Source organism: Rattus norvegicus, chromosome 2 (assembly GCF_021556685.1).
Source record: "Rattus norvegicus strain SHRSP/BbbUtx chromosome 2, alternate assembly SHRSP_T2T, whole genome shotgun sequence".
In the NCBI taxonomy this organism is placed as follows: Eukaryota; Metazoa; Chordata; class Mammalia; order Rodentia; family Muridae; genus Rattus; species Rattus norvegicus.
The window spans coordinates 203,262,600-203,406,778 of NC_141535.1; the positions used below are offsets into that span (position 1 = coordinate 203,262,600).

The 144,179-nt window shown below is 37.7% G+C and overlaps 2 protein-coding genes and 1 pseudogene across 6 annotated transcripts; 1 reads left to right on the forward strand and 2 right to left on the reverse strand.

Annotated features, from left to right (window-relative positions):
* Positions 1-19,785: 19,785 nt before the first annotated feature.
* On the reverse strand, positions 19,786-103,048 carry Amy2-ps2 (amylase 2, pancreatic, pseudogene 2). Of its 5 annotated transcripts, none has more exons than XM_087637779.1 (7): positions 102,976-103,048; positions 26,556-26,743; positions 25,468-25,698; positions 23,397-23,524; positions 23,214-23,296; positions 21,612-21,735; positions 19,786-19,998 (listed from the first exon to the last, which is right to left on the reverse strand). In XM_087637779.1, exons 2-5 carry the CDS (start codon positions 26,670-26,672, stop codon positions 23,293-23,295), a joined length of 480 nt encoding a protein of 159 aa, XP_087493905.1. In that variant the 5' UTR covers positions 26,673-26,743; positions 102,976-103,048; the 3' UTR covers positions 19,786-19,998; positions 21,612-21,735; positions 23,214-23,292. The 5 variants fall into 5 exon arrangements, with proteins under 5 accessions (XP_087493905.1, XP_087493900.1, XP_087493896.1 ...); XM_087637774.1 differs by lacking the exon at positions 102,976-103,048 and adding an exon at positions 28,087-28,253 and having other exon boundaries at positions 21,612-21,962; XM_087637770.1 differs by lacking the exon at positions 102,976-103,048 and adding an exon at positions 28,087-28,253 and having other exon boundaries at positions 21,612-23,296.
* Tcerg1-ps1 (transcription elongation regulator 1, pseudogene 1) lies at positions 101,141-104,290 on the forward strand (annotated as a pseudogene).
* Positions 104,291-127,451: 23,161 nt separating this feature from the next.
* LOC120100609 (pancreatic alpha-amylase-like) lies at positions 127,452-136,063 on the reverse strand. The gene is made up of 10 exons (XM_087637765.1): positions 135,838-136,063; positions 135,359-135,505; positions 134,416-134,604; positions 133,492-133,722; positions 131,725-131,858; positions 130,966-131,088; positions 130,774-130,873; positions 129,514-129,632; positions 129,281-129,406; positions 127,452-127,675 (listed from the first exon to the last, which is right to left on the reverse strand). The coding sequence occupies exons 1-10, from the start codon at positions 136,003-136,005 to the stop codon at positions 127,486-127,488; spliced, it is 1,527 nt and encodes a 508-aa protein (XP_087493891.1). The 5' UTR covers positions 136,006-136,063; the 3' UTR covers positions 127,452-127,485.
* Positions 136,064-144,179: the final 8,116 nt, after the last annotated feature.

Consider the following 144,179-nt stretch of genomic DNA (forward strand, 5'->3'; position numbering starts at 1 on the left):
CTAGAATGATTTAAAGAATGATTAGAATCCAAATATAAATTAAATAAGTAAGAACAATTTTCTCTTTAACATGAAAAATACTATCATTTTTCTCATTTCTTCTCATGATCATCCCATATAAGCATTCTGAGAAATTGTAAACAACATATATAAATCTTTTAAAGAACCAAATAGCTTCCTTCCTGAGGATAATGAATAAGGAACTTTTTGACTTCTTTAACATGTGGAATGAATTTTGTAATCTCTAATTACAAACAGGCTTCTAAGATCTGACATAAAAATAAAACAAAATAAAATACATTAGCTAATTAAAATTATATATTTTTCTTCATCAAATAGTAAATGGAATTGTATATGAATGATTAATACTATCCCCGAAGTGAATAATTTTTAATTAATTTTAATCTTACCTTCACAATCTTGTCCCCCTCCCATTTTGTCCCCAGACTTCCTTTTTTGAAGAGAATGTCCACCACCCACACAGATCCCAACAATTTGAAGGACCCCAATACTTGGGGCCTCAAGTCTCTCATGAGTTAGGTGTATCATTTCTCAACGAAGCAAGCCCAGGCCTCAGAGCAGGTAGTGTATGCAGGCTTGTTGGTAAATAAGTGTTTGAGAGACCTGTGAGGACCACGTTTGTTGAGACTGCTGGTCTTCCTATGGCATTGTCTTCCTCATCAACTTCTTCTAGTCCTTCCCTAAGTCACCCATAGAAGTCTACAATTTCAGATATTGGTTACCGGTAAGTATCTTCTTCTGTCTCAGCCAGTTGTTTGTGGGGCATCGTGGAGGGCAGCCATGCTAGCCTCCTGTCTGTAAGTATATCACTTCAATAATAATGCCAGGCTTTGGAGACTCCCCTTGAGATTGGTCCCAATTAGAACATGTCATGGACTTCTTTCCATGGATCTTTTCCATTTTTAGTTCTGCAGTTTCAGTAGACAAGAACAATTCTAAGACAGAGTTTTTGACTATGAGATGACAACCCCATCCCTCCACCTAATGCCTATCTTTCTACTGAAGGTGGATTCTACAAGTACCCTTGTCCCACTGTTGGGCATTTCATCTAAGGTCCCTCCCTTTGAGTCGTGAGATTCTCTCACTAACGAGATCTCTGATCAAAACTAGATGGTCCCCCTCCTAGTTCCCATCTCCCACCTCCTACCTCCCAAGTTTTACCTTTTCATTCATTCTGCTGGCCATTGGAGATTAATTCCTGTCCCTCTCCCCAATAGCTGATCATATTTCCTTTTTCCCCTGCCCCTTCCTGTTTGCTTTTAAATCCAGATTCCTACCACCCTCTGCTCTCTGCTTTCTTCTCCCTCCGAGTAGGGATTCAAGCACATTCACATGGGCCTTTTGACATGTTAACCTTCTTGAGTTCTATAGATTGTATCCTGAGTATTCTCTGCACTTTTTGACTAATATCTATATATTAGTAATTACATACCATGCATGTCTTTTGGGTCTGAGATACTTCACTCAGGATGATAATCCCTAGTTCCATCCATTTGCCTGGAAAACACGTGATGTACTTGTTTTTAATAGCTGGTTAGTATTTCATTGTATAAATGAACCACATTTTCTCTAGTCATTATTCAGTTGTGGGACATGTAGAAGGTGTCTAGCTTCTGGCTATCACTGGTAAGACCTCTAGGAGCATAGTGGACCACAAGAAATTGAGCACAAGAGTGGTTTGCCTGCTTTATTTCCAATTTTCTGAGGCACCTCAAGATTATTTTCAAGAATGATTGTCCCAGCTAACTATCCCACCAGCAATAGAGAAATGTTCCATTTTTTTACACATTCTCTCCAACATGTGATGTCAGCTGAGTTTTTTCCTCCATCTTTATTAACATGGGTATTTATTTTTTACATTTGAATTGCTATTCCCTTTCCCAGTTTCCAGACAACATCTCCCTAACTCCTCCCCCTTCCCTTCTACATGGGTGTTCACCTCACCATCCTACCCCCATTACCGCCCTCCCCCTATTAATCATGATCATTCACCGGAGATTCAGTTTTAGCAGGACCAAGAGCTTCCCATTCCACTGGTGCACTTACTAGGCTATTCATTGTTACCTCTGCAGTTGGAGCCCAGGGTCAGTCCAAATATAGTCTTTGGGTAGTGGCTTAGTCCTTGGAAACTGTGGTTGGTTGGCATTGTTGTTCATATGGGGTCTCAATCGCCTTCAAGCTCTTTCACTCCTTTCTCTGATTCCTTCAATGAAGGTTCCGTTCTCAGTTAAGTGGTTTGCTGCTGGCATTCATTCGCCTTTGTATTTGCCATATTCTGGCTGTGTCTCTCAGGAGAGATCTACATCAGATTCCTGTCTGCCTACACTTCGCTGCTTTATCCATCTTATCTAGTTTGGTGGCTGAATATATGTGGGTCACACGTGAGGCAGGCTCTGGACGGGTGTTCTTTCAGTCTCTGTTCTAAACTTTGCCTCCCTATTGCCCCCCAAGAGTATTCTTGTTCCCCTACTAAAGAAGAAGTGAAGAATGTGCATTTTGGTCATTCTTTGTGAGTTTCATGTGTTCTGTGCATCTAGGGTAATTTGAGCATTTGGGCTAATGTCTACTCAACAATGAGTACATACTACATGTGTGTTTCTGTGTTGGGTTACCTCACTCAGGATGATATTTCCCAGTTCCATCCATTCGCCTATGAATTTCATGAAGACTTCATACCAATACTATCCAAACTAATCCATGAATTTGAAACAGATGGAGCACTACCAAATGCCTTGTATGAAGCCAAATTACTCTTATACCTAAACCACACTAAGAACCAACAAAGAAAGAGAACATCAGACCAATTTTCCTTATGAATATCGATGCAAAAATACTCAATAAAATTCTTGCAAACCGAATCCACATCAAAACAGTCATCCATCGCGATCAAGTAGGCTTCATCCCAGGCATGCAGGAATGGTTTAATATACAGAAAACGATCAACAAAATCCACTATATAGACAAACTGAAAGATAAAAACCAAATGATCATTTCATTATATGCTGAGAAAGCATTTGACAAAATTCAACACCCCTTCATGATAAAAGTCCTGGAAAGAATAGGAATTCAAGGCCCATACCTAACCATAGTAAAAACCATATACAGCAAACCAGTAGCTAATATTAAACTAAATGGAGAGAAACATGAAGCAATCTCACTAAAATCCGGGACTAGAATAGGCTGCCCACTCTCTCCCTTCTTATTCAATATAGTTCTTGAAGTCCTAGCCAGAGCATTCAGACAACAAAAGGAGATCAAAGGGATACAGATGGGAAAGGAAGAAGTCAAAATATCACTATTTGCCGATAATATGATTGTATACTTAAGTGATCCCAAATGTTCCACCAGAGAACTACTAAACCTGATAAACACCTTCAAAAAGTAGCTGGGTATAAAATTAACTCAAATAAATCAGTAGCCTTCATCTACACAAAAGAGAGACAAGCCGAGAAAGAAATTAGGGAAATGACACCATTCATAATAGTCCCAAATAATATAAAATACCTTGGTGTGACTTTAACCAAGCAAGTGAAAGATCTGTATGATAAGAACTTCAAGCCTCTGAAGAAAGACATTGAAGAAGATATCAGAAGATGTAAAGATCTCCTATGCTCATGGAATGGCAGGATTAATATAGTAAAAATGGCCATTTTACCAAAAGCGATCTACAGATACAAAGCAATACCCATTAAAATACTAATCCAATTCTTCATAGAGTTATTCAAAACAATTTCAAAATTCACCTAAAGAAACAATAACCCATGATAGCTAAAACTGTCCTCAACAATAAAAAGACTTCCAGGGGAATCACTATCCCTGAACTCAAGCAGAATTATAGAGCAATAATGATTAAAAATTGTATGATATTGATACAGAGAAAGATGGATAGACCAGTGAAATAGAATTGAAGACCCAGAAATGAACCCACACACCTATGGTCACTTGATTTTTGACAAAGGAGCCAAAATCATCCAATGGAAAAAGGATAGCATTTTCAGCAGATGTTGCTGGTTCAACTGGAGGCCAGCATGTAGAAGAATGCAGGTCGACCCATTTGTATCACTCTCTACAAACCTTAAATCCAAGTGGATCAAGGACCTCCACATCAAACCAGATACACTCAAACTAATAGAAGAAAAAGTGGGGAATAATCTCAAACACATGGTCACTGGAGAAAATTTCCTGAACAAAACACCAATGGCTAATACTCTAAGACCAAGAATTGACAAATGGGATCTCATAAAACTACAAAGCTTCTGTAAGGCAAAGGACACTGTTGTTAGGACAAAACAGCAAGCAACAGATTGGGTAAAGATCTTTACCAATCCTACAACTGGTAGAGGGCTTACATCCAAAAGATACAAAGAAATCACGAAGTTAGACTGGAGGGAGACAAGTAACACAATTAAAAATGGGTTTCAGAACTAAGCAAACAATTCATAGTTGAGGAATGCCGAACGGCTGAGAAACACCTAAAGAAATGTTCAACATCTTTAGTCATAAGGGAAATACAAATCAAAACAACCCTGAGATTTCACCTCACACAAGTGAGAATGGCTAAGACCACAAACTCAGGAGACAGCAGATGCTGGTGAAGATGTGGAGAAAAAGGAACACACTCCTCCATTGTTGGTGGAATTTCAGACTGGTACAACCATTCTGGAAATCAGTCTGGAGGTTCCTCAGAAAATTGGACATTGCACTACCTGAGGACCCAGCTATACCACTCCTGGGCAAAACCCAAAAGATGCCCCAACATATAACAAAGACACATGCGCCACTATGTTCATTGCAGCCTTATTTGTAATAGCCAGAAGCTGGAAAGAACACAGATGTCCTTCAACAGAGGAATGGATACAGAAAATGTGGTATATCTACCAAATGGAATACTACTCAGCTATCAAAAACAATGACTTCATGAAATTCATTGTCACCTGAGTTTTTTATCTTAGGTATTCTGATTGGTGTAAGGCAGAATCTTGGGGTTATTTTGATTTGCATTTCACTGACCACGAAGGAGTTGCTCATTTCTTTAAATGCTTCTCAACCATTTGAGATTTCTCTGCTGTGAATTCTCTGTTTAGTTCTATACCCCATATTTTGATTGGGTTGCTTGTTTTTGTGGAGGTTAGCTTCTTGAGTTCTTTATATACTTGGATATTAGCTGTCTATCAGATATAGGGTTCGTGAAGTTTTTTTCCCAATGTGTAGGTTGATGAATTATTCCCTAGACACTGTTCCTTGCTTACAGAAGCTTTCCAGTTTCATAATGTCTCATTTATCAATTCTTGATCTTAGAGAATGAAGCATTTGAATACTGTCTAGTAAAATTCCACCTGTGTCCATGAGTATGGGTCTCTTCCCACTTTCTCTTTTATTAGATTCATTGTATCTCATTTTGTGATGAGGTCTTTTTTCCACTTCAAATTGAGCTTTTTGCAAGGTGACAAATATGAGTCTATTTTCATTTTTCTACTAGAGACTGCCAGTTTGAATAACACCATTCATTGAAGATGCTTTCTTTTTTCCATTTTATATTCTTTGCTATTCTGTCAAAGATTAAGTATTAATAAGTATGTGGCTTTATTTCTGGTTCTTCAGTTCTATTCCATTTATCAATCTGTTTGTCTCTGTAACAATACCATACTGTTTTTATGTTATTGCTCTTTAGTATAGCTTGAGGTCAGGGATGGTGATTCCTCAGAAGTTCTTTTATTGTGAAGAACAGTTTTAGTTATTCTGGATGGTGTTTGTTCCAGGTGAATTTGAGAATTATCTCTTTCTATATCTTTGAAAAATTGTTTTGGGATTTGGATAGAAACACTTTTGAATATATAGACTGCTTTTGGTAGTATGGCCAGTATTACTACATTAATCCTACCAATCCATGAGCATAGGAGAGCTCTCTACTTTCTGAGGTCTTCTCTGATTTCTTTTTTAAAAGACTTGAAGTTCTCATCATGCAAATATATCATTTGTTTTGGTTATAGTTACCCAAACATATTTTATATAATTTGTAACTATTGTGAAGGGAGTTTTTTCCCTAATTTCTTTCTCAGGCTGCTTCTCATTAGTATAGAGAAAGGCTACTGATTGTGTGAGTTAATTTAATATCCAATTACTTTGTGGAAGTTGTTTATCAGATGTTGAAGTTCCCTAGTAGAATTTTTGAGTTTATGTATACTATCATATTATCTGCAAATAGTTACACCTTGACTTCTTCTTTGGAAGTTTGTATTCAGTTCATAGTCTATTTGCTCTGGCTAGAACTTTAATTTCTATAATGAATATATATGGAGGGAGTGGAAATTATTGTCTTCTGATTTTAATGGGATTGCTTCAAGTATCTCCTTATTTAATTTAATATTTTTAGTTGTTTGTTTTATTTTGATTTTATTATGTTTAGATATGGGCCTTGAATTCCTGATCTGTCCAATACTTTTGACAGGACAGAGTGTTGTGTTTTTTCAAATGGTTTTCAAATGAATTCGTAGTGTCTAACGAAATAATCTTGTGGTTTTTTTCTTTGAGTTTGTTTATATATTGTATTACTTTAATGGATTTTTATTTATGGATCCAACCTTGCAACCCTTGAATGAGGCCTACTTGATCACAGGGAATGATCATTTAGCTATGTTCTTGGGTTTGTTCTCTTTCTATTTCTTTGTTCATTTCCTGTGTGGTTTAGATATCAGAGTTATTGTTTACCTTAAAATAAATTAGGTAGTGTTCTCTCTATTTCTCCCTTTATAAAATAGTTTGAGGAGTGTTGGTATTAACTGTTCTTTGAAGTTCTGGTAGAATTTGGCACTAAAGTCATCTGGCCCAGGGCTTTCTTTTCTTTGGAGTTCTTCAATGACTTTTTTGTATTTCTTTTATGGGATATGGGCCTGTTTAGATAATTTCTGCTCTTGATTTAACTTTGGTACTTATCATCTGTCTATAAAATCATCCATTTCATATAGAATTTCCACTTTTGTTGAGTATAGGCTTTTGTAGTAGGACCTCATGATTTTTAGTATTTCCTTGTTTTTTTGTTGTTATATCTTCCTTTTCATTTCTGATTTTGTTAATATGAATATGGTCTTTGGAACTTTAATTAGTTTGGTTAGGGGTTTATCAATCTTGCTGTTTTCCTCAAAGTACCAGCTATTGGTTTTGTTAATTCTCTGTATTGTTCTCTGATTCTGTTTGCTTAATTTAAGTCCTGAGTTTGACTGTTTCCTTGGTTGTGTTTGATTCTTTTTTTTAGGGCGTTCGGGTGTGTTGTAAATTTCTAGTATAGGATCTCTCCAATTTCCTTATGAGGGCACTTCGTACTATGAATTTTCCTCTTAGCACTGCTTTCATTGTGTTCCATCTGTGGGAAAGAATCTCAATGTCATTGGAACAGTTTGAAATTTCCTAAACTGTGCTACAATGGCTCAGGCTTTAAGATAATGAATTGATGAATGGGACTTGTGAAACAGGAAAGCTTCTGTAACCCAAAGGACATAGTCACTAAGACAAATCAACAACCCAAAGATGGGGAAACAAATCATCACTAAGTCTACAACTGATAGAGGGCTAGTATCCAATATATATTAAGAACTCAGGGAGCAGACTTCCACAAAACCAAACAACCCAATCTAAATGTAGGGTATAAAATTAAACAGAATTCACAACAGAGAAATCCTAAATGGATGAGAAGCACAGGAAGAAATGTTCAAAGTCCTGAGTGATCAGGGAATTCCAAATCAAAACAAACCTGAGATTTCCCCCTATACCAATCAGAATGGCTAAGATCAAAAACTCAGGTAACAGCACCTACTGGGAAGAATGTGGAGAAAGAGGAACAGGCCTCCATTGCTTGTTTGATTGCAAACTCGTACAACCACTCTGGTAATCAATCTTGAGGTTCCTCTGAATATTGGAATTATATCTACCTGAACACCAGGTATATCACTCTTCAACACATAATAAAATATGACCACCACAGGGGCAAGTGTTCCACTATGTTCATAGAGGCCGTATTTATGACATACAGAAGCTGTTAGCAACACAGATGATCCACAACTGAAAAATATATACAGAAAATGTGGTTCATTTAAACAATGGAATATTACTCACACATTATAAAAGAGAATACCACGAGTTTGCAGGCAAATGGGTGGTACTAAAAAGTATCATACTAAGTATGGTAACTTAGATCTAAAAGTACATGTGTGGTTTATACGTATAAATGAGCAGATATTATCCAAAAAACAACATAATAACCAGGACACAACCCACAAGACTCAAGAACATTAACAAGCCAAAGGCCCCAAGTGAGGATGCCTCAATCCCACTTGGTAGGGTGATAAAAGCAGTCACAGGGGGCAGATAACGGGAGTACCATGAATGAGAGAGGGGCTAAGGAGTATGGGAAGTGGGAAACATGATAGGTACTGGATGTATTGAACTAAAGCCCAGAGGGTCAGTAAAAAGAATTGAAATAGGCAACCTCAGGAAGTAGGAGGCAGGGGTGCATTGTGAGGGAACCTTCTACAATTTAATGGAGACCAGGAAGGTGAGAGAACTTTATAGTCCACATCCAGTGGAGGGACAGGACTTCAAGAGCCGGAATGGCTTTCCAATCCCACAGTCAAAGGTTCTGAGAGAGAATTGTTCCTGTCTGAAGGAACTGCAAGAACAAAAATGGAGAAGAGCCTGAGAGACAGGAGATACATTGACAGGTCCAAATTGGAATCCAGCTCAAAGGGGAGACCCGTGGCTCTGCCACTGTTACTTATGCTACCATGAGTTTGTGTACAGGATTCTGGCTCAGCTGCCCAAAGAGAAGCTGAACAAGCAGTTGAAAGAGTTACATGCAGATACTAGGATCCAACCAATAGACAGAATCTTAGGACACCTGTGGTTGAATTGGGGAAAAGTTGGAAGAAGCTGAGGAGGATGGTGCTCCATGGGAAGAAAAGCATCTCAACTGACCTGGACCCTTGAGATGTCTCAGACCCTGAGCCACCAACCAGACAGCATATACCAGCTGATAGGAAGCTCCCCTTCCCCCTGATACATATACAACAGAAGAATCTCTGGACCGGCCTCAGTGAGAGAAGTTGTGTATAATCTTCTAGAGACTTCAGACTCCAGGGAATGAGGAAGCCTTTTAGGATGGGCTTAAGGGGCCGTGGGCATCCTCTTGGAGATGGGAGTTGAAGTATATGAAGGGGAGCAGTTATGGGGCAGACTACGAGGAAGAAATCTGGAATACTAAAATAGATAAAAGAATATATATGAAAATTTAAAATGCAACTCTATAATTGGATTTAATCAGTACTCAAAGGAGGGAAATCAAACCCTGTATAACAATCCACTCTCAGAATGTGTCATGGGGTCATATACGTTAGAGAAGAATATACTTCCATAAGTTAATTAAACCAACAAAATGTGTTCTAAATATTTACGCCTATTCCCCAAGATAAAAAAAAAACATTTTCTTTCATCAAATAAATTTCCCTTTGTGAATAAAAAAGAGAATTCCAGAAATCTGTACTTGTCAAATGACATGGAATATGTGCTTCTGTGGTGCCCATGTACAATTGATATATCTGCAACACAATGCTATCATTTCCTGCAGAGGACATTATTGAAGAGGGAGAGGAACGCTGGTTAGACAGTGATGTAGAAAGTCTGCTGTGAGGTTTTACCTAGAAGGGAAAAGAAAGTTGAAACAATGATATTTCAACAAAGTACCTGCCTAAACAGTACACAAAATATAAAATACTGAAAGACATGTCAACATGGATAGAAATGGTACTCATCTTGTAAAAAAATCAGGGGAAAATGAAATATTATGAGAGCCTGTGAAAAAACCTTGCACATGTTCCAGCACTGACTGCAATTGGTGAATTAAAAAAAAACAAATGGTTATTGATAAAATCATACATGTATAAGTAGCCTTATATAAACAGACTGTTTTACTCATAAATTAATAAACACACACACACACACACTCGAAGGTGGAGGATTTAGAGTGTTATTTAATTGTACGAATATATGTGTATTTGTGTCATTGTTCCTGTTTGATTATATATATATATATATATATATATATATATATATATATATATATGTATGTATGTATGAAAAAGAGTTAAGAAAGATATTGCAAACTGGTGAATCCACTATGGAAGAAAGCATGGCAAATATCGTAAGGTAAAAATATGAGCACTATATATATACTACTGTATGCCCAGGCATACACATTTTGTGCTTTATTTCTATTGAAGATTAATAAAGTCAGCCATGTGCATGACTTCATTGTAGGAAAAATATTCTGTAAATCAAGGAGAACAAAAATGAGTGAGGAGGCTATAGGAAAAATATGAGAAACCTTCACCTTCTATATATATAAGACAGGAGATTTAAATCCAATGTATTAATGATATATTTCAAAATAACTTTATTTATTTATTTACTGCACTTTATTTTACTTTATTTCATTGAGGCAAGGTCTTCTGTGTATCCATAGATGGTTGTACACTCACAGAGATATATCTGCCTCCCAAATGAAGAAATTTGGCTTGTATGTGTATGATTTCTGGTCTGACCACTTGGTATTAAATGAGGAAAAAGTGATCAATCTATGGAAAATTTTAACTCCCCTATCTGAGCAGCCATTAGTTTCCTCTTGTACTTAAAATAAGTATGGGATTATATAATATTTCTCCTCCCACCTTAGTACATCTATTCATGACATACCTGTTTACATCTTAATTATGCAATAACAATTTTGAGGTATCAAATTTGAACTTCCATGCAATTTCTAGACACAATAATCTTGTACAAGACATTCTAGTACTCTGTCTCTTAAAAAACTTTCTGCTTCTTATTGTGTGATCTTCCTTGAATCTAAGGTGCAGGCAGAGTGTTGTAGAAGTATGAATTGTAGTTGAACACAGAATGTTAGTTTTTCTATGTTCTTTGACCAGTTGAGATTTTTTTCTATATATATTTCTATTTATTTTCTATATAACAGCATCTTTTTGCTAAAATGAAATCTGCTTTGGGGGAAAAAAAGCTTCTTTAATGGGAAGCGAGATTTGGACATATTCGTGTATAAGAAAAACTAGTTATAATTAATTTTGAAAAAAAATGGTTCTCTATAGTATGTTCTCTATGAATCATAGCCTCAATGATCCTCTATGCTTGACTAATATTCAAGAAGAAAATGTCATTATTATCTTTGATTGAAAGTCTTCAATCAGTTAAATAGTGGTAAGCATAAACAACACCCCACGAGCAAACTTGAGTCTCTGGACCACAGGAAAGACCAACTTTTCTGCTCCAAGCGACCTGCCTGGTGAAATCAGGACACAGGCCCACAGGAACAGCTGAAGACCAGTAGACAGGAAAGACTATACACCCAAAAGCAGAACACTCTGTTCCCATAACTGGCTGAAAGAAAAAAAGGAAAACAAGTCTACAGAACTCCTGACACATAGGCCTATAGGATGGTCTAGCCACTGTCAGAAATAGCAGAACAAAGTAACACCAGAGACAATCTGATGGCGAGAGGCAAGCACAGGAACCCAAGCAACAGAAACCAAGACTACATGGCATCATCGGAGCCCAATTCTCCCACCAAAGCAAAAATTGAATATCTAAACACACCAGAAAAGCAAGATCTAGATTTAAAATTGTATTTGATCATGATGCTGAAGGACTTCAGGAAAGACATGAAGAAATCCCTTAGAGAAACACAGGAAAACATAAATAAACAAGTAGAAGCCTATAGAGAGGAATCACAAAAATCCCTGAAAGAATTCCAGGAAAACACAATCAACAGTTGAAGGAATTAAACATGGAAATAGAAGCAATCAAGAAAGAACACGGGGAAACAACCCTGGACATAGAAAACCAAAGGAAGAGAGAAGGAGCCGTAGATGCAAGCATCGCCGACACAATACAAGAGATAGAAGAGAGAATATCAGGAGCAGAAGATTCCATAGAAATCATTGACACAACTGTCAAAGATAATGTAAAGCGGAAAAAGCTACTGGTCCAAAACATACAGGAAATCCAGGACTCAATGAGAAGATCAAACCTAAGGATAATAGGTATAGAAGAGAGTGAAGACTCCCAGCTCAAAGGACCAGTAAATATCTTCAACAAAATCATAGAAGAAAACTTCCCTAATCTAAAAAAAGAGATACCCATAGACATACAAGAAGCCTACAGAACTCCAAATAGATTGGACCAGAAAAGAAACACCTCCCGTCACATAATAGTCAAAACACCAAACGCACAAAATAAAGAAAGAATATTAAAAGCAGTAAGGGAAAAAGGTCAAGTAACATATAAAGGCGGACCTATCAGAATCACACCGGACTTTTCGCCAGAAACTATGAAGGCCAGAAGATCTTGGACAGATGTCATACAGACCCTAAGAGAACACAAATGCCAGCCCAGGTTACTGTACCCTGCAAAACTCTCAATTAACATAGATGGAGAAACCAAGATATTCCATGACAAAACCAAATTTACACAATATCTTTCTACAAATCCAGCACTACAAAGGATAATAAATGGTAAAGCCCAACATAAGGAGGCAAGCTATACCCTAGAAAAAGCAAGAAACTAATCGTCTTGGCAACAAAACAAAGAGAAGAAAAGCACACAAACATAACCTCACCTCCAAATACAAATAGAACAGGAAGCAACAATCACTATTCCTTCATATCTCTCAACATCAATGGACTGAACTCCCCAATAAAAAGACATAGATTAACATTCTGGATTAGAAATAAGGACCCTGCATTCTGCTGCCTATAGGAAACACACTTCAGAGGCAAAGACAGACACTACCTCAGAGTGAAAGGCTGGAAAACAACTTTCCAAGAAAATGGTCTGAAGAAGCAACTTGGAGTAGCCATTCTAATATCGAATAAAATCGATTTTCAATGAAAAGTCATCAAAAAAGATGAGGAAGGTCACTTCTTTTCATCAAAGGAAAAATCCACCAAGATCAACTCTCAATCCTAAATATCTATGCTACAAATACAGGGTCACCTACATACATAAAAGAAACCTTATTAAAGCTCAAAGCACACATTGCACCTCACACAATAATGGTAGGAGATTTCAACACCCCACTCTCATCAATGGACAGATCATGGAAACAGAAATTAAACAGAGACATAAACAGACTAAGAGAAGTAATGAAACACATGGACTTAACAGATATTTATAGAACATTCTATCCTAAAACAAAAGGATATACATTCTTTTCACCACCTCATGGTACTTTCTCCAAAACTGACCACATAATTCGTCATAAAACGCGCCTCAATAGATAAAGAAATATAGAAATAATCCCATGCGTCCTTTCAAACCACCTTAGGTTAAGCTTGCCTGTGGAAAGCCGCAATAACATTCACTACCACAAGATGGCGCTGGCTTCCACTGCGCCCCATGTGGAAAGCCGGGATAGCATTCACCATTACAAGATGGCGCTGGCTTCCACTGCACCAGCCCGACTTCCTTTCAGGAAGCTAGCTGTGTGCGCATGTGCAAGAGTGTGTTCATGCCAGGTCTTTGCCCACTCCGGGGCGTGCCTATGAGATCATGGGTAAGTGACCAATCAGGTGTGGATGTGCCGCTCTAGATTGTATATAAGCCGCGCCATGCTGGGGCCTGGGTTCTCCTCTTCAAGATGTAATAAACGCTTTGCTACAGAAGGATCCTGGTGTCTGCGCGTGCGTTCCTGCTGGCGAGATGTTAGTGCGCGATACTTGCCTTCAATAACAATAAGGGAAGAACGCCCAGATAGACATGGTAGTTGAACAATGCTCTACTCAATGACAACCTGGTCAAGAAAGAAATAAAGAAAGAAATTAAAGACGTTTTAGAATTTAATGAAAATGAAGGTACAACATACCAAACTTATGGGACACAATGAAAGTTGTGCTAAGATGAAAACTCATAGCGCTGAGTGCCTGCAGAAAGAAACAGGAAAGAGCATATGTCAGCAGCTTGACAGCACACCTAAAAGCTCTAGAGCAAAAAGAAGCAAATACACCCAGGAGGAAAAGAAGACAGGAAATAATCAAACTCAGAGCTGCAATCAACCAAGTAGAAACAAAAAGGACTATACAAAGGATCAACAGAACCAAAAGCTGGTTCTTTGAGAAAATCAACAAGATAGATAAACCCTTAGCCAGACTAACGAGAGGACACAGAGAGTATGTCCAAATTAACAAAATCAGAAGTGAAAAGGAAGACATAACTACAGATTCAAAAAAAATTCAAAAAATCATCAGATCCTACTAGGAAAGCCTATATTCAACAAAACTTGAAAATCTGTAGGAAATGGACAATTTCCTAGATAGATACCAAAGTTATATCAGGAACAGATAAATCATTTAAACAACCCCATAACTCCTAAAGAAATAGAAGTCACTAAAGGCCTTTCAACCAGAAAGATCCCAGTTCCAGACAGGTTCAGTGCGGAATTCTATCAGAACTTCATAGAAGACCTCATACCAATAGTATCCAAACTATTCCACAAAATTGAAACAGATGGAGCACTACTGAATTCCTTCTATATTGCTACAATTACTCTTAAAACTAAACCACACAAAGACCCAACATAGAAAGAGAACTTCAGACCAATTTCCTTTATGAGTATTGATGCAAAAATACTCAATAATTTCTTGCAAACAGAATCCAAGAGCATGTCAAAACAATCATCCATCATGATCAAGTAGGCTTCATACCAGGCATGCAGGAATGGTGTAATATATGGAAAACCATCATCGTAATACTCTATATAAACAAACTAAAAGATAAAAACCACATGATGATTTCATTAGATGATCAGAAATAATTTGGCAAAATTTAACAACCCTTCCTTATAAAAGTCCTGGAAAGTATAGGAATTCGAGGCACAAAACTAAACATAGTAAAATCATATATAGTAAACCAGTAGCTAATATTAAATTAAATGGAGAGAAACTTGAAGTAATCCCTCTAAAAGCCAGGAAAAGACTAGGCTGCCCCCTCTCTCCCTACTTATTCAATATAGTTCTTGAAGTTCTAACCAGAGCAATCAGACAACAAAAGGAGATGAAAGAGATACAGATTGGAAAGAAAGAAGTCCAAATATCACTATTTGCAGAAGATATGATAGTATATTTAAGTGATCCCAAAAGTTCCACCAGAGAACTACTAAACCTGATAAACCTTCAGCAAACTGGCTGGGTATAAAATTAACTCAAATAAAGCAGAAGCCTTCCTCTACACAAAAGAGAAACTAGCCGAGAAAAAAATTAGGGAAATGACACCCTTCATAATAGACCCAAATAATATAATATACCTCAGTGTGACTTTAACTAAGCAAGTGAAAGATCCATATGATAAGAACTTCAAGCCTCTGAAGAAAGAAATTGAAGATCTTAGAAGATGGAAAGATCTCCCATGCTCATGGATTGGCAGAATTAATATAGTAAAAGTGGCTATTTTACAAAAATCAATCTACAGATTCAAAGCAATCCCCATCAAAATACCATTTCAATTCATCAGAGAGATAGACAGAACAATTTACAAATTCATCTGGAATAGCAAAAAACCCAGGATAGCTAAAACTATCATAAACAATAAAAGGACTCCTGGAGGAATCACTATTCCTGAACTCAAGCACTATGATGGTGCAATAGTGATAAAAACTGCATGGTATTGGTACAGAGACAGACAGATAGACCAGTGGAATAGAATTGAAGATCCAGAAATGAACCCACACATGTATGGTCACTTGATTTTTGACGAAGGAACCAAAACAATCCAATGGAAAAAAAAAAGATAGCATTTTCAGCAAATGGTACTGATTCAACTGGAGGTCAGCATATAGAAGAATGCAGATCGATCCATTCTTATCACACTGTTCACAGATTAAGTCCAAGTGGATCAAGGACCTCCACATCAAACCAGGTACATTCAAACTAATAGAAGAAAAAGTGGGGAAGGATCTCAATCACATGGGTACTGGAGAAAATTTCCTGAACAAGACACCAATGGCTTATGCTCTAAGATCAAGAATCGGCAAATGGAATCTCATAAAACTGCAAGGCTTATGTAAGGCAAAGGATACAGTTGTTAGGACAAAACAACAACCAACAGATTGGGAAAAGATCTTTACCAATCCTACAACAAATAGAGAACTTATATCCAAAATATGCAAATAACTCCAGAAGTTAGACCACAGGGAGACAAATAACCCTATTAAAAATGGGGTTCAGAGCTAAACAAAGAATTCACAACTGAGGAATGCCAAATGGCTTAGAAACGCCTAAAGAAATGTTCAACATCTTTAGTCATAAAGGAAATGCAAATCAAAACAACCCTGAGATTTCACCTCACAACACTGAGAATGGCTAAGATCAAAAACTCAGGTGACAAAAATTGCTGGTGAGGATGTGGAGAAAGAGGAACACTCCTCCATTGTTGGTTGGATTGCAGAGTGGTACAACCATTCTGGAAATTAGTCTGGAGGTTCCTCAGAAAATTGGACATTGAACTGCCTGAGGACCCAGCTATACCTCTTGTGGGCATATACCCGAAAGATGCACCAACATATAACAAAGACACATGCTCCACTATGTTCATAGCAGCCTTATTTATAATAGCCAGAAGCTGGAAAGAACCCAGATGCCCTTCAACAGAGGAATGGATACAGAAAATGTGGTACATCTACACAATGGAGTACTACTCAGCTATCAAAAACAATGACTTTATGAAATTCCTAGTCAAATGGATGGAACTGGAAAATATCATCCTGAGTGAGGTAAACCAATCACAGAAAAACAGACATGGTATGCACTCATTGATAAGTGGCTATTAACCCAAATGCTTGAATTACCATAGATGCACAGAACACATGAAAGTCAAGAAGGATGACCAAAATGTGAATGCTTCACTCCTTCTTTAAAAGGGGAACAAGAATACCCTTGGCAGGGAATAGGGAGGCAAAGTTTAAAACAGACACAGAAGGAACACCCATTCAGAGCCTGCCCCACATGTGGCCCATAAATATACAGTCACCAAACTAGATAAGATGGATGAAGCAAAGAAGTGCAGGCCGACAAGAATCAGATAGAAATCTCTCTTGAGAGACACACCCAGAATACAGCAAATACAAAGGTGAATGCCAGCAGCAAACCACTGAACTGAGGACGGGACCCCTGTTGAAGGAATCAGAGAAAGGACTGGAAGAGCTTGAAGGGGCTTGAGACCCCGTATGAACAACAATGCCACCCAACCAGAGCTTCCAGGGACTAAGCCACTACTTAAAGTCTATACATGGACTGACCCTGGGCTCCAAACTTCAAAGGCAGCAATGAATAGCCTAGTAAGAGCAGCAGCAGAAGGGGAAGCCCTTGGTCCTGCCAAGAGTGAACACCTAGTGAACGTGATTGTTGGGGGGGAGGGTGGTAATGGGAGGAGGATGGGAAGGGAAAGCCCACATAGAAGGGGAGGGGCAGGAGTGAGGGGGATGTTGGCTGGGAACCGGGAAGGGGAATAACAATCGAAATGTAAATAAGAAATACTCAAGTTAATAAAGGTTAAAAAGCAACCACAACAACAACAACAACAACAACAACCCTGAGATTTCACCTCACACCAGTGAGAATGGCTTAGAGCAAAAACGCAGGTGACAGCAGATGCTGGCAAGGATGTGGAGAAAGAGGAACACTCCTCCATTGTTGGTGGGATTGCAGACTGGTACAACCATTCTGGAAATCAGTCTGGAGGTTCTTCAGAAAATTGGATATTGAAATATCTGAGGACCAGCTATACCTCTCCTGGGTGTATACCCAAAAGATGCTCCAATATATAACAAATACACGTGCTCCATTATGTTCATGGCAGCCTTATTTATAATAGCCAGAAGCTGGAAAGAACTCAGATGCCCTTCAACAGAGGAATGGATACAGAAAATGTTTTACATCTACACAATGGAATATTACTCAGCTATCAAAAACAATGCCTTTATAAAATTCCTAGTCAAATGGATGGAACTGGAAAATATCCTGAGTGAGGTATCCCAATCACAGAAAAACACACATGGCATGCAATCATTGATAGATGGCTATTACAGCAAATGCTCGAATTACCCTAGGTGAACGGAACGCATGAACCTCAAGACAGATGACCAAAATGTGAATGCTTCACTCCGTCTTTAAAAGGGTCACAACAATACCTTTGGGAGGAAATAGGGAAGCAAAGTTTAGAAAAGAGGCAGAAGGAACACCCATTCAGAGCCTGCCCCACATATGCCCCATACATATACAACCACCAAACTAGAAAAAATGGATGAAGTAAAGAAGTGCAGACTGACAGGAACCTGATGTTGATCTCTCCTGAGAGACACAGCCAGAGTACAGCAAATACATAGGCAAATGCCATCATTAAACCACTGAACTGAGAACGGGACCCCCGTTGAAGGAATCAGAGAAAGGACTGAAAGAGCTTGAAGGGGCTTGAGACCCCATATGAACAACAATGACAACCAACCAGAGCTTCCAGGGACTAAGCCATTACCCAACACTATACAGGTATTGACCCTGAGCTCTAACCTCATAGGTAGCAGGAATAGCCTAGTAAGAGCACCAGTGGAAGGGGAAGCCCTTGATCCTACCAAGACTGAACCCCCAGTGAACTTGATTGTTGGGGGGAGGGTGGTAATGGGTGGAGGATGGGGAGGGTACACCCTTAGCGAAGAGGAGCAGGAAGGGTTAGGGGGAAGGAAACCGGGGAAAGCAATAACAATGGAAATGTAAATAAGAAAGACCCAAGCTAATAAAGATAAAAAAAAACATAAATTCAAACAGCCCATTATAAATTAATTAAATGCCTTGAGAGCTTTACATATACCATGTTGTTCATCTTCTAACATGATATGTTGAAAATTAAATACGCAATAAATTTATATACTATTTATATGAAAAAAAGAAAGAAAAATACTCATGTATTTAGGCATTTATTTATGGATATACATTAATATTATCATTTAAGAGAAAGAAACTATGAGTCCAAAAGGAAGCAAGGGGAGAGACGAAGAAGGCCAAAGAAGAATGAGGAAAATTTATGATTTAATTAATAAAGTATGTATTTGCATCCTCCAGTAATGGCTTATTAGCTACATGGGTAGCTAATAACTTTGTGAATTGAATTTTAACAAAATTCATAAAAGACTTTTAGTTGTGTTCATGAGTTTGTGGTATTTATAATTATAATATCTGGAACACAACATACTCTTGTAATGTCAAAAGCACACAGTGTCCGCTAAGTGTTTCTGAATTAGAAATGGAGGTGAAAAGATCTGACACCAGCACTCCAAAATTATGTGGGAAGCATAAAAAGGACTGGATCCGTAGTAACTATAAGGTCTACTTGATATATTTTACTAGACATCGGTCAGTAAAGGTTGTATTTGCAGTAGGAAACAGTGCAAAAATTGTGTATTTTGCTTTGTTTAACTTTCAGATATCTGAGAACATCTAGAAAAACATTTAGACATTCTTTACTCTTACACGGAGTTATGTGATGATTCTGTGAGAGTTTTATGAGTTCAGAGTAATCAATTTATTGATTATTGTTTTTACCCCAAGGAAATAAAATCTAGGGAAAATATGAGCTTGTAATATATGACCCTAAACATATTAATAAAGAAATAAAATAGAAATAAAATATAATATGGATCTCATGAAAAGACACAGACTCAGTAGATGTGCTTTTTCATGTCTTTAATTTGACTCTTACAACTTTGAGTCAGCATGGATTGCAATGAAAGGGTCTTCAGCAGAGTTACAGAAGTGGGCTTTGCCATCACTGCCAACATTTACTTTAAGTCCAGTGCAATTGCCATTGACTTTATCTCCTGAAATGACATCACAGTATGTGCCAGCAGGAAGACCAGTCTGTAGAGTGGTTGACAAAGCCCTAGGGTAAAACAATTAGTATTTAATTGGAATGCAACCAAGAAACATGCAGGACGATCCATTATGTATTATCCACAGAACGATAAGTGCCCCAACCGTGTGCTATACAACACTAGAACCCAGAGATCAGTAAGAGAATCCCAATACCAAGACAGTGTCAGCTGGAGCAAGCAAGTTCTCTATACCAAAGTCATCATTTTAAATGTCTATTTGTTTCATTGCCTGGAGTGACACACACAGAGAAACACAGAGAATGCAGAGAAGCTTAGCAATAAAGTCCTTCTGTGAGGAATCTCATTGTTTCCAGACAGTCCTCTGCCAGTTTAAATTCTGATTAATTTTTTAAAAATTTTTATTATATATTTCTTTACTTACATTTCAAATGTTGTTCCCCTTCCTGGTTTCCTGTTCATAAGCCCCCACCCCCTCACCCACTCCCCTATACCGGTATTCCCCCTATATATTTCCCTTATGACCCTCCCCCATATTCTCCTGAAGTGCTTCCAACCTTGTCATGACCAAGGACTTTTCCTTCCACTGGTGCACCAACAAGTCTATTCTCTCCTACATATGCAGTTGGAGCCTTGGGGAGCATTCATTCTTCAAAGATCCTTAAATTACATAATGCTACCTGGGAATTTTTCTAGAATTAAATATAGCTATGTTTAATTAATCTAGCATTTTTAAGGATACATCCAAGTTTGTTTTAGAAAAGAGTTTGTATGAAATAATTCTAGTTCTAAATAGTTCTTCTGAGTGTATTTAGTGAAAAAAATATGCACTTCAATTATTTTTTTATCAATAAACATGATTTACAAAAAAAATTTTTGATGAAATAGAAAGCTGACTATGGATACTGATCACTGACTCCCAAAGAGATTAGCAGAGCTTGAAAGCTTTTTTACGTTTGTTTGTGAGACAGGGTCTCTCTATATATCCAGCCTTGACTGTAATGAAATCACTATGCAGATCAAGATGGCTTCACAGCAATATGGTGCTTCTCCCTTCACAGTAACAAGCACCACTCCTGGTATCTGACTGAAGAGTACTACAGGTGAGGGAGTCATGAAAGAAAGATCAAATAGAAGTACCCCAGGTGAAAGAAAAAGGAGAAAGATTTTAATGCCACAGTAAGCAACTGCTTTAGCAAATTCATACACCAAATGCAAGTACTCAAGTGCTTTTAAAATATATAGAACATGCAGCTAGATAATGGAAGTCTCTGTATGAGTATAATGGATTAATGTCTGAGTTATAATCATAGGTAAAGGGAAAAGAACTCTAGTACTTATATCGCACATTTTAATGATGATAAGATATATATTTACTATCTATATGCTTTGAAATATTTTAGATTAGCTTGTATATATGAATACATGTTACTGTCAGTGTACACTGTGGATAAAGATAACAAAAATCAAAATTGTATTAATAGATGAAAACTATAGGAAAGCAAATGCCATTTTTCTTTTGTATAATGAATATGAATTTTTACTTGTATCTTAAATTTATTGTCAAAAATTATTGCATATGAAATTAAAAAGAACAGGAAAAGAAAAGAATTATCTTGGAGTCTAATATTATACAACCCTTTACTAATCCATATCCACTTACCAGTCATCATTGTTAATGATAATGAATCCTCTGTTTCCTCTGCCAAAAGCCACTTGGTTGCTGCCATTATCCCCGGTTTGAAAAAGGCTGACCATTGACTACATTCCTGAAAGCTACCATGTTCCTAAAAGCACAGAATCAGGTGAAATGCTAGTACCCTTTAATTCAACAGTTTAAAATAAAAGATTAAACAACTTCCTTATTAGATAAGAACTGAAGGGGACATTCCCCCCTTATTTGATGCCATCTATGTTCACAGACCCAGCCATTGCCACAAGTGGTGTCTGGATTAATGGTCACTTCCTTTGTTGCTCCATTGTTATTAGGTGGTCCAATCCAGTCATTCACATCCTTTATTATAGGAAAAATCAGATCATTAAATGCTTGTAGCTGCCTGACTCGTGACACTACAGAAAACCAAATCACTACACTGTGTCTGCAGTGTGTACGTTTTTTTAAGTTCTTCAATCTTTGTAACAGGCCTTCAGTGAAGTCTTACCTTCTGTTCAAACTCAGGTTTTTCAAAAACATATTAGCAATATCAAAAACAATTTGTAAACATCCTATGTTCTGCTTAATATCACTATAAGCTCTTCAATGCGACGAAAGCAGGAAAGCTAAAGATTCATGAAAACTAGGTTTAAAGAACAGACATCAGTTACTACCTGAGGGGGGGCGGAAAAAATATATATATGCCTCAGTTTATTTGGAGATGATATATGTAGTTCAATTCTAAGTAAAGAACATATATCAAAATGCTTTTTGGTAAAATACTTTCTAAGTTAATAATATTTGATTAATTACATCTCTGCTTTACAATGTGCTAAAACATATTCTGGCCTTTTTAAGTTAGCCAAGGGTAAATAAGAATCTTATGATGACAAAATATTTATATATGTTACTAGGAAAGTATCTCATTCTACTCATGAAACCTATTAAAAATAAACTTAAAAACAGAACAACGGGACTCTTATGTTCAAAGGAAATGAAAAATAATATATAGAGAAATGATGTTTGTATTTTATATTGGATATGTGCTATAACACTAGACTGTCCCACTATAAAAGAAAACTTCACGTAGCCATTTGGATACCTGATTGTCTAATTGTTTAGTTCAATTTTAGAATTATTTAAGCTTACACATATAACAAACAAGCACATATAGCAAATAAAGTCATGCATGGATTCATTCAGCAAAATCACTACTGAGATTCTCATAAGATCATATCTATTATAATTTCCTAGATTACCATTAAAAAGGTGCCTTCTTATTCCACTAGGGAAAAAAATCTACTTTCATATGACAACATTGATCATACCAAGGGTAGAGAAAATTTGAATTTCCCTTTAGTATCTGTAGCCATAATTCCATGTCAACTCTATGAGTCATGACTTAAACAGGCATAACTGTTTCTCTCTGTATTTTGTAACACTTCAAATAATGTTTTTCACTACCAGGTACTTTTTCAATTTCCTCACATTAGAAAAGTGTAGTGAACAAATACTTAATAATAAGCACCATGTACCATAACATCACATGAAGTTGAACCAGAATCACTTTTTTCTAGATTAAAATATGCTTCAGACAATTCCAAGACTTACTTTTCCATTCTGGAAATTTCTTGACCAATGATAACTTGACATTACTCTTGTGAATCCATAAGGATGAGCCAACAAAAATTCAACTGCCATTTTAAAAGTTGAAAAAGAGTATTACAGCCTAAGTATATAATACTTTACTCTCATTAAATGCAACCCCCACAGCAGCAATGAACGTAGTCCTACCTAGCATCCCAGAAAGTCAGGATGGATGCCCCTCCAGCACCATGTCCTCGCTGATTGTCATGGTTGTCCACAAACACAAGGGCTCTGTTAGAAGGCACAAAACCCCAACCTTCTCCCCAGTTCCTGCACTTTAAAAAAAGGATATTTTTCTTTCACAATGATTACCATAACATTACATATGGCAGCCTACTTATATTAATAAACGACTATTTCATAAGAAGTCTTTCACATATAGATAGATGTGTGCACATATATAATTTTTCATGATAAAATACATGGGAATTTTAACCACTTTTAGGTCTTAGTATATAAACTTCAGTTTTTAATTTTTTTAGAATTTTTGATTTTATTATAATATTATGGACTTGAGAATTAAGACATCCATATTATATAACAAAGAATGGAAATGAATTTATAACTGTTTGTAAATTACAAACTTTGAAATTTTCAATTAATTCTCTAGTGTAGTATAAAGAAATTCCATAATGTGGTCACATTATCAATATCACTTTTAAATATAATTATTCTTGGGATACTAACATTTTTAGTAGGCCATGATCAATAATTCATATAATCTGATGGACTTACTGCATCCAGGCAAATACACTAAGTACTACTTCGGAGTTCCCCTGCTATCAGATGATTGATATACCCAATGAAAAACATGATACATTAAGATTTAGAGAACAAGAAGACTAACAGATAATCAACAACTTAAAATAGAATATTTGAAAGAATATCTTATTGATGCCAAATGACAACAGATATATGATAGAACTGATGATGCAATGGCAAATATTTACTTTAAATAAGACATCTTCTGTCCTTCCCACTTGCAGATAACTTTGCCAAGTTTTTCACCAAACTTGAATTCTGTCACTCGACCATTTCTAAAGTACTCACTACCTTTTATTGCCTCACCACCAAGATCAATGACCTACAAGAGATATTGGGGCAAGTGTCATTTTAATTATATCTTTAAATCATATTACTGAAAGATAATATTATTTAGAACTATTGAAAATAATTCTTTATTTAAATTTACTAATGACTTTTAGTATACAGAAATATTCTGATTTTATTCATAAACTATATGTCACAATATTGCAAGAAACCAAATTATGAACCAAATTACAATAGAGTAATTTTTATTCTCTAGGCTGACTGCCAGAAGTTCACTAGTTCACAATAAGTTAACTCTTGCTTTCTTGTTAACATTAGAAGTGCTCATTAACTTTCTAAGAATCTTAGAAATAAAATGGTGTCATCCTCAGTTCACTTCAAGTGAAAAGGTGCCTTACAAAAGGCTTCATCTGTTTGCCTTGAACAGCTACATCTCTGAGAGTATGAGACAAAACTTAAATTAGAAGTTTGGCTTTGGTAATTAAACATTATGACTTCTGTGTCTTCTCAAATGATAACTTTGAATATAAGAGATGAATTAATGAAGTTAGCACTGCCTTGATACATGATGTGACAAATAATTAAATGTGCTCTTTCTGATTAACAAGACTCGTTTTTTTTTAATGGCAGAATCATAAGTCTACATGTGACTAAACTATTAAACTGCATTGTTAATTACATTCGCAGAGAAATCTGGTTTACAAAATGGAGATATTTAAAGAAAATCCAATGGAACTTTTAACCCTATGGAAAAAAAAACTATAGGAAACTAAGAAGTCTAAGAACTGGAGTCTTCCCATGGGAAAAACACAATCGGTTGTCCAGAACCAAGTCAACCCTGAAAACATGTGCATATAGGAACAATAATTAAACTGAATCACTTACATATGAAGCACTAAGAACTACATCAGTTATATTTAGGAAATATGTATGTGTTTGTGTTATGTGTTTAAGTACATAGGCAAATATATATATATATATATGCACATATATATGTACATGCATGTACACAAGAACGTATAATAAGAGTAAATAAAAACAGGACAGGAATGTGACAGATAATATGGAATGATACATGGAAGAATTTGGAGGTAAAAGGACAAAAAAGGAATCATTGAAATTAAAGTATAATATCAAAAAATATTTTAAAACCTATATAGGGTTTTACCTCTTGATAAATGAAAGGTTTGCTTCCTTGGGAGAACCATTTTGTATTGAGATTATGTAGTTTGTCCAAAACTGCCTTTATGTCTCCAGGCCACATGTGCTTAGAAGCATCAAGTCTGAACCCTGCTACACCAATGTCAATGTGACGGTTCATATACTCGGCCACCTTGGTACGAACATAATCTTTTGCCAGTGCAAGATCCAGAAGGCCACACAGACGACAGTTTCTGACCTGTTGGGGCAAAGCGTGATTCATTTATAAAAATCCATTTCTGCCTTAAAATACATTTCCCCGTTCAGTCAATCACATATTAACCAATAGCAAATTTTATATGGATTTTGATGAAGATCTGGAATGTATTGATATTCTATTGTGGACACAGACTCAAAAATTACCTGTCACTATAAAGAATATCAGAGATTAAAATATTTATAAATTTTGTCAGTTCATTCTAATTCCTGATCCTCCTTCCTCTTCTCTCTGTCTCTGTCTCTGTCTCTCCTCTGTCTTCATTTCTGTCTCAAGCTTCCATTCCCATTCCCCCTACTCTTTCCCCCACACACTCTCTCACTCTCTCATTCTCATTCTCTCTCTTTCTCTTTCTCTCTCTCTCTCTTTCTCTCTCTCTTTCCCCCTCTCTTTCTTTTCACATCTTTCTCACCATTTCTTTTATTCTTCCCACCTTTTTCTTTGTTTTACTTTGTCAAAAAATATCAAAGCCAATAACATCCTTATATTAAGTCCACTACAACAAAATTGAGACTGTAACAGTGTTTGAAGACTGTTTCTTTGTATCATTTGTATTTCTAATATTTTCCATTTTGTCATATTTATATTATTGATGAAATCAAGGTTTTAAATTTTACAGACAAATTTCAAGATGGCATTCCTGAGTTTATCATGGACTTTAGTGTATATTTAAAATAATGAAACAAAACTGCAGGACATTTTGCCTTTATGTGTTTTCAGCATTCTCTCTTAGTAAAGGTTTTTCCTATGGAATCTAAATGAAAAGTTCAATGGTATTCATAAATTTCTGTCTATTCAAGCATCAACAGTTATTATTCCCACACCATTTCCTTCATTACCTGATAGGCATCATTGTAGTTTTTAATATCTGCATTACATTTATTATCGTTAAAGTCCCAAGCAGAGTAGGGAACTGATGGGAATTCCCTGTTATTAGCTTGTAGTAACTTCCACATGTACTGCTTGTTCCTGCACCATTGCCTGCACCACACATGTGATTAATGACAGCATCCACATAAATCCGGACCTAAGAAAGAAAAGTACATACTTCAGTTAGATGGAAAACTCTATAGTGTCATTACAATATTCACATCAAAGCTCCAAAACATAACATCTGCTGCACTGTATAATCACTTTATAAATGTGAGTCAAGGGCAAAAGGAAGCTAATGGAAATAAGATCCATTTTAGTCATACTTTGTGAAGAGGAATATTGAGATCTTAAGGAGGGAGAAACAGAAACTATCATGACTAGAAACAAAAGTTCAATTATTGAGGATATAAGATATGGTGTAAATCTGAGAGACTATTGTGCTTGACATTTTACAGGGATACAAGGAGCAAATCTGAGCTTCATCTAAGCATGTATTTATTCATCTATATAGCTAAAGACCAGAGGGAAGGTTCATGTCTCTTCATTATATAACAAAGCATATAATTAACACCCAAAATATCAATGCCCGTGGACACTGTAGGAGGCTCTTAATATTTAATAATTTTAAAATACAACAGTTTTCAATACGTGTGCTATAATGTCTTATAGTCAAATGTACATAGTCAAGAATTTCTAAAACTGCCAATACGATTTTTTAATAAGACTTAAAATGTAAAGTAAAATTTAAATATTTGTAACATGTTTAAGGGCTGGACAGATGGTTCGGTGGTTAAGAGCACTGACTGTTCTTCCAGAGGTCCTGAATTCAAATTCCAGCAACGACATTGTGGCTCACAATCAACAGTAATGTAATGAGGCCCTCTTCTGGTGTGTATCAAGACAGATAGAGTGTACTTACATGTAATAAATACATAAGTCTTTAAAAATAAACTTTTAAACAAAATAACTAGACACGGAAGAGAAATAGATTCATGTATAATACATTGAAAGAAAATGTGTCTTCAATTACACCAACATTGTTGCACCTTGTCACCATGTCTTTGAATTCATTTTCATTTCCAGACCTTGAGCAAATTTTGTAGCTGATGGGTTGATATCTTTCCCACCAAGGCCTTGAGGGGTTATTAATTATAATATTTTCATTGGGTGTAGAGACCTCCAAATAAAACAGTTACAATTACTCCTAGATTATACCCAAATTTCATAGAATGCTATCTATAATCTGACAGTTTTTCTCAAACTACAAATGTTCACTTTGGTTGATTAACAATCACAAGAAATTATAGAAAAAACATTTCAGGTGTCCTCCTGATAAGAATATAGAATACAAAAGTATATAGGTGCCCCAACTATCAACCTTTTCCTATCTCATCAAAGTTTTGTGTGAAATGAAGTTGTGCTCTAATGACACTAGTCCTGATTAGAATAGTATGTGAGCATAGTAAGCTCTGCATTTAGTTTGTAAAGTAATATTACCTGCACCCCTCCAAATCTCTTAGGAGCTAAGTATCGCTCACATTCCTTGGCAATATCAACCCAGTGTCACTCGAACAGATGGACAATAGCAGTCCTCCCATCTGTAGTATGTGGGTCATATTGAACCCAGCATAACCCAAAGAGGGAAAGCAGCAGAACAAACTTCATTTTGCCTTGAAGTTGTCATTGCTCCTTCTTGTGCCTATTTATATTCTGAAAAAGGTACAGCTTATCAAGTCAATATTTATGAATAAATATTTAGAGAATAAGCTCTTTTTTCATATCTAAAATGTTTGTTCTGAGGATGTGAACAGGTGATGTACATTTAGAAACTCTCATGGAAAAAGACCTGAAAGTCCTTTGAGGCCATCATTATTTGACTACTGTAGATCTCACTTCGCATGCCTTGCTCTAATGCAAGGAAATAAAAGTTGGAGGTAAATATGCTTAGGGTCATGTTTAAAATAACCATTCTATTTCTGTTTTAAATAGAAAAAAAGAGATAATCTATCAAGTTAATTTTGTATCTGCTACACAAATTTTAGATAGTTATATTATTTTAAGAACCTTTTAAAAACAGTAGAAACCATTAAAATAGGAAAAAACAGGCAGGGTAAAAGAATGAAGATTTGCAGTGTAAGAAAAAAACCTGAGTTATGAAACAAGCCATGGTATTCAAATAAAGAGCAAAAACATAATGACAGCAACTTTGTATTTGAGCAATATCTTCCCTATAATGGATTCCTAGACTGCATATAAAGATTTTAGCTGTGTCCCCAAGCCAACTATCTTTATCCCTGACACAATTTGAATTAAAAATTAAAAAAACTTTTATCCTGCTAAATATTAGTGAAATATGTATGAAGGAAAATGACAGTAACAATGGAGAGGAAAACTTCCATGTCCATTAGCAGATGTTGAGTAAGTGTCTTCATTTTGTCAAGCACTTAGGACCCTAAATTATATGGATGAACATTGCAGGACATTCACACATACCACTCAGGGAAAGAGCTAGTGCAATTAATGCTATTTATAATAATAAATTTACGTTCTTTTTTTACTTTTTTTCTTTTATTTTTCTTTTAGTGGAAATTTTGTTATTTACATTTAAATGAAACCCTTTCCTGGTTTCACCTCCAGAAACTCACCATCTTATATCTTCCTCTCCGTGCCTGTATAAGGTTGAGCCCCCACCTACTACCCATTCCTCCTGCCTTCCTGCCCTGGCATTCCCCTATATTGGGTCATCATGCCTTCACATTACAAAGGATTTCTCCGGAATTGATGCCTGAAATGTGCACCTTGTGCTATTAATGTGGCTGGAGCCATTGGTTGCTCCATGTGTACTCTTTGGTTGGTGGTTTAGTCCGGGTTGTCTCGTCGGTTGATGCTGTTTTTCTTCCTATGGGGTTGCAAACCACACTTCATAATCATCCAATGGGGATTTTGTTTTCAGACCAAAGGTTGGCTGTCAGCATCTGCCTCTGTATTTTTCAGGGTCTGGCAGGGCCTTTCAGGAGACAATTATATCAGGGTTCTGCCAGCATGCACCTCTTGGGATCCACAATAGTGATTGGGTTTAGTAACTGCATGTGTGTTAGATTCCAATGTGTGGCATTCTCTGTATGGCCTTTTCTTCAGTCTCTGCTACAAATTTTCTCTCATTTCCTCCTGTGAGTATTTTGTTATCCTTTCTAAGAAGGTCTTAAGCATCCACAATTTTGTCTTTCTACTTGAACTTCATGTTGTCTACAATTTGTACCTGGGATATTCCAAACTTTTGAGCTAATATCCACTGATCAGTGATCATATGTCATGTATGTTCTTTTGTGATTGCATCACCTCATTCAGGATGATATTTTCTTTTTTTTTTATTAACTTGAGTATTTCTTATATACATTTCGAGTGTTATTCCCTTTCCCAGTTTCCGAGCAAACATCCCCCTCCCCCCTCCCCTTTCTTATCGGTGTTCCCCTCCCCACCCTCCCCCCATTGTCCCCCTCCCCCCAACAGTCTAGTTCACTGGGGGTTCAGTCTTAGCAGGACCCAGGGCTTCCCCTTCCACTGGTGCTCTTACTAGGATATTCATTGCTACCTATGAGGTCAGAGTCCAGGGTCAGTCCATGTATAGTCTTTAGGTAGTGGCTTAGTCCCTGGAAGCTCTGGTTGCTTGGCATTGTTGTACATATGGGGTCTCGAGCCCCTTCAAGCTCTTCCAGTTCTTTCTCTGATTCCTTCAACGGGGGTCCTATTCTCAGTTCGGTGGTTTGCTGCTGGTATTCGCCTCTGTATTTGCTGTATTCTGGCTGTGTCTCTCAGGAGCAATCTACATCTGGCTCCTGTCGGTCTGCACTTCTTTGCTTCATCCATCTTGTCTAATTGGATGGCTGTATATGTATGGGCCACATGTGGGGCAGACTCTGAATGGGTGTTCCTTCAGTCTCTGTTTTAATCTTTGCCTCTCTCTTCCCTGCCAAGGGTATTCTTGTTCCCCTTTTAAAGAAGGAGTGAACCATTCACATTTTGATCATCTGTCTTGAGTTTCATTTGTTCTAGGCATTTAGGGTAATTCAAGCATTTGGGCTAATAGCCACTTATCAGTGAGTGCATACCATGTATGTCTTTCTGTGTTTGGGTTAGCTCACGCAGGATGATATTTTCCAGTTCCAGGATGATATTTTCTAGTTACATTCATTTCTCTAAATTTTCATGAAATCATTGTTTTTAATAGCTGAGTAGTGCTCCACCGTGTAAATGTATCACATTTTATGTGTCCATTCCTCTGTTGAAAGATATCTGGGTTCTTTCCAGCTACTGGCTATAATAAACAAGGCTGCTATGACCATAGTGGAACATGTGTAATTTTGTATGTTGGAGTGTCTTTTAGGCATATTCCCAGGAATTTACTTCTATTAGATTTAGTGTATCTGATTTTATGTTGAGGTCCTTGATCCACTTGAACTTGAGCTTTATGCAAATTGATAAATATGTGTCTTTTTCATTTTTCTTCACACAGACTGAGTTAGTCTAGCAGCATTTATTGAAGATTTTTCATTGTATTTTTTGTCAAATATCCAGTGTCTGTAAGTGTATGGTTTTACTTCTAGGTCTTCAATTCTCTTACTTTGATCAATATGTCTGTTTCTGTACCAACATCATGCAGTTTTTACTGCTTTTGCTCTGTAGTATAGTTTCAGATCAGGGATGGTGATTCCCCATCAATTCTTTGATTGTTAAGAATTGTTCTTTCTATTCTGAGTTGTTTGCCTTTCCAGATGAATTTGAGAATTGCTCTATCCATATCTTTGAAGAATTGTGTTGTGATTTTGAAAGAAATGGCTATTTTTGCTATGTTAATTTACCAATCCATGAGCATGGGAGATCTCTCCATATTCTGAGATCTTCAATTTCTTTCTTGAGAGACTTGAAGTACTTCTCATACAGATTTTTCAATTGTTTATTTGGTGAGAATTACCCCAAGATATTTCATATTATTTGTAGCTATTATGAGGGAAGTTGGTTCCCTAATTTCTTTCTCATTCTGGTTTCCATTTGTATAAAGGAAGGCTACCAATTTATTTGAGTTAAATTAATATCCAGCCACTTTACTCAATGTGTTTACCAGCTGTTGAAGTACTCTGGTAGAATTTTTGGGATCTGTTATATATACTATTATATCATCTGTAAATAGAGATACCTTTATTTGTTGCTTGCAAATGTGTATCCCCTTGATCCCATTTTGTTGTTTCATGGTCTAGCTACCACTTTGAATACTATATCAAATAGGTATTGGGAGAGAGGTCATCCTTGTCTTGTCCCTGATTTTAGTGGAATTGATTCGAGTATCTCTTCCTTTCTTTAATATTGGCTGTTGAAGTAAATTGCTTTTATGATGTTTAGGTCTGAGCCTAGAATTCCTGACCTCTCCAACACTTTTAACATGAAGGGTATTGTATTTTGTCCAAAGCTTTTTTGCTTCCAAGGAGATGATTATATGATTTTTTCCTTTGAATTTGTTTGTGTAATGGATTATGTTCATGGATTTTCATATATTGAACTAATCTTGCATCTAATATGATTTCCCCAACACATATACAGCAGAGGTCTGCCAGGTCTAGATTCAGATGGAGAAGATTCGCCTAACCTCAAGAACCTCGAGGCCCCAAGGAGTGGACAGGACTGGTGGGATGTGGGCTGGGAGTGGAGACATCCTAGTGGAGATGAGATATGGAAGGAAGTATGGGATGTAGTAGAGTCAGAGAGTGAAACCAGAGAGGGATAAACTTTGTACTATTAAAAAATAGACTAGAGGGGCGGCACAGGTCTTCCTGGTTGCTGCCGCCGCAGAGAGCCCGTGGGCAGCACCCCGCGAGCAAACTTGAGCCTCGGGACCACAGTTAAGACCAACTTGTCTGCTGCAAGAAAGCTGCCTGGTGAAATCGGGACACACAGAGGCAGAACTCCTCTAGGTCCGGGCACATCCTGTGTTTACCGGAAGTCCCATACCCGCGGAACCCGGTCCGCAGCAGCTCTCTGCTCCCAGACCCCGTGGGAAAGAGACCTCACCGCCTGGTCAGGTGGGCACTCCTGAGGCTGCAGAGCAGAAGAGACCACCAACACTGCCCACCCCTGCCCACATCCCTGGCCCAAGAGGAAACTGTATAAGGCCTCTGGGCTCCCGTGGGGGAGGGCCCAGGAGCGGCAGGACCCCTGCCTGAGACACCGCAGGAACCTAAAGGAAACAGACCGGATAAACAGTTCTCTGCCCCCAAATCCCGTGGGAGGGAGAGCTAAACCTTCAGAGAGGCAGACAAGCCTGGGAAACCAGAAGAGACTGCACTCTGCACACACATCTCGGACGCCAGAGGAAAACACCAAAGGCCATCTGGAACCCGGGTGCACTGAAGCTCCCGGAAGGGGCGGCACAGGTCTTCCTGGTTGCTGCCGCTGCAGAGAGCCCCCCACGAGCGAACTTAAGCCTCAGGACCACAGGTAAGACCAAATTTTCTGCTGCAAGAAAGCTGCCTGGTGAACTCAAGACACAGGCCCACAGGAACAGCTGAAGACCTGTAGAGAGAAAAAAACTGCACGCCCGAAAGCAGAACACTCTGTCCCCATAACTGACTGAAAGAGAGGAAAACAGGTCTACAGCACTCCTGACACACAGGCTTATAGGACAGTCTAGCCACTGTCAGAAATAGCAGAACAAAGTAACACTAGAGATAATCTGATGGCGAGAGGCAAGCGCAGGAACCCAAGCAACAGAAACCAAGACTATATGGCATCATCGGAGCCCAATTCTCCCACCAAAACAAACATGGAATATCCAAACACACCAGAAAAGCAAGATCTAGTTTGAAAATCAAATTTGATCATGATGCTGGAGGACTTCAAGAAAGACGTGAACAACTCCCTTAGGGAAACACAGGAAAACATTAATAAACAAGTAGAAGCCTACAGAGAGGAATCGCAAAAATCCCTGAAAGAATTCCAGGAAAACACAATCAAACAGTTGAAGGAATTAAAAATGGAAATAGAAGCAATCAAGAAAGAACACATGGAAACAACCCTGGATATAGAAAACCAAAAGAAGAGACAAGGAGCTGTAGATACAAGCTTCACCAACAGAATACAAGAGATGGAAGAGAGAATCTCAGGAGCAGAAGAAACATAGAAATCATTTACTCAACTGTCAAAGATAATGTAAAGCGGAAAAAGCTACTGGTCCAAAACATACAGGAAATCCAGGACTCAATGAAAAGATCAAACCTAAGGATAATAGGTATAGAAGAGAGTGAAGACTCCCAGCTCAAAGGACCAGTAAATATCTTCAATAAAATCATAGAAGAAAACTTCCCTAATCTAAAAAAAGAGATACCCATAGGCATACAAGAAGCCTACAGTACGCCAAATAGATTGGACGAGAAAAGAAACACCTCCTGTCACATAATTGTCAAAACACCAAACGCACAAAATAAAGAAAGAATATTAAAAGCAGTAAGGGAAAAAGGTCAAGTAACATATAAAGGCAGACCTATCAGAATCACACCAGACTTCTCGCCAGAAACTATGAAGGCCAGAAGATCCTGGACTGATGTCATACAGACCCTAAAAGAACACAAATGCCAGCCCAGGTTACTGTATCCTGCAAAACTCTCAATTAACATAGATGGAGAAACCAAGATATTCCATGACAAAACCAAATTTAAACAATATCTTTCTACAAATCCAGCACTACAAAGGATAATAAATGGTAAAGCCCAACATAAGGAGGCAAGCTATACCCTAGAAGAAGCAAGAAACTAATTGTCTTGGCAACAAAACAAAGAGAATGAAAGGACACAAACATAACCTCACCTCCAAATATGAATATAACGGGAAGCAATAATCACTATTCCTTAATATCTCTCAACATCAATGGCCTCAACTCCCCAATAAAAAGACATAGATTAACAAACTAGATACGCAACGAGAACCCTGCATTCTGCTGCCTACAGGAAACACACCTCAGAGACAAAGACAGACATTACCTCAGAGTGAAAGGCTGGAAAACAATTTTCCAAGCAAATGGTCAGAAGAAGCAAGCTGGAGTAGCCATTCTAATATCAAATAAAATCAATTTCCAACTAAAAGTCATCAAAAAAGATAAGGAAGGACACTTCATATTCATCAAAGGAAAAATCCACCAAGATGAACTCTCAATCCTAAATATCTATGCCCCAAATACAAGGGCACCTACATATGTAAAAGAAACCTTACTAAAGCTCAAAACACACATTGCACCTCACACAATAATAGTGGGAGATTTCAACACCCCACTCTCATCAATGGACAGATCATGGAAACAGAAATTGAACAGAGATGTAGACAGACTAAGAGAAGTCATGAGCCAAATGGACTTAACGGATATTTATAGAACATTCTATCCTAAAGCAAATGGATATACCTTCTTCTCAGCTCCTCATGGTACTTTCTCCAAAATTGACCATATAATTGGTCAAAAAACGGGCCTCAACAGGTACAGAAAGATAGAAATAATCCCAGGCGTGCTATCGGACCACCACGGCCTAAAACTGGTCTTCAATAACAATCAAGGAAGAATGTCAACATATACTTGGAAATTGAACAATGCTCTACTCAATGATAACCTGGTCAAGGAAGAAATAAAGAAAGAAATTAAAAACTTTTTAGAATTTAATGAAAATGAAGGTACAACATACCCAAACTTATGGGACACAATGAAAGCTGTGCTAAGAGGAAAACTCATAGCGCTGAGTGCCTGCAGAAAGAAACAGGAAAGAGCATATGTCAGCAGCTTGACAGCACACCTAAAAGCTCTAGAACAAAAAGAAGCAAATACACCCAGGAGGAGTAGAAGGCAGGAAATAATCAAACTCAGAGCTGAAATCAGCCAAGTAGAAACAGAAAGGACCATAGAAAAAATCAACAGAACCAAAAGTTGGTTCTTTGAGAAAATCAACAAGATAGATAAACCCTTAGCCAGACTAACGAGAGGACACAGAGAGTGCGTCCAAATTAACAAAATCAGAAAAGAAAAGGGAGACATAACAACAGATTCAGAGGAAATTCAAAAAATCATCAGATCTTACTATAAAAATCTATATTCAACAAAACTTGAAAATCTTCAGGAAATGGACAATTTCCTAGACAGATACCAGGTACTGAAGTTAAATCAGGAACAGATAAACCAGTTAAACAACCCCATATCTCCTAAGGAAATAGAAGCAGTCATTAAAGGTCTCCCAAACAAAAAGAGCCCAGGTCCAGACCGGTTTAGTGCAGAATTCTATCAAACCTTCATAGAAGACCTCATACCAATATTATCCAAACTATTCCACAAAATTGAAACAGATGGATCACTACCGAATACCTTCTATGAAGCCACAATTACTCTTATACCTAAACCACACAAAGACACAACAAAGAAAGAGAACTTCAGACCAATTTCCCTTATGAATATCGACGCAAAAATACTCAACAAAATTCTGTCAAACCAAATCCAAGAGCACATCAAAACAATCATCCACCATGACCAAGTAGGCTTCATCCCAGGCATGCAGGGATGGTTTAATATACGGAAAACCATCAATGTGATCCATTATATAAACAAACTGAAAGAACAAAACCACATGATCATTTCACTAGACGCTGAGAAAGCATTTGACAAAATTCAACACCCCTTCATGATAAAAGTCCTGGAAAGAATAGGAATTCAAGGCCCATACCTGAACATAGTAAAAGCCATATACAGCAAACCAGTTGCTAACATTAAACTAAATGGAGAGAAACTTGAAGCAATCCCTCTAAAATCAGTGACTAGACAAGGCTGCCCACTCTCTCCCTACTTATTCAATATAGTTCTTGAAGTTCTATCCAGAGCAATCAGACAACAAATGGAGGTCAAGGGGATACAGATCAGAAAAGAAGAAGTCAAAATATCACTATTTGCAGATGATATGATAGTATATTTAAGTGATCCCAAAAGTTCCACCAGAGAACTACTAAAGCTGATAAACAACTTCAGCAAAGTGGCTGGGTATAAAATTAACTCAAATAAATCAGTTGCCTTCCTCTATACAAAAGAGAAACAAGCGAGAAAGAAATTAGGGAAATGACACCCTTCATAATAGACACATATAATATAAAATACCTCGGTGTGACTTTAACAAAGCAAGTAAAAGATGTGTACAATAAGAACTTCAAGACACCGAAGAAGGAAATTGAAGAAGACCTCAGAAGATGGAAAGATCTCCCATGCTCATGGATTGGCAGGATTAATATAGTAAAAATGGCCATTTTACCAAAAGCAATCTACAGATTCAATGCAATCCCCATCAAAATACCAATCCAATTCTTCAAAGAGTTAGACAGAACAATTTGCAAATTCATCTGGTATAACAAAAAACCCAGGATAGCTAAAGCTATCCTCAACAATAAAAGGACTTCAGGGGGAATCACTATCCCTGAACTCAAGCAGTATTACAGAGCAATAGTGATAAAAACTGCATGGTATTGGTACAGAGACAGACAGATAGACCAATGGAATAGAATTGAAGACCCAGAAATGAACCCACACACCTATGGTCACTTGATTTTTGACAAAGGAGCCAAAACCATCCAATGGAAAAAAAGATAGCATTTTCAGCAAATGGTGCTGGTTCAACTGGAGGGCAACATGTAGAAGAATGCAGATCGATCCATGCTTATCACCCTGTACAAAGCTTAAGTCCAAGTGGATCAAGGACCTCCACATCAAACCAGACACACTCAAACTAATAGAAGAAAAAATAGGGAAGCATCTGGAACACATGGGCACTGGAAAAAATTTCCTGAAAAAAACACCAATGGCTTATGCTCTCAGAACAAGAATCGACAAATAGGATCTCATGAAACTGCAAAGCTTTTGTAAGGCAAAGGACACTGTGGTTAGGACAAAACGGCAACCAACAGATTGGGAAAAGATCTTTACCAATCCTACAACAGATAGAAGCCTTATATCCAAAATATACAAAGAACCCAAGAAGTTAGACCGCAGGGAAACAAATAACCCTATTAAAAAATGGGGTTCAGAGCTAAACAAATAATTCACAGCTGAGGAATGCCGAATGGCTGAGAAACACCTAAAGAAATGTTCAACATCTTTAGTCATAAGGGAAATGCAAATCAAAACAACCCTGAGATTTTACCTCACACCACTGAGAATGGCTAAGATCAAAAACTCAGGGGACAACAGATGCTGGCGAGGATGTGGAGGAAGAGGAACACTCCTCCATTCTTGGTGGGATTGCAAACTGGTACAACCATTCTGGAAATCAGTCTGGAGGATCCTCAGAAAATTGGACATTGAACTGCCAGAGGATCCAGCTATACCTCTCTTGGGCATATACCCAAAAGATGCCCCAACATATAAAAAAGACACGTGCTCCACTATGTTCATTGCAGCCTTATTTATAATAGCCAGAAGCTGGAAAGAACCCAGATGCCCTTCAACAGAGGAATGGATACAGAAAATGTGGTAAATCTACACAATGGAATATTACTCAGCTATCAAAAACAACGACTTTATGAAATTCGTAGGCAAATGGTTGGAACTGGAAAACATCATCCTGAGTGAGCTAACCCAATCACAGAAAGACATACATGGTATGCACTCATTGATAAGTGGCTATTAGCCCAAATGCTTGAATTACCCTAGATGCCTAGAACAAATGAAACTCAAGACGGATGATCAAAATGTGAATGCTTCACTCCTTCTTTAAAAGGGGAACAAGAATACCCTTGGCAGGGAAGAGAGAGGCAAAGATTAAAACAGAGAATGAAGGAACACCCATTCAGAGTCTGCCCCACATGTGGCCCATACATATACAGCCACCCAATTAGACAAGATGGATGAAGCAAAGAAGTGCAGACTGACAGGAGCCGGATGTAGATCGCTCCTGAGAGACACAGCCAGAATACAGCAAATACAGAGGCGAATGCCAGCAGCAAACCACTGAACTGAGAATAGGACCCCCGTTGAAGGAATCAGAGAAAGAACTGGAAGAGCTTGAAGGGGCTCGAGACCCCATATGTACAACAATGCCAAGCAACCAGAGCTTCCAGGGACTAAGCCACTACCTAAAGACTATACATGGACTGACCCTGGACTTTGACCTCATAGGTAGCAATGAATATCCTAGTAAGAGCACCAGTGGAAGGGGAAGCCCTGGGTCCTGCTAAGACTGAACCCCCAGTGAACTAGACTGTTGGGGGGAGGGCGGCAATGGGGGGAGGGTTGGGAGGGGAACACCCATAAGGAAGGGGAGGGTGGAGGGTGATGTTTGCCCGGATACCGGGAAAGGGAATAACACTCGAAATGTATATAAGAAATACTCAAGTTAATAAAAAAAAAAAGAAAAAAAATAGACTAGATAAATTTTTTTTCAAAAATGAAAAATTATTTGTAAGTCATGTGTATTATTAATAGTGTGTAACATTGGAAGAATTAAAATAGTTAATGAGTTCAACAATGGGATGTTTCAGTCTAGATGGTCGGGGAATGTTTCAATAAAACACATAATTTAGGCTCTGAATTGAAAGAAGAAAATCAGAAAATGGTTTTATTGGAGAAAAAAAATCAGAGTAGATTGAGTCACAGAGTGAAAGAACTTAGAATACTGGTGATACATCAATATGTACACATGTCAAAAGATTGATATCAGGTGTCAAAACTGAAAAAGTGTAATCAGATGAGGTCATTGAACTCGGCCAGGTCATAGCCTATTGAGAATCGAGAAGGAAGAGAAAAAGAAGAAGGGAGGAAGGATGGAGAGTCGTTGAGGCTCTACAAGTAATAGGTAACACCTGAAACTATTAAAATGATGTATTCTTTGATCAATAAGTGTCTTTGGTAAAATAATTATATCAGCGATTCAACCATTATCTAAGATTTTCATGTGAGTAATACTGTCAGGTTTTAATATGAGTAAGCACTATGTAAACAATTTTATAATACACCCACCTCTACTCCTTTAAAGTCTCGAATGCATAAAGAAACTATATACTTGAGAAAGTGATTTAGACACAGAGTTTCAATCATGTGCTACAAAACAATATCTGATGCTATCTATTTCTTAGTAAAATCACTCTTCTCTTATTGTACCAAAGTCTCTCTTTGAATAGTAAAGTTATATCTATAATATCCAGTGAACAATGTAAGTATCAACAATTGGAAGATAAATGAAATAATTCTGCAAAATAAACTCTAGATCATGTTTTGAAGAGCTATTTATAGGCAAACACATTGCAGAGAGCCAGGCTCATAAGGATTTTAAAAGGGGGCCAAAGAGTCTAAATGGAGATGGAATTGAGGTTACTTCAGGTTTATTCTATCTAAAAGTCTAAATGTATTTTGCATCAGAACTTGATAGAAGCTAATTTAGAGTAGTAAAGTTAATGTTAATGGATGAGGAAATTTCCATGCAGTGCAGCAGTTAGATTCTGAAATGACTACTTGACACAAGGATGTCTGAGAGATAGCTTGTATTTTTTACATAGAAATGTTTATGACTACTACTGTATCCATATGTTACAGCTATTCCTATGACTGTATCTATTATACTTGCTGGCATCTTTTGCTAACATTGAACCCTAACTCTTTGGTCATCCTGTGTGCAGTAAAGACAAGTTACTGTATAAGAACAATGCAATACTTCATGGAATAAGGAAGACTACCTAGGCATTTGCCACGTGGATTAAACAGTTACCAGTTTTCACTTTCTTCAATATGAAGACAGCCATTCCTGCATTTCTTACATTTTACTTTGGAAGAAAGTCTGCTAAGTCCTTTTACTGTATATTGATTATATTAATTTTTTGCATTAAGATATAAAAATTAATATGAGGGTATATAGGGGAATCAGGAATAAGAGTTGATAGTACTGGAGGAAGGGAAGAGAGGACAGTAGAGGAGAGAACAGTATTTAATGGGATTTGAGATAAGGGAAAGAGCAACAGGTTAGGTGGAGACTGACTCTAGGGATCATAACTTTGGAAATTCAGAAAAAAGAACACAGTGAAAATTCAGGTACTTAGTATTGTGAACAGGAGTATGGCACTGTCCTTAAAAATTTGGGAATATCTACTAGGAAAGTCTAGAAAGTGAAACAGGAAGTATTGTTACAGTATTTTGAGGCATTGAACTATCACTGCTAAATGTATGAAAATATAAAATAATATTTTCGTAGTGGATATAAATTGACATTATATTCTGTAATGAGAAAGTGATTGAGATACATGATTATGAGTCCTCAGCACACTTGTAATCATCTGCGTGGTTAAAATTGTCCTTAATCCAAAAACTAAGACTAGAGCATCCTAAAGCAACCTCATCTACAAGATAAATCAAAATGCAAACTTTAGTTCACTGAAAGAATCTGAGATGAACAGAATGGAGAACAATGAAAGAGGTTATGGACTCCCTCCCAACTATGTCCTGTATACATGCATAAGTGAGAATACACACTTACAGATATATGTGTGCATAAATATAGGAGCACAGTCACACACAGGCACACAGACTCACATACACACACACAAACACACACACAACATATGAAGAAAGAGGCTTTCAGGGTAATGTTATTTTAACAAAGTATTTGGAGTTTTAGTTACAGCGTACAAAATATGTACTATTCATTTATAGGGGACCATGAATACCACAGATGTCCACCTTTGACATTTAACAGGAACAGTTCAATGTATATTGACTATACCATCAAGCTTACATACCTATACATTGGTAACTGAGAAGGTCCCAGAAAGAAGTTTAATGAAAAATGATACATTTAGGGGAAATTATTGGATATGATATAAGACAGAGATTAGTAAATAAATAATACAGACAAATCACTAGTGTAATCAATTTCAAAAGTAAGCCAGGAGGTTGCTTTACAAGAGGTAAGGAGACTAATTGGCAATGGTTATGTATTAAAATCACATGAGAAATGTGACTAGATAGTGGGTGACATAGTTCTTATTACATAAAAACTAGAAACAAAAATCCAGACCATGAGCTTGAGAATAAAAAGTTCTACGGTTTATTTCAGTCTCTATTTTAACATCTTTTAAATGTACTTTTTTAATTTTAATTCTAGATTATGATATAAATATAAGATTTCTTCCTTCCTGACCACCTCTGTAATCCTCACACTCACCCCTCTTTTCTTGCAAATTCATGGCCTCTTTTTTCACTGATCTCTACCATTCTCTTACATGTATGTAACTCCTAGGTGTCCCACCAAACAGAATCCTGAGGATCACCTCTAGGGTTAATTTACCCACACTTTAAAGTCACCTCTGTGAAAGTATCTTATCTATTGATAAGGTGCTAGAACAAGAAAATGTAAATTACATTCCCAAGAGTTTTTATCTTGCATAAACAGGTGACTGCAAATAAAACCATTATTTTGGTGCATGGTTTCACTGAATTTCTGTGTATTTAGTTGTCATAATATTACTTTAATCACTATACTGTTATCTTCACTGTTTGACCAAGCCATGCTGTTATAAACTCATGCTCTTATTCTACTTTCAGTGTGAACACATTGAAAGTCTGTCATGTAACTCCTAGATGTCCCACCAAACAGAATCCTGGGGATCACCTCTAGGGTTAATTTACCCACACTTTAAAGTTACCTCACTGTAAGTTCCTTTTCTATTGATAAGGTGCTAGAATAAGAAATGTAAATTATATTCCCAAGAGATTTTATCTTCCATAAACAGGTAACTGTGCTCTGGAAGGTCTAAATATCTTCTCAATTTCAAAGAAGGTCTGTGAATGGAGAGGAATGCAATGGGGATAAAGATCTGCTTGGCATTATGCTGCACATGTCTTCCAAAAATATCTTCTTCCTTCTTTCCTTCTCTTCTTCCTACCTTCTCTTTGCCTCCTGTGCTCCTGTTCTTCTCTGTCTACCTCCAAAGCTCCTCTCTCCCTCATTCTAGGATCTCTATTACACTTACAGTGATTTTGATTTAAGAAATATTTGTTAAGTTTGACTGTCTTCTTTAAAAGCACATATAATATTTTCTTTATCAGAGAATAAATAGAAATATACAGAGTTTTAGGGTGTAGAATAGAAAGAACCTATAGAAAATCCCAGAAACCTGTGATGCAGGAGGCTACCAGGACTCAATGTGGGTAACCTCAGCTGAAGTACAGACCAGTGGAGATATGGAAACTGAAGAGACCACCTCTAGGAGGCAGACAGGACTCTCAGTAGAGGAATGAGGACACCAACCCACCAAAAATTGCTCTTGTCTTAAAGAAATGCAGAAACAAAAATGGAAACTGAAGGAATGACAGACCAGTAACTGATTCAACTTAAAATCCTCCTATGTGTAAGTAATCATCCCTTTCACAATACACATGCTATATTGTGCTTGCAGAGAGGAGGCTAGCATGACTGTCTTCTGAGAGGCTCTTTCAGGAGATGACATACAGATGGAAATACAGACAAACATTGAACTGAGATCATGATCCACATGGAAGAGCCCCTGGAAGCTCTGATTGCTTGGCATTGTCGTTCACATGGGGTCTCGAGCCCTTCAAGCTCTTCCAGTTCTTTCTCTGATTCCTTCAACGGGGGTCCTATTCTCAGTTCAGTGGTTTGCTGCTGGCATTCGCCTCTGTATTTGCTGCATTCTGGCTGTGTCTCTCAGGAGCGATCTACATCCGGCTCCTGTCAGTCTGCACTTCTTTGCTTCATCCATCTTGTCTAATTGGGTGGCTGTATATGTATGGGCCACATGTGGGGCAGGCTCTGAATGGGCGTTGCTTCAGCCTCTGTTCTTAATTTTGCCTTCCTCTTCTCTCCCAAAGGTATTCTTGTTCCCCTTTTAAAGAAGGAGTTAAGCATTCGCATTTTGGCCATGCTTCCTGAGTTTCATGTGTTCTGTGCATCTAGGTAATTCGAGCAGGGACTAAGCCACTACCCAAAGACTGACCCTGGGCTCCAACCTCATAGGTAGCAATGAATAGCCTAGTAAGAGCACCAGTGGAAGGGGAGCCCATGGTCCTGCCATGAACAGGATTGTTGTGGGGAGGGAGGTAATGGGGGAAGTATGTAGAGGGTAACACCCATAGAGAAGAGTAGGGGCATGGGTTAGGGGGATGTTAGCCCAGAAACCTGGAAAGGGAATTACAATCAAAATACCCAAGTTAATAAAGATTAAAAAAAATATCAAGTGACCATAGGTGTGTGGGTTCATTTCTGGGTCTTCAATTCTATTCCACTGATCTATCTGTCTGTCTCTGTACCAATACCAAAAATTATTATCACTATTGCTCTATAATACTGATTGAGTTCAGGGATCGTGATTTCCATGGAAATCATTTTATTGTTCAGGAGAGTTTTAGCTATCCTGGGTTTTTTGTTATTCCAGATGAATTTGCAAATTGTTCTGTCACACCAAGTTATTTTATATCATGTGGGACTATTATGAAGGGTGTCATTTCCCTAAATTCTTTCTCAGTTTGTTTCTCTTTTGTGTAGAGGAAGGCTACTGATTTATTTGACTTAATTTTATACCCAGGCACTTTGCTGAAAGTGCCTCCTTTTGTTGTCTAATTGCTCTGGCTAGGACTTCAAGAACTATATTGAATAAGTAGGGAGAGAGGGGGAAGCCTTGTCTAGTCCCTGATTTTAGTGAGATTGCTTCAGGTTTCTCTCCATTTAGTTTAATATTAGCTACTGGTTTTCTGTATATGGCTTTTATCATGTTTAAGTATGGGCCTGGAATTCCTGTTCTTTCCAGGACTTTTATCATGAAGGGGTGTTGAATTTTGTCAAATGCTTTCTCAGCGTCTAATGAAAAGATCATGTGGTTTTGTTCTTTCAGTTTGTTTATATAATGGATCACGTTGATGGTTTTCCGTATATTAAACCATCCCTGCATGCCTGGGATGAAGCCTACTTTTTCATGATGGATGATTGTTTTGATTTGCTCTTGGATTCAGTTTGCCAGAATTTTGTTGAGTATCTTTGGATCAATATTCATAAGGGAAATTGGTCTGAAGTTCTATTTCTTTGTTGGGTCTTTATGTGGTTTAGGCATAAGAGTAATTGTGGCTTCGTGAAAGGAATTCGGTAGTGATCCATCTGTTTCAATTTTGTGGAATAGTTTGGATAGTATTGGTATGAGGTCTTCTATGAAGTTCTGATAGAATTCTCGACTGAACCCCTCTGTACCTGGGCACTTTTTTGTTGAGAGACTTTTAATGACTGCTTCTATTTCTTTAGGAGTTATGGGGTTGTTTAAATGGTTTATTTGTTCCTGATTTAACTTCGTAGCTGGTATCTGTCTAGGAAATTGTCCATTTCCTCCAGATTTTCAAGTTTTGTTGAATATATGCTTTTGTAGTAGGATCCGATGATTTTTTGAATTTCCTCTGGCTCTGTTGTTATGACTCCCTTTTCATTTCTTATTTTGCTAATTTAGGCACACCCTCTGTGCCCTCTGGTTAGTCTGGCTAAGGGTTTATCTGTCTTGTTGATTTTCTCAAGGAACCAGCTTTTGGTTCTGTTGATTCTTTGTATAGTCCTTTTTTTTTCTACCTGGTTGAGTTCAACTCTGAATTTCATTATTTTCTGCCTTCTACTGCTCCTGGCTGTGTTTGCTTCTATTTGTTCTAGAGCTTTTAGGTGTGCTGTCAAGATGCTGACATATGCTCTTTCCTGTTTCTTTCTGCAGGCACTCAGCTCTATGAGTTTTCCTCTTAGCACAGCTTTCATTGTGTCCCATAAGTTTGGGTATGTTGTACCTTCATTTTCATTAAATTCTAAAAAGTTTTTAATTTCTTTCTTTATTTCTTCCTTGACCAGGTTATCATTGAGTAGAGCATTGTTCAATTTCCACATATATGTGGGCATTCTTCCCTTATTGCTATTGAAGACCAGTTTTAGGCCGTGGTGGTCTGATAGCACGCATGGGATTATTTCTATCTTTCTGTACCTGTTGAGGCCTGTTTTATGACTGATTATATGGTCAATTTTGGAGAAAGTACCATGAGGTGGTGAGAGGAATGTATATCCTTGTTTTTAAAATAGAATGTTGTATAAATATCTGATAAATCCATTTGGTTCATGACTTATCTTAGTCTGTCTATTTCTTTGTTTAATTTCTGTTTCAAAGATCTGTCCATTGATGAGAGAGGGGTGTTGAAATCTCCTACTATTATTTGTGAAGTGTAATGTGTGCTCTGAGTTTTAGCAAGGTTTCTTTTATGTATGTAGGTGCCCTTGTAGTTGGAGCATAAATATTTAGGATTAAGTGTTCATCTTTGTGGATTTTTCCTTTGATGAATATGAAGTGTCCTTCCTTATCTTTTTTGATGACTTTTGGGTGAAAATCGATTTTATTCGATATTAGAATGGCTAGGGATAGATTATCTCCATGTCCAACTATCATCAGAGATAATTCCTCATGCAGCAGATGAAAACTAATACAGAGACCCACAGGAGAGACATTAAATAGAGAGTGAGAACCTTGGAATACTCAGTCCTAAGAAGGATGTTTTCTTCAAATAACTGCCATCATGGACCCAGGGAACACTGAAAAAGAGGAGGCAAAAGGAGTCTAAGAGTCTGAGGAGATGAAAAACACCAAGAAAACAAAATCCTCTAGGGTAACTTGATCAAAACTCATATGAACTTAAAAAGATTGAAGCAGCATTTATATGGTCTACATGATTTCTGATCAGCCTGAAAGTTGAAGACTCAGGAAGAAGGGACACTTTGAGCATTGAATTTAGCATTCATTTCTAGGTTGTTAAAAGTTTCCTATGAAACTCCCTAAGAAAAAACACAGGAAACACAGAATGAACCTAAGCAGGAGAAGGGAAATTCATGTGCTTCTCATTCTTCACAGCAATTATACAAATTTCAGAATACATGATTACATGGAAAAAGTTTATCATGGGTTTACACATGAATTCAAATCATAAATCAAAATAAGAACTTTATAGCAGTGAATGTTCACATGCATATTATTAGAAGTAATTATCTGGCTAAATATTCATCACCTATCACAGTTCCACAGGTTCACTGTAGAGCTGTGAAAGGTATCCTGGTTCCTGGTTAAGCTAAGGCTAGAAACCTTGGTGACCCTGAAGGGACAGTAGATGCTTCACTAGCTGTAAACCTCCATAGATTGGTGGCCATAAGTCATGTAAGGGCAGCATGCCAAGCTCCTCTATGGGTAGAGGAGGTGACCTGTGGTCACATAGGCTCACGACATATCTCCAATTTAAAGACATAAGGAAAAAGCCAGAGTTGTGTCAATCTAAGGCCAGTGGAAAAATTCCACCACAAACTTCCTAGCACTAAGACCTCTCCCTTCCATGAAGAGTAGAACCAGCTTAGTTTCTGGAACTACTACAAGCCAACTATCACACAAAGCCACCTGTAACTCCCAGCCAACCCGCTTGGGAAGTCCTGAATGGTCCACTGACCACAAGTCAGTTTGAAGGCTGCTTTGCTCCACTAATAGTACCTTGTCTAGTTACTATTCTGCCCTCATTGTTTGAAATCTGCCCTTATCAAAGGTACATAACCCCCTGTTAGCGTCTGCTCAAGGCTGTCTCCCTCTCAAAGCAGGGCAACCCCAACATGCTGGAAAAAATAACTTCCTCTTGTTTTTGCCCGATCACTGCCTCCATGACTCTCATTCAAGGGGTTCTGACAGAGGTTCAACTCAAATCTCACAGTAACTAAAGCATTGGTGGACTTAGTCAAGAAGCTTTCCTTCCCTGATATCCTTAACTGTGAAATATATTTAACCCCAGGCCCGCCCTTAAAAGTGAGGAGTGGTTCTACACATCCACTTTCCTCCATGACAATAAATAGCTTAAAACTATGAACTACTTCTATTCATAGGGATCTGCATTGGGAGCCATAGAGAAGTCCTGTGCCCAAAGAGCCACGATCTGATCTCCCAAAGAAGACCTCTCTGCACTCCCAGCTATGGTTGCTGTTTAAACCAACCCCAAGTCAAGTGTCATCATCAAGCCAAGGACTCCCCTCCTTCACGGGGAGACTAGCCTGAGCTTCTGCCATAAACCATTTCCATTCTCAGCTCTTTCACAGCTTCGAGCAGTTCCTGTGTGTCTGAGAGCCTGAGAACCAGACAGCAATAGCCTTCTTGCAGGCCTTGAGACCCCTTCCTCCTAAAAACCCCCCAACCAGCTCCAGCTACCCTGTCTGTTCCTCAGACTGTGCTTCCCCAACTTCTAGAAAAGAGTCCCGAGATTGCCCAACAGTTGACACCCACCAGTGACAATGTGCTTAATTTCAGTCAACTCCAGTGGCTATGCCCTGTGGCAGAGTGGACACAGGACAGTTCACTGAGAGGCAAAAAGTGTAGCTAAGTTAAAATTGAATAAACAGAGTCACTATTTCATCTTCTGTCCTAGCACCTATAATAAATTGTTAGTTCCCTTTTTATGACTTTTAGTTAATGATTTTACAACCTCTTGGAATGTGCTCTGAGTAGTAAAATATCAGTAGCAATAAAGACTGGCTGAGTTCTCATTCCAGTTTTGACTATCAGAAAAAAACCCAATAACTTTCCCACTATAAAACAGCTTAAATAAATACTAATAAATTTTAGAAATTCTTATAGAATCATCATGAAGAATTAAGATATAATTTATTTATATAGCATCACTATAAGACAGTTGTTCTGCAGAGATATGCTCAAAAAATTGGCTAATACCTAGTGATTAATATATATTTAATAATAACAGGAAAAGCATTTTAATGATAGGAATCTTTCCTAAAATTCTTTGCTCCTGGGCCTTGCCTACCAGAGTTGAGTAATAGATCTTTTTCCTTTTAATTATTTTATTTACTTACATTCCAGTCATTGTCCCCCCACCTCAGTCCCTCCTCCTATAGTTCCTTATTTTCTTCTTACATTCTTCTTCACCCTTGCCTCCCAGAGGGTATTTTACATCCCACCAGGTCTTCCCCTTCTCTGCGGCCTCAAGGCTTTCAAAGATTAACCACATCTCCCATTGGGGTCAGATCAGGTAGATTGCTGCTTCATGTGTGCTAGGGGCCTCAGAGAAACCCATATATACTACCGGTTAGTGTCACAGCCTCTGGGGTTTCCCTGGTGTCTGGGTTAGCTGAGACTGCTGATCTTACTATAGGGTCATTATACTTTTTCAGCTTCTTCAATCCTGCCCCTAATTCCACTCATAGGACTTCCTAATTCCAGTCCAATGGTTGAGTGAAATTATCGGCTTCTGTTTCAGTCATTTGATGGCAGGGCTTCTCTGAGAACAGTCATGCCAGGCTCCCATCTGTAAGAACATCATAGCATAGTAGTGTCAGGCCTTGGTGCACCCCATGAGATGGGCCCCAAGTTGGACTGTTCACAGGACTGCCTTTCCTTCTGTCTCTTTTGCATTTTTGTCCTTGAGGTTCTTTTGGGCAGGAATAATTCTGGGTCAGGAATTTTGACTATGCATTAGTAATCCTGTTCCTCCGCTCGAGACTCTGACTATCTACTGGTGGTGGAGTTGTTGTGTCTCTAATATTCTCTAGAACATGCTCCTGCCTCCCACTCTGGGGCTGCTTATTTCCATTATTTCTTTTGGCCCTTTTCAGTTCCCTCCAGTCTCATCCCCCATATCTGACCCTGTTCTTTTCCCATTCCCCCTCTGCCACCAGGATCCCTTCCTCCCTCTGACTCAGGTGATGATTTCTTAACCCTTCTAAGTAGAAATGAATTCTCATCTAACTGGACATTTCAGCTAGTTACATTTTTATGGGCTGTAAGTTGAACCCTAGGTATTCTGTACTGTTCAGATAATATCCACTTATCAGTTAATAAATACCATGCATGTCCTTATGGATCTGAGCTGCCTCAGTCAGAATATTTCTAGTTCCATCAATTTGCCTGCAAAACTCTTTATGTCCTTGTTTGTTGTTGTTGTTTTTGTTGTTGTGGTTTTGTTGTTGTTGTTGTTGTTATTTCTTTCTTTATCGTTATTTTAATTTTATTTCTTGCATATTTCTTGTATTTACATTTCAAATATTATCCCCTTTCCTCAGTCTCTCATACTCCCTCCCACCTCCCCCTGCCCCTAGTCCCATCTATCCACTCCAACCTCAACACCCAAGCAATCCTACATGGGAAAACAAGTCTTCATAGGACCAAGGAAATTTCCTCTTATTAATGATGTACAATGTCATCCTCTGCTATATATATGACTGGAATCATGGGTTCTTCCACATGTACTCATTGTTTGTGGTTTAGTCCCTGGGAGCCCTGAAGATGGTCATTTTTAATATATTAGTACTGCCAATCCATTACCATGGAAGACCTTTCTATCTTCCCAGACCTTCTTCAATTTCTTTCTTCAGAGACTGGAAGTTCTTGTCATACAGATCTTTCACTTGATTGGTTAATGTCACAACAAAGGATATTGAAATAATCACATGCATTCTATTACATCACCATGGACTAATGCTGGTCTTCAATAACAGCAAAAAAAAAAAAAAACAAGAGAAAGCCCACATACACATGGAAGCTGAACAACACTCTACTCAATGACATGTTGGTCAAAAAAGAAATAAAGAAAGAAATTAAAGACTTTTTAGAATTGAATGAAAATGAAGGCATAAGATACTCACACTATGCTATTCAGTGAAAGCAGTGCTAAGATGGAAACTCATAGTTTTGAGTGCTCCCAAAAAGAAATTGGGAGAGCATACACTAACAGCTTGACAGCACCCCTGAAAACTCTAGAACCAAAAGAAGCAAATTCACCCAAGATGAGTAGACAGAAGAAAATAATCAAGCTCAGAGCTGAAATCAACCAAGTAGAAACAAAAAGAACCATACAAAGAATCAAGAAAACCAGGAGCCAGTTCTTTGTGAAAACCAACAAGATAGATAAACCTTCAACCAGCCTAACCAGAAGACTGAGAGACAGTAACCAAATTAACAAAATCAGAAATGAAAAGGGAGACATAACAACAGAAACTGAGGAGATTCAAAAAATTATCAGATCTTGCTATAAAAGCCTATATTCAACAAAATGGGAAAATCTGGGGGAAACTGACAATTTTCTAGACAGATACCAGATACGAAAGTTAAAGAAAGATTAGATATAAATAGTCCCATAACCCCTAAAGAAATAGAAACAGTCATTAAAAGTCTCCCAATCATAAAGAGCCAAGGACCAGATGGGTATATTGCAGAATTCTATCAAGTCTTCAAAGAAGACCTAATACCAATACTCTTCAAACAATTACACAAAATAGAAACAGAAGGAACACTGTCAAATTTGTTCATTGAAGCCACAATTATGCTTACACCTAAAGCACACAAAAACCTTATATAAAAAAGAGAACTTCAGACCAATTTTCCTCATGAATATCGATCGAATAATACTCAATGAAAATTCTAACAAAAAGAGTCCAAGAAGAAAATAAAATGTTCACTCACCATGATCAACTAGGCTTCATCCCATAAATGCCAAGATTGTTCAATATATGGAATTCATCAATGTAATCCAATATATAAACAAAATCAAGGCAAAAACCACATGATCATTTCATTAAAGGCTGAGAAATCATTTGATAAAATTCAACCCCTCTTCATGATAAAAGTCTTGGAAACATCAGGAATTCGAGTCCCATACCTTAACAAAATAAAAGCAATATACAGAAAACAGTAGTCAACATCAAACAAAATGGAGAGAAATTTGAAAAAATCCCAATAAAATCAGGGACAAGAAAAGTGCCCCCTCTTTTCCTACTTATTAAATATAGTACTTGAAGTCCTCGCCAAAGAAATTAGACAACAAAAAGAGGTCAAAGGGATATAAATGGGAAAGAAAGAAGTCAAAATATCACTATTTGCAGACAATATGATAGTATACTTAAATTATCCCAAATATTCCACTAAAGAACATCTGCAGCTGATAAAAAAACTTCAGCAAAGTGGATGAAAATAAAATTAACTCAAACAAATCAATAGCCTTCTTATACTGAAAGGATAAGCAGTCTGAGAAAGAAATTAGAGAAATGACACCCTTCATAATAGCAACAAATAATATATCTGTTTTCTTAATCTCTGAATAGAATTCTGTTTTGTAAATGAGCCCAATTTTCTGTATCCATTCTTTGTTTTAGGGACATCTCAATTGTTTGCAGCTTCTGGCTATTACAAATAAGGATTCTATGAACATGGTGTAACACATTTTCTTATGGTATGTTTGGGTATCTTTTCGGTATGGACTGGGTCTTCATGTATAATTATTTCCAATTTTGTGAGGAACTGCCAAATTGATTTTCAGAGTTGTTGGACCACTCTACAATGACACCATCAGTGGAGGATTGATCCTCTTTTTACACATCCTAGTCAGCATTTTCTGTCACTTGTGCTTTGATATTCCCATTCTAATTGGTGTGAGGTAGAATCTCAGGGTTGTTTTGATTTTGTTTAGATATATTTCTTTACTTATATTTCAAATGCTATTCCCTTTCCTGGTTTCCTGTCCATAAGCCCCATACCCTCCCCGTCTCCCATACGGATGTTCCTCACAACATCCACCAACATTCTCCTGCACTGGGGGTAAAACCTTGGCAGGACCAAGGGCTTCCCCTTCCACTAGTGCCCCAACAAGGCTATTCTCTGCTACACATGCAGTCCATGTATAATCTTTCAGTAGTGCTTTAGTCCCTGGATGCTCTGGTTGTTTGGCATTGTTGTTCTTATGGGGTTGCAAGCTCCTTCAGCTCTTTCAATCTGTCCTCTAATTTCTCGCAAGGAGAACCTGTTCTCGGTTCAGTGGTTTGCTCCTAGCATTGACCTATGTTTTAGACATGCTCTGGATGTATCTCTCAGGAGAAATCTGTATCTGATCCCTTTCAGCATGCATTTTTTAGCTTCATCAATCTTTCCTAGTTTTTGTGGCTGTATATATATATATATATATATATATATATATATATATATATATATATATATATATATATATATGAGCCACATGTGGGACAGGCTCTAAATGGCTGTTCCTGAGTCGCTGCTCTAAAATTTGCTTCCACGTCTCCTCATATGGATTTTTTCCCTTTATGATAGAGTGGGAGAATTCGTATTTTGGTCATCCATCTTCTTGAGCTTCCTCTGGTCTGTGGATCACATGTTTGGTAATTAGAGCTTTTGGGCTAATATCCACTTATCAATGAGTGCATACCAAGTGTGTTTTTCTGTGATTGGGTTATCTCACTCAGAACAATATTTTCTAGTTCATTCCATTTGCTTATGAATTTCATGAAGTCATTGTTAAAATATACAAAGAACTCAAGAAGTTAGACTGAAGAGAGCAAATAACCCTATTAAAAATGGGGTACAGAACTAAACAGAACATTCTCAGATACCAAATATCCATGAAGCACCTAAAGAAATGTTCAACATCCTTAGTCATCAGGGAAATGCAATTTAAAAAAAAAACCTGAGATTCCACCTCACCCCAGTCAGAATAGCTAAGATCAAAAACTCAAGTGACAGCAGACTCTCGTGAGGATGTGGAGAAAGAGAACACTCCTTCATTATTGGTGGGATTGTCAACTGGTACAATCACTCTGAAAATCAGTCTGGAGGTTCCTCATAAATTGGACATTGCACTACCTAAGGACACAGCTATACCTCTCCTGGGCATATACCCAAAAGATGCGCCAACATACAACATAAAACAAAGACATGCTCCACTATGTCCATAGTAGCCTTATTTATAATAGCCAGAAGCTGGTTGTTTTGATTTTTATTTCTCTGATTAAGGACTTAGAGAATTTCTTTAAGTACTTCTTAGACATCTGATATTTTTCTGTTGTGACTTCTTTATTTAGCTCTGTACCTCATTTCTTAATTCCACTATTTGGGTTTATTGGTGTTGACTTCTTGAATTCTTTATGTATTTTGGAAATTGGTCCTCTGTCAGAAGTAGGATTGGTGAAGATTATTTTTTTTTCGCAAACTGTAGGCTGGTGATTTGTCCTGTTGACCGTGTCTTTTGCCTTCCAGGAGATTTTCAGTTTCATGAGGTCTCATTTATCAACTGTTGATCTTAGTACCTGAGACACTAGTATTATCCTCAAAAATTTTTCTCTTGTTCCAATGAGTTCTTGGCCCTTTAACACTTTCTTTTCAAATAGATTCATTGTATCTGGTTTATGTTGTACTCCTGGATCTACTTGAACTTGAGCTTTGTGTAAGGTGATAAATATGGATCTATTTCCATTCTCCTACAAACAGACCTCCAGTTCAACCAGCTCCATTTATTGAAGATGCTTTCTTTTTTTACATTGTATGTTTTTTGCTTTCTTGTCAAAGATCAAGTGTCCATAAGTATATGGGTTTACTTCTGGGTCTTTGATTTTTTCTGTGGATCAACCTGTCTTTCTCTGTCCTAATATCATGTGGTTTTTAATCACTATTGTTTTGTAGTACAGCTTGAGGCCAGAGATTATAATTCCCCTAGTTCTTTTATTATTGAGAAATGTTTGGCTATCCTGGGTTTATGAAATTAGGAATTTTTTTTTCATGTGTGTGAAGAATTGTATTCGAATTTGGATGAGGATTTCATTAGATTTGTAGATTGCTTTTGGTAAAATGGCCACTTTCATTAGTTAATCCTATCAGTCCATGAGAATGGGAAGTTTCCCACCTTCTGAGGTCTTCTTTGATTTTATTTCCATTGGGGTGTGTGGGAAGGAGGGTAGAACTTTTGTCAGTTATGCTGTGTGGATATCCCAGGTACTGTGGGTATTTGGGTGAAATTCTCAGCTGTGTTCTTGGTCACTGAGGACATCCTGGGAACCACACAGGCTGCAGTGTTTAGACAGGTATCTTCCAGGCCACTGACCTTCATCATAGATTTTTTAATTTAAGAAAAATTAATCTCAGGAAGATCACCCACTAGTTATTAACTTGTATTACAATGGCTCCTGAAAAATAGTACTATCATTCAGAATTTTTGATGAATAACTTAAGGTCTTACAATTCTGTTTGTATTTTCTCTAAAATGTGAAAAGTTTTATTTCCTACATTGCTTCATTTTCAAACATCTGAATATATGGAATGAATATAATTTAGTAATTGTTCAAGTTCATGCATATGCTAACCACATATCAAATATGTCCTCTGGAGCAGGGATTTCTCTGACTCTGTTGCCTGTCATTGGATCCTATTCCCTACTCTGACTGCCCAGTTGGGACTCAATGAAAAAGAATTTGCCTAGTCCTGCTGGGTGTAGATATCCCAGTGTCAGGTAGTATCCAAGGAAGGCTTCTTCTCTGAGAAGAAGGGGAGGGATAATGGGGGAAGGTACTAGTAATGGCAGGACTTAGAGAGGAGGAAGGAGGAAGACGGTGTTGAGGATGTAAAATTAATAAAAATAAATCAATTAGGAAAAATATTAAGGAATATAATTATTTTTGAATTCTGTAAGTTTTGTCATGCTGAGGAGCTTATCAACTCAGTTATTCTCATTACTACTGCTGTCCCTTCTATTGACAATCTATGCTGAAATAAAAACATGAATATTTTATCCTTCCAATAAGGACTAAAGACTAATTTCTTTTTAGAAGAACTCTATGTTTCTGGCAAAAGATTGGAACTATTGAGACCATCAGACCCTGGACTGAACTGATATCACTTCTTCGGCTCTAGAATACAGTCACGTATGGATACACTACCAGGCTGAATCACATAACAAATTTAAAAATCATATTAAGTACATTCATACTCAAAAATAGATTCTCCTGAAGAGATGAACCAGTTGTAGAAAATTGAAATGGAGTAAAGGAAATCATATTTACAGGAATAGTGAGGAAAAGATAGAAAGTCACTGGAAGAAATAAGAGACAGAGAAGAGACTAGAAGATCCTATGAGCTAAGTGACCTGACCATGTACTATATTGAAAACAGAGATATTTGTGTTGTGTAAAAACCCCAAGGAACATTAATTGGAGAAAACAAACATAGACATTGAAATTCTTTTACCTGTAGACATGACTACACATCAGTATGAACTTACACATAAATGACATTCCATCACACACACACACACACACACACACACTCACATGCCTTCACATTCACACCTTAAAAATAAGTAGCATCCACTTTGTATCTAGTAGCCACTTGCTGTTAAAATTCCCCATCTCTATTTCATAATGCCCCATGAACTTTAGTTGTAGCAACTAATTGCACATGTACCAGTTAGGCTAGACTTCCTACAATATCTTCTCTTGTAGGTCATTAACTTGGCTAATGGGTTTATATCAATATCCATGAAATTTCAAGAATATGGGTGAGATAAAAGATCAGAATAAGGGCCCTACCTGTAGACATGGCAACATAGATGGAGGAATTATTCCAAGCACCTAGCCCTCAAAGAAGACTTCCTGGCAATCAATAGCATCTGAGAGGACAATCATATTCCTTCAAGGATGATCTTCTTGATAATTTGACATAACCGAAGTGTTCAGCCGTATACATACATAGGATAGAGGAACAACATTAAACACACTAATCATCAACAGAACTTTAAGTAAGACTGTAAAATTATTTTACCAAATTAGATATGAAAATAGAGGGGCGGAATATTGAATGATTGAATGAAAATAGTAATTTTAGGGTATACACACACACACACACACACACACACACACACACACACACACACCTTCTTCTGTTGAATTTGCAGAAACATTGGACAGAATAAATTCTTTCCTTTGCTATTTACTCTTTTCAAGTCAAAATATAATTACACCTTCAAACCTCAATCTTGATAGATGGTGGTCTTTCATTAAAGTGTTGGGTGCAAAGGCCTGGTTTTTGGAAATGTCCAGTTATATATGTCAATGAAGTTATGTGAATGGAAAGAAGAGGAAATGATAGAATTTCAATATATAAACCTCCTTCATCCCATGCTCCACTATGTACCTAGCAGCTTATTTATAATTGCCAGAAGCTAGAAAGAACCCAGCTGCCCTTGAACAGAAGAATGGATTCAAAAACTGTGGTACATCTACACAATGGAGTACTACTCTGATAGCAAAAACAATGACTTCATGAAATTCATAGGCAAATGGATAGAATTGAAAATAGCATCCTGAGTGAGGTAACACAATCACAGAAAAACATACATGGTATGCACGCACTGACAAGTGGTTATTAGCCTAAAGCTCGAATTACCCAAGATAAAACCCACAGACTACATGAAGCTCAAGAAGAAGGACGACCAAAGTGTGGATGCTTCAGTCTTTCTTAAAAGTTGGAACAAAAATATTCATAGGAGGGGATGTGAGAACAAGGTTTGGAGCAAAGACTGAAGGAGTAGCCATTCAGAGCCTGCCCCACATGGGTATACAGCCCATTTATATACAACCACCAAAAATAGATAATATTGATGAAACCAAGACATACATGCTGACAGGAGCCTGATATGGCCATCTCCTGAGATGCTCAGCCAGAGCATGTCAATTAAGAGGTGAATGCTGGTAGCAAACCATTGACCTGAGAACAGGGTCCCTGTTGGAGGAATTGGGGAGAGGATTGAAGTTGCTGAAGGGGTTAGCAACCCCATAAGAACAACAGTACCAACCAGCCAGAGTTTCCAGGGACTAAATTACTGACCAAAGTTTATACATGGACTGACCCATGGCTCCAACGGCATATGTAGCAGAGGATGGCCTTGTTGGACACCAATGCGGGGAGAATCCCTTGGTCCTGCCAAGGCTGGACTCCCCATTGCAGTGGAATATCAGGAGCGTGCGAAGGGGGGTGGTTAGGGAGGAGGAACACCTTCATAGAAGAAGGGGAGGGGGATGGAATTAGGGCCTATGGCTGGGAAACTCAGAAAGGGAATAACATTTGAAATGTATATTTAAAATATCCATGAAAGAAAAGAAAAAAAAACACTACCTTCAAAACGAAGTAGGTGGAAAGTTGGCAAGAATAACTAAATGGGAATCATATAGGACAGAAATACAAAAGAGATAGTATGAGATAAAATATACAGGGCAAATGTCAAGTGTTAAAAAAACATAGAGAATAAAGATATTATTTGAACCTCACACTTTATGGTTACAAATGCTAAAGCCTAACACTTTCGAGTAAGGCTTTAAAAGGAAGGCAAGCTATACTTCGTTAGTCTGAGCTTTCTTATCCTTTTTGCTCTTTTTTACTAATCATTCCACTTGTTTACATCTCCAATGATATCCCACTTCCTGGTTACCCCCTCTACCAACCACCATCCCATGATATCCCAGTACCAGGTTACCCCTCTACCAGCACCCCCCATTCCACACCTGCCCTCCCACAACACTTTTCCTGTATGAGTGTGATCCCCAGCCACCCACACGCTCCTGCCCTATTGCTCCAGCATCCCCCTACGCTGGGGTAATCAAGCCTCCCTGGGACTAAGAACCTCCCTCCCTTTGCTGTCAGGCAAGGTCACCATCTGCTACCTATGTGACTGGAGCCATGGATCCCTCAAGGTGCACTCCTTGGTTAGTGGTCTAGATTCTGGGAGAACTGGGTTGTCAGGCCAGCCTATGTTGTTCTTTGAATGGGGTTGTAACTCTCCTCCTCTACTCCAGGAAACTGAACAAAAAATATGTAGCAGGGGTGGTTGAGGAACTGCGGATAGCCACCGGAGGGTCCAGACACCAGGGAAATGTGAAGCTCCCAGGATCCAACAGGGATGTCTTTCGCTGAAATGCGCAGAGAAGGGGGAGATAGATCCTGTAGAGACCTCCTCCAGCAGATGGGCATGGCAAAGTCCCCGATCAAGCGAGGAAGACACCTATCCATCACAAAGTTTTTAACCCAGAAACGTTCTTGTCCAAAGGAAGAACAGGAACAAAAAAAATGGAATGGAACATAGACCCAACCAGGAACTTCCCCACTTGGGGAATCTATCATGAAGGAAAACACTAAACCCAGCACTTGTATTGGTCAAGAGGTGCTTGCCATCAGGAACCTATGTAGATGTGAATGCTTGGAGTCAACCACCATATGGAGCTCAGGGAGCCTGGTGGAGGAGCTGACAGAAGAAACTGAACTTTCTTAAAGACAGGACTCTGAAAAGTGCCCCTCAGTTTAAGGTATGCTCTAAAGTAACTTCTGTAAATTAAATTATCAAGTGACTTCTAGGAGAACCATATGTACAGTAAGTAATATGTTACACAGTACTTGCAGTTGTCAGTTAAACCTCAAACCTCCAACCTGGGCATAGAGAAGAAAAGGTTCAGAATAATAGTAGCCTGTACTCTGAGTAGCTTACTGACTTTTTTTTCTCTGGCCCACTTTTCCATCAGACTGCACTGTTCTCACAACAAGCTGTTACACTTTGCTACTAGAAAAAAAATGAACTAGAAAAGCAAGTTACACTTCCAAGGTCCTTATCATGATTAAACAAATTACTGCAAATAATGAAGTTATCCTGGTAGTTACACTGAATTATCATTGTATTTATTTAACACATATTATCAATGCTGTGCGGTTTTCTTTTTTACTGACACTAGTGATACCGTTGAAAACTCTTGTTCTGTTCCCACCCTCAGTGCAACCCTTTGACAATTTGCCAATTAGCACTGGTCAATATCTATTTGTCCTCTCTAATTCCCAGAAGTGTTCCTGTGCTCCAGGAGAACAAACGATGAGAAAAGGGAATCTTAATCACAACTGTGCTGCATGTGTTTATATATTTTCTTTCTTTACTTCCTTTCTTCTCTGCCTTGACCCAAACTATGACTTCATTTTTTACTTTTTAAGTTTATGCATATATAAAATATGTTAGGATAAATCCACCACAAATGCTTACCTCAATAATCCTTCACTACTCCCCTAACATTTCTCATTTTATATTTCCAAGAGATTTATGTCTTCTAAGGAAAACATAAAGATTAATGATCAATGTCTTTGACATTAATAATAAAACAGAACTACAGAGGAATATACCTACAGTCAGTCCCTGGAATATATTTTCTGGAAGAATATTACTTGTGGACAGTATTCCTAATATAAATATAAAGGTTCTATTGCTCATTATCCTGTATTGCTCTGTAAGTATTACTTCCCTTTAATATATAGAATTATGGTAATTAAGTATGAGATTTCAAATGAACTGGGGAATTTTTAAACATAATATAGGAATAGATATGTAGTTCAGGGTAGAACTTCTACTCAATGTTTCTAAGAACTTGTGCTTAAATCAAGACATTACACACACACACACACACACACACACACACACACACACACACATTGTGAAAAAGTGGTCTTTGAGGTACAGAGAGCACCTGCAAGTGTAAATATGCCATAGTAGTAATCCCATGAATAGATGGGCACTTAGGTCCTTTTTTATTATAACAAATAAATGAATTCCAGAGGCAAATGTGGAAGAATTCTCCCAGAGGCCATTCATTAACGAAGGGTTTTTTTCTTTTTAATTTGCAGTTCTAATAAGTAAATAAAATATACTAGGCATATACTCAAGGGGCAAAAAGAGATAACCTTGCTCCAGCTGTTAGGAGGACACATGAAGAGAAAGTTTCATACGTGTTACATTTGAATAGGGTGCCAAGGTCCATTGCATATGTGCTCTATGGTTGGTAGTTCAGTCTTTGTGAGTCCCTATGGGTCCAGATTAATTAATTTTGAAGGTTTTATTGTGCTAACATTGACCCCTCTGGCTCCTTCAATCCTTCTATTCCATCTCCAACAAGATTCCCTGGTGTGTGGGGGTCTCTGCATCTGTTTCCATCATCCACTGGATTATGCCTCCCACAGGAAATTTATGTTAGGTCCTCGTCTGAACATACAGGAGAATACCACCAATAGTGTCAGGAATAGGTTCTTTCTCATGGTATGGGTTTCAAGGGAAGCCAATTATTGGTTAAATATTCCCACAATCTTTGTGCCATCCTTATCCCTGTTTATCATATAGGTAGGACAAATTACAGGTCAATCCTTTCGTAGGTGGATTGGTGTCCTCATTTGTGCATTGGAAGTCTTACAGGAGATGGCTGATTCAGATTCCATATCTCCAATTGTGAGGACTCTTAGGTTCAGCTAAACAGGTTCCTGGGAATTTTCCCTGTCCTAGGTTTCCAGTTTGTCTCAGAGATGCCTTCCCCCAATCCCAGTTCTTTCTCCCAGTTCTCTCTTCCAGTTCTCTCATTCCATCATCTCCATACTTGATCCCCCCTGTTTCTCTTGTTGCCTCTGCTACACAGTTACCTCCTTCCTTCCATCACCAATGTATATTTTATTTTCCATTATCTGGGTGACTTAAGCATTTGCACTTAGTTCCTCCTTGTTATTTAAGAGTGAGAATGTAAGCATATCAGATATTCTGCCTATAAAGCAACACAATCATAATGTGATCATTCCAATGACAACACAGAGGGACAAATCAGAGAAAGAATAGGACAAAGAACAGACAATACACATGCTTAAACTCATTTGCAAGAGGAAGGGCTTTCTGTATGTGATTGCAATTATTCATGCAATAAGAAGAGACATTTATAAATGTGACATCATGAAACAAAAATCATTCTGAAAACCATCAACTGACTGAAGAGAGAGACTGCAGAATGTGGAAGAGTGTGTGTGTGTGTGTGTGTGTGTGTGTGTGTGTGTGTGTGTGTGTGTAAATGTACTGCCTAGTTTTGTCCTTTGACTCAAGCTAGTGTCATCAGAGAGGAGGAAGTCTCGATTTAGAACATGCCTACCTAAGATGCAACTATAAGGCATTTTCTTTTTTTCTCTTTCTTTTTTAATTTTATTTTTTATTCTCTCATACAATACACCCTAACGAAAGTTTCCAGTCATCCCAAATCTACAACCCTATTCTGCTCTCCTGCAGATCCACTCCTCTTCTATTTCCCTTCATGAAAACTGGCCTCCCAGGGATTTCAACTAAACTCTGCATAACAAAATACAATAAAATCAGTCTCAAACACTTATATCAAAGCTGGAAAAGGCAAACCAGTAGGAGGAAAGGGATTCCAAGAGCAGGCAAAAGAATAAGGCATACATACAAATACACACACACATACACACACACACACACACACACACACACACACACTCCCACTGTTAAAGTCCCAGAACACAAAGCTCAACAAACATAACATACATTCAGGGGACCTAGCACAGACCCATGCATATACCATGATTATCACTTCAGTCTCTGTGAGCGCTGATGAACCCTGCTTAGTGTTATGGTGGTGTCCTCAAATTTGTGTTTCCTAAAAATCTTTCCACATCCTCTTCCTTGTACTTCCACAAGCCCTACCTTATGCTTGGCTGTAAGACTCTATTTCTACTCCCATAAATTGCTGCATGAAACTTATCTAATGATGTTTGGGCTAGGTACTGAGTTTAACAGAATATCGTTAGGATAATTTCACTGCCTTTTCTTTCTGTTGAGTCATGTTTGGTCTATCCTACAATTCTGTACTATCTCCAATCTTTGGTTCTTGGTCATCAAAACAGTCCTTGGCATGGGATTCCTCTCTTGGCATGGGGCTAAAGTTGGGCCATTCATTGCTTTGCCTCTCTCTCAAGTACTGCACCAACATTGCCCCCAAACATATTGTAGGTTGAAGGATTTGTGGTTGTTTTTGTGTCACAGTCCCAGTACTGGAAGCATTGAGTGGTTACAGAAGATGGGCAGTTAAGACTCCATATTCTTAATTACTACAAGCTTTCACTAGAGCCGCCTTCAGATTCCAGGGAGTTTCCACTGTGCTAGGTTTTCACATTGTCCTTCAAATCCCCATATCCCCCAATTCCTGTCATTTCTCCCAATACTGTCTCAATATCTCTCTGTATGACTCTTCTGTCACCTGAATCCTCCTGTTCCCATCCCCACTTTACCCTCCATTTCTTCTCCCCAGAGAGATGTGGGAGTGCCTACTACAGCTTTCCTTGTTACATAATCACTCTGGGTATATGGATTGTAACATGATTTTTCTTCACTTAACTTATGTCCACTTATAGTTGAGTATACACCATGTTTGTCTTTGTGGGTGTGGGTTACCTCACTCAAAATGATTTTTTTCTAGTTCCATCATTTTCCTGAAAGTGTCATGATTTTGAATCATGAGTGATATTCATTACTGACTAATACTCCATTTTGCAAATGTATGACATTTTGTTATCCCTTCTTTGGTTGAAGGGTATCTAGGTTATGTCTAGGTTCTGGCTATTATAAATTGAGCTGCTATGAACACGGCTGAATAAATATCATTGTAGTTGAGTGGAGTATTTATTGAGTATATGACCCTGAGTGGTTCAGCTGGGTCTTGCAGTAGTTTGAGTCCCAAATTTTGTAAGGGCTTCCATACTGATTTCCAAAGTGGCTTTACTCCACCAAGAATGCAAGAATATTATCCTCGTTCTATGTCCTTGCCAGCATGATTTGTCACATGTAGATTTTATCTTAGCAATTCTTACAGGCATAAGATGGAATCTCCAAGCCATTTTCATTTGTGTTTTACTGATGGCTAAGGATTTTGAACATTTCTTTAAGTATTTCTCCACCATCTGAGTACCTATTTAATATACTCCTTGAAGTACTAGCTACAACAATAAGACGCCTAAAGAAGATCAAGTGGATACAAATTAGAAAGAGAGAAGTCAAAGTATTGTTATTTGCAGGTGATATGATACTATAGCTAACCCCCACAAATTCTACCAGGGAATGCCTACAGATGATAAGCACATTCACTGAGTGGCTGGATACAAGATTAACTCAACACACACACACACACACACACACACACACACACACACACACACGCACAATCATATCACTCCTCTATTCAAAAGACAAATGGACTGAGAAAGAAATCCAGGAAACAACACAATAGCCACAAATGACTTAACGAGTGGAAAACAAAAGGTTCCTTGATATACTTTACCAAGCTTTGCACAATGAAGGTTGTGTTTGAATTTGGAGACTCCTAGTACAGAAAGAAATAATTGATCAATCTGTTAAAATTAAAAACTATTATTTACTCATCGAAAAAGGAATAGTTCTATAATGCCTTAGAGTGAAGGATCAAGGATGGTCTAGGAAATAATGAAGTTCAAGGATGATCTAGGAAGTAATGAAGTAATATCCAGAGAATGGAAATGTCTTCTGTGTAAATCAGTTATCTTTACAAGATAAAATTTTGCAACCATGTACCAGCAAATTAATCTTTTCCTGCACAGAACATTGGAAACTTCAAAATTCACTTTGGATCAGGCAATAACCCCTAAGGTTCCATTATTTCAAGGGTGGCTATTGAGTATTAATCAGTACTGTGATAGTAGAGACATACTAATTATGAGTGTAACCACTGAGAACTTTTTTTAATCAACTAAACCACCTCCTACTAACATTCACACAAGCCTTCTACTTAAGTACCAGATATCAACAAAAAGATTTGAACATACATATGTGTATGTATGAGTAAGTGTGCTATAAGTGAATGGGAAAGATGCAAGGTAGAAGGTTATGGCACATATGATGAGATTTTGAATGATTAACTTAAATTATATATATTTATGCATACACATGTGAATGATGTAGAATTAGGAAAACTTTTTTTCTTGGAAAAATTAAATATAACAGAAACTTGAAGAAAAGAGTAAGGAGATGAAATTAAACAATGATAGATTTTCAAGTAGTCAAAGAGATATTTAATAAATGATTAGACTCTCGATGAAATTTTTTGAAAATAATTTTCATGCTTTAATAAGAATACATGAAAAAATATACTAATAGTAAAGAAAACTATCAGAACATCATTCAGACAACTGAGAATTTTCTTTGGAAAAGCATTTAGACTTTCTGCTAGTGCTATCTGTATCTAGGATGTGTTGCGGTAAATAATAAAACAAAAAGCACCGTCCCACGCTATTGCTTGCTCCAGTGGGCCACATGGCATATGCAAGGTGTTTTTACCTTAATCATCAAGGCATCTCAACCTGACTTGCCAAGCTCCCAATCTCCATCCCACACTGGCACAGTGCTAACTCTCTATGCCTGGCAGTAGCCACCTATTTGCAACTCTTTAGCTGAGGACTCTGCTCACATTCCCAATATCTGCCCCTGTAGTTATTGTCAAAACTCCCAGTAACCTGTTAAAATCAAAACTCAATGAGCTTGTAATTTATCAATCATATTTATATCACTAAGTTCTCACTTCACAAAACATCAGCACAATAAACTCAGAGCTAATTATTATAGATATAAACTGCCCACCTAGATAAAACAAATCTTCCTATAAAAATCCATTCCTTATAAAATATTCGTAACTATTTGTGGCCCTTTAAGGTCACACAGATGTGGGTCGTCCTTCTCTGTCTCCATCTTGGTTCTTCTCCTTTTCTCCTTTCTCTCTCTTCTCTCCAAAACTCTGTCCGTCCTCCGTTTTCACTGCCCAATCATAGGCCTTGCCTGATCTTGTGCCTGCCTTTGCCTGCATTTAGAAAACAATCCACATTGATGATGTTATCTTATGACTCTTTGTGTGTTTGAAGATTTCTGTCCATTCAAGTTTATTGTTTACAGGTTTTTACCACAAGGAAAAAGTGCTTTCCAGAGAAACCTGATGAATACAGTGTGATCTTCACAGTTTATGGAAAAAGAAAGAGCAGAAAGGCCATTGCGCATGATTGTTCAAACAACCTACATACATTCTAATGCTCAAATAGACACAGCACACATATTAATAAAGAAACAAAATAGAAATTAAAATATAATGCAGGACATATGTAAAATACACAGACTCACGTGATGTGCTTTTTCACATCTTTAATTTGACTCTTACAACTTTGAATCAGCATGGATTGCAATGAATGGGTCTTCAGGAGAGTTACTAATAGAAAAGTGAGCTTTACCATCACTGCCAACATTTACTTTAAGTCCAGTGCAATTGCCATTGACTTTTTCTCCTGAAATGACATCACAATATGTGCCAGCAGGAAGGCCAGACTGTATGGTTGTTGACAAAGTGCTGGGGAAAAAGAATTAGTATTTAATTGAAATTCAACCCAGTCACATGCAAGAAGATTCATTATGTATTGTCCACAGAATGATCAGTGCCCCAACCATGTACTGTAGAACAATAAGAACTCAGAGCTCAGGAACATAATCCAATTACCAAGACAGTGTCAGCTGGAGCAAGCAAATTCTCTCTACCAAAGACATTGTTTTAAATGTGTGCTGGTTTCATGGGCTGTGATGTCCAGACAAAGAAATTCAGACAACAAATACAAGATCAAGAGTAAAGGCCTCCCCTGAGGATTGTCATTGTTTTCAGTCTGTCCTTTGCTGGATTTACACTCCGATTGAGATTCTTTTTTTATTTTAATAGCATTAATTCTTTAAAACTTAATTGTATGATGTCACAAACAATTTTTCTAGAATTAAAAGAAAACTAGCATTTCTATAGATACATACAAGTTTGTAGTAGAAAAGTGTCCACATGAAATAATTCTAGTTCTCCTAAAGAACCAACTAGGCACTCTTTCAGAAAAAGAAAAATGTTACATGCTTCAATTATTTGCTTGAAGCCAATGAAGCATGCTTATGAAAAAGTATTCTCAACCTGATAGAAAGCTAATTTTGAATTGAGACAGTTCACTGGCTCCAAACAAGATTCTCTAAGCTAGAATTCATTTTTGTTTTGTTTTATTTTGTTTGTGAGACATGGTCTCTCTACAGAGCAATGGCTGAACTGAAATTCACTACTCAGATCAAGGTGACCTCAAACATCTGGCAATATGTGTGCTTCTGATTTTTCAGTACTAGGACAAATGGCTTTGAGCACCACTCCTGGTACTGACCTAGATTTGAAGGAACCATAAAAGAACACAGGTACTAGAGGTGAATAGACAATATTGAGAGTTGTAAAAGTAGAGTAAGCAACATATTGAAGAAACCCATGAACCAGATGCAAATATTCCTTAAAAGTATTTAAAATAGAGAGATAGAGAATTGAAGACTGTAAAATGAATAAATATATACGTGATAATCAGAAGTACTGGAGAAAGTACTCCAGTACTAATATGGCCCTTACTACCTCACTGATCCGGAACGCAGCTCACTGCCCCCAAACCCCTTGGGAGAGAGAGCTCACCGCCCGGACAGGTGGGCACTCCTGAGACTGCAGAGCGGGAGAAACCACCAATAGTGCCCACCTTTGCCCACATCCCTCGCCCAAGAGGAAACTGTATAGGGCCTATGGGAGCTGGAAGATAGGGGCACTGGAGATGCAGGTTCCTCACGCTCCAGACACCGCCCAGACCAGAAGGGACCGGACCAACAGTTCTCTGCACCCAAATCCCAGTGGAGGGAGAGTTAACCCTTCAGAGGGGCAGACATGCCTGGGAGGCCAGAAGAGACCACACTCTGCCCACATTTCTGACTCCAGAGGAAAACACCTAATGCCATCTGGGACCCAGGTGCACAGGGGCTCCCAGAAAAGGCAGCACAGACCCTCCTGGTTGCCACCCTCACGGAGAGCTCAAAAGCAACCACCCACAAGCAAACATGAGCCGCGGGACCGCAGAGGAAAACACCTAACACCATCTGGTACCCCGGTGCACAGCTGAGGAATGCCGAATGGCTGAGAAACGCCTAAAGAAATGTTCAACAGTTTTAGTCATAAGGGAAATGCAAATCAAAACAACCCTGAGATTTCACCTCACACCAGTGAGAATGGCTAAGATCAAAAACTCAGGTGACAGCAGATGCTGGCCAGGATGTGGAGAAAGAGGAAAACTCCTCCATTGTTGGTGGGATTACAGACTGGTACAACCATTCTGGAAATCAGTCTGGAGGGTCCTCACAAAATTGGACATTGAACTACCTGAGAACCCAGCTATACCTCTCTTGGGCATATACCCAAAAGATGCCCCAACATATAACAAGGACACATGCTCCACTATGTTCATAGCAGCCTTATTTATAATAGGTAGAAGCTGGAAAGAACCCAGATGCCCTTCAACAGAGGAATGGATACAGAAAATGTGGTACATCTACACAATGGAATATTACTCAGCTATCAAAAACAATGACTTTATGAAATTTGTAGGCAAATGGTTGGAACTGGAAAATATCATCCTGAGTGAGGTAACCCAATCACAGAAAAACACACATGGTATGTACTCATTGTTAAGTGGCTATTAGCCCAAATGCTTGAATTGCCCTAGATGCACAGAACACATGAAACTCAAGAGGGATGACCAAAATGTGAATGCTTCACTCCTCCTTTAAAAGGGGAGCAAGAATACCCTTGGCAGTGAATAGGGAGGCAAAGTTTAAAACAGAGGCAGAAGGAATACCCATTCAGAGCCTGCCCCACATGTAGCCCATATATATATACAGCCACCCAATTAGATAAGATGGATGAAGCAAAGTGCAGGCCGACAGGAACCGGATGTAGATCTCTTCTGAGAGACACAGCCAGAATACAGCAAATACATAGGCGAATGCCAGCAGCAAACCACTGAACTGAGAACGGGACCCCCGTTGAAGGAATCAGAGAAAGGACTGGAAGAGCTTCAAGGGGCTTGGGACCCCATATGAACAACAATGCCAACCAACCAGAGCTTCCAGGAACTAAGCCACTACCCAAAGACTGACCCTGGGATCCAACCTCATAGGTAGCAATGAATAGTCTAGTAAGAGCACCAGTAGAAGGGGAATCACTTGGTCCTGCCAAGACTGAACCCCCAGTGAATGTGATTGTTGCAGGGAGGGCAGTAATGGGGGGAGGATGGGGAGGGGAAGCCCATATAGAACGGGATGTTGGCCTGGAAACTGGAAAAGGGAATAACAATCGAAATATAAATAAAAAATACCTAAGTTAATAAAGAAAAAAAGAAGAAAAAGAAAACTAGGAAACAGCACCTTTCCAAATAGTCATAAATAATATAAAATACTTTGTGTGACTCTAACCAAGAAAGTGAAAGATCTGCATGACAAGAACTTCAAGTCCCAGAAGAAAAGACTAAAAGAATATCTCACAAGATGGAAACATCACCCATATTCATGGATTGACAAGATTAATAAGGTAAAAATATGATCATCCTACAAAAACCATTTACATATTCAATGCAATACCCTCAAAAATTCTGACTCAATTTTTCATAGAGTTAAAAAGAGCAATTTTAAAGTTCATTTAGAATAACAACAACAACAACAACAGCAGCAACAACATCAAAAACAGGATAGTGAAAACTATTCTCAAGAATAAAACAACTTCTTGGGGTTGGGGATTTAGCTCAGTGGTAGAGCGCTTGCCTAGGAAGCGCAAGGCCCTGGGTTCGGTACCGAGCTCCGAAAAAAAGAACCAAAAAAAAAAAAAAAAGAATAAAACAACTTCTTGAGGAATCATCATCCCTGACCTCAAGCTGTACAATAAAGCAATAGTGAATAAACAAAAAAATGCATAATATTGTTACAGACACAGGCAGGTAGATCAATAGAATAGAACTGAAGACCCAGAAATGAATCCAGCTAACGCTGGTCACTTGATGTTTGACAAACTAAAACCATTCAGTGTTGTGGATGGGGAGGCAGAATTTTTAACAAATTGTGCTGGTTCAACTGGTGATCAACATGTGAAAGAATACAAATTGAAGCATTTTTATTTCTGTATACAAAACCCCAAAAAAATGAATGCTTACTACTTTTGCTTTGTAAAATGTGTCAAATGAGCCTGCAATTTGAATATATGCTACTCTCATTATATGCTGTGTTTAAAGGTCAAAGACCAAAATTTTATTAGCACAAAAGAAAAATAGGAAAGCACATAGCATACTGAAGCTTTATTTGTGGCTTAAATTTCTTGTCTAAAGATTTTTCATGTATGAAAAAAATGAACAGGAAATGAAAAGAAACATCATGGAGTGTAATATTATAAAATCCTTCTTTAATCACTATCCACTTACCAACCATCATTGTTAAAGACAATGAATCCTGTTTCCTCTGCCAAAAGCTACTTGGTTGTTGCCATTATCCCATCAGTTTGCAAAAGGCTCACAACTGAATTGAGGCCCCTGCAAATTTTAATATAATTTTAAAGCATATTATTGAAATAGTGTTTTTAGAAATATTTCAGATATTTCTGTTATTTGAAATGTTACTAATAGTTTTCTTTACACCAACATTCTGATCTTATTCATAAACTATATGTTACAATATTGAAGGAAATCATACTACAAGCCAAATTATGAAGGAGCCACTTTTTATCCTCCAGGATGGCTGCCAGAAAAGAAAATTCATTAGTTCACAATAAGGTGACATTTGCTGTCTTGTCAACACTAGAAGTGTTTATAAAATCATTAACTCTTCCAAGAAAATTAGAGATAGAAAGGAGTCATCCTCAGTGCATGGTGACATTATTGCTAAAGAAAAAGTTTCATCAGTTTGTCTTAAACATCTACAACCCTGATAGATTGAGAATAAAACCATCATGATTTTTCTGTCTTGTTAAACTGTCTGGGAATTTGTAGATCTCTTAATAAGTTAGCTCTGTCTTGAAACATGCTATGATAAAGAATTAAGTATTTTTTTCTGATGAATAGCATTCCTTATTTTTAATTCCAGAATGATGAATCTATATGTGACTACATTACAACCTACATTATTAATTATATGTATAGAGAAATCTGTTATGTGTTATCTGTTTTATAAAATGATGACATTTGAAGAAAAGTCCATGAGATTTCAAACTTATGCAAAGAACTATAGAAAACCAAGGAAAGCTGGAAACAGGGAGTCTTAATGAGAACACAGTTAATTGTCTGGGTACCAACAAGTCAACATATGCCTAGCAACATCATCCATTTTGGAATATATATATACATTTCATAAGGATATACATATATCCTTATGAACTATAACATTTGTATTTAGGAAACATATGAATGTTGCATTACATAAAAATGCGTTATATACATATATACACACAAACCCTCTCTCTCTCTCTCTCTCTCTCTCTCTCTCTCTCTCTCTCTCTCTGTGTGTGTGTGTGTGTGTGTGTGTGTGTGCGTGTGTGTCTCTCTCTGTCTCTATCTTTTTCTTTTTCTCTATTTCAGTTTTCATTGCCTTCTGTTTTTTAAAGTTATTTTATAGATTTCAAAAAATCCAAGCCAAAAATTGGGTTATATTAAGTACACGGCTCCAAAACACAAAATGCTACCCAGTGTTGAATTTATTTTATATATGATTTACATTTCTAATATTTTCTATTTTATCATATTGGTATAATTGATAAAACCAAGCTTTTAATTTTTTCACACAATGTTACTAGATAGGACCCCTGTATTGTCATTGACTTTGGAGTATTCTTACAAAATAATGTAAAAAAAAATAAAAGACTCTTTTATTTCTATTTTTCAGCATTGTGTCTTAGTAACATCATTTCTTATGGAATCTAAATGAAATATCCAATGGCATTTTATAAATTTCTGTGCTTATGTAGAAGCATAGACAATTTTTTAATCCCATCACTATTATTTTCATTACCTCATATACACCTTGGTAGGTATTAACTTCTCCATCAGATTTATTATCATTAAAATTCCAAGCAGAGTGTGGAACTGATGGAAATCCCCTGTCATTAGTATTGTAGTAACTTCCACAGGTACTGCTTTTTCCTGCACCACAGCTTGAAACACACATGTGATTAATGACAGCATCCATATAAATATGGTGCTAGAAAAGAAAAGTACAGACTTCAGTTGGACTCAGAAATATATTTTCCTTACAATCTCACAGCAAAATCTATAAAACTTTTCATTTACTGCTTTGTAGATTCACTTTAGGAATGTGAGTCAAGCATGAATGAAAACTATTGTGTAATAAGACTAACAATACTCATAATATGTGAAAAAGAATATAGCATTCTTAAGGAGAGAGAAGCATAAACTACTGTAATTACCAACGCAGATCAATCTTTGAGGAGGTAGGGCATGGTATGAATTTAATAGACCATTGCGTTTGACATTTCACAAGATCATAAGGAAAAAGAGCTTAGCTTAAACTTTATACTACATGGCTGAAGACCACAGGGAAAGTACATGTCTCTTCATTATATAACAAAGTAGATATTTATCATCTAAAATAATGAGGGAAAAGCAAACTGAGAAAATTGGGTTAGAAAGAGAAATCACATAAACATGACCTAATTCTATCATATTGACAAATACCCATGGGATATTTCAGTTGTTATTAAATTTTTATTAATTAATTATTTTATTAAAGAATGAGTCTCTTTGTTTCCTCTGCACTCTTTATCTTGTTCCTTCTTGAGAGTGTTTAGTTTCACTGCTTCTCAGACCACTCCACAACATCACTGTAACTTCATGTTTCATTACTTTTTTATTTTTTTTTTCAGAGCTGGGGACCAAATCCAGGGCCTTGTGCTTGCTAAGCAAGCACTCTACCACTGAGCTAAATCCCCAACCCCACATGTTTCATTTCTTAATTCATCTCTTCCCTGGAAGGGTCCATGGTCTTCCTCATTAATCTATGGTCATCATAGAGGTTCTGAACCAAACCCATGATTTTCTGTGTACATCACTGCAATCTTAACTCTCTCCATGTATTTTAGCATTAAAATTTTAAGACGGTTATATTTTAATTTTTGCTAGAGTGTAGGTATAGATATATACTACATGTGTGTCTGGTGCTAGTGGAGGCCAGAAGATGTCAGATCCTGTGTAACTGGAGTTACAGAGGGTTGTTAACACACACACACACACACACACACACACACACACACACACTTATATATATATATATATATATATATATATATATATATATGTAAAACTTAATTGAGTTCTATGCAAGAGCAGACAGAGATTTTAACCATTGTACCATGTCTCCGGCATCAGGGATAAAGTATTATGATCCAGCAGCAGCTACTATATTTTCCTGTGGGAAATGCTCGTCAGTTGTATTTGTTTAGTTTTAGAATATTTTTTTATTAAATTGAGTATTTCTTATTTTCATTTCAAGTGTTATTCCCTTTCCCGCTTTATCGGCCAACATCATCCTAACCCCTCCCACTCCCCTTCTTTATGGGTGTTCCCCTCCCCATCCTCCCCCCATTGCAGCGCTCCCCCCAACAATCACAGTCACTGGGGGTTCAGTCTTAGCAGGACCCAGGGCTTCCCCTTACACTGGTGCTGTTACTAGGATATTCATTGCTACCTATGAGGTCAGAGTCCAGGGTCAGTCCATGTATAGTCTTTAGGTAGTGGCTTAGTCCCTGGAAGCTCTGGTTGCTTGGCATTGTTGTTCATATGGGGTCTCTAACCCCTTCAAGCTCTTCCAGTCCTTTCTCTGATTCCTTCAACGGGGGTCCTGTTCTCAGTTCAGTGGTTTGCTGCTGGCATTCGCCTCTGTATTTGCTGTATTCTGGCTGTGTCTCTCAGGAGAGATCTACATCTGGCTCCTGTCTGCCTGCACTTCTTTGCTTCATACATCTTGTCTAATTGGGTTGGTGTATATGTATGGGCCACATGTGGGGCAGGCTCTGAATGGGTGTTCCTTCTGTGTCTGTTTTAATCTTTGCCTCTCTATTCCCTGCCAAGGGTATTCTTGTTCCCCTTTTAAAGAAGTGAAGCATTCACATTTTGATCATCCGTCTTGAGTTTCATTTGTTCTAGGCATCTAGGGTAATTCAAGCATTTGGGCTAATAGCCACTTATCAATGAGTGCATACAATGTGTGTTTTTCTGTGATTGGGTTACCTCACTCAGGATGATATTTTCCAGTTCCAACTATTTGCCTACGAATTTCATAAAGTCATTGTTTTTGACAGCTGAGTAATATTCCATTGTGTAGATGTACCACATTTTCTGTATCCATTCCTCTGTTGAAGGGCATCTGGGTTCTTTCCAGCTTCTGGCTATTATAAATAAGGCTGCTATGAACATAGTGGAGCACGTGTCTTTTTTATATGTTGGGGCATCTTTTGGGTATATGCCCAAGAGTGGTATAGCTGGATCCTCAGGCAGTTCAATGTCCATTTTTCTGAGGAACCTCCAGACTGATTTCCAGAATGGTTGTACCAGTCTGCAATCCCACCAAGAATGGAGGAGTGTTCCTCTTTCTCCACATCCTGGCCAGCATTTGCTGTCACCTGAGTTTTGGATCTTAGCCACTCACACAGGTGTGAGGTGAAATCTCAGGGTTATTAAGATTTGCATTTCCCTTATGACTAAAGATGTTGAACATTTCTTTAGGTGATTCTCAGCCATTCCACATTACTCAGCTGTGAATTCTTTGTTTAGCTCTGAACCCCATTTTTAATAGGGTTATTTGTCTCTCTTCGGTCTAACTTCTTGAGTTCTTTGTATATTTTGGATATCAGCCCTCTATCTGTTGTAGGATTGGTAAAGATCTTTTCCCAATCTGTTGGTTGCCGTTTTGCCCTGGCCGCAGTGTCCTTTGCCTTACAAAAGCTTTGCAGTTTTATGAGATCCCATATGTCGATTCTTGTTCTTAGAGCATAAGCCATTGGTGTTTTGTTCAGGAAATTTTTTCCAGTGCCCATGTGTTCGAGATGCTGCCCTAGTTTTTCTTCTATTAGTTTGAGTGTATCTGGTTTGATGTTGAGGTCCTTGATCCACTTGGACTTAAGCTTTGTACAGGGTGATAAGCATGGATCGATTTGCATTCTTCTACATGTTTACCTCCAGTTGAACCAGCACCATTTGCTGAAAATGCTATCTTTTATCCATTTGATGGTTTTGGCTCCTTTGTCAAAAATCAAGTGCCCATAGGTGTGTGGGTTCATTACTGGGTCTTCAATTCTGTTCCATTGGTCTATCTGTCTGTCTCTGTACCAGTACCATGCATTATTTATCACTATTGCTCTGTAATACTGCTTGAGTTCAGGGATAGTGATTCCCCCTGAAGTCCTTTTATTGTTGAGGATAGTTTTAGCTAATCTGGGTTTTCTACTATTCTAGATGAATTTGCAAATTGTTCTGTCTAAGTTTTTGAAGAAATGGATTGGTATTTTGATGGGGATTGCATTGAATCTGTAGATCGCTATGGTAAAATGGCCATTTTTACTATATTAATCCTGCCAATCCATGAGCTTGGGAGATCTTTCCATCTTCTGAGGTCTTCTTCAATTTCTTTCTTCAGAGTCTTGAAGTTCTTATTGTACAGAACTTTTACTTGCTTGGTGAAAGTCACACCGAGGTACTTTATAGATTTGGGTCTATTATGAAGGGTGTCGTTTCCCTAATTTCTTTCTCGGCTTGTTTCTCTTTTGTGTAGAGGAAGGATACTGATTTATTTGAGTTAATTTTATATACAGCCACTTTGCTGAAGTTGTTTATCAGCTTTAGTAGTTCTCTGGTGGAACTCTTGGGATCACTTAAATATTCTATCATATCCTCTGCAAATAGTGATATTTTGACCTCTTCTTTTCTGATCTGTATCCCCTTGACCTCCTTTTGTTTTCTAATTGCTCTGGCTAGAACTTCAAGAACTATATTGAATAAGTAGGGAAAGAGTAGGCAGCCTTGTCTAGTCCCTGATTTTAGTGGGATTGTTTCAAGTTTCTCTCCATTTAGGTTAATGTTAGCAACTGGTTTGATGTATATGGCTTTTACTATGTTTAGGTATGGGCCTTGAATTACTATTCTTTCCAAGACTTTTATCATGAAGGGGTGTTGAATTTTGTCAACTGCTTTCTCAGCCTCTAATGAAATGATCACGTGGTTTTGTTCTTTCAGTTTGTTTATATAATGGATCACATTGATGGTTTTCCGTATATTAAACCATCCCTGCATGCATGCCTGGGATGAAGCCTACTTGATCATGGTGGATGATTGTTTTGATGTGGTCTTGGATTCGGTTTGCCAGAATTTTATTGAGTATTTTTGTGTCGATATTCATAAGGGAAATTGGTCTGAAGTTCTCTTTCTTTGTTGTGTCTTTGTGTGGTTTAGGTATAAGAGTAATTGTGGCTTCATAGGAGGAATTAGATAGTGCTCCATCTGTTTCAATTTTGTAGAATAGTTTGGATAGTATTGGTATGAGGTCTTCTATGAAGATCTGATAGAATTCTGCACTAAACCCATCTGAGCCTGGGCTCTTTTTGGTTGGGAGACCTTTAATGACTGCTTCTATTTCCTTAGGAGTTATGGGGTTGTTTAACTGGTTTATCTGTTCCTGATTTAACTTCGATACCTGGTATCTGTCTAGGAAATTGTCCATTTCCTGCAGATTTTCAAGTTTTGTTGAATATAGGCTTTTATAGTAAGATCTGATGATTTTTGGAATTTCCTATCAATCTGTAGTTATGTCTCCCTTTTCTTTTCTGATTTTCTTAATTTGGACACACTCTCTGTGTCCTCTCGTTAGTCTGGCTAAGGGTTTATCTATCTTGTTGATTTTCTCAAAGAACCAACTTTTGGTTCTGTTGATTCTTCCTATGGTCCTTTCTGTTTCTACTTGGCTGATTTCAGCTCTGAGTTTGATTATTTCCTGCCTTCTATTCCTCCTGGGTGTATTTGCTTCTTTTTGTTCTAGAGCTTTTAGGTGTGCTGTCAAGCTGCTGACATATGCTCTCTCCTGTTTCTCTCTGCAGGCACTCAGAGCTATGAGTTTTCTTCTTAGCACAGCTTTCATTGTGTCCCATAAGTTTGGGTATGTTGTGCCTTCATTTTCATTAAATTCTAAGAAGTCTTTAATTTATTTCTTTATTTCTTCCTTGACCAGGTTATCGTTGAGTAGAGCATTGCAACTTCCACGTATATGTGGGTATTCTTCCCTTATAGTTATTGAAGACCAGTTTTAGGCCGTGGTGGTCTGATAGCACGCATGGGATTATTTCTATCTTTTTGTACCTTTTGAGGCCCGTTTTTTGACCAATTATATGGTCAATTTTGGAGAAAGTACCATGAGGAGCTGAGAAGGAGGTATATCCTTTTGCTTTAGCATAGAATGTTTTATAAATATCTGTTAAGTCCATTTGGTTCATGACTTCTCTTAGTCTGTCTACGTCTCTGTTTAATTTCTGTTTCCATGATCTGTCCATTGATGAGAGTGGGGTGTTCAAATCTCCTACTAGTATTGTGTGAGGTGCAATGTGTGCTTTGAGCTTTAGTAAGGTTTCTTTTACGTATGTAGGTGCCCTTGTATTTGGGGCATACATATTTAGGATTGAGAGTTCATCTTGGTGGATTTTTCCTTTGATGAATATGCAGTGTCCTTCCTTATCTTTTTTGATGACTTTTAATTGAAAATTGATTTTATTTGATATTAGAATGGCTACTCCAGCTTGCTTCTTCTGACCATTTGCTTGGAAAGTTGTTTTCCAGCCTTTCACTCTGAGGTAGTGTCTGTCTTTGTCTCTGAGGTGTGTTTCCTGTAGGCAGCAGAATGCAGGGTCCTCATTGCGTATCCAGTTTGTTAATCTATGTCTTTTTATTGGGGAGTTGAGGCCATTGATGTTGAGAGATATTAAGGAATAGTGATTACTGCTTCCTGTTATATTCATATTTGGATGTGAGGTTATGTTTGTGTGCTTTTCTTCTTTATGTTTTGTTGCCAAGACGATTAGTTTCTTGCTTCTTCTAGGGTATAGCTTGCCTCCTTATGTTGGGCTTTACCATTTATTATCCTTTGTAGTGCTGGATTTGTAGAAAGATATTGTGTAAATTTGGTTTTGTCATGGAATATCTTGGTTTCTCCATCTATGTTAATTGAGAGTTTTGCAGGATACAGTAACCTGGGCTGGCATTTGCGTTCTCTTAGGGTCTGTATGACATCTGTCCAGGATCTTATGGCTTTCATATTCTCTGGTGAAAAGTCTGGTGTGATTCTGATAGGTCTGCCTTTATGTTACTTGACCTTTTTCCCTTACTGCTTTTAATATTCTTTCTTTATTTTGTGCGTTTGGTGTTTTGACTATTATGTGACGGGAGGAGTTTCTTTTCTGGTCCAATCTATTTGGAGTTCTGTAGGCTTCTTGTATGCTTATGGTTATCTCTTTCTTTAGGTTAGGGAAGTTTTCTTCTATGATTTTGTTGAAGATATTTACTGGTCCTTTGAGCTGGGAGTCTTCACTCTCTTCTATACCCATTATCCTTAGGTTTGATCTTCTCATTGAGTCCTGGATTTCCTGTATGTTTTGGACCAGTAGCTTTTTCTGCTTTACATTATCTTTGACAGTTGAGTCGATGATTTCTATGGAATCTTCTGCTCCTGAGAATCTCTCTTCTATCTCTTGTATTCTGTTGGTGAAGCTTGTATCTACGGCTCCTTTTCTCTTCCTTTGGTTTTCTATATCCAGGGTTGTTTCCAAGTGTTCTTTCTTGATTGCTTCTATTTCCATTTTTAATTCCTTCAACTGTTTGATTGTGTTTTCCTGGAAATCTTTCAGGGATTTTTGTGATTCCTCTCTGTAGGCTTCTACTTGTTTATTTATGTTTTCCTGTGTTTCTCTAAGGGAGTTCACGTCTTTCTTGAAGTCCTCCAGAACCATGATCAAATATGATTTTGAAAGTAGATCTTGCTTTTCTGGTGTGTTTGGATATTCTGTGTTTGCTTTGGTGGGAGAATTGGGCTCTGATGATGCCATGTAGTCTTGGTTTCTGTTGCTTGTCTTCCTGCATTTGCCTCTCGCCATCAGATTATCTCTAGTGTTACTTTGTTCTTCTATTTCTGACAGTGGCTAGACTGTCCTATAATCCTGTGTGTCAGGGGTACTGTAGACCTGTTTTCCTGTTTTCTTTCAGCCAGTTATGGGAACAGAGTGTTCTTCTTTCGGGCATGTAGTTTTTCCTATCTACAGGTCTTCAACTGTTCCTGTGGGCCTGTGTCCTGAGTTCACTAGCAGGTCGCTTGGAGTAGGAAGGTTTGTCTTACCTGTGGTCCTGAGGCTCAAGTTTGCTTGTGGGGTGTTGCTTATGAGCTCTCCACTGGGGCAGCAACCAGGAAGATCTGCGCCGCCCTTTCCAGGAGCTTCCATGCACCAGGGTTCCAGATGGCGTTTGGTGTTTTCCTCTGGAATCAGTATTGTGTGCAGGGAGCAGTCTCTTCTGGTTTCCCAGTCGTGTCTGCCTCTCTGAAGGTATAGCTCTCCCTCCCACGGGATTTGGGTGCAGATCTGGTCGGTCCCTTCAGTTTCAGGCGGTGTCTCAGATGCAGGGGATCTGCTGCTGCTGTGCCCTTATCCAAGGGAACCCAGAGGCCATATACAATTTCCTCTTGGGCCAGGGATGTGGGCAGAGGTGGGCAGTGTTGGTGGTCTCTTCCTCTCTGCAGTCTCAGGAGTGCCCACCTGTCCAGGCGGTGAGGTCTCTCTCCCACAGGGTTTGGGAGCAGCGAGCTGCTGCGGGCAGGAATCCGCGGGTTTAGAAATCCCGCTAAAAACCCTGTTATTAATTTTTAAAAGATTCATTTATATATTGTATATAAGTACACTGTAACTGTCTTCAGACACACCAGAAGAGGGCATCAGATCTCATTACAGATGTTTGTGATCCACCATGTGGTTGCTGAGAATTGAACTCAGGGCCTCTGGTAGAGCACTCAGTGCTCCTAACGTCTGATCCATTTCTAGAGTCCAGTAATTATTAAATTTAAAAGTTAATATTTTCTTTTATGAGAACAATTGTTCCAACTTTTAAAGGCTGTCTAGTCCAGAATTTTAAAGCTGATAATAACATTAGTATTTTCAGTAATAAATGGCAAGTAATGTAAAATTTTAGATATTTAAAAATCAGTTTAAACAAAAAGAACTAGACACAAAAGAGAAATATTTTCATATATAATAATTTCAAAGAAAATGCATCTTCACTATACCAACATTGTTGCACCACATAACCATGTCTCTGAATTCATCTTCACTTTCAGTTCTTATGCAAATTTTGTAGCTGATTGGTTGGTATCCTTCTAAACAAGGCCTTGATGTGTTATGAATTATAATATTTTCATTGGGTGGAGAGACCTTCAAATAAAGCAGCAACAATTAGTACCACATTATAGCTTACTTTTCATAACTGAATCTTTTGGAAAACTGTCAATAATCCGACATTACTTCTCATCCTGTAAACATGCAGCTCTATTGATTAGCAATGAACAGAAATTATGGAAGACCATTGCAGAGATATTCCTGACAGTTTACAAAAAGTAGAAAAGTGTCACAACTATCAACCTTTTTTCTTTTCTTAGGAAAGATATGTGTGAAATGAAGTTGTGCTCTAGATTCTCTAGTCATGATTAGAATACTGTATATGTGAGATCAGCAGCCTTGCAGATCCATACCCAAACACTGTAGCATTTGTGATTCCCAGGAGGTCCACAGTGAGCAAGGACACAGGTGGGAAATTCAACCCAATACACGTGCCAGCTGACATACCCACACTGCAGAGCTTACACAGGTACTTCCCCCTCCCACACCTCAAAACGCCTCCTTCCTTCAGTCCCACTTCCCCATCCTGGCCAGAGCAGTGGCCCAATACTGGCCCAAATGCTACAGTCTATGAACCTGCCAGGATACTCTTACTAACCAAGGGCACAGGAAGTCCACAGTAAAGAGGGACACAGGAACTCTGCTAAAACCAGACTGAGGAGAATCATTTAATGAGAGACAACACTGCCTGTTTCCAAGAATACCAGCCCTAACTCAGTTCACAGAGCTTGACCTGGCTCCAAGGAGGTCTGTTTCAGTCAGAGACGCACAGGTCAGTTAATGCCAGAGAGAATCAGATGGCCAGAGGCAAGCACAAGGTCATAAGTCACAGAAACTAATGAATTTTGTATCATCAGAGCCCAGTTCTCCAACCATAGAAAGCCCTGGCTACCTAAAAGGCATGAAGAGCAAGATAATGAACTAAAATATCATCTCATGAAGATGATAGAGGCCTTTAAGAAGGACATAAAGAAATCTCTTGATGAAGTATAGGAAAACACAGACAAATAGGTAGAAACCCTTAAAGAACAAATAAATCTCTAAAAGAAATAAAGGAAAATACAATCAAGCAGGTGAGGGAATTGAACAACAAAGTTCAAGAACTAAAAATGGAAATAAAACAATAAAGAAAATACAAATGAAAGCACCCCTGGAGATGGACAACATAGGAAAGAGATCAGGAACTACAGATGCAAGCATCACCAACAGAATTCAAGCAATAGAAACAAGAATCTCAGGCATAGAAGATACATTGAAAAGTATTGACACATTGGTCAAAAAAATAAAAAGTGTAAAAAGCTCTTAAACCAAAATACCCAAGAAATTCAGAACAATGAAAAGACCAAACCTAAGAATAATAGGAATAGAAGAGGGTAAAGAATTCTAGTTCAAAGGGCCAGAAAGCATCTTCAACTAAATCATAGAAGAAATCTTCCCTAACCTGAAGAAAAAGATGGTCATAAATCTACAAGAAGCCTATAGAACACCAAATAGATTGGACCAGAAAAGAAAATCCTCTCATCATCACATCATAATCAAAACACTGAATGCAAAGAACAAAGGAAGGATATTAAAAGGTATAAGGGAAAAAAGCCAAGTAACATATAAAAGCAGTCCTTTCAGAATTACATCAGACTTCTCAACACAGACTTGAAAGCCAGTAGATACTGGACAGATGTCATCCAGACCCGAAAAGAACATAAATGTCAGCCAAAGCTACTATATCCAGCAAAACTCTCATTTAACATGGATGGAAAAACTAAGTTCTTCCATGACAAAACTAAGTGCAAACAATATCTTTCTACTAATAACAGCCCTACAGAGGATATTGGAATGCAATCTCCAACACAAGGAGGGTAACTACACCCAAGAAAATCCAAGGAACAAAACAAATCACAATACACTCAAAAGAAGAGAATAATATAAATATAATACCACCTCCAGCAACAAATTGTTGAAGTAATAACAAAGTAGAATGACTTGCAAAAAGAAAAAAAAATCCAGGAAATATTTTCAATGTGATCATAGCAAAATTTTCCTAAATCTCTGATTTTAGTGGCATTGCTTTAAGTTTCTCACCATTTAATTTGATAATGGCTACTGTTTTCCTGTATGTTGACTTAATTGTTTTTAGTATGGTACTTGTGTCCATGATCTCTCCAAGATTTTTAATATGAAAGCATATTTGATTTTTGTTAAAGATTTTTCAGCATCCAATGAAATGATCATCTAGTTCTTCCTTCCTTCTTTTCTTTTTCTCTCTTTCTTTCTTTTTTCTTTATTTCTTTCATTTATATGTTGGATGATTCTTTTCAGATTTTTGTATGTTGAACCGTCCCTGTATCTCTGAGAGGAATTTTATTTGATCATGGTGGTTTACATTTTAGATGTGTTCTTGGGTTTGGCTTATAGTATAGTGTTTGTATCAATATTTCAAAGGAAAACTGGTCTGAAGTGCTTTCTCTTTGTTGACTCTTTGTTTGGTTTGGGTATCAATGTGACTGTAGCCTCATAGAACGGAATAAGCTTGGCAGTGTTCCTTCTACTTCTATTTTGTTAAATCCTTTGAGGAGTATTAGCGTTAGTTCTTAATTGAAAGTGAGGCAGAAATCTGCACTGGAACCATGTTCTGCTCCTGTTTTGTTGATTTGGGAGATTTATAAATGACTACTTTGATTTCCTTAGGGGCTATAGGACTATTTACATAATTTGTATAATCTTGATTTAACTTTGATAAGTAGTATCTACCTACAAAATCACCTATTTCTTGACCTTAGAACATAAACTATTGGTGTTCTGTTCAGAAAAATTTCCCCTTTGCCTATGTGCTTAAGGCTCTTCCCCACTTTCTTTTTGATTAGTTTCAGTGTATTTGATTTTATGTGGAGGTCTTTGATCCACTTGGACTTGAGTTTTGTACAATGACATAGAAATGGGTCAATTTGCATCCTTTTACATGCTGCACTCCAGTTGAACCAACTCTATTTGTAGAAAATGCTGTTTCTTTTCCATTGGATAGTTTTAGCTACTTTGTCAAAGATAAAGTGATCATAGGTTTGTAGGTTAATTTCTAGGTCTTCAATTCTATTGCATTAATCTACCTGCCTATCTCTGAACCAATACCATGCATTTCTTTTACCATGATTGCTGTGTAATAGAGCTTGAGGTCAGGGATGGTGATTCCCCCAGAAGAACCAACAAATAGGACCATAAAATTGCGAAGATTTTTTTAAGGCAAAGGATACTGTCAATAAGACAAAAAGTCGACCAACAGACTGGGAAAAGGTGTTTACCAATCAATCCTACATTTGATAGAGGGCTAATATCTAATGTATACAAAGAACTCAAAAAGTTAGACCCCAGGAAATCAAATAATCCTATTAAAATGGGTTATAGAGATAAACAAAGAATTCTCAACTGAGGAATACTGAATGGATAAGAAGCAAGTAAAGAAAGATTCAACATTCTTAGTAATCAGGGAAATGCAAATCAAAACAACCCTGAGATTCAGCCTCACACCAGTCAGAATAGCTAAGACAAAAAACTCAGGTGACAGTAGATGCTGGCGAGTATGTGGAGAAATAGGAACACTCCTCCATTGTTGGTGGGATTGCAAGCTGCTCATCACTGTGGAAATCACTCTGAAGGTTCATCAGAAAATTGGACATAGTACTACCAGGTGACCCAGGTATACCACTCCTGGGCATATATCCCAAAGATGCTCCAACATAGAGCAAGGACACATGGTCCATTATGTTCACAGCAGCCTTATTTATAATAGCCAGAAGCTGGAAAGAATCCAGATGCCCTTCAACAAAGGAATGGATGCAGAAAATGTGGTACATCTACACAATGGAGTACTAGTCAGCTATCAAAAAACAATGATGTCATGAAATCTATAGGCAAATGTATTGAACTACAAAATATCATCCTGAGTGAGGTAACCCAATCACAGAAAAACACACATGGTATGCACTCATTGATAAGTGGATATTAGTCCAAAGGTTCGAATTACCCTAGATACAATCCATAGGCCACATGAAGCTCAAGAAAAAGGACCACTAAAATGATTTCATTAAATTTTAGAAAGTCTTTAATATCTTTTTTTTAAAATTTCTTCTCTGACCCAGTAATCATTGAGTAAAGATTAGGTCAGTTTCCAGTAGTTCTTAGACTTTTCATTGTTTCCATTGATGTTGAGGTCTAACTTTAATCTACTGTGGTCTGTTAGGTCACAAGATGTTGTTACAGTTTTCTTATGTGTGCTTTGCAACCAACTATATGATTAAAAGAAATATCCATGAGATTCTGAAAATAAGATTCTCTTTTCTGGTTGGGTAAAATGGTCTGCATAGATATTTCTTAGGTTCATTTGATTCATGTCTGTGAGTTTCATTATTTCCTTGTTCAGTTACTCTCTCAATTGCCTGTCCATTGATGAGAGTTGGGTGTTGTAGTATCAAACTATTAATCTGCGGGGTTTGTTATGTGATTTAAACTTTAGTTATGTTTCTTTTATGAATGTGGGTCGCCTTGCACTTGGAGCACAGATGGTGATAATTGATACATCACCTAGGTGAATTTTTCTCTTCATAAATAGAAAGATTCTTTCCCCATATCTTTTGATTAATTTTGCTTGGATGACTATTTTACTAGTATTTAAATGGCTGTTTCAGCTTATATATTGAGGTCATTGTCTTAGAAAAGCTTTTTTTCCACCTTCTGGTTGCTGCCCTCACAGAGAGAGGAAACCCAATCCTGAGGAGCGACTTCAGGCCTGAGACCAGAGGAAAGACCAACTTTTTTGATCCAAGTGACCTGCCTGGTGGACTGAGGACAAACAAAGGAAAAATTCCTCTGGGACCAAATACTTCCAGTTTCTAGCTGGCACCTGAACCTCACTGATCCTGATCCACAGATTCCTGCTTCGAAAACCCATGGGAGAGAGAGCTAGTCACCCAGACATGTGTGCACGCCTGAGACTGCAGGGCAGGAGAGAACAAGAGTACTGCCTACCTTTGCCCACATCCCTGGCCCAAGCAGAGATTGTATAGTCCCTCTGGGAACAGGAAGATAAGGGCACTCAAGCTGCAGAAGCCCTGCAGTCCAGACTATGACTGGATCTGATGAACCCCGGTCAAAGAGCTCCCTGGACCCAAGTTACATGGGAGGGAGAGCTAAACCTTCAGAGGGGCAGACACGCCTGGGAATCCAGAGGAGATTACTCTCTGCCCACATTTCTGACCCTAGAGTCAAACGCCTAGAAACATCTGGGCCCCATGTGCACAGGGACCTGGAAGAAGGAGGGGTAGGTCCTTCTGGCTGTTGCCTCACAGAGAGCTGAAACCCAGTCCCAAGAAGCAAATTCAGAACTGAGACCAGAGGTAAGACCAACTTTTCTCTTCCAAGTGACCTGCCTGGTATAATCAGGACACATGCCCACAGGAACAGCTGGTGACAAGTAGACAGGAAAAACTACACGCCTGACAGCAGAACACTCTGTTCCCATAACTGGCTAAAAGAAAACAAGAAAACGGGTCTACAGCACTCTTGACACACAGGGCTATAGGATAGTCAAGCCACTGTCAGAAATAGCAGAACAAGGTAAAACTAGAGAGAACCTGATGGTGAGAGGCAAGTTCAGGAACCCAAGCAACAGAAACCAAGACTACATGGAATCATCGGAGCCCAATTCTCCCACCTAAGCAAACACTGAATATCCAAACACACCAGAAAAGCAAGATCTAGATTTAAAAGCACATGTGATCACGATGATGGAGGACTTCAAGAAAGACATAAAAAACTCTTTTAGAGAAATACATGAAAATGAAAGTAAACAAGTAGAAGTCCTTAGAGAGGAAACACAAAAATCCCTGAAAGAATTACAGAAATACACAATCAAACAGATGAAGAAATTGAAAATGGAAAATGAAACTAAAGAAAGCACAGAGAGAGACAACCCTGGATATAGAAAACCAAAGGAAGAGACAAGGAGCCGTAGATACAAGCATCACAAACAGAATACAAGAGATAGAAGGGAGAATCTCAAGAGCAGATGATTCGATAGAAATTATTGACACAACTGTCAAACATAATGTAAAACAAAAAAGCTACTGGGCCAAAACATACAGGAAATCCAGGACACAATAAGAAGATCAAACCTAAGAATAATTGGTATACAGGAGAGTGGAGACTACCAACTCAAACAGCCAGTAAATATCTTCAACAAAATCATAGAAGAAAACTTCCCTAACCTAAAGAAAGAGATGCCCATAAACGTACAAGAAGCCTATAGAACTCCAAATAGATTATACCAGAAAAGAAACTCTTCCTGTCACATAATAGTCAAAATACCAAATGCACAAAAGAAAGAAAGAATATTAAAAGCAGTAAGAGAAAAATGTCAAGTAACACGTAAAGGCAGACCTATCAGAATCACACCAGACTTCTCACCAGAGACTATGAAAGCAAGAAGATCCTGGACAGATGTCATACAGATCCTAAGAGAACACAAATGCCAGCCCAGGTTACTGTATCCAGCAAAACTCTCAATTAACATAGATGGAGAAACCAAGATATTCCATGACAAAACCAAATTTACACAATATCTTTCTACAAATCCAGTCCTAAAAAGGATAATAAATTGTAAACCCAACACAAGGAGGCAAGCTACACCCTAGAAAAAAGCAAAAAATTAATAGTTTTGCAACAAAACAAAAAGAAGAAAAGCACACAAACATAATTTCACATCCAAACATAAAGATAACAGGAAGCAACAATCACTATTTCTTAGTATCTCTCAACATCAATGGACTTTAATTCCCCAATAAATAGACATAATTAACAAACTGGATACACAACGAGAACCCTGCATTCTGCCGCCTACAGGAAACACACCTCAGAGACAAAGACAGACACTACCTCAGAGTGAAAGCCTGGAAAACAACTTTCCAAGCAAATGGTCAGAAGAAGCAAGCTGGAGTAGCCATTCTAATATCAAATAAAATCAATTTTCAACTAAAAGTCATCAAAAAAGATAAGGAAGGACACTTCATATTCATCAAAGGGAAAATCCACCAAGATGAACTCTCAATCCTAAATATCTATGCCCCAAATACAAGGGCACCTACATACGTAAAAGAAACCTTACTAAAGCTCAAAACACACATTGCACCTCACACAATACTAGTAGGAGATTTCAACACCCCACTCTCATCAATGGACAGATCATGGAAACAGAAATTAAACAGAGACGTAGACAGACTAAGAGAAGTCATGAACCAAATGGACTTAACAGATATTTATAGAACATTCTATGCTAAAGCAAAAGGATATACCTTCTTCTCAGCTCCTCATGGTACTTTCTCCAAAATTGACCATATAATTGGTCAAAAAACGTGCCTCAAAAAGTACAGAAAGATAGAAATAATCCCATGAGTGCTATAAGACCACTATGGCCTAAAGCTGGTCTTCAATAACAATAAGGGAAGAACGCCCACATATACGTGGAAGTTGAACAATGCTCTACTCAATGATAACCTGGTCAAGGAAGAAATAAAGAAAGAAATTAATGTCTTCTTAGAATTTAATGAAAATGAAGGTGCAACATACCCAAACTTATGGGACACAATGAAAGGTGTGCTAAGAGGAAAACTCATAGGTCTGAGTGCCTGCAGAAAAAAAAAACAGGAGAGAGCATACATCAGCAGCTTGACAGCACAACTAAAAGCTATAGAACAAAAAGAAGCAAATAAACACAGGAGGAGTAGAAGGCTGGAAATAATCAAACTCAGAGCTGAAATCAACCAACTAGAAACAAAAAGGACTATACAAAGAATCAACAGAACCAAAAGTTGGTTCTTTGAGAAAATCAACAAGATAGATAAACCCTTAGCCAGACTAACCAGAGGACACAGAGAGTGTGTCCAAATTAACAATATCAGAAATGAAATGGGAGGCATAACAACAGAATCAGACTAAATTCAAAAAATCATCAGATCCTACTACAAAAGTCTATATTCAACAAAACTTGAAAATCTGCAGGAAATGGACAGTTTCCTAGACAGATACCACATACCAAAGTTAAATCTGGAACAAATAAACCATTTAAACAACCCCATAACTGCAAAGAAATAGAAGTCTTTAAAAGCCTCCAAACAAAAAGAGCCCAGATCCAGGTAAGTTCAGGGCAGAATTCTTTCAGACCTTCATACCAATACTATCCAAACTCCCCACAAAATTCAAACAGACAGAGAGCTATAGAATTGCTTCTATGAAGTCACAATTACTCTTATAGCTAAACCACACAAAGACCCAACAAAGAAAGAGAATTTCAGACCAATTTCCTTTTTGAATATCAAGGCAAAAATACTTAATAAAATTCTTGCAAACTGAAATCCATGGTCACATCAAAACAATCATCCATCGTGATCAAGTAGGCTTCAAGTGATCAAGTCCTAGCCAGAGCAATCAGAAAACAAAAGGAGATCAAAGGATACAGATTGGAAAGGAAAAAGTCAAAATATCACTATTTGCAGATGATATGATTGTATATTTAAGTGATACCAAAAGTTCCACCAGAGAGCAACTTAACCTGATAAAAACCTTCAGCAAAGTGACGGGGTATAAAATTAACTCAAATAAATCAGTAGCCTTACTTTACACAAAAGAGAAACCAGCTGAGAAATAAATTAGGAAAACGACACCCTTCATAATAGTCCCAAATAATATAAAATACCTCAGTATGATTTTAAAAAGCAAGTGAAAGATACATATGATAAGAACCTCAAGCCTCTGAAGAAAGAAGTTGAAGAATATCTCAGAAAATGGAAAGATCTCCCATGCTCATGGATTGGCAGGATTAATATAGTAAAAATGGCCATTTTACCAAAGGCGATCTAAAAATTCAATTCAATCCCCATCAAAATACCAATCCAATACTTCATAGGGTTGGATAGACACAATAATAGACAGAATAATTTGCAAATTCATCTGGAATAACAAGAAACCCAGTATAGCTAAAACTATCCTCAACAGTAAAAGGACTTCTGGGGGAATCGCTATCCCTGATCTCAAGCAGTATTACAGAGCAATATTGATAAAATCTGTATGATATTGTTACAGAGACAGGCAGATAGACCAGTGGAATAGAATTGAAGATCCAGAAATGCACCCACACACCTATGGTCCCATGATTTTTGACAAAGGAACCAAAACCATCAAATGGAAAAAAGATAGCATTTTCAGCAAATGGTGCTGGTTCAACTGGAGGGCAGCATGTAGAAGAATGCAGATCGATCCATTCTTATCACCCTGTACAAAGTTTAAGTCCAAGTGGATCAAGGACCTCCACATCAAACCAGATACACTCAAACTAATAGAAGAAAAAGTGGGGAAGAATCTCAAACACATGGGAACTGGAGAAAATTTCCTGAACAAAACATTAACGGCTTATGCTCTAACATCAAGAATCAAAAAATGGGATCTCATAAAACTATAAAGCTTCTGTAAGGCAAAGTATACTGTTGTTAGGACAAATCGGCAATCATCAGATTGGGAAAACATCTTTACCTAGCCTAAAACTCATAGAGGGCTCACATCCAAAATATACAAAGAACTCATGAAGTTAGACTGCAGGGAGACAAATAACCTTATTAAAAATGGGGTTCAGAGCTAAACAAAGAATTCACAGCCGAAGAATGCTGAATGGTTGAGAAGCACCTAAAGAAATGTTCAACATCTTTAGTCATAAGGGAAATACAAATCAAAACAACACTGAGATTCGACCTCACACCAATCAGAATGGCTAAGATCAAAAACTCCAGTGACAGCAGATTGTGGCAAGGATCTGGAGAACGAGGAACAGTCCTCCATTGTTGGTGGGATTGCAGACTGGTACAACCATTCTGGAAATCAGTCTGGATGTTCCTCTGAAAATTGGACATTGAACTACCTGAGCTATACCTCTCTTGGGCATATACCCAAAAGATGCCCCAACATACAACTAAGACACATGCTCCACTATGTTTATAGCCTCCTTATTTACACTGACCAGAAGCTGGAAAGAACCCAGATGCCCTTCAACAGAGGAATGGATACAGAAAATATGGTACATCTATACAATGGGATACTACTCAGCTATCAAAAAGAATGACTTTATGAAATTCATATGCAAATGAGTGGAACTTGAACGTATCATCCTGAGTGAGGTAACCCAATCACAGAAAAACACACATGGTATGCACTCATTGATAAGTGGATATTAGCCCAAATGCTCGAATTACCCTAAATGCACAGAACACATGAATTTCAAGAAGGATGACCAAAATGCGGATGCTTCACTCCTTCCTTAAAAGGGGAACAAGAATACCCTTGGGAGGGTATAGGGAGGCAAAGATTAGAACAGAGACTGAAGGAACGACCATTCAGAGCCTGCCCCACATGTGGCCCATACATACACAGCCACCAAACTAAATGAGATGGATGAAGCAAAGAAGTGCAGGCTGACAGGAACCGGATGTAGATCTCTCCTGAGAGATACAGCCAGAATATGGCAAATACATAGGTGAATGACAGCAGCAAACCTCTGAACTGAGAACAGGACTCCCGTTGAAGCAATCAGACAAAGGACTGAAAGAGCTGAAGGGACTTGAGACCCCATATGAACAATGATGCCAACCAACCAGAACTTCTAAGGACTAAGCCACTACCCAAAGTCTATACATGGACTAACGCTGCATTCCAATTGCATAGATAGCAATGAATAGCCTAGTAAGGGCAGCAATGGAAGGGGAAGCCCTTGGCCCTGCCAAGGCTGGACCCCCAGTGAACGGGATTCTTTGGGGCAAGGCCAGCAATGAGGGGAGGTTTGGGAGGGGAACACCCATATACAAGGGTAGGGGGAGGAGTTAGGGGGATGTTGGCATGGAAACCGGGAAAGGGAATAACATTTGAAATGTAAATAAGAAGTACCCAATTTAATAAAGATGGAAAGAAAAAAAAAAGAAAGAAAAGTTTTTCCAGTCCTATTATTCTTAGGTAATATCTAACCTTGTTGCTGAGGTGTGTTTCTTGTATGCAGCAAAATTATGGATCCTGTTAATGCATCCACTCTCTTAGTTTATGCCTTTTTATTGAGAAATTGAGTCCACCAATGTTGAGAGATATTAATGACCAATGATTGTTAATTCCGTCTCATTAAATGTTGGTAGTGGTAGCGTGAGTGGGTGTGTTTCTCTTTAGGTTTTGTTGGTGTGATTTATTTATTTGTTGTGTTATCTTGGTGTTGTTACCTTCCTTGTATTGAAGTTTTATTCTATTATCCCTTGGAGGGATGGAATGATGGAAAGATCTTGTTTAAATTTGATTTTTCATGGAATATCTTGTTTTCTCTGTCTATGTTGATTGAAAATTTTGCTGTATATAGTAGCATGGGCTAGCATCTGTGATCTCATAGAAACTGTCAAACATCTGTTCAGTCCCTTCTGGCTTTTAAAGTCTCTGTTGAGAAGTCTGGTGAATTTCTAATAGGTATCCCTCTATATGTTACTTGGTCACTATCTCTTTTGTCTTTTAATATTTTTCTTTGTTTTATACATTTAGTGTCTTGATTATTATACGGTGGGAGGATGTTACTTCTTGGTCCAATCTATTTAGTAATCTGTAAGCTTCTTGTATATTTATAGGCATCTCTTTAGGTTAGAGAAATTTCCTATGACTTTGTTGAAGGTATTTTCTGGGTCTTTGAGTGGGCATATTTTTTTCTTCTATTCCTAATACTCTTAGGTTCGGTCTTTTTCTTGTGTTCCAAATTTCTTGGATATCTTGTTATAGAAATGTTTTAGATTTATCATTTTCTTTGACCAATGTATCAAATTCTTCTATCCTATTTTCTATACCTGAGATTCTCTACTGTTTGTTATATTTTCTTGGTGATGCAGTGTAAGTAGTTCCTATTCTTTTTTCTTGGTTTTCCATCTCTATAATTGCTAAAGTTTGTGTTTTCTTTATTGCTTCTATGTTCATTTTTCAGGTCTTGAACAAATTTACTCATTTCCTTTGCCAGTTTGATTGCATTTTCATATATATATTTATTAATTATTTAGGGTATCTACTTATTTGATTATATTTTCTTATATTTCTTTAAGGAATTTGTTTCATCTTTAAAGGCATCTATAATCTTCATGAAATTAGATTTAAGGTCACTTTCTTATACTTCAGTTATATTAGCATATCCAGGTGTTGGTGTAGTAGGAAAGCTGAGTTCTTGTGGAGCCCTAATCACTTGGCTTTTATTGGTTGTGTTCTAGCACTGGTATTTAGTCATCTGGTTGTCCCTGGTGTGAGCAGATCTGATAGTTTCTGAGGGCAGCAGACCTCTACGGTTGCTGATGGAACTGTTTGACATGGTAGCAGCAAACTTCAAGAGACACAAGAAGAGCTGGTGATCACTGACAGCTAGAGGCCTCTGGTTGGCCATGGGCGGCAGCAGTCTTCCAATGGTACAGGCAGAGCTATAGGCCAGAAAGGGAATGCTGAAGAGACAATGAGGAACTCCCTGCTGTTGTGTTTGCCCAGAGGGGACAGCAGGAAGATGGGGTAAAACTCTTACCTGGTGATCCTTGATGACTGAAGGACTTTGGCTTTTCAGGTAGAGGTGAGGACTTATGGTGGAGTGCAAAGGTAACAGAGAAGTCCTTAGAGTTGCTGGGCTTGCCAGTGGACTCAGTGGCCTAGGGGCTTTGGACTTGAGGCTTTGTGATCTACATAGTAGTCCCAAGTAGCAGCAGGCCTCCAAGGATGCTGGAGGAACTGTGGACAGGAAACACAGTGCAGAGAGACCAGGGCAGAACTCACTGCTGCTGAATTTGGAGAGGGGCTGGCTGGGAGCCAATTGTGGTCCTCACCTGTTGGTCACTGAGAGGTGCGCACTTATGAATTACAGGAAAAGGTGTGGACCAGAGAATCTCACAGGATGAAATTCACCACTGCAGAGTTCATCCAAAGGGGCTAGCAGGCAGGGAATTGGATTAAGGGGTGTCTCTCCTGGTGGTCCCTAATGGCTGCAGCTCTCTAGGATTGCATCTAGAGCTGTGGACTGGAAGATTGAGCACAAGGAAAATAGGGTTGTCCTATGGTTCTTAGGCTTGCTGGGGGACTCAGCAGTCAGGAACTTGGGGCTTGGGGATCTCATCTGTTTATTTCTCATAGTAGCAAGTTTGGGAGGAGTACGGGGATGAAGACTCACATCATAATCGGGATATATCATGAGAGAAAAGAATATTTTTCAATAAAAGGGAAAGGTTATTGAAAATGCATTAAGTTGGGGCTGGAGAGATGGCTCAGCGGTTAAGAGCACCCGACTACTCTTCCAGAGGTTCTGAGTTCAATTCCCAGCAACCACATGGTGGCTCACAACCATCTGTAAAGAGATCCGATGCCCTCTTCTGGTGTATCTAAAGACAGCTACAGTGTACTTATATATAATAAATGAATAAATCTTTTAAAAAAAGAAAATGAATTGTTTGAAAGTGAAGCATGCATAGATAGATAGATAGATAGATAGATAGATAGATAGATAGATGATAGATAGATGCAAAAAATCTTTGACTTAAATTGTAAAAAACAGTGATTTGCACTTTCCCCCTCCAAATCCTTTGAGAACTATGCACTACTTACTTTCTCTGGCAATATCAACCCAGTACTACTCAAACCTATGGGCAAGAGCAGTCTGTCTATAAACTCTGTTGAGTTTCTTTGTGTAATACTGAACAAAACAGACAAACTGACAGAAAACAGAGGGGAATAAAACTTTATTTTGCCATGAAGTTGTCAACATCTCTGCTTGCAGTGAATTATACATTGAACATTCATAAAAGAAATGAATAAATATTTAGAGTTCAAACTGATCATACATACTGTGAGACAGATTGCCAATAATGATGCTAACAGGTGTATTAAACTCAGAAAGTCTCACAGAAAATAATCAGTGGGTCCTCTGAGGACAAGTATTACTTGAGAGGTATTAGGTCTTATTTCAAATGCTATCTCGTAAGACAAAAACATTAAAATTAAATCCCAACAGAGTTATAAATATCTTTTTAACATGTATAAAATATTCTAATCCAAAGTAGGAAAAGATTACTCAATTTTATTTGGTTTTGCTCCTTTTACTATTGTTTTATGATTTAAATATTTGTATTAATGAATTTGAAATATCAGGCCTAAAATCCTGAGCATAACCAGTATCTATGACAATAGGATTGTAGTGATAATTTTACCCCCTTGCCCAAATATCTTTTAGACCAAAATAATTCTCTTTCTTATTTACTATTAGTGAAATGGTATAAGAGATAATGACAGTACGGATAAGAAAGCAACCTTCCCCATCTAATTGGCTAGTGTTGAGTGAGTGCCCTCATGCTGGCAGCCACTAAGGATATTAAGGATATAATCATGAACAATACAGATTCCCAATCTAGATGTTTCTTTCAGTTAAAAAAGAAGAGAATATAATAGTAAATATAACTATAATTATAAAATATTAATAAAATAATTCAGTTCAAATAATGATTAGTGAAATGAAAGATAAAAATATTGACATAATAAGATTGGGGTCTTTCATACTTGTTGTTCAGGGAACAGTTCTCTGATGAAGTAACCTTGGCTCTGAGTTAAAGGAAGAAATGTGGCAGTCCTTTCAAGACCAGTGAAAAGTAATTAAAGTAAACTACTGAGGCAAGCTTAGAATAAATGTCAAGAAGTATAGAAAAGGCTTGAGAAACACTGTATGTGTAAGATGCTAAGAATATCAAGTAAGAAAGGTGTAGTGTATATGCTCCAAGTCAGGAAAGAGAAAATACACATTTTCCTGAGAATGCTAAATATCTATCCCTCTCTTATAGTTCAGATATTACTATTTTGAACTGTATTAAATTTATTAGAATGCAGGAAGAATTGAGAAAAAATACCAAACTTGGGCATCAGTTAACCAACTTAGTACTATTATGGTACTCCTGAATGTTTGAATGTATGAGTCTTTGATTCTTCTGATTTCTCTTGGTGTTCTTTTATTTCTGTTTTTTTTCTTTTATTCAACAGCACCACCACCAGCAGCAGCAGCAGCAGCAGAAGCACCACCACCACCACCACCACCACCACCACCACCACCATCATCATCATCATCATCATCATCATTTAATCTTCCTTTATACACAAGCTGCTATCCTCCAGGTCTGCTACCTGACAGAACCCCATCCCACACTCCCTCTTCTGTCTCCAAAAAGATGTCCCCATCCCCTTTACTCCCACCACACCACACCTCCCCATTCCCTGGGGTCTCAGGCCTCTCCAAGACTAAGTGTCTTCTCTCACTGAGAACAGACCAGGCAGTCCTCTGCTGTATGTATCAGGGACCTCTTATCAGCTGGTGTATGCTGGCTGATTGGTGACTCAGTGTGAGAGATCTAGGGTTCCAGACTATTTGAGACTGCTGACTTTCCTTTTGGGTCATCCTCCTCCTCAGCTTCTTCCAGCCTTTCCCTATTTCAACCACAGGAATCTCTGGCTTCCACTCATTGTTTGGGTATAAATACCTGTACCTGACTCTTTCAGCTATTTCTTGGGCCTCTCAGAGGACAGCCATGCCAGGCTCCAGTCTATAAACACACCATAGCATCATTAACAGTGTCAGGACATGGAAGCCCCTACCCTGAGCTTCTATTGGTTTGCATATCCAATTTTGATGTGATGTTTTTGTTTTATCTTATTATATTTTATTCTAATTAAAAAAACTATTGAGACAAAAAATCTTCTAAATATCTTTAATTCTCAGAAGAACTGATATATATGGTTGACAAGAATTAGACATCCTATAGAACTGAAGCAAAAGAGAAAAACCCCAGGAATTTTTTGTGGGAATCACAAATTCTACAAAAAAAAAAAAAAAACAGAAGCAGAGAGTAAACTATGAGGAAGATTAAGCAGATAAAGCCTTACAAGCATTCAAATTAGCCTAATAATTGAATTTTATTTTTCCCTATGCTTTTGTATGTTAAATAAGCTTCTATTCATGAAAAAAAAGATGTCAATGGGTGGAGAGGTAGATAGATAAGGAGTTGGAGGAGAGGAGAAAGGAGAAACCCCAGGCAGAATATAAAGTAAATTAATTAATTAATTAAGTAATTAAAAAAATAAACTCTTTACCACCCCTAGCCATCAAGAAAATGTAAATTAAAAATAATTTGGACATTTTGTTTTACCCCAATCAAAAATAAAAAAAAATCATGCAGAAATCTAATGACAACAATCGGCAAAGTTGAGAAAGAAAAGACACTTTATTCACTTTTGGAGATGTTGAGGGAGTAACATTGCCACTATTGATATTAGCAAGGAGATTTTCCAAAAACAAATATACTGCTCAGATATACTGCTCATGACATTGTCAAAGAACCTTTTAATTCTGCACAGATACTAATATGGCTGGATTCAACATATTTTGGATAGGATAGGATAGGATAGAATCAAACTAAAGGCCCATCAACTGAAGAATGAATGATGAAGCTGTAGTAAATACCCACCATTGAATTCTGTTCAGCTAGAAAGAAAAATGAATTTAGGAAATTTGCAGTAAGTAAACAGAAGTAAGCAGACTTGATATGAACTAGAAAATTTTATAGTGAGCCAAGCCATGCCTAGAAAGACAAATGTTATATATGGTCTTTCATAGAAGAAACAAAGTTTCAAGTATTTAAAGATGTTTCTTTAACATCTAATCCATGTGGCAGCCTGAGAGGTAAAAGATGGCCATCACATAGCACCACATATGAGGACATAAAAGGGTGGAGGAAATAAAAAGGTATGATATGAATTTAGAACAAGGGAGGGATATGATATGAATGGAAAACTTGAAAAAGTGATGGGGGTTGAGAAGTGAAGGAGATAAAGTGTTGTGAGGTAGATTTACCATAATTCAAATTAGAGGTAGGCATGGTGGCAGGCTTTTAATCCCAGTTATCTCAGCAACAGGAGGTAGAGGAAGATGTGTCTCTATGAGTTCAAAACCAATGTCTCTACACAGTGGGTTTTAGAACAGCCAGGGCTACCCAGAGTGGTGACAACATTGCCTCAACCCTAATATTAATAAATTAATTAATCCATATGAAAATCATTTAGAAGCCTACATTTTGCAAGCTAATTTTAAAATATAATTGCAAACAATGTTTTGTGACATGAATATACTTCATATCTTAATAATAATGTACCCCAAAGCCACAGGATTTTAAAAGGAAACACAGGGATGAATAGTGGAGACTGAAGGAAAGGCCACCCAGAGACTGTCCCACCTAGGGATCCATCCCATCTGCAGACACCAAACTGGACACTATTGCTGATGCCAAGAAGCACTTGGTGAAAGAAGCCTGGAATAGCTGTCCCATAAGAGGCTCTGCCAGAATCTAACCAATACACGTGTGGATGAATGCAGCCAACCATCAGACTGAGCATGGGAACCCCATGGAGGAGTTTGGGGAAGGACTGAAGGAGCTGAAGGGGTTTGCAACCCCACAGGAAGAACAACAATATCAACCAACCCCCCCCCAGAGCTCCCAGGGACTAAACCACCATCTAAAGAGTACACATGGGGATGCCCCACGGCTCTAGCTGCTTAAGTAGCAGAAGATTGCCTAATCTGGCATCATTGGGAGGGGAGGCCCTTGGTACTGTGAAGGCTCAATACCCCAGCATGGGGAAATGCTAGAACAGTGAGGCAGGAATGGGTGGGTAGGGGTAGGGGGTTTGTGGAAGGGAACCAGAAAGAGGGATAACATTTGAAATATAAATAAAGAAAATAACCAATAAAATTCTCAATACCATACTATGCAACACATCTTGATGAGTCACTGAGCAGTTATGGCCCAGAGGCCTCCAAAATAATATAGGTTATAAGAGTTCCTCTTGGTTGCCCACTAGAACTAAACATTAAGTCCTTATTAATTAAAATAGTTTAAAGTCAGGACATGAAATCAAATTGTAACTGAGCTGGATGCTTCCTTCCAGGTTGTTACTTCTCTTAATGATGGGGGTGGGGTAGGTTTCTAGGCAGATGTTGGTAAAAAACATCAGCAAAATACTTATTTGGCTGTAAATATTGTGAACAATACCAACATAACAGGAAAAATGTGCCCATTGAATTGCAAAGCCAATTCACAGGAGGAATTCTTGCCTGGCACTCTAATCCTGACCAAAAGCTCATAGTTCAGTGTGTCAATGGACTTAGGTAGAGTAGGCGCCAACTTTAACAGGGACTTAGGCGGAGTTGGTGCCATCTGGAACATCGTGTTTCCACCAGGCCGCTTTGCTCGCAGAAATAATGACTCTGAAACATATGTTGATAAACACCTAGGAGTTTTGGCATTTTCCCCAACTAATTCAAAACTTAATTACCTGTTTATTCTATTTTAAGTCATGCCACATGGCAGGTTACCTGGTCCTCAGGTTTATGCAGCCATCTTCCTTCAGCATCTCACGCAAATCTCTATCCCTACCTGTCTTTATACCAGTCTCTCTCTCTCTCTCTCCCTCTCTCCCTCCCTCCCTCTCTCTCTCTCTCTCTCTCTCTCTCTCTCTCTCTCTCTCTCTCTCTCTCTTTCTCTCTCCCTCCCTCCCTCCTTTTCTCCCATCCCCCTGCCATATGTCCCACCTTCTAATCATGGCCCATAGGTTTTTTATCAATAGGTGGATTGTCAACAGACTACACACAACATTCCCTGTTCACTAAGAGAGAAATTACTGTGGTTCTTTTGCTAAATAGATATTATGCTATCCAAATATTTTCTATAATATTATGCTTATACCCAATGACTTGCATTGCTCTCACCCTTGGCCAGTATGGTTTTATATTCTGTGGATGACAGCTAAAGCAGAGACTCATAACTGGCCAAAGGGCTAAAATTAAGTGATTGTTGAGTCATCATTCCAAAAGGAGACATCTATAAACCCTATTCGAATATCAGGAAATATCATGGAAAAGGAGGAAGAAAGAATATAGGAAGAAATCAGAGGATAGAAAGGAGTGCTATTAGATTCTATCTTTGGTACATGAAATGGCTGTTCCATCCATGAACTCACATAACATTGATTAACTTCACAAGTTCTGTTGCACTAAATATTAAAAATTGGTAACCTTTTATCCTGTGCTAATTCTGGCACCCATAGGGTCACATGGCACTGCAGGGCACTTTTATCTCAGCGGCTCCACACTGCCAAATACTCTCTGACCCAGGCAGTACACAAGCAGTTCTAACATAGCACCTTGACACACTGATTGCTAGAGTTAGTTCAGACACCAGACGGCCATATGAAACTAACCATAATTTATCACTGGTTAGTATCTCTCCTAGTGGCTCTCTACTAGCCATAAACTCTCTGGTTCCAGCTACCCAGTAAACTCAGGGCTCTAGAAGTCCAACCTGGGGCTGGCCTATCACAGCTCCCCGTCCTGCGGGCTCTGCCCACACTCCTCACAACTGCCCCCCGGTAGTTAAGGTATAAAATCCCAACGAAATCATGACTCCATAAACTGTAATTTATCAATCAGATTTATATGTTAAATTCTCAATCCACAATAAATCCACACAATAAACTCACAACCAAATGATAAAGAAATAAACCACCCACCTAGATAAGATGAACTGACCTATAGAAATCCATCACTTAGAAAAATAGTCATAACATCCTGTATCTGTGTAGGAATGCATGTCGAGGAACATTTACATCTTCCTCCATGTTGCCTCCCTTTTCTCCTTCTCCCTCTCCTTCTAAAGCCTCTGTTTCTACCTCCCTTCCTTTTCTTCCAATTACAGGCCTCATTTTATCTTGTGTCTGCTTTAACCTGCATAACAACATCAACCTACAAAGTTCTGTTTAAATTTGGCACATCAGGAGTCTACCAGGAATTGGAGAAGATGTCATAATGTCCCATTTCTTCAAGAACTATAAGCAACTATGTAGCTAAAGTGGGAGAAATTATATTTCTCAGTGTCTTATCTACTGTTAGGAAGACGTTGTTTAGGTAGTAACTTTCCACCCATGGTCATGCAGGCAACCCTAATTGAGAGTAGTAGGACACAAGGAAAAAACACATGAGGAAGGTAGGAGATTTATTGGGAAGAAGACTAGATCTAGTGGAAAATAGGAGAAAATAATAAACAACCAAAGTAATAAGAACTTGGGGTATTGCAAAATGAATGGTATGTGTGATAAAACAGTTTGTCAGGATGTTTCCATAAATCTGAGCATTTCCTTTGACAATAATTTAAAGATGATTTTCTAAAACGTATTAATATCTTAGCTACAATTTTCTTGATTAAGTATGATTTTAATGGTAAAGATTTTAAAGGTAATTTTTAATCCCTTTTCAGGTTTATTACTGATAGATTTGACTAAATGAAGTATAAAAAATGCACTGCATAAAACAAAAAAAAAACAAGTGATTAATGCTCTCAATATGTAAACCTGGAGCATATTTTGAACTTAATTGGTTGGTATCTTTCCCACCATGGTCTTAAAGAGCTGTGGACTACAATATTTTCATTGAGTAAAGATACCCACAAATCAAACTGTTAAGATTATCACATTTTGACTTTACATAAATAAATCCTGCCTAACATTATCAATGATCCTATAGTTCTTAATTTGAGCAAATTCATTCTCATTGCTTCAGAGCCACTGACAACATTGACAGCACAATAGAAAGGCTTCTTGATGTCTGAATACAAATATAAAGTTGCCATCCCCACCATCATGAAAATAATATATAAAGCGAAATATTCCCCAAGCTAATTAAAAGATATTAGAAAACAATTTTATATAAGCACATTAAATTCTGCATTTACATTGTGAACAAATATTACCTGTACCACTCCAAATCCATTAGGAGCTAATTATGTTTCACATTCCTGTTTTATATTCCCTTTCAAAAGTATAAAATATACAAGGCAATCAATTAATTTCTATTTTCTTCCCCTAGACAATTGTGTGTTGCTACCATGAATGCCTAGAAATATAAAGTGCTTAAAATACATAAGTTGTACTAATAATGAGAACCAAAATATCAGCAAGACTAAGGCTTATCTAAAAAGTGGAAAGGTGCAATGAGATTATGTCAGAGGAACGAATAGATCTTCCAGAAAAATGAGCAAAGAGCTGCCAAAGCTAAAAGGGGAGAAACATGATAAAAATGTAATTGAAGTTCATTCCTGCTGGTGGAAAGAAACCAGGTTATAGATATTTAAAAATGGAAATATCAGGTCATTGGGAAGACATTTAAAACTGTGCATGAATGAGGTAAGTGACTTGTCACATGAACAGAGCAGGTTACTGTTAGAAAAACAGTAGGCGTGTGGGCTGGAGTCGAAGAGCAAGTAAAATAGAAATGGCTAAACATGAAGGTATTTGAAGGTGATATCAATTATTACGATGATGAAGTGAGTGGATGAGCAAGGCTGTCTATAATGACGGAGCATGGTGGGGATAGTCAGGAAGGCCAGCGATTCAATCCAAGGAAGCTGAGGATGGCTCAACAGCAGGCCTGGAGGTTCTGAGGTCCAGCTTTCCCACGAAATTCAACGATGCAAGGCTGCCACCTCTCATGAGACCACTTCCTCCTTTTGGTATGATTAAAGGCCATCCTCCACCACCCAGGTCCCCCTTTAGATGGCCTCCTTTTGATCCTAATATGCCACCAATGTCTCCCCAAAAAGGAATATCTCCTCACATGAGCCCACCACACCTTCAGAGACCATCTCTCATGACTCCACCCATGGGAGATATGCCTCCTCCTCCAGGCTTGATGTTCCCACCAGGAATGCCTCCAGGGACTGCTCCTGGTGCTCCAGCACTGCCTACCACTAAGGAGATATGGGTAGAAAATAAGACTCCATATGAACAACAATGCCAACCAACCAGAGCTTCCAGGTACTAAGCCACTACCCAAAGACTATACATGGACTCCAACTGCATAGGTAGCAATGAATAGCCTAGTAAGTGCACCAGTGGAAGGGGAATCCTTTGATCCTGCCAAGGCTGGACTTCCCCAATGAACAGGATTCTTGGGGGGAAGGCGGTAATGGGGGGAGGGTGGGGAGGGGAACACCCATATAGAAGGGGAAGGGGAGGGCCTAGGGGGATATTAGCCTGGAAACTGGGAAAGGATATAAAATTTGAAATGTAAGTAAGAAATACCCAATTTAATAAAGATGGGGGAAATAAGATTCCAGATTGAAAGGTTTATTATTATAATGCTCGGAGTTATGGATCTGCATGAAACAAACCAGATGAAGTTATGGTTATTCAGCAATCAGAACTAACACCTATGCTTGCAGCCCAAGCACAGGTTCAGGCCCAGGCTCAGGCACAAGACCAGGCCCGGGTTCAGACCCAGACTCAGGCTTAAGCACAAGCACATGCACAAGCCTAAGCACAGGCCCAGGCTCAGGCCCAGGCTCAGGCCCAGGCACAGGTCCAAGCACAAGGAGTAGGCGCTCCCACCCCTACCACCAGTAGCCCAGCACCTTCACTGTTCACGTCAACACCGACATCTACCCCATCCTCGACCACAGCTACCACACCAACTGCTATTTCAGTTGCACAGACAGTCTCAACACACACAACACAAAACCAAACCCCAAGTTCTGCTGTTTCAGTTGCCATGCCTACGGTTAGTATTTCAGCTCCTGCTCCTACAGCCTCACCTGTGCAAACTGTACCCCAACAGCACCCACAGACACTACCTCCTGCTGTTCCTCACTTAGTCCCTCACCTGAGCAGCAACAATACCTGCTTTCCCACCAGTAATGGTGCCTTCGTTCTGTGTGCCTCTTCCTGGCATGCCAATCCCACCTCCAGGTGTAGCAATGATGCAAATATTCAGCTGCCAGTATGTAAAGACAGTCGCTACCATGAAGACCAGTGTAGTACCAGGAATGGCCCTTCCTATAGTACCCATGATACATCCCCAGGTTGCTATTGCAGCTTCACCTGCTACCTTAGCTGGAGCAACTGCAATTTCCAAGTGGACTGAATATAAAACAGCAGATGGGAAGACATACTATTATAATAATGGAACACTTGAATCAACATGGGAAAAGCCCCAAGAACAGAAGGAAAAAGAAAAATTAGATGAGAAGAATAAAGAACCAATTAAGGAGGCATCTGAAGAGCCATCGCCAATGGAGACAGAGGAGGAAGATCCTAAGGAAGAACCTATAAAGGAGATAAAGGAAGAGTCCAAAAAAGAAGAGAAGACTGAAGAAGAAAAGGCTGCCCAGAAGGCAAAGCCAGTAGCTACCTGCATGCAAAAGGGCCATTGTCCCTCTGGAGGCTCAAATGAAGCAATTCAAGGACATCCTGCTAGAAAGAAAGGTGTCAGCTTTTTCAACATGGGAGGAGTTGCACAAGATAGTATCTGACCCTTGGTACTTGCTTCTCAATCCTAAAGAGAGAAAACAGGTGTGTTTGATCAATATGTCAAGACCGGAGTAGAGGAAGAACGCAGGGAAAAGAAGAACAAAATAATGCAAGCCAAGGAAGATTTCAAAAAAAAATGATGGAAGAAGCAAAATTTAATCAAAGAGCTACTTTTAGTGAATTTGTGGCCAAACATGCTAAAGATTCAAGATTTGAAGCAATTGAAAAAATGAAAGATAGAGAAGCATCATTTAATGAATTTATGGCAGTGCAAGGAAGAAAGAAAAAGAAGATTCAGAGACAAGAGGTGAGAAGATTAAATCAGATTTCTTTGAACTGTTATCTAATCATCACTTGGACAGTCAAACTCGATGGAGCAAAGTAAAAGATAAAGTAGAAAGTGACCCATGACCCACGATACAAAGCAGTAGATAGTTTGTCAATGAGAGAAGACCTTTTCAAAGAGGACATAGAGAAAATAGCTAAGAATTTAGACTCAGAAAAAGAAAAAGAGCTGGAAAGGCAAGCCCGCATTGAGGCAAGCCTTCGAGAATGTGAAAGAGAAGTTCAAAAGGCATGTTCTGAGCAAACTAAAGAAATCGATTGAGACAGAGAACAGCATAAATGAAAAGAAGCTATGCAGAAGTTCAAGGCTCTTCTGTCTGACATGGTATGTTCTTCACACGTGTCCTGGTCTGATACTAGGAGGACCCTCTGGAAAGACCACAGCTGGGAATCTGGGTCCTTATTGGAAAGAGAGGAAAAGAGAAACTTTTAATGAACATATTGAAGCACTTACCAAAAAGAAAAGGGAGCACTTTAGGCAGCTTCTGAATGAAACTTCTGAGATTACCTTAACAGTCTTGTGGAAAGAAGAGAAAAAAAATAATTAACAAAGATTCTCGGTGCACTAAGTTCTCCTCTAGTGACAGGAAAAAACAAAAGGAGCTGACTTCAGCACACTTTTGAAAGAGACCAAATTTGTCATGTACAGATCCAAAAAGCCAATCCAAGAACCTGATCAACACTTGAAAGTTGTAGAAAAAAATTCGCAGAATGACAAAGGGTATCTAGTACTGGACTATGTACCAGAGGACAGGAGGAAACTCATTGTGGCATATGTTGATGACCTGGATCGCCGAGGTCCACCGCCACCTCCCACAGCATCAGAGCCCACTAGATGATCAACAAAATAATTCTAAATACCCTCCCACGGGGTTACTGTTAATTGAAAATGCTTGCATGAGCCAAATATTCAGGTTTTTATATATATGTGCATTAGTCAACCTGTTGCAAAACCACCTGACCAACAGAAGGAGAAGCAATTGCGGGCAGTCTTTGAGCAGAACACTTTGAAAATATTTAATGCTTTTCTTTGTGTGGCATTACTGACATACGTACTCAAACATAGGCTGTCTCTAGTAAATTTAAAGTCTTGGAGCTAAAAAGGCATCCTTTTATAAGATGTGGAAGCCAGGTTGGGGATTTAGCTCAGTTAGCAAGTGCATGGCCCTGGGTTCAGTCCTCAGCTCAAAAAAAAAAAAAAAAAAAAAAAAAGATGTGGAAGCCAGTGACTTGGCTATGTTCTTACCAGCAGTGTCAATCGTCAAGACAGGAGATTTTGTGGTAGGAGCTTGGAAATAACAGACTCCACTGGAGTTTGGTTTTGATTTTGTTTTTGAAGCAGGTAAAAGAGGAAACACTGAATTGAACTCTTCCAGAGACTATGAATATTATAACTGACATACTTTTACCTTTGTCTCTAAAGCACAGTTTAGCTGTATTTGTTCACATACGTGCTTTGATTCTCCCCTTGGCCAGGATGGGATCCTGATTTAAACTTTGGTTTAAACAGTCTTTATTCCCTACTGAATGATCTCTACCAATGTTCTCAATTAGACAACAAAACTCTCTTTCTGGGTGTTCCCTGGAAACTACTTCTGTTTCAATGTTTGATCTTTTGTTTCTAAAATGTTTAATTTTAAGATGTTTGAATGTTAAATTTATGTATCTGAACTACAATAAATCAACACTTTTATATTTGTGGATTTTAAATGATTATTGTTACACAATATATTTTTTAAAAACTTTAAAAAACAGGGATGATGAAACGAGAAAGTACCAGGTCTGAGTGGTTTGTCAAGACTGTTAAAGATCTTAATTATTTCTTTATCAATTACAGTGCTTTCTTGGTCCTTTAACAAGTAACTGCATGAACAATTCTTTAAAAAAATAGATTTTTGTCCTTATTTAATGTGCAATTTCATGCTTCCATGATATTTTATGTTCTCTCTCTGACTTACCATCCTTCCTTACAAGGTACATATTCATTTAAAATCAATGTGTGGCTCCTTTACTTTTTTCTTTTATTCATTTATTTATTTACTATTAAAACTATAAAAATTATTCATATATAACATATAAAGATAGATTATATTTTAATATATTATACACAATTTATAAGTAATATATGATATAATTATATATTTAATAACAAGCAAAATAAAATGACTTTTACAAATAAAATAAAGAATAAAATAATTGCATATAATTAATTATAATTGCTATATGTCATATGGGTAATTATAATAAATACATAGACATGAATAAATATTTATAAATACATAATATAAAATTATAAAAATATTCATTTGTTTACCATTAAAATATTCATAACATTTTTTAGCCTACATTTATATTTCCGAGAATAATGAATAACAGTTTGATGTGGGACACCATTTTAGGCTAGGTTATTGAATTCTGTTTGATTTGTATTACAACTAAATTTAAGTTTACGTATTAATCTTTTTGAAACAAAAAAATGCATTTCACTTGGTAATATTTCTAAACCTAACAAATGAATAATGTGATCTCTCTTATTTACTCAATAAATGGCTATAACATAATTATACTAAGTTCCAAGTATTGGGAAAGATATGGACATGAATTATGTCTTCATTTCTAGTAAATGAACACTATATTACAAAATATTTATTATCAATTCTCATATTTGCAATACACATAAAAACACTCAAAACTAAGGAAACTAAGTCAAATAGCATTATATAATGGTTTATAATGATAGAATATGATAATGTGTCTCACTAAAAATCAGTGCTTCGATTACCAAAATTTCTGAAGTTCTACTTTATAATACCCATTGTAAGAATTAGGTGTTGACATGGTATGTGACATGGTATGACATTGGTAAGTGGATATTAGTCCAAATGCTCGAATTACCCAAAATGCAATGCACAGACCACAGGAAACTCAAGAAGGATGACCAAAATGCAGATGCTTCACTGCTTCTTTAAAAGGGGAACAAAAATACCCATAGGAGGAGATATGGAGACAATAGCCTTGTTGGGGCACCAGTGGAAGGAGAAGCCCTTGGTCCTGCCAAGGTTGGACCCAGCCAGTGTAGAGGATTGTTGCGAGGTGTGGTAATAGGGAATGAATAGGGAGGGGAGCACCGTAATAGAAGGGGAGGGGGAGGGGTTAGGGGTCTGATGGACAGGAAAATGGGAAAGGGAATACCATTTGAAATGTAAATAAGAAATGCTCAATTTAATAAAAATGGAAGGAAAAATTATTAGGTGTTGAATCAAATGAAATGGAAAGAAATTAGAAGCAGGAAAAAGAAAAAGATGTCCCATATCTCTATAAATATTCTAAATAGTACTCAAAGATTTAGCTAGAACACTAACAAAACTGAAGGAGATCAAGAGCATAAGAGTCAGAATGGAAGAAGTCAAAGTATCATTAGTTACAGCTGATGTGATGGTATACACAAATGGGTGAAAAAAATTCACTAAGAAACTCCTAAACCTGATAAACATTTTCAGCTAAGTAGTCAGATAAAAGATCAACCAATACATACATACATACATACATACATGTGTGTATATATATATATATATATATATATATATATATATATATATATATATCAGGGTAACTTTAGTCAAGCAAGTAAAAGACTCATATGACAAAAACTGGGAATGGTTCTACTTCAAGAACCAGCTATACCACTCCTGGACATATACCCAAAACATCCTTCAATCATTCCATAAAGATACTTGCTCAACTGTTCATTGCAACTTTATTTATAATAGAATCTGGAAACAAGCTAGATTTGCCCCAAATGAAAAAAAAATGGTTAAAGATAATGTGGTATAACTATACAGTGGAATATTATTCATCTATTCAAAACAAAGACCTCACGAATTTTGCAGGCAAATAGATTGAACTTGAGAATATCATCTTCAGTGAAGTAACCCAGGCCCAAAGGACATGCATACTTTGAACTCATTTGTAAGTAGATATTAGTCATAAAATACAGATTACCCCTACTATGCTCCACATACCCAAAGAAGCTAAACAAGAAGAAAGGTCCTTCTTGGTCAGGAGAGATGGCCAGATGGCCATGAGAATGAATGAAAATCTGCAACTGGCAGGGATGGGGAGGTAGAGGGCATCTTGAGACTGAGCCAGAAACCTGGAATAGGGAGGTGCCCAAGAAGTAGTATGGGTGATCTTTGCTATGATTCACAGCACTGACTATATGGAACCTAAAGAGGCCACATACTGTAGCCAGCCAGGTACCTCAGTGGAGCGATAGAGACATTAACTCACCTACAAAGGTTCAATCCCAAATGTATCCTGTTTACAAGAAATGCAGGGACCATGGATGGAGCAAAGACCAAGGGAATGAACAACCAATAACCAGCCCAACTTGAGACCCATCCCATGGGCAAGAACCAGTCCCTGACACTATTAATGATATTCTGTTATGCTCACAGACAGGAGTCTAGCATCACTGTCCTCAGAGTGACAGAAAAGACCCAACCATGGATGGAGCGTATGGACTCATATGGAAGAGCTCAGGGAAAGGACTGAGGGCCTGAAAGGAGATAGGCACTTAGTAGGAAGGCCAACAAAGCCAACTGATCTGGACACTTGGGCTGTCAGAGACTGAACCACCAGCCAAAGAGCATCCACCAGCTGGACATAGGTCCTCCGCACAACTGTAGCAGATGTGCAGTTCAATTTTTGTGTGGGCCCCAAACAACTTGAGCTGGGTCACCATAGAACCAAGGGCCTCCCTCCCACTGATGCCAGGTAAGGCAATTAAGCTACATAAGCAGCTGGACTTATTGGGTCCTTCCATATAGTATACTGTTTGGTTAGTGGTTTAGTTCCTGGGAGCTCTGGGGGAAGGGGTTGGTTGATATTGTTCTTCCTGTGGAGTTATAAACCTCTTCATCTCCATCAGTCCTTCCCCTAACTCCTTCATTAGGGTCCCAACGCTCAGGCTGATGGTTGGCTGCGAGCATCCACATCTGTATTGAACAGGGTCTGGCAGATCCTCTCAGGGTATAGCCATACCAGGCTGCTGTCAGCAAACACTTCTTGGCATTAGCAATAGTGTCTGGGTTTGGTGTCAGCAGATGGATGGATCCCTAAGTGGGGCAGTCTCTGGATGGCCCTTCCTTCAGTCTCTTCTCTATTCTTCATTCCTGCATTTCCTTTAGACTGGAATGATTCTGTGCTAATATTTGTGAGATGTGTGGGTGGCCCCATCCTTCAACCTGGGGCCATGCTTAAACTCTGGATATGGTCTATACAGGTTCTCTTGCCCTTTTGTTGGGTATTTCAGCTATAGTCATCCATGTTGGGTCCTGGGAGACACTTGTTTTCCTGGCAGCTGGAACTTTCTAGTAGCTACCCTCAGTTCCCCATCCTCCACTGCTACACACCTCCATTCAAATTCCTGACCCTCTATACTCTTCCCACACCTGATCCTGTCCCCCTTTTTTCTCCTAACTCCTCCTTCCTGGTCCCTCCCTACCTCTACCTCCCATGACTATTTTGCTCCCACCTCTGAAAGAACACACATGGCATGCACTCACTAACAAGTGGATATTAGGATAAAGCAATTAATTCTAAAGAATGTATTCCTCTATATCCCTATTTGCATACATAAATACTCATTATTTACAAAATTAGTATCCTTATTATATTCTGCCTAAAATTTAAGGCACACTAAATTATTACAAAATCTGTATCTCTATTAAAATTGTCTCTAAGTGTTGACAGCTTCCATGTTTTAATTTTAAAGTTTTTAAAACTCTAAAATGCTAAGAAGACATTTTACATAGAATGTAATCAATTTGTGGTTTCTTTATTTAAAATTTTTCATAATTCCTCTGAATATTACAGTGCACTCTCTCAAATCAGTTATCACTTACACATCAATACTACCCAACCGAAAAAATAGCAACTTAAGCTTAGAATAAATTGCAGATGAAGGCCAGAGAAAGACAGTTTATCATGTTTGCCTCCCACATTTTCGAGATCAAAAATGAATTTTGAGCCAAGGCTCAGTAGTCTTTCCAAAACAAATAGAACAAACAGTACAGACTGTGTTGCTGGGTAAGCAAACATGATGTGTCAACAAACCAAAAAAAAAAAAGAAAGTCATGAAACCCTGAATGACACCAAACCATTTTTCATTTTTTTAAAGTCTTATTAAGTACAATAAAAAGAAAAGTTAAAGAAATTCATGCTTTTGAAAAAAACCTTATCACACTAACTTGTATAAATCAGCAATCACAAAATCCTACAATTAGTGTTTGATAATTATAAACAAGAGAAATCTGTTTGATTTCAATCTCTCTTCTTTTTCCAAGATATAAAAGGCCAGATTGCATTCCACTGGCCATGTAAGCCACATTTCTTCATGTAACTTCAAAGGAGATGCAATTCTATCTCACGGTTGGAAGAAACACAAATATGTTTGGTAAAAGCCATTGTTAAGGAGGCTAAGTTTCTGACTGGTTATGATACATAGAGAATACTAATACCCTGTTATGGGGTATGATTAGCAGGAAATAAACTTTTGTTGTGCAAAAAGATTAGAATTTTATGAATTTATATTATCTCATCTTTTCATTGTCTTCTCTTTCAAACCTTATATAATTCTCCAAATATGAATTCTGTCAGCACTGTGACTGAGCTCCACGGTGACCTGTGACTGGGCATCCTCACCATGATGTCCTTGAAAGCCATTGCCTTCCCTCAGGTGATACCTTATCACCTCCTCCATTACAACACAATTCCTGTTTGCTTTCTCCATACACAATATCCTTTCCTATTTTCAACTTTTTCTCCAAATCTCTTATATAATTATAGTGGTAAAAGTCTGGTAGAATAAGTTTAGAGGTCACTTTAGTTTATCATTGAGCCAAATTGAATCAATAAAATAAATGAGAGCATCATGGAAAGAGATTCACTGAATCAAAGATCTGTTGTTAGGTTCAAGTTTGTCTCCCACAATATGATGCTTAAACAAAATACTAAAGTCATAGAATACATAATGTGAAATTGTCATAACATTTACATGTAGGATGAGTAAAGAAAGCCATGGGAAAGTAGGTAGCAAGATAGGTTCTAAATCATATAATAGACAATAAATAGTTCAGTCATGGTTCTCAAGTAAGCTGTCCAGCTCACAGCTTCCATCCTCCTATCTTGTCCAGCATTAGTTGCTATGGTTGAATCAAATAATTTTTTGATTGAAAATATCTCGGAATATAAAAAGTATCTTAAGGTAATACAAGTAAACATTGTACTCAGTTTTCATCTTTTTCAAGTTTTCACTCCATATGAGATTGTTTCTGTTACATTATTCTCCAATCTTATGCAGAACGGATATATTATTGCTAAGAGATATTTTAGGCTCTTTCACTTACATGACTATATACAGAACTGAGAATGAATATGTGAAATTATCAATTAAATGTGAAAATAAATAATGTTTTATTAAAAGGCCTCCTAAACTGCACATTTCAAAGAGAATCTTTTTCTTTCTCTTCTTTTCCTATTAGTTAAAATAAATTATTTTCTCATGCAATGTATCCTGATTATAGTTTTCCCTCAATACACTCCTCCCAGATCTTTCCAAACTTCTCTCTTCTCCAGATCAACTCCCTTCTGCCTCTCATTAGAATAGAACAGGCTTCCAAGAGATAACCACCAAACATAACAAAATAAAATGTAATAAAGTGAAGCAAAATCATATTGAAGTTGGACCTGGCAACACAATAGGAGGAAGAGTCCTAAGAGCACCACAAGTGTCAGAGACCCACTCGTTCTCATAGTCAGGAGTTTCATAAAAATACAAAGGTGATAGCTATAATATATACACAGAGGACCTGGTACAGACACCTGTAGGCCCTATGTCTGCTGCTTTAGTCTCTATGAGCACATATCCATCATACTTAGTTAATTTAGAGGGTCTTGTTTCCAGGTATTCTCCTTCCCCTCTGCTTCTTGTACTATTTCTTTCTCCTCTTCTGCAGGAATTCCTGAGCTCTAAGAAGAGGGATTTGATGGATAGTTTCCTTTTCAGCTCTTTCTCCACATGATATCTATATCTGCATCTCTTCCCATCTGCTTCCAGTGGAAACTTTTCTAATGATGAATGTAAAATGTACTGATCTATGGTTTAACAGAATAACATTAAAAATAAGTTTTCATTGATTTTTGTCTTGTTTTCTTTGTCTCTATTTTATTGATTTCAACCCTCAATTTGATTATTTCTTGTCATCTACTACTCCTTTTGGATGTAATTACTCCTTTCTTTTTCTATTCATTCCAGGTGTGCTGTTAAGTTGATAGTATGAGATCTCTCCAAATGTTTTATGTAGGCACATAGTGGTATAAACTTTTTTTGTTAGCATCTTTTTTCATTGTGTTTCAAAAGTTTGGGTAGTTATGTATTAATTTTCATTGAATTCTAAGAAGTTTTTAATTTCCTTCTTTATTTCACTCCTTGATCCAGTTTTCATTCAGCGGGAAAATGTTAAGTTTCCATGAGTTTGTAAGGTTTATGATGGCTCTGTTGGCTCAATATGTGGTTGTCAGATAGGAAGATATTTCAATATTCTTGTCCCTACTGAGTTTTGTTTTGAATCTGAGAATGTGGTCAATTTTGGAGAAATTTCCATAAAGTAGAGAGTAGAAAGCATATTCTTTTATAGTTGGGCACAATGTTATAAATATCTGTAAGGTCTGTTTACAATCTCTTTTAACTCCAGTATTTCTCTGCTGAATTTTTATCTGGAAGACTTGTTCATTAACGAGAGTGTGGCATTAAAGCCTTCCACTCTCCGTGGGTGAAAGTCAATATGTGACCTAAGCTTTAGTCATGTTTCCTTTGAAAACTTGGGTGTCTTTATGTTTGGAGCATAGAAGAGAAGAATTGAAATGTAGTATTCATGGATGTTCCTTTGATGAGTATGTTGTGCCCTTTCTTAGAAGAGTCTTGTTAATTTTCGTTTGAAGTCTATTATTTTTATATATTAAAACCAGCTTGCTTAAGTCTATTTGCTTAGAATATCTTCTTTCAGCACTGCACTCCAAGTCAATGTCTATCATTGATATCGTGGAGTGTTCTTGGATGCAGCAGAGGATGGATCCTATTTTTACATCCATTCTCTTAGTCAGTATCTTTTTATTAGGACATTGAGACCACTGGCACTGAGAGACATTAATGGCCAATGACTATTGATTGCCATTATTTTAATGGTGAAGTTTATGGCGGTGGTTGTGGTGGTGCGGTATATGTGAGTGAATGAGTTAATGAGAGAGAGAGTGTGTGTGTGTGTGTATGTGTGTGTGTGTGTGTGTGTGTGTTTATCTTCTTTTAATTTTGCTGCTATACGATTATTTCCTGTTTTTATGTGTGTAGGTAAACTCCTTAGGTTGGAATTTTCCCTCTAGGACCTTCTGTGGGACTGGATTTGCATACAAATGTTATTCAAATTTGGTTCTGTTATAGAATATTTTATTTTCACCATCTACAGTTATTCAAAGTTTTCCTGGGTGTAGTAGACTGGGTTTGCAACTGTAGTCTTTTTGAATCTGCAAGATATATCTCTCCATGTCTTTTTTGGATTTTAGAGTCTCCATTAAGAAGTCAGGTGCAATTCTCAAAAGTTTGCATGTATATACATATATATCACTTTGTCATGTTCCTTTACAGTTTTTAATATTGTTTTTCTGTTCTAAAGTTTAGGACTTTGATTATTCTGATCCCTTTGTTGAAAGGGATTTTTTTTTATGTCTGGTTCAACCCATTGTTTTGAGTTCTGTAAGCTTCTTGTACCATTGCAGTAGTCTCCTACTTCAGATCAGGAAATTTTTCTTCTATGATTTTGTTGAAAACATTGTCTGGGTATTGACCTGGGTTTCTTCTTCCTCTACACCTATTATTCTTAGGTTTGGACTTTTCACAGTGTACCAAATTCCGTGGATGTTTTGTGTCAGTGGTTTTATAGATACAAAATTTTCTTTGGCCATTGTATTCATTTCTTCTATCTACAACAACTAAGAGTTTCTTCTTCCACCTCTTGTGTACTGTTGGTGAAGCTTGCTGCTGTAGTTCCTGATCAAATTCCTAAATTGTTCCATCCTGAATTCTCTCAGTTTGGCTTCTTTATTGATACTATGTACAATTTGATGTCTTGAATAGTTTTATTTCCATTCACTGTGATTTTCCCTGGATTTTGTTAAGGTAATTATTTATTTCCTCTTTAAAGATTAGGATAAGGGCATTTTCTTCTATTTTTCATTTTAATTTGTCTTATTTATTTATATTCCAAATGATGCCCTCTTCCTGTTTCCCCTATTCTTCACTTTATCTGCCCTTCCATTTGGCTCTAATAGGATACTTCCCACCACCCCTTTAGACCCCTCCACCCTTCTCTGGGGCATCAAGTCTCTAAAGGATTAGGTAAATCCTTTCTCACTAAGAACAGACAAGGTCTTCTGTAAATATGTGCCATGGGCCGCTGACCAGCCCATGTGTGGCTCTTTGGTTTGTGACTTAATCTCTGAGGGCTTGAGAGGTCTGGATTAGTTAAAAAATATTGCTATTCCTATGGGTCTGCCTTCCCCTTCAACTCCTTTAATCCTTTCCCTATCTTTTCCATAGGAGTCCCCAATCTCAGCCCAATGGTTGGCTGTAAGTATCTGCATCTTCTCAGGCAGATACTAATAGAGCCTTTCAGAGGACAATCATACTAGGCTTCCATCTTCAAGCATAACATAGCATCAGTAATAATATCAGGATTTTGGTGCCCACCCATGGGAAGGATCCCAAGTTGAGCCAGCCACTAACTGACCTCTATACTGCTCCTGTGCATATACCTAAAAGATGTTCTTCCATACCACAAGGACAACGTCCTTTTCTTCTGCTTCAATGACATTGGAATATTCAGAGCCTATTGTAGTAGGACAGCTGGGATTGAATGACGGCTGTATGGTGCCTGTTTTTCTGGCCTGTTCAGCTGATGTAATGTCTGCTGGTGTTGGAGGCTGGATAATTGGAATGAGTTGAGGAAATAGAGATTGGAGGATAAGGTCTTCGAGATTGTTTTATGATGGGGTAAGATAGGAAAGGGAGAAAACAAGTTTCCAGCTACAGAGCTGGGGATAATTCGTGGAAATTATATCTCAGAAGCAGTAGGAGAGATGTAGATCTGCCCTCAGCCTCCCTGGGAGAAAAGGCCCTTAGGTTAGGATAAAATGCCTGCTAGATTTGTTCTCAGGGGCACAGTCAGGAATGAAGGGGATAATATGTGGTATCCATAGGAAATGTAGGCAGGGAAGAGAGAAGGCTGCAGCTGCTATTCTGTTGTGGCACTAGGGACAAATCAACAGGACTTCATGTGGGGGAACAGACAGACAAAATTATCTGTCAATTATTATCACAAAAGATTTCTAAGAATCCTCTCATTGATCATAGATAAATGTGAAAATCAACCTTGATATTTATGTCAAAGTTTTTTATGACCAAAATATAATAATTTCTCTACTGTTTAATAAAGACATGGGGTTCCTGAGTACAGTGTAATTCACAAGTTCTTCAGCACTCATTTCTCAAGGGATTCATGATTTCAAAAGGGGAGTAAATCAAAGTGTTGTATAATATAAACAGTGAAATAAAGCTTTAAAATAAATTAATTTGGTTATTTCTAGACTGTAATAGAGAATCAACACAAATTTCCACACTTCTCAATCGCTCCCATTCTATTGCTCTGAAGATTTTTCTGGGACTTTTCAATGTTTGGAACACACTCTAACCCTGGGATACAGCTCTAGCCTAAGTTTAGAAAAAGCTTAGACAAATATATTCTACATTAATAAAACTACCATTAATACATTGGGTCTTTTTTTAAGTATTATTTTTTAGTTACTTAAAGTCATGTTTATCCTATTTAACTTCTGTGGAATTTAAGATGTAAAAATACATAAGTGGTACATGCTTAAACAGCAAATTTTTAATTTAGCAATGGTTTTATAAAGTAAATTGTTGTAGCAAATATTTAATCTCAATCAGGGGTTCCAACCCTGCCTTTGATTATTCAGTTCCCAGATATAAGACACAAAACCTTTACATTTATAATAATCCTTTAATCACCACTAGAGCTGGGTAGATCTCTGCCTTCTAAGCTATTAATGTGTATTTCCTAAAGATGATCTCCACTTATAACTTGCTGTATTCTATCTGGTCTGTTCTTAACTCTAATTGGCCATCCCTCATGGCCATGTTTTCATATTAACCTAACCCATATTCCACGTGTCTTCTCTGATAAAGGTTGTCCGCATCTATATTCAACCAATACGTTTAAATTAAGAAGCATTTCCCTTATGAATATCGATGCAAAGATACTCAATAAAATTCTTGCAAACCAAAACCAAGAGATCATCAAAATAATCATCCATCATGATCAAGTAGGCTACATTCCAGGGATGCAGGGATGGTTTAATATACGGAAAACCATCAACGTAATCCACTATATAAACAAATTGAAAGAACAAAACCATACGATCATTTCATTAGATGCTGAGAAAGCATTTGACAAAATTCAACACCTCTTCATGATAAAAGTCCTGGAAAGAACAGGAATTCAAGGCCCATACCTAAACAGAGTAAAAGCCATATACAGACAACCAGTAGCTAACATTAAACTAAATGGAGAGAAACTTGAAGCAATCCCACTAAAATCAGGGACTAGACAAGGCTAGCCACTCACTCCCTACTTATTCAGTATAGTCCTCAAAGTCCTAGCCAGAGCAATAAGACAAAAAAAGGAGATCAAAGGGATAAAAATTGGAAAGGAAGAAGTCAAAATATCACTATTGGCAGACAATATGATTGTATAATTTAGTGATCCCAAAAGTTCCACCAGAGAACTACTAAACCTGTTAAACACCTTCAGCAAAGTGGCTGGGTATAAAATTAACTCAAATAAATCAGTAGCCTTCCTCTACATAAAAGAGAAACAAACCAAGAAAGAAATTAGGGAAACGGCACCCTTCATAATAGTACAAATAATATAAAAAACCTCGGTGTGACTTTAACCAAGCAAGTGAAAGATCTATATAATAAGAATGTTCAAGGCTATGAAGAAATTGAAGAAGACCTCAGAAGATGGAAAGATCTCCCATGCTCATGGATTGGCAGGATTAATATATTAAAAATGGCTATTTTAACGAAAGCGATCTACAGATTCAATGCAATACCCATCAAATTACCAATCCAATTTTTCATAGAGTTAGACAGAACAATTTGCAAATTCATCTGGAATAACAAAAAAACCCAGGATAGCTAAAACTATCTTCAACAATAAAAGGACTTCCAGGGGAATCACTATACCTGAACTCAAGCAGTATTACAGAGCAATAGTGATAAAAAAAAAAAGAAAAACTGTATGATATTGGTACAGGGACAGGCAGATAGATCAGTGGAATAGAATTGAAGACCCAGAAATGAACCCACACACCTATGGGCACTTGATTTTTGACAAAGGAGCCAAAACCATCCATTGGAAAAGAGATAGCATTTTCAACAAATGGTGCTGGTTCAACTGGAGGTCAGCATGTAGAAGAATGCAGATCAATCCATTCTTATCACCCTGTACAAAGCTTAAGTCCAAGTAAATCAAGGACTTCCACATCAAGCCAGATACACTCAAACTAATAGAAGGAAAAGTGGGGAAGAGTCTCAAACACGTGGGCACTGGAAAAAATTTCCTAAACAAAACACCAATGGCTTATGCTCTAAGATCAAGAATCGACAAATGGGATCTCATAAAACTACAAAGCTTCTGTAAGTCAAAGGAAACTGTTGTTAGGACAAAACAGCAAACAACAGATTGGGAAAAGATCTTTACCAATCCTACAACTGAGAGAGTGCTTATATCCAAAATATACAAAGAACTCAAGAAGTTAGACTGCAGGGAGACAAATAACGCTATTAAAAAATGGGGTTCAAAACTAAACAAAGAATTCACAGCTGAGGAATGCCGAATGGCTGCGAAGCACCTAAAGAAATGTTCATCATCTTTAGTCATAAGGGAAATGCAAATCAAAACAACCCTAAGATTCCACCTCACACCAGTCAGAATGGCTAAGATCAAAATCTCAGGTGACAGCAAATGCTGGTGAGGATGTGGAAAAGGAGGAACACTCCTCCATTGTTGGTGGGATTGCAGACTGGTAAAACCATTCTGGAAATCAGTCTGGAGGTTCCTCAAAATATTGGACATTGAACTACCTGAGGACACAGCTATACCTCTCTTGGGCATGCACCCAAAAGATGCTCCAACATATAAAAAAAAACACTATGTTCATAACAGCCTTATTTATAATAACCAGAAGCTGGAAAGAGCCCAAATGCCCTTCAACAGAGGAAAGGATACAGAAAATGTGGTACATCTACACAATGGAATACTATTCAGCTATCAAAAACAGTGACTTTATGAAATTCATAGGCAAATGGATGGAACTGGAAAATATCATCCTGAGTGAGGTAAACCAATGACAGAAAAACACACATAGTATGCACTCGTTGATAAGTGGATATTAGCCCAAATGCTCAAATTACCTTAGATGCACAGAACACATGAAACTCAAGAAGGGTGACCAAAATGCAAATGCTTCACTCCTTCTTTAAAAGGGGAACAAGAATACCCTTGGGAGGGAATAGGGAGGCAAAAGGAACAGACAGAGGCTGAAGGAACACCAATTCAGAGTCTGCCCCACATGTGGCCCATATGTATACAGCCACCAAACTAGATAAGATGGTTGAAGCAAAGCAGTGCAGTCTGACAGTAACTGGATGTAGATCTCTCTTCAGAATCACAGCCAGAATATGGCAAATACACAGAACTGAGAACGGGACTCCCGTTGAAGAAATCAGAGAAAGGACTGAAAGAGCTTCAAGGGGCCTCATATGAACAACAATGCCAACCAACCAGAGCTTCCAGGGACTAAGCCACTACCCAAAGACTATACATGAAGTGATCCTGAGCTCCAACTGCATAGGTAGCAATGAATAGCCTAGTTAGAGCACCAGTGGAAGAGGAAGCCCTTGGTCCTGGCAAGACCGACCCTCCAGTGAATGTGATTGCTGGCGGGAGGGCGGTAATGGGGGGAGGATGGGGAGGGGAACAGCCATATAGAAGGGGAGAGGGAGGGGTTAGGGGCATGTTGGTCAGGAAACCGGGAAAGGGAATAACAATTGAAATGTAAATAAAAAATACCCAAGTTAATAAAGATGGGGGAAAAAAAAGAAGCAAGATCATCATGTGTTTTTGTGTAGATTCTCTTGCCTCAGACCTTGGGTGTCTATATTTGTCATTACAATACACAGCAAATGACCAAACTTTAGCAGTAAATACTTCAAAAATAATTCTAGGATATTTTGATATTACTGTAATTACTAATTTGTAATTATTAAAACTAGTACAAAAATACACTTTTAAAAGAAACTGATAAACTAGAAGAATAATCTAACAATATGTTTAAAAAGATAATGGAATCATAAGAGCACTAGAAGGAGAACACTTCTGGAGATCTTTTTGTCTAGTTCTGCATTGTCTAGTTCTGCATTGTATGGTTATTTAAGCTTTTTTGTTACTTTAAATATTTTACATATATATATTGGTTTCCAATTTTGCTATTATTCGTATTATTTGTGTATAAATGTATATGTATCCATTTCACTATGTCTTTCCTGTGCTGGGTGTTTTTATCTTATTTCTACTGCTTATATTTTTGGTTGTTTGGTCCCCTTTCTCCCATTCTGTTTTCCTTACTATTATTCTAATTATTACTATTATTATTATTATTATTATTATTAATTTTATTATTTGTTTCTCACAGTGGAGAAACAGAAAGCTGGGTATGTATTGCTGAGAAGGATCTGGGCAGGGAGGACAAATAGTGACAAAATATATTTTATAAACAAAATATATTTCAATAAAAAGGAAAGCACAAAAAAGGCATCTATTACTGTTCTGGGGTTGCTGCTCTAGATCCTCCATAAAACACACATTTAGATCTTTACCAGTCCTACAACAGATAGAGGCCTTATTTCCAAAATATACAAAGAACTCAAGAAGTTAGACCGCAGGGAAACAAATAACCCTATTAAAAAATGGGGTTCAGAACTAAACAAAGAATTCACAGCTGAGGAATGCCAAATGGCTGAGAAATACCTAAAGAAATGTTCAACATCTTTAGTCATAAGGGAAATGCAAATCAAAACAACCCTGAGATTTCACCTCACACCAGTGTGATTGGCTAAGATCAAAAACTCAGGTGACAGCAGATGCTGGCGAGGATGTGGAGAAAGAGGAACACTCCTCCATTGTTGGTGGGATTGCAGACTGGTAAAACCATTCTGGAAATCAGTCTGGAGGTTCCTCAGAAAATTGGACATTGAACTGCCTGATGATCCAGCTATACCTCTCTTGGGCATATACCCAAAAGATGCCTCAACATATAAAAGAGACACGTGCTCCACTATGTTCATCGCAGCCTTATTTATAATAGCCAGAAGCTGGAAAGAACCCAGATGCCCTTCAACAGAGGAATGGATACAGAAAATGTGGTACATCTACACAATGGAATATTACTCAGCTATCAAAAACAACGAGTTTATGAAATTCGTAGGCAAATGGTTGGAACTGAAAAATATCATCCTGAGTGAGCTAACCCAATCACAGAAAGACATACATGGTATGCACTCATTGATAAGTGGCTATTAGCCCAAATGCTTGAATTACCCTAGATCCCTAGAACAAACGAAACTCAAGACGGATGATCAAAATGTGAATGCTTCACTCCTTTAAATGAGGAAAAAGAATACCCTTGGCAGGGAAGGGAGAGGCAAAGATTAAAACAGAGACTGAAGGAACACCCATTCAGAGCCTGCCCCACATGTGGCCCATACATATACAGCCACCCAATTAGACAAGATGGATGAAGCAAAGAAGTGCAGACCGACAGGAGCCGGATGTAGATCGCTCCTGAGAGACACAGCCAGAATACAGCAAATATAGAGGCGAATGCCAGCAGCAAACCACTGAACTGAGAATAGGTCCCCTATTGAAGGAATCAGAGAAAGAACTGGAAGAGCTTGAAGGGGCTCGAGACCCCAAAAGTACAACAATGCCAAGCAACCAGAGCTTCCAGGGACTAAGCCACTACCTAAAGACTATACATGGACTGACCCTGGACTCTGACCCCATAGGAAGCAATGAATATCCTAGTAAGAGCACCAGTGGAAGGGGAAGCCCTGGGTCCTGCTAAGACTGAACCCACAGTGAACTAGTCTATGGGGGGAGGGCGGCAATGGGGGGAGGGTTGGGAGGGGAACACCCATAAGGAAGGGGAGGGGGGAGGGGGATGTTTGCCCGGAAACCGGGAAAGGGAATAACACTCGAAATGTATATAAGAAATACTCAAGTTAATAAAAAAAAAAAAAAGACTGAAGCCCTGAGGGCAAGCAGAAAGAATAGAAATAGGCAACCTAGGGAGGTAGGAGTTTAGGAATACCCTCAAGAATATACCAAAGTCCTGGGAGGTGAGAGACTCTCAGGTCTCAAAGGACCCTAGATGAAGTGCACTGCAGTGATGAGAGAGAACTTGTATAACCCACCAGGAGCAGAAAGACAAGACATCAAGTAAGGAATGGGGTTACCATCCTACAGTCAAAGCTCCGATTCATTGTTGTTCCTGTCTGAAAGAACTGCAGGAGGGAAATCTAGAAAATCCTGGGAAAAGAAGATCCAGCAATAAGCCCATAGCAGGATCCAGCTGAAGAGGAGGCCCCAAGACTTGACACCATTACAGGCCATGGTGTATTCACAAAAAGGGACCTATCAAGACTGCCCTCAAAAAGATCCTCCAATCAAGTGAAAGTCAGAAGCAGATATGTGCACCCAACCAATGAAAGGAAGCTGCTGACCCCTCTGGTTAAATTAGGAAAAAGCTGGAGGAAGCTGGAGAGGAGGACAATCCTGTAGGAGGACCAGAAGTCTCAATTAACCTGGACCCCCAGGATGTCTCAAACTGTAGATTCCCACCCAGGCAGGATACATCAGATGAGGTGAGGAGCCCAACCCAAATACAGCAGAGGATGCTGACTCTGTGTTCAGTCAGAGAAGATACGCCTAACCCATAAGAGTCTGGACGGCCAATAGTGATATTTTGACTTCTTCTTTTCCGACCTGTATCCCCTTGACCTCCTTTTGTTCTCTGATTGCTCTGGCTAGAACTTCAAGAACTATATTGAATAAGTAGGGAGAGAGTGGGCAGCCTTGTCTAGACCCTGATTTTAGTGGGATTGCTTCAAGTTTCTCTCCATTTAGGTTAATGTTAGCAACTGGTTTGCTGTATATGGCTTTTACTATGTTTAGGTATGGGCATTGAATTCCTATTCTTTCCAGGACTTTTATCATGAGGGGGGGTTGAATTTCGTCAAATGCTTTCTCAGCATCTAATGAAATGATCATGGGTTTTGTTCTTTCAGTTTGTTTATATAATGGATCACGTTGATGGTTTTCTGTATATTAAACCATCCCTGCATGCCTGGGATGAAGCCTACTTGATCATGGTGGATGATTGTTTTGATGTGCTCTTGGACTCGGTTTGCCAGAATTTTATTGAGTATTTTTGCGTCGATGTTCATAAGGGAAATTGGTCTGAAGTTCTCTTTTTGTTGGGTCTTTGTGTGGTTTAGGTATAAGAGTAATTGTGGCTTCATAGAAGGAATTCGGAAGTGCTCCATCTGTTTCAATTTTGTGGAATAGTTTAGATAATATTGGTATGAGGTCTTCTATGAAGGTCTGGTAGAATTCTGCACTAAACCTGTCTGGACCTGGGCTCTTTTTGGTTGGGAGACCTTTAATGACTGCTTCTATTTCCTTAGGAGTTATGGGGTTGTTTAACTGGTTTATCTGTTCCTGATTTAACTTTGGTACCTGGTATCTATCTAGGAAATTGTCAATTTCCTGCAGATTTTCAAGTTTTGTTGAATATAGGCTTTTATAGTAAGATCTACACAAAAGAGAAACAAGCCGAGAAAGAAATTAGGGAAAAGACACCCTTCATAATAGTCTCAAATAACATAAAGTGCCTCGGTGTGACTTTAACCAAGCAAGTAAAAGATTTGTACAATAAGAACTTCAAGACTCTGAAGAAAGAAATTGAAGAAGACCTCAGAGGACGGAATGATCTCCCATGCTCATGGATTGGCAGGATTAATATAGTAAAAATGACCATTTTACAAAAAGCGATCTACAGATTCAATGCAATCCCCATCAAAATACCAATCCAATTCTTCAAAGAGCTAGACAGAAGAATTTGCAAATTCATCTGGAATAACAAAAAACCCAGGATAGCTAAAACTATCCTCAACAATAAAAGGACTTCAAAGGGAATCACTATCACTGAACTCAAGCAGTATTACAGAGCAATAGTGATAAAAACTGCATGGTATTGGTACAGAGACAGACAGATAGACCAATGGAACAGAATTGAAGACCCAGTAATGAACCCACACACCTATGGGCACTTGATTTTTGACAAAGGAGCCAAAACAATCAAATGGAAAAAAGACAGCATTTTCAGCAAATGGTGCTGGTTCAACTGGAGGTCAACATGTAGAAGAATGCAGATCGATCCATGCTTATCACCCTGTACAAAGCTTAGGTCCAAGTGGATCAAGGACTTCCACATCAAACCAGATACACTCAAACTAATAGAAGAAAAACTAGGGAAGCATCTGGAACACATGGGCACTGGAAAAAATTTCCTAAACAAAACACCAATGGCTTACGCTCTAAGATCAAGAATCGACAAATGGGATCTCATAAAACTGCAAAGCTTCTGTAAGGCAAAGGACACTGTGGTTAGGACAAAACGGCATCCAACAGATTGGGAAAAGATCTTTACCAATCCTACAACAGATAGAGGCCTTATATCCAAAATATACAAAGAACTCAAGAAGTTAGACCGCAGGGAGACAAATAACGCTATTAAAAAATGGGGTTCAGAGCTAAACAAAGAATTCATAGCTGAGGAATGCCGAATGGCTGAGAAACACCTAAAGAAATGTTCAACATCTTTAGTCATAAGGGAAATGCAAATCAAAACAACCCTGAGATTTCACCTCACACCAGTGAGAATGGCTAAGATCAAAAACTCAGATGACAGCAGATGCTGGCGAGGATGCGGAGAAAGAGGAACACTCCTCCATTGTTGGTGGAATTGCAGACTGGTACAACCATTCTGGAAATCAGTCTGGAGGTTCCTCAGAAAATTGGACATTGAACTGCCTGAGGATCCAGCTATACCACTCTTGGGCATATACCCACACGATGCCCCAACATATAAAAAAGACACGTGCTCCACTATGTTCATCGCAGCCTTATTTATAATAGCCAGAAGCTGGAAAGAACCCAGATGCCCTTCAACAGAGGAATGGATACAGAAAATGTGGTACATCTACACAATGGAATATTACTCAGCTATCAAAAACAATGACTTTATGAAATTCGTAGGCAAATGGTTGGAACTGGAAAAATATGATCCTAAGTGAGGTAACCCAATCACAGAAAAACACACAAGATATGCACTCATTGGTAAGTGGCTATTAGCCCAAATGCTTGAATTACCCTAGATGCCTAGAACAAATGAAACGCAAACGGATGATCAAAATGTGAATGCTTCACTCCTTCTTTAAAAGGGGAATAAGAATACCCGTGGCAGGGAATAGAGAGGCAAAGATTAAAACAGAGACAGAAGGAACACCCATTCAGAGCCTGCCCCACATGTGACCCACACATATACAGCCATCCAATTAGACAAGATAGATGAAGCAAAGAACGCTCATCTATCTTGACAGGGGCCGGATGTAGATCGCTCCTGAGAGACACAGCCAGAATACAGCAAATACAGAGGCGAATGCCAGCAGCAAACCACTGAACTGAGAATAGGACCCCGTTGAAAGAATAAGAGAAAGAACTGGAAGAGCTTGAAGGGGCTCGAGACCCCATATGTACAACAATGCCAAGCAACCAGAGCTTCCAGGGACTAAGCCACTACCTTAACACTATACATGAACTGACCGTGGACACTGACCTCATAGGTAGCAATGAATATCCTAGTAAGATCACCAGTGGAAGGGGAAGCCCTGGGTCTTGCTAAGACTGAACCCCCAGTGAACTAGATTTTGCAGGGAGGGCGGCAATGAGGGGAGGATGGGGAGGGGAACACCCATAAAGAAGGGGAGGGGGAGGGATTAGGGGGATGTTTGCCCGGAAACCGGGAAAGGGAATAACACTCGAAATGTATATAAGAAATACTCAAGTTAATTTAAAAAAAATTAAAAAACAAACAAAAAATAAAGAGACTGGAGGGCCCAGGGAGTTTAGAAGTATAGTAAGGTAGGTGGGGTGGGGACATCCTCATGGAGACAGACAGGAAAGCAGGGGTGGGGGAGAAGGTATGGGATGTGGAACAGTCAGAGAATGGACCAGGAGGATAATAAAATCTGGAGTGTCAAAAAAAATAAAGAAAGGGAGGGAGCTGGAGAGATGCCTCAGTGGTTAAGAGCAATGAATGCTCTTCTAAAAGTCCTGAGTTCAAATCCCAGCAACCACATGGTGGCTTATTCCCATCTATAAGGGATCAGATGCCCTCTTCTGGTGTGTCTGAACAGCTACAGCATAATATAAATATAATAAATAAATAAATTTTTAAAAAAAAGAGATAAAGAGGAAATAAATAATATTTTTTTAAAAAAGAAAGAAAATGGCCACTAGATGAAATTGAACAATGAAAAGTTTAAAAGTAAAAAAAGCATGTTTAATAACTGAGTGAATTTTTATTGAAAATATTTTGTCCTACAATATTTAGGAGAACATGAAGGAAAACATATTAATGGTAAAAAAAATGTTTCCTAGGATGCCATCCAAAATTCTGAGTATTTCCTTGGGAAAAAAATTTGATTTCTGCTAATGCATAGTAAATTTTGGATTTATGTATGTAATTACATGTGATTTTATTATTTCAACCTATTCAAGTTCATTACTTAAGACTATTAGTAAAAGAAAAATAAACTTTAAAAAATAAGTTATATATGAGCCAGCAACATAGTACATCCAGTAACAGCACAGCACAAGTAAGAGCGTTCCAGTTCTTCATATCCTGACCCATGACTCCAGTAGAATCGCCCTGCTCTACCAGTGGACATGCTGGTATCGAGAGCCACCGGGCAGGTCCTAGGGCAGACCACAAATTTCCTCAGAGTCCCTTCAACCTGCCCCAACAGTACCCCCTTCACTCATCTCCATGTCCCAGACCACAACTCTGGAAGAATATCCTTGCTCTACCAGAGATCATGAGTTACCCAGAATCCCAGAGGCCATGCCAGTTCCTAAAACCCCAGTATCCCAAAGGCAAAAGCAGTATCCGAAACATCAAGAGGTCATGCAAACTGCCAAATTCCCAGCAGAGGCACCCTACTGAACAAGAGGACTCCCAGGTCACAAGAGCCACAGGCCACTCATAGCAACAGACCAACAAAGAAGCATAGGTAAGAATTGTGGAATGAGGAAATTTTTTTTCTGGGATAATTAATTATGAAATAAATTTAAAGAAAAGAGTCATGGGATGAAATTGAACAATAATGGATATACAAGTAGCCAAAGGCATATTTAATGAATAAATTAGATTGCCAAATAAGTGTACTAAAATAATTATTCATACTTGAAAAAGAACACATGAAGTAATGTGTACTAATAATAAAGTAAAACATTTGTCAGTGGTGATTAAGGGATCGGAGAATTTATTAGGAAAAATATTTAGACTTCCTGCTAATGCTTAGGATATCTAGAATGATGTTATTTGATGAATCTATGTGATTTTTTATTGTATATATTTCTTTATTTATACCTCAAATATTATTCCCTTTCCTGGTTTCCTGTCCATAAGCGCCTTATCCCCTTGCCCTCCCTCATAAGGATATCCCCCCTCCACCCACCCTTACCACTACCCCAACATTCCCCTGCACTGGCCTTCCAACCTTGGCAGGACAAAGGGCTTTCCCTTCCACTGGTGCTCCAACAAGGGTATTCTCTACTACATATGCCGTTGGAGCCCTGGGTCAGCTCATGTACAGTCTTTCAGTAGTGGCTTAGTCCCTGGAAGCTCTGTTTCGTTAGCATTGTTGTTCTTAAGGGGCTGCAAGCCACTTTAGCACTTTCAAATCTTCCTCTAATTCCCTCAAAGGGGATCCCATTCTCAGTTCAGTGGTTTGCTGCTAGCATTCGCCTCTCTATTTGACATGCTCTGCTTATGTCTCTTGGAAGAGATCTATATCTGGTCCGTTTCAGTGTGCACTTCTTAGCTTCATCAACCTTATCTAGTTTTGGTGTCTATATATATATGGGCCACATGTGGGGTAGGCTCTGAGTGGCCATTCCTTCAGTCACTTCTCTAAACTTTGCCTCCATAGCCCCGCCTATGGATATTTTTGTTCCCCTTGTAAGAAGGAGTGGAAGCATCTGCATTTGGTCTTCCTTCTTCTTGAGCTTCCTGTGGTCTTTGGAATGCATCTTGGGTAATTTAAACTTTTGGGCTAATATCCACTTATCATTGAATGCATACCATGTGTGTTCTTTTAAGATTTGTGCCTATTAGTTTATTGTTTATGATTATTACTACAAGGAAATGAACTCCAAGAATTAAGGGACACGTGAGATAGCAACATAGGACAGCAGATAAACAGGCCTTCCAGGGAAAACTGATGAATTCAGTTTGATCAGCACAGCTCAGGGGAAAAGGCAGAGAGGTTATGCCATGGCACAGGGTTGTTCAAACATCCTACATTCATTCCAGTGCACAGAAGACACAGCACACATGCACACATGATAATAAAGCAACAATATAGATATTAAAAATATAGTATGGAGTACGAAAATGAAACACACGCAATTGGTGCTGAATCTAAATCTCTTTAATTTGACTCTTACAACTTTGAGTCGGCATGGATTGCAATGAATGGGTCTTCAGCAGAGTTACTAATAGAGAAGTGAGCTTTGCCATCACTGCCAACATTTACTTTAAGTCCAGTGCAATTGCCATTGACTTTATCTCCTGAAATGACATCACAGTATGTGCCAGCAGGAAGACCAGTCTGTAGAGTGCTTGACAAAGCCCTGAAAAAAATAGTATTTAATTTATATTTAAGCAGAGAGATTATATATACATATATATATATATATATATATATATATATATATCCACAAAATAATAAATGCCCCAACCTTATGGTATAGAACAAGGAGGACTCAGAGCTCAGTTAGAGGTTCCAAATATAAAAATATGTGCTAGTGGGAGCAAGTCAATTCTCTACACCAAAGGCATTGTTTTAAATGTATGCTAGATTTATGGCCTGTAATGGCCATGCAGAGAAACACAGAGAACACAGTGACACTCAACACTACAGCATTCCTGTGAGGCCTGTCACTGTTTCCAGTCTGTCCTTTGCTGGACTTACACTCTGATAATTCATTTTAATTTTAATAGCATTAATTCTTCAAAACTTCTTCTGTTACGTGATGACACAAATAATTTTCCCTAAAATTAAACATAATATAACATTTCTATGGATACATACAAGTGTGTAGTAGAAAATTGTCTACATGACATTATTCAAATTCTCCTACTAAACAATCAAACATGTGCTCTTTCAGAAAAAAAATGTTTTACATACTTTAATTATTTTCTTGTAGTAAATGAAGTGTGCTTTTTGGAAAAGTATTATCAACCTGATAGAAAGACGATTTTAAATTGAGACAGTTCACTGGCTCCCAAAGAGATTCTCTAAGTTAGAATTCTTTTTGTTGTCGTTGTTTTTGTTTGTTTGTTTGTTTTGTTTCTGAAACAGGGTCTCTATATATAGCCATGGCTGTACTGAAACTCACTATTCAGATCAAGGTGGACTCATATATGCAGCAATATGGGTACTTCTGCTTTTTCTATTCTCAGATGAAAGGCTGTGAGCACCACTCTTGGCATCTGACCTAGTGTTCTACAGGTGAAGAAGCCATAAGAGAAGATTCCGAGGTTTTACAAGTGAGTAGACAATACTGAGTTTTTAAAGGCAGAGTAAGCAAACATTTGAAGAAACTCATATACCACATGCAAGTACACAATGCCTTAAATAAATTAGAACACATAAAGAATTCAGACTCTGTAGAATGGATAAATATATAAGTAATAACCAAAGGTACTGGAGAAAGTATTCCAATACAAATATGACACATTGTTTTATGATGTTAAGATGTAAGTTGTTTACTCTTGATATGCTTTGTGAAATGTTTCAAAAGAGCTTGTAAATATGAATGCATGCTATGCCATTGTAAGCTGTAGTTAAAGATCACAAAATAAAATTTTATTAACACAGGGGAAAAACAAGAATTCATATATCATTTTTCTTATGTACACTGAACATCTATTTGTGGCTTAATATCTTTGTCTAAAAGATTTTTTCACATACGAAAAATATAAATGAACAGGGAAAGAAAAGAACCATCCTGGAGGGCTAGAGAGATGGCTCAGTGGTAAGAGCACTGATTGCTCTTCCAGACGTCTTGAGTTCAATTCCCAGTAACCACATGGTGGCTCAAAACCATCTGATCCCCTCTTCTGACGTGTCCGACATCTACAGTGTACTCACATAAAATAAATGAATCTTTTTTTAAAAAAAGAATCCTGGAGTGCAAAATTATACAATCCTTTTTAAATTAATATCCACTTACCAGTCATCATTGTTAAAGACAATGAATCCTCTGTTTCCTCTGCTAAAAGCCACTTGGTTGCTGCCATTATCCCACCAGTTTGCAAAAGGCTGACCGTTGACTACATTCCTGAAGGCAACCATGTTCCTAAAAACAGAGTATCTCATGAAATGCTGGTACCCTTTAATTCAACAGTTTAAAATGAAAGGTTAAACAAATTCTTTATTAGACAAGATCTGTAGGAGACATCCCACCTGATTTGACGCCATCGATGTTCACAGACCCAGTCATTGCCACAAGTAGTGTCTGGATTAATGGTCACTTCTTTTGTTACTCCATTGTTATTAGGTGGTCCAATCCAGTCATTCACATCCTTAATTATTAAAAGCATAACATCATTTGAATGCCTGTAGCTCCCTGATTCTTGCCACTACAGAAAGTCAAAACCAAGCCCACCATGCTAATTCTGTCTCTGCAGTGGGTAATTATTATCTAAGTACTTCATTGTTTTCAGAGATCTTCACTGAGTTCTTCTGTGCAAATGAGGTTCTCTACAACCCTATTATAAATAATTCCAGTTATTCCCTGAAATATTTCCATCACTATATGTTGCAAGAATCTGCCTCAGTGTATGCATAAAAGAGAAACTTAGTTCTTTGCTAGTATAAAATTAAAATCATCTATGAAAATGCTTTTAATGTAACAATTTTTAAGTTAATGTTTGTTGATTTCTTACCAATAGCTTATAAAATTTGCTTTATATAATTTAATATGAACTTCATTATGTGTATCAAAGTATAAGTGAGCTTCTTATAATGCCTAAATATTTGAATATACCTCGAGAAAAGACAATTCTACTCATGAAAGCACTTCAAAAAGAGAATAAATTTCACAACACAGCAAAGGGATTGCATTCAAAGAAAATAAAAACGTATTTGGCAAATTTATACAAAAGTCAAATTTTTGTATATAATTGATGTGTCTCTATAAGGCTAATAATTTCCACTTATATATAATATTTCACATAGCCTATAAGATGCCTGATAGCCTCATTACTTATTTGAATTCTGAAATTGTTTAAATGCATGCAGCTAATTAACAAATACATATTGGGTATAATTCAAGGCATCCATGGTTTTCTTCATCAAATCACTCTTCTGTGATTGTCATAAGTGCCTATCCACCATAATTTTCTTAACCACCCTCAAATCAGATGATTTCTAATTCCACAGGAAAAATAAAAGTATTTTCAGATGATGTTAACAGGCACTATTCAATGTTAAATCTGTGAGTCAGGGCTTTACTGGGAGTACATATTTTCATTCTGTGTATGTTAGTATGTCAGCATTTCCTTTGACTACCTAGTATTTCATCATCCTCCCTTTAGAAAGCGCAAGTGAATAAACACTTAATAATAATTTTCATATGCTGTAACTTCATATGAAATTAAAATAAAATCACTTCCTCTTCGAGATTATAAAATGCTTTGAATAATGCTTTTGAATAAGACTTACTTTTCCATTCTGGAAATTTCTTGTCCATCGGTAACTTGACATTACTCTGGTGAATCCATAAGGATGAGCCAACATAAATCCAACTGCCATTTTATACATTCTGAAAGTTTCAAAATAATATTACAGCAGAAGTAAATAATACATCATTCTCACTAAATCCAGGTCCCACAGCAGCAGTGAACATAGTCCTACCTAGCATCCCAGAATGTCAGGATGGATGCTCCTCCAGCACCATGTCCTCGCTGATTGTCATGGTTGTCCACAAACACAAGGGCTCTGTCAGTAGGCACAAAACCCCAACCTTCTCCCCAGTTCCTGCATTTAAAAAACACATTATGTTTTTCACAATAACATAAATATGGCATCCACAACTATCTAAATAAATCAATTTCATAAGAAGTATTTTCTATTGATATGCATATAAATAAATTTCCATGATAATATACACAGGGATTTTACCCACTTTTAGGCCTTAGTGCATAATATTTTGTTCTAAATTTATCCTTTAGATTTTTTTGTATTGTAAGTTTATGCACTTGAGAATTGAGAAATCCATATTACATAATATAGAATGAAAGTTTGCATTTAAATTACAAACTCAAAATTTTCAATGCTTTAATAGAACAAAATGATATTCCATACAGTGGCCACATTATAGGGATCATTTCAGAGTATACCTATTCTTGGAATATGAGTCTATCTTTACTTGGGTACTCTTAGGATCTAGTGGACTTATCTAAACCAGACAAAACTAATTAAGTGATACTTTGGATTTCTGCAGCTACCAGGTGATGATGTCTCAAATGAAAAATATGATTCATTGAAGGTTAATGAACACTAAGCCTGACTAATAAACAACAACTTAAATTGCAATATTTGGAGATATGCCCTGTTGATGCCAAATGACAACAGACATATGATAGAACAGGTGATGCAGTGGTATATATTTACTTTAAATAAGACATCTTCTCTCCATTCCACTTGCGGATAACTGTGCCAAGTTTTGCACCAAACTTGAATTCTGTCACGCGACCATTTCCAAAGTACTCACTACCTTTAATTGCCTCACCACCAAGATCAATGACCTATGAGAGAATTTGGGCAAGTGTCATTTTAAATATATCTTTAAATCATATTATTGAAAGATAATGTCATTTAGAATTATTTAAAATAGTTCTGTTATTTGAATGTTACTAATGGCTTTTGAAACACCTACATTCTGATTTTATTAATAAACCATACATCAAAATATTGAAGGAAGCCAAACTACAAACCATATTACAAAGGGGACATTTTTATGCTTGAGGATGACTGCCAGAAGGGAAAATTCACTAGTAACATTTGATGTCTTCTCAACAATAGAAGCGCTTATAAACTCATCATCTTCTTAGGAAATTAGAGATACTAAAGCATCATTCTCAGTATACTTCAAGTGATATTATTGCTAAAGAAAAGGCTTCATCTGCTTGCTTTAAACACTTACAATGCTGATAACATGAGACAAAACTCAAAATCAGAAAGATTGGCTTAGGCAATAAGCATTATGAATTATCTGTCTTATAAATGATATCTTTGAATATAAGAGATGGGTTAATAAAATTAGCACTTGAAATACTATTACTGATTCAACAAGTGCTTGATGACAGGAGCCAGGCATAGCTGTCCTCTGAGAGGCTCTGCTAGCACCTGACTAAGACAGATGCAAATACAGCCCATCATCACAGTGAGCCCAGGGACCCCAAAGGAAGAGTTAAGGGAAGGACTGAAGGAGCTAAAGGGGGTTGTAATCCTATAGGAAAAACAATATCATTTAAGAGACTCCCTGTCAGATCTCCCAGGTACTAAACCATCAAGCAAAGAGTACACATGGAATGACCATGGCTCCAGCCGCATATGTAGCAGAGGACTGACTTATCTAGACTTAATGGAAGGGAAGGTCTTTGATTCTGTGGGGGTTTCATGTACCAGTGTACAGAGATGCTAGAGTGGTGAGGCTGAGAGGATGGGCAGGTGGGGAAGCACCCTCATAGAAGCAAAGAGGATGAAGATAGGATGAGGGGTTTGTGGAGGTAAGAGCTAGAAGGGAGACAGCATTTGAAATATAAATAAATAACCAATTTAAAATGAAGAATTTAATATGTTCTTTCTGATTAACAACATTTGTAATGACAAAATGATAAGACTAAACATGACTGAGTTAATAACTATATTGTTAAGTATAAGAACAGAGGAAATATGCTATCTCGCGTACAAAATGACTACAATTATGAAAATCCCATGGGACTTTAAATCCTATGCAAAGAACTATAGAAATCCAAGGAGAGCTGGGTACAGGGAGTCTTCCTGAGGAACGAACACAATTGTTTGTGCAATACCAACATGTCAACCATGAAAATGAACATATGGGGAGGAATATTGGAGCTGAATTACTTACATATGAAACACTGTGAACTTTATCAGTATTATGTGTCTGAGATTATATATATATATATATAAAATATGTGTGTGTTCATATTCATACATACATACATATAAACATACACACACACTTGTAAACATATACATATATAATAAGAGTAAGTAAAAACACAGAGACCTTGATCCTGAAGGAAAGTCTGGAAATGTACATGAAAGTATTTAGAGGTAGGAAAGGGAGGGAGAAATGTTGTAATTAAAGTATAATATCAAAACTTAAAAAAATCCCATATAAAGTTGTACCTCTTGGAAAATGAAAGGTCTGCTTCCTTGGGAGAACCATTTTGTATTTAGATTATGTAGTTTGTCCAAAACTGCCTTTATGTCTCCAGGCCACATGTGCTTAGCAGCATCAAGTCTGAACCCTGCTACACCAATGTCAATGAGATGGTTCATATAGTCAGCCACCTTGGTACGAACATAATCTTTATCAAGTGCAAGATCCAGAAGGCCAGACAGACGACAATTTCTGACCTGTTGGAGCAAAGCAGGGTTGATTTATAAAAAGTCATTTCTGTCTGAGGGTGCATTTCTTCATTCAGTCATTCACACATTTATCAATAGCAAATTTTATATGGGTTTTGATTGGGACATGAAATGTGTTGATAATCTAATGTGGACACAGACTAAATTTTTTGTAACTATAGAAAACATCAGAGATTTAAATAAGTGAGCATTTTAGTTGGTTCATTCTCATTCCTGATCCTCCTTTTTATTCCTCTCTTTCTCTGTCTCTCCTTCTCTCCACATCTTCTTCTCCATTTCTCTTTTACTCTTCCCTCTTTTCTCTTTATTTTACATAGGTCAAAAATCAACGCCAAGAAGTTGCTCATATTAAGTACACTGCTACAAAATTGAAACTGTTCAGTATTTGAAGGATGTTTCTACATATATTTGTACTTCTTATGTTTTCCATTTTATCATGTTTATATAATTGATAAAACCAAGTATTTAATTTTTCAGAAAAAAAATTGAGAGAACACTCCTGCCTTTATCATTGACTTTAGTGTATCCTTACAAAAAATATAAAAATATTTTTTCTTTCTATTTTTCATGATTCTGCCTTAGTAATATTCTTTTCTTCCTATGTGCAGTGGCATTTTATAAATTTCTGTGCATATGTAGAAGCATAGACAGTTCTTTATTTCCATCACTATCTCTTATTACCTGATTGGCATCATTGTAGTTATTAATTTCTCCATTACATTTATTATCGTTAAAATCCCAAGCAGAGTATGGAACTGCTGAGAATTCCCTGTTATTAGGATTGAAGTAACTTCCACAGGTACTGTGTGTTCCTGCACTATTGCCCGAGCCACACATGTGATTAATGACAGCATCCACATAAATCCGGACCTAACAAAGAAAAGTGCGTACTTCAGTTAGACTCAAAACTCTATAGTGTCCTTACAGTTTTCACAGCAAAGCTCTAAAACACTTCTTTGCTGCTTTGTAGATTCACTTTAGAATAGTGAGTCAATTGAAAAACTTCTGTGAAATAAAACCAACTGGAGTCATACTAAGTAAAAAAGAATATAGAGATCTCAAGGAGAAAGAAACAGAAACAACCATAACTACAAACAAAAGTTCAATTTTTGAGGATCGAGGAAATGTTATAAATTTGAAACGCTATTGTGTTTGACATTTTACAGGGTTACAAAGAGAAAGAACTTAGCTTCATCTATACACTACGTCACTAAAAACCAGAGGGAAGTTACATGTCTCTTCATTATAGAACAAAGCTAGTATTTACCACCTAAAATAATGATGGAGGAAGAAAGCCTAAGAATTGTGGCTAGAAAGAGAAATCACATAAAAATTACTTAATCCTCACATATGAATCAATGCCCATAGAAAGAGATTAGGACATTCTAATAGCTTTGCTTTTAAAAGTCAAAGTTTTACTTTATAAGAACTATTATTTCAACTTCAAATCATACGTATTCAAGGATTTCAAAAGCTGACAAATAAGATAGAACTGAATTCTCAATAACACATAATATATAAAGAAAAATTTAAAAATGTAAAACCTGATCTAACAGAAATAACTAGACACAAAATAGAAATATTTCTTATGAAATCATTTTAAAGAAAATGTGTCTTCACTTACACCAACATTGTTGCACCTCGTCACCATGTCTTTGAATTCATTTTCATTTCCAGACCTTGAGCAAATTTTGTAGCTGATTGGTTGATATCTTTCCCACCAAGGCCTTGATGGATTATTAATTATAATATTTTCATTGGGTGGAGAGACCTACAAATATAACAGTTATAATTAGTATCAGATTATGGCTCACTTTATGTACCATACCTAAATCTTGTAGAAAGCTGTAATTAATCAGACATTACTTCTCAACCTATAAGCACTCACATTTGTTGATTAACAATCACCAGAAATAATGGATGGACATTGCAGAGGTCCTCCTGATATTCTACAATAAGTCTAAAGGTTCCAGAACTACCAAAATTTTTCCTTTCTCAGCAAAGTTATGTGTGAGATGAAGTTGTGCTCTAATGTCACTAGTCTTGATTAGAACATTATATGGGCATAGTAAGCTCTGCATTTAATTTGTGAGGTTATCTTACCTGCACCCCTCCAAATCCCTTAGGTGCTAAGTACCGCTCACATTCCTTGGCAATATCAGCCCAGCGCCACTCGAACAGGTGGACAATAGCAGTCCTCCCATCCGCAGTGTGTGGGTCATATTGAGCCCAGCAGAACCCAATGAGGGAAAGCAGCAGAACAAACTTCATTTTGCTTTGAAGTTGTCAGTGTTCTCTCTAGCAACTATTTATATTTCTGCAAAAAGTACATTCTCCAACGTAAATTTTCATGAGTAAATATTTAAAGTGCAATCTCTCATTTGAAAGAGATTAGGAGTATTGATGTGCACAGCTGAAGGTTCTTCAGAAACTCTCATGGAAAATAAACTTGATTCTTTCAAATATCAATAATTAATTGAGTGATATTAGATAGTATTTGTTTATGATCTCTACCAACAAGTACAATGAGAATTTCAACTGAAATAAAAAATGTATCTGAGAATTTTCATTTCTAAAACTTTGTACTGCACCATATCAGATAGAAATGGGATTATCAATTCATTTCTTTTTGTTCTCCCACTTAAGAATTTTTGTTTCAATATTTTCATTGAATTTTATTAAGCTGAAAAGTATTATGGCATGAACCTACTATTTCAGTAAAAAGAGAATTAAAAAGTTAAGATTTTGTGCAAGTCCCCAATTTATAGAAAGTACTATAAATAAATAGATAAATAGATAAACAATTATACACAGGGGATAACTTTAAATTTCAATGCCTCTGGAATTGTGAAGTATGCATTTCTCTTTGATGAATCCATAGACTGAAACTTCAGTGCTCAAAGCAGTATAGTTCATTGTGAGTGTGTTAGTTTTTCTCCTTAGCCACACATCTTTTCTTCCAGACATAATACTTCATATAAAATAGAGTCACTGCCTTTCACAATGTATGTAAAATCCTATGAAAGAAAATTATACTATAGGTCAAGAAGCAATATCCTCCTTCCGTTCAGCAAGTGATGAGTTAGTGTCCAAGTTTACCAAGCACTGACTGTTGGGGTACACTGATGAAAAAAACTGGAGTTGAAGTTAATGGAAAGAAAAGTAAGTTTGCTCATGATTATAATTAAAGCATTAACAGTATTAATAACATAATTTACGGGAGCATAAAAATAAATGAAATTTATAAATGATAATATAGTAAGTCAGTTGAATCCAACATAGGCATCTTTCCAACACATTGTTCAGAGAATACTTCACTAAGGAAGTGACCTTGCCCCTGGTTTGGATGATTAAAGGCAAAAGATGCTATGAAGATGAGAAAAGCAAAACCATGGCAGAGTAAAGCCTACAACTTATGTGACCTTAGAATATTGGAGAGACATCAATAACAACAGAGATGTCAATAGAGCTAAAGCATGCATAAAAAGAGGGGAAGACAAAATCAGGTGAGGTCAGTAAGTAAGGTCAACATGCAGCCTTCCAGAACAGAAATCTGCCCAGAATCTATGAGGAGTAGACAATAATATTACAATTACAATAATATGTTCTGTAAGCAAATTTAAAGGGATCAAAAGTCTGTTCTAAAATCCAGTTATGTGCCAAGATGTTGAAATGAATGATGCCCTCATTATTACAGAAATGAACAGGAAAGGAGAAATTGCGTGATACCATCAAATCTAATCCTTGTAAAAAATCCATACACATAAAAAATCCTATGTACCAGAAGAACTGAGGAAATCAACCATGCTCTTGTAGTAAATAACCAAGGATGCATGCTTACACTGTGGTGTCTCTTTGTTACAGTTGTCTATTTATTACACTGCAGTTCTGAAGTTGGACTTTCCAGTAGAAGAGCCAGCAGTAATAATTAGCTGTGAAGTGTTACCTTAAACAGAAGTCCCTGTTAGCCCATGCTACATTTTGCCTTTAATATTAGTATACTAATAGAAGGGAATAATTATTTCATACTGTTTGAACCTGCAAAGGACATATTCTATTTCATACACTAGGTCAATTAAGACTATATTATTAGCATTGACGTTGGATTTTTGCTACATTTTAATTGTCCATTATAAATGTTCATTTGTATACATGATTTGTACTATAATCTATAAAAACTGCTCTATAGGCATTAATAAGTCTTAGAGGAGACACAGCCCATACAAAGAAACAAACAGCACCCAAGTGCAGGACGGTGTCACTATTGTGAGAAAATGATGAGTAGACTGCTTCAGAATCTTTATAACTCAAAAACAAATAAGATTGATATGGATAATTGATAAAATAATTTATTTTAATAATGGGTTTAAATTTCAGTAATATATAAGATGACATTTCTTTTTAGTAAGAAAAAATATAAAAAGTTGTAACAGGGTAGGCGAAACTGTAAGGAATCAAAATAGTACATTAGATGTTGGGATATGTAAAGGAACAAAGGGTGTCAAGTTTGAAAAGTTGAGTGGCTACACCTAACTCAGTAAATAAAAAAAATGAAAAAATTGTTAAAGACCTAAGAATTTTTCGACAATGTAATTTTATTTATTTTTACATTTATTTCTTTCATTTGAGAACCCAGGTCTTAGATACTTCATTTACATCGTTTCAAGTCCACCCTGTCTCTCCTCCAACCCCTTTCTCCCTGTTCCATCTCTCTAATTCATGATGTTTTCTTTCTTATTTACTGCATACGTGTGTGTGCATTATAGTGATCTGCATGTGTATAAATATTTAGTGCTAAACACTTACCATTTGATAATCTATCAGGGAGCTTGTTCAAGGAGAAGTCTGATTGTCCCTCTCTTAGCAGTCATTTATTAGCTGTGGTACTTCTCCTACATATGAGTTCTTATGAGAGTCCCTTCAGAAACTACATTCTTTTTTCATTTTAGAAGAGCATGTGAATGATTTAAAGTCACAGACAATGGAAAACAAACATTAGAAATCCTGCATATTAGTAAACCAAACAATAATGGAGTTCTGCAGTAAAGATGGAAATTATGAGAGTGAATAAAATTATTATGCCAAGAGAATAATGCTTCCTAGTGTCCATATCTATGGGGAGATTCTTCCTACATACTCTACAAGATGGGGTTTGAACTTGCTCTGCACAGTGCTTTATCAGTCAATGGAAAGTAAGTAGAACTTTCATCAGTGTTTTTCCAGGGATGTAGGGAGATTTATCTCTTGAATCTGTGAAACTGCTATATCACAAGCAAAACTTGTACTTCAGGCAACAAGAAGAGATCTCGTTGTCCCTTTCATGTGAAAATTTGTGTTAGCTGAGCAGTTACCTGCCATTGTGTCACATGTCCAGGCTAGCTCAGTAGAAGTAATACCTGCATCAAAAACTAAATAATGTGCAAAGAAAGAAAGGTAGAGCAGTGCTGAAAATGGGATGGCAGTTAAGATGTTATGTTCTAAATAAAAATTATGAAGTGTCCTTAACAGGCTCACGTGTTTGAGCACTTGGTCCCAAGATGATTTTGCCTTTTAGGAAGGTAGAACATTGTGGAGATGAAGCTCTAACTGCTGACCACTGTATCTTGTTCAAATTTTTATTTTCCATATTTCTGGCAATGTAACTTGTGCTGCTTCTCTAGCTGTAGTTATTCTACGGTAACATTAAAACCTAAATTTGTGTTAAATCACAAAAATTTAATTACACACACGTAAAACATAGTAACCTTTAATACTATTTGTATTTTATAGCTTCCTATTTGCATATGTGTGTGTGTAAATTGGTTACACAATTGTTTCTCTGTTTGTAGACATTTCCTTTGTTGTATACTAAGGCCTTAAAAATGCAAATGAGTTAACTAACATTGACCAATGTTGACCACTGCTCTTCCCATTGCATTTATTGCCTGAGAAGACTCATAGTTAATTATCTTTATAAGATATATTTCTTACTAAAACATTATGAAAATATTTGTTACATTTTTGCATACAATTTTTATTATTATTTTATTTAATTACATTCTAAATGTTGCCTCCACTCCTGGTCCCCCCTCCATCAGTTCTTCACCTCATACACCCTCCCCTTTGCTTCTGCCTCCTAAGTCACCCACCCAATTTCCACCTCACCCCACTAGCATTCCCCTTCCCTGGGGCATCAAGTTTCTACAGGATTAGGTACATCCTTTCCCACTGACACCAGACAAGGCAGTTCTCTGCTACCTCTGTAGCAGAGGCCATGGAACAGACCATTCATGTTCTTTGGTTGGTGGCTTAAACTCTGGGAGCTCTGAGGGTTCTGGGTTAAGTAAGAGGTCTGAGTTGATTGATTCTGTAGTTATTCCAATAGGATTGGAATCCCTTTTAGCTCCTTCAGACTGTCCCCTAATTTTCCATAGAGGTCCCTGAGCACATCCCAAAAGTTGACTGTCAGTATGTTCATCTGTCTCTGTCAGCTGCTAGTGGAGTCTCTCAGAGGACAGCCATGCTAGGCTCCTGTCAGCGAGCAAAACATGGCATCAGTAATAGTGTCAGGGTTTGGTGCCTGCTTATGTGATGGAACCCAGGTTGGGCTTGTCCCTGGATAGACTTTGAAAGGGCAATCTTTTAAATCAATCACTATAATAGGCCATACCTTAGGTAAAAAAGAAGGCAAGGATTCTAGGCTGTAAAAAGACCATTGGCAGAATGATTTTATTAATTGCCCTCATATGTGTTAACCTGTTACATTTTTCCTATTTATTTTTAAGGTATTTTATTCATTTGTGATTACTTTTAGTTTTTACAGTCTGAAATTTTTTTGGATAGTTTTTTTGGATAGTTCATGTGTTTACATTTCAAATGATATCCCATTTCCCGATTCCCTCTCCTGTTCTCCCTCCCCTCCTTCTATGAGGATGTTCCCACTCCCACCCACCAACTCCCACCTCAACACCATGGCGTTCACCTACAATGGGAAATCAAGTCTTCACAGGACCAAGGGCCTTTCCTCGATTAATGCTAGACAATGGCATCCTCTGCTACATATGTGGTTAGACCCATGGGTCTCTCCATGTGTACTCTTTGTTTGGTGGTTTAGTCCCTGGGAGCTCTAGGGAGTCTGGTTGATATTATAGTTTTTCCTGTGATACTGCAAGCCCCATCAACTACTTCATTCCTTTCTCTAACTCCTACAAAGGACTGCCCATACTTAGTCTGATGGTTAGCTGCAGGCATCAGTAAGGCTCTAGCAGAGCCTCTCAGGAGACATCCATATCAGGCTGAAAGCAAGCACTTATTGGCATAAGCAATAGTGACTGGGTATGGTGGCTGCATATGGGATGGGTCCCCAGGTGGGGCAGTCTGGATGACCTTTCCTTCAGTCTCTACTTCATTCTTTGTCCCTGTATTTCCTCCAGTGCGTATTTTGTTCTCTCTTCTAAGAAGAACTTATGTGTCCAAATTTTGGTCTTTCTTCTTGAGCTTCATATGATCTGTGAATTGCTTCTTGGGTATTGTAAATAAGATTTTGGGCTAATATTCACTTATCAGTGAGAGCATACCATACCATGTGTGTTCTTTTATGATTGGGTGACCTCACACAGGATGATATTTTCTAGTCCCATCCATTTGCCTCAAAATTTCCTGAAGTCATTTTTTTAGTAGCTGAGTACTACTCCATTGAGTAAATGTGCCACAATTTCTGTATCCATTCCTCTGTGGAGGGACATCTGGATTCTTTCCAACTTCTGGCTATTATAAATAAAGCTGCTATGAACAGTGGAGTATGTTCCTTTTATATGTTAGAACATCTTTTGAGTATATGGCCAGTGGTCGTATAACTGGGTCCTCAGGTAGCACTATGTCCAATTTTCTGAGAAACCACCAATTTTTTTTGAAGTGGCTGTACCAGGTTGAGATCTCACCAACAGTGGAGGAGTATTTCATTTTCTCCACATCCTCACCAACATCTGCTATCACCTAAGTTTTTGAACTTAGCCGTTCTGATTGTTGTGAGGTGGAATAACAGGGTTGTTTTGTTTGCATTTCCCTGATGACTAAGGATGGTGAACATTTGCTTAGACACTTCTTGGCCATTAGATATTCCTCCATTGAGAATTCTTTATTTAGCTCTGTACAATTTTGATAGGATTATTTGGTTCTCTGGAGTCTAACTTCTTGTGTTTTCTGTATATATTACATATTAGCCTTCCATCAGATGTATGATTGGTAGTCTAGGTCTTTTTATTGGGGAACTGAATTCATTGATGTTGAGTTATTAAGGGATAGTGATTGTTGTTCCTGTTATTTTGTTAGAGGTGGAATTATGTTTATGTAGCTATCTTCTTTTAGGGTTTGTTGAGGAAAAAATTACTTTCTGGACTTCTAGGGTGTAGTATTCCTCCTTGTCTTGGAGTTCTCCATCTATTAGCCTTTGTAGGATTGTATTTGTGTAAAGATATTCTGTAAATTTGTTTTTCTCATGGATCACCTTGGTTTCTCCATCTATGGTAACTGAGAATTTTGCTGGCATTTGTGATCTCTTAGGGTCTGCATGTCATCTGTCCAGGATCTTCTAGCATTCATAGTCTCTGTTGAGAAACCTGGAAGAATTCTGATAGGTCTGCCTTTATATGTTAATTGACCTTTTTCCCTTACTGCTTTTAATATTTCTCTTTGTTTTGTTTATTTAGTGTTTTGATTATTATGTGACTGGAGAAATTTCTTTTCTGGTCCAATCTATTTGGAGTTCTGTAGGCTTGTATGTTCACAGGCATTTCTTTCTTTATGTTATTGAAGTTTTCTTCTATTATTTTATTGAAGAAATTACTGGCCCTTAAAGTTGGGAATCTTGACTCTCTTCTATACCTATTATCCTTTGGTTTGAAATTCTCCTTGTGTCCTGGATTTCCTGGATGTTTTGAGTTAGGAGATTTTTTCATTTCTCATTATCTTTGATGGTTGTGCCGATGTTTTCTGTATCTTCTGTCCCTGAGATTCTCTTTTCTATCTCTTATATTCTGTTGGTGATGCTTGTGTCTATGACTCCTGATCTCTGTCCTAGGTTTTCTATCCAGGGCTGTCTCTCTTTGTCATTCTGCTATTGTTTCTATTTCCACTTATAGATTCTGGATAGCTTTGTTCAATTCCTTCACCTATTTGGTTGTGTTTTCCTATAATTCTTTAAGGGATTTTCATGTTTCTTCTTAAGGCTTTCTACTTTTTCTCTACTCTGTTCTCCTGTATTTCTTTAAGGGAGTTGTTTATGTCCTTCTTAAATTCCTGTATCATCATCATGAGATGTGATTTTAAATCCAAATCTTGATTGTCCAGTGTGTTGGTATATACAGCACTAGCTGTGGTGGGAGAACTGGGTTCAAATGATGACACATTGTCTTGGTTTCTGTTGCTTACATTTTTGTGCTTGCCTCTCACGATATGGATATCTCTTGTGTTAGTTGGTCTTGCTATCTCTGACTGGAGCTTGTCCCTCCTGTGGTCCTGGAGACTGTGATCTTAAAAATGAGAGCACTCCTGGGAGACCAGCTCTCTCTGGGCAGGATCCGGGCACAGATAGCCATGGGACAGACCCAGCTCTGGGCACAGATGGAGGTGGATGCATATTTTTGCATTCATCATTAAATGTTGAGTCCTTTCATTTTCTTAACATCTTTACTTTTCAATATTTTAAAGCTTTAGAAAGTAATACTATGTAGAAGGTAGACGTGTTAATGGCTGCACTTCTTATAACACATGGTTTCTCCAAATTAACATTGAATTCTGCACAATTGCCTCAAATCAATTAATGTTCACATGCCAGTGTGTCAGACCACCGCCCCCCAAAAATGATATGGACTTAGGCTTTGCATAGTGTCATGTGAAGGTTAGAGAAAATAACAAAGATAAAGTTTTTCAAGTCTGCCAACAATATCTCTGACAATATTGACACATTTTGAGCCAAAAGTCTGTAGTTGTCCCAATGTAAATAGAACATTCTGTGCTCCTGGGCATGCTAATATAATCTGTCAACAAACCCCCCCAAAAGGGGAAAAATATTGTGAATGAAACCCTTAATGACTATATGATAACATATTGTTGGACAGAAGCTACTTTATCTCAGTACAAACAGGAAGAAGGAAGAGTGTCTGAAACAAATGAAATAGATTCTATGTTCTTATGCTGGAAGAAAAGTAGATCTTTATTTCCTTACAATGTTACTGACCTAGGTTTTCATTTACATTTCAAATTTGTGCCCCTTCCCAGTTTCCCCTTTGAAACCCCACATCGCATTCATCCTCCCCTTTGCCTCTAAGATGATGCTCCCCTACCCAACCACATGCCTCACCTCATCTCTCTAACATATCTCTTCACTGAGTCGACAAGACTCCACAAGGCCAAGCTTCTTCTCTCCTTACACTTAAAAATATTACTAATACATAAGCTCATGGGAG

Bases quoted from the DNA above. Each gene is read 5' to 3' on its own strand.
- Amy2-ps2 (XM_087637779.1), bottom strand. From the start codon at position 26,672: ATGTGGAAGTTACTACAAGCTAATAACAGGGAATTCCCATCAGTTCCC. The intron at 25,699-26,555 runs GTAATGAAGGAA...TTGCCCCAACAG, and splicing joins ACTACAATGATGCCTATCAG to GTCAGAAACTGTCGTCTGTG. The intron at 23,525-25,467 runs GTAAAACCCTAT...CTTTTTTTAAAG, and splicing joins AACCTTTCATTTATCAAGAG to TGCAGGAACTGGGGAGAAGG.
- LOC120100609 (XM_087637765.1), bottom strand. From the start codon at position 136,005: ATGAAGTTTGTTCTGCTGCTTTCCCTCATTGGGTTCTGCTGGGCTCAA. The intron at 135,506-135,837 runs GTAAGATAACCT...TTATATTTGTAG, and splicing joins AGGGATTTGGAGGGGTGCAG to GTCTCTCCACCCAATGAAAA. The intron at 127,676-129,280 runs GTAAGTGGATAT...TATTTTTTTCAG, and splicing joins GTCTTTAACAATGATGACTG to GGCTTTGTCAAGCACTCTAC.